This window comes from Oncorhynchus tshawytscha, linkage group LG02 (assembly GCF_018296145.1).
Source record: "Oncorhynchus tshawytscha isolate Ot180627B linkage group LG02, Otsh_v2.0, whole genome shotgun sequence".
NCBI lineage: Eukaryota > Metazoa > Chordata > Actinopteri > Salmoniformes > Salmonidae > Oncorhynchus > Oncorhynchus tshawytscha.
Window position 1 is genome coordinate 47,318,356 of NC_056430.1, and position 144,179 is coordinate 47,462,534.

Below are 144,179 nucleotides of genomic sequence, written 5' to 3' on the forward strand. Positions count from 1 at the left end.
ATTATGTTATTATTGCGTTATCTCTATGATTTGTTGTTGTTAATGTGCTAGGAAAATGCAAGAGCAAGAATAGGCACTATTTTCTTTTAGCATTGCAGTATACTGTGTGGGTGTTTGAGATGTGTAAGATAATGGCACGACTTAATTTCAATACCTCAGATTGACGATTGTCTTCAAGTGTATCTGTTACATGCCCCCCCCACCCCCAGCAGGAGAGCTCACTGTGGTGACGCATTTATGCAGCGCACGTCACGGTAGTGTAGACGCTGTTTCAGCACCACCGCATTGGACAGCTCTTTGGGTGAGGACAAGGTGAAAGCAAGCAAATGGTTTCAGATGGGCAAATGATTTTCGGTGAAAAACATGGATGATTGAAATAGATCATTTACTGTGTGCTTTGAATTTAGGTCATATATTATCATCTTAATACACTCAGTACACAACACTTTAAGAACACCTGCTTTTTCATGACAGACTGACCAGGTGAATCCAGGTGGAAGCTATGATCCGCTCCTGATGTCACTTGTTAAATCCATTACAATCAGTGTAGATGAAGGGGAGGAGACAGGTTAAAGAAGGATTTTTTAAGCCTTGAGACAATTGAGACATGGATTGTGGATTGTATATACTCAGTGTATAACAGCCTGTATAATAAGGCATAGGGCTTAAAGAGCATACAACGTAATACCAGGCCTATGTTTATGATACTGAATGATAATGGTTTTTTTTTTTGGGGGGGCACATGTCTATTATGTAGCCGAGACTTATGATAAGAATAGACTAACGAAGTAGCCTAAGTAGTCTATTAGTATTTTGTAGACTAAGTAGTGTATGTTAATTGGAATTTGACTGTAGGGTGTCAGAAATTATCATTAAAAGTTGACCCTATTCGCCTATGGCAAAGATACTATATGTTTCCCCTTTCATCTGTGTCTGGTGTTAACTAGTTACTGGCTAGCTAGGTGTTTCAGACAGCATAGAACAAAAGGGGGGAAGGGTTATTGAAAACTCTGACACAGTTGTCAAGTCAACACATCCGTCAGTGCTGCTGTGAAACGCATCACAGGAGACATGCCAAACGAGAGTTCTATATGAAAAAAATATATATCATTGATGCAATTTCAATGTTTGAGTTGCTTCATGTATCACCAAATTAGCTTGAGATGATTTTACTGCAACACTGCTCACTGTATCCAAGTTGCTTGACATAGGCATTTCACAGAGCTGTCAGTCAAGGCAAGCTCATGAATATAAGCTCCCCGTCCACTCAGCCTGTCTTTTCAAAGTTCTTGGTAGTTAGCCATGAGAGAAAAGGTACTTTTCAGAATGACTGTTCAGGACCTTTAAGGGCTCAAATAAACTCATGAATAGGCATAACCTAAACCACCTACACTAATGTCACAATGAATCATCCAGCCACAATGGCGAAAATTGGTTTAATTGTAATCCGGCCCACTTATAATATGCTCTCACACGTAATTAATGCTAATTCCATGCCCTCCCATCAAAGCAAGGAGTGTGTTGTGTGCTTTGACAGCCTGGTCTCATAGACTAGACGTAACACAGTAAATGTAAATTGGTATGATATGTTACATAAGACAGAATGTTACTTATGCAAAATATATATTCGCGAACATCTAGCAACCTAAACGTTGCATGTTCAAATCTCATCACAGACAACTTTAGCATTTTAGATAATTAACAACTTTACTAGTACTTGCCAGCAGCATACCACCCTGCATACCACTGCTGGCTTGCTTCTGAAGCTAAGCAGGGTTGGTCCTGGTCAGTCTCTGGATGGGAGACCAGATGCTGCTGGAAGTGGTGTTGGAGGGCCAGTAGGAGCCACTCTTTTCTCTGGTCTAAAAAAAATATCCCAATGCCCCAGTAGGGTGCCATCTTTCAGATGGGACATTAAACGGGTGTCCTGACTTTCTGAGGTCATTAAAGATCCCATGGCACTTATCGTAAGAGTAGGGGTGTTAACCCCGGTGTCCTGGCTAAATTCCCAATCTGGCCCTCAAACCATCACGATCACCTAATAATCCCCAGTTTACAATTAGCTCATTCATCCGCCCTCCTCTCCCCTGTAACTATCCCCCAGGTCGTTGCTAGAAATGAGAATGTGTTCTCAGTCAATTTACCTGGTAAAATAACGGATAAAAAACGTACTATTTTTTAGTTACTTTGCTAACCCTTCCTCTAACCCTAACATTAACCTTTAACCTAACTCCTAACCCTAACCCTAACCTTAATCCCTAACCCCTATCTAATGTTAGCCACTTAGTTAATGTTAGCAATAATACATTTGAATTTGTAACATATCATACGTTTTAAAAATTCATAACATATTGTACGAATTGCAATTCTTAACTTAAATATCATACACATTTTAATTCGAAACAAATCATATGAAATGGATGATGGACATCCACAAATTAATACATATCATACGAAACGTAACATATCATACTAATTGGAATGTTCCGGATTTACATTTACTATGTTACATCTACCCCTGAGTCCAGGTTGGCTTTGATGACCATAGCGACAAACTCACTTGGTTGTATTAAAACTAAGTGTCCTTTTTGATGTTGTGTTTCCCTTCTTTGACATGCAATTGTGCATTTGAGAAGAGTTATCTTGTCTTCTCGAGCAGCTAAATCAATTGACCCTTCGGTTAGCCCCATCACGGAATCTTGGGCAACCAATCGCAGCACTCCAATGGATAGCAACTGTCAAGTCCGACATATTGCTCGGACAAGCTCACATTTGAAACGCATGAAAGCCAGTGAGGGCAGTGGGAACAGAACAGCAGCCTCTGGTAAGATACGGGGCGGGGGCTTATGCATTTATGTAAACGACAGTTGGCGCATGATATCTAAGGAAGTCTCAAAGTTTTGCTTGCCTGAGGTGGAGTATCTTGTGATAAGCTGCAGACCTCACTATTTACTCAGAGAGTTTTCATCAATTTTTTTCGTAGCTGTCTATATACCAACCTAGAGCAAGGTTGTAACTAAATCCGCATTAATTGAGCTGTATTCTGCCATAAGCAAACAGGAAAACGCTCATCCAGATGCGGCGTTCCTAGTGGCCGGTGACTTTAATGCAGGGAAACTTAAATCAGTTTTATCGAATTTCTATCAACATGTTAAATGTGCAACCAGAGGTAAAAGAAATTCTAGACCACGTCTACTCCACACACAGAGACGCGTACAAAGCTCTCCCTCGCCCCCATTTGGCAAATCTGACCATAACTCTATCCTCCTGATTCCTGCTTACAAGCAAAAATGAAAGCAGGAAGCACCAGTGACTTGGTCTATAAAAAGTGGTCAGATGATGAACCAGATGCTTAAACTACAGGACTGTTTTGCTAGCACAGACTGGAATATGTTCCCGGGATTCTTCCGATGGCATTGAGGAGTTCACCACATCAGTCACATCAGGCTTTATCAATAAGTCCACAGAGGACGTCGTCCCCACAGGGACTGTACGTACATACCCCAACCAGATGCCATGGATTACAGGCAACATTCGCACTGAGCTAAAGGGAAGAGCTGCCGCTTTCAAGGAGCGGGACACTAACCCAGAAGCTTATAAGAAATCGCGCTATGACTTCAAGAGAGCCATCATAAAGGCAAAGCGCCAACACAGGACTAAGATCGAATCGTAATACACCAGCTCCGACACTTGTCGGATGTGGCAGGGCTTGTAAACTATTACAGACTACAAAGAGAAGCACAACCGAGAGCTGCCCAGTGACACGAGCCGACCAGATGAGCTAAATAACCTCTATGCTCGCTGCGAGGCAAGTAACACTGAAACATGCATGAGAGCATCAACTGTTCCTGATGACTGTGTGATCATGCTCTCCACATTTAAACAGGTCAACATTCACAAGGCCGCTGGGCCAGACAGATTACCAGGACGTGTACTGTGAGCATGCGCTGACCAACTGGCAAGTGTCTTCACTGACTGTGAAGACACTTGCCACTGTTTCAAGCAGACCACCATAGTCCCTACACCCAAGAACAGTAAGGTAACCTGTCTAAATGACTACCGACCCGTAGCACTCACGTCTGTAGCCATGAAATCATTTGAAAAGCTGGTCATGGCTCACATCAACACCATTATCCCAGAAACCCTAGACCCACTCCTATTTTTGTATTTTATTTTTTATTTTATTTCACCTTTATTTAACCAGGTAGGCTAGTTGAGGACAAGTTCTCATTTACAACTGCGATCTGGCCAAGATAAAGCATAGCAGTGTGAACATTCAGCAACACAGAGTTACACATGGAGTAAACAATAAACAAGTCAATAACACAGTAAAAAAAAAGATGAAAAAAAAGAGTCTATATACATTGTGTGCAAAAGGCATGAGGAGGTAGGCGAATAATTACAATTTAGCAGATAAACACTGGAGTGATAAATGATCAGATGGTCATGTGCAGGTAGAGATACTGGTGTGCAAAAGAGCAGAAAAGTAAATAAATAAAAACAGTATGGGGATGAGGTAGGTAAATTGGGTGGGCTATTTACCGATGGACTATGTACAGCTGCAGCTGTACATACATAATTTGCATATCGCACTAACAGATCCACAGGTGAAATAATCTCGATTGCACTCCACACTGCCCTTTCCCACGTGGACAAAAGGAACACCTATGTGAGAACGCTATTCATTGACTACAGCTCAGCGTTCAACACCATAGTGCCCACAAAACTCCTCAATAAGCTAAGGACCCTGGGACTAAACAGCTCCATCTGCAACTGGATCCTAGACTTCCTGACAGGCCGCCCCCAGGTGGTAAGGGTAGGTAACAACACATATGCCACACTGATCCTCAACACGGGGGCCCCTCAGGGGTGCATGCTCAGTTCCCTCCTGTACTCCCTGTACACTTATGACTGCACGGCCAGGCACAACTCTAACACCATCATTAAGTTCGCTGATGACACAACAGTGGTAGGCCTGATCACTGACAACGATGAGACAGCCTATAGGGAGAAGGTCAGAGACCTGACTATGTGGTGCAAGAACAAAAACCTCTCCCTCAACATGATCAAGACAAAGGAGTTGATTGTGGACTACAGGAAAAGGAGTACCCAGCATGCCCCATTCTCATTGACGGGGCTGTAGTGGAGCAGGTTGAGCGCTTCAAGTTCTTGGCGTCCACATCAACAACAAACTAACATGGTCCAAGCACACCAAGACAGTCGTGAAGAGGGCACGACAAAACCTAATCCCCCTCAGGAGACTGAAAAGATTTGGCATGGATCCTCAGATCCTCAAAAGATTTTATAGCTGCACCATCGAGAGCATCTTGACGGGTTGCATCACTGCCTGGTATGGCAACTGCTTGGCCTCCGACCGCAAGGCACTACAGAGGGTAGTGTGTACGGCCCAGGACGTTACCAGGGCCAAGCTTCCTGCCATCCAGGACCTCTATACCAGGCGGTGTCAGAGGAAGGCCCTAAAAATCGTCAAAGACTCTAGCCACCCTAGTCATAGACTGTTTTCTCTGCTACCGCACGGCAAGCGGTACCGGAGCACCAAGTCTAGGTCCAAGAGGCTTCTAAACAGTTTTTACCCCCAAGCTATAAGACTCCTGAACAGCTAATCAAATGGCTACCCAGACTATATGCACCCCCCACAGTGCTACTACTCTCTGTTATTATCTATGCATAGCCCCTTTAGCAACCCTACCTGCATGTACATAATTATCTCAATTACCACGACACCAGTGCCCCCACACATTGACACATTGACTCTGTACCAGTACCCCCTGTATATAGCCCCGCTATTGTTATTTACTGCTGTTCTTTAATTATTTGTTTTCTTATCTCTTAATTTTTTTATTTGTATTTTTTAGGTATTTTCTTAAAACTGCATCATTGGTTAAGGGCTTGTAAGTAAGCATTTCACTGTAAGGTCTACTACACCTGTTGTATTCGGCACGTGACAAATACAATTTTTTATTTTTTTGTAAAAGTTGTATTGTTTATTTGGCTAAATAATTGACCAGTGCACCAGGGGTGCTTGCCACTGTGATTCCTGAAATGCAGAGCCTGTTGACAGAGTATTTTTCCAATCGGAAATGATAATTTTCTTACATTGTTTGCTAGCTCAACTGGTTAGCTATATGGTGTATAAATAGACTAGATGACTGATAGGGGCACTGTTTTGAATCCAAAGTGCCTAGATCTTAGTACTCACCCAAAGTTGTGAAAAATATTTTTGAAGCTATAGAAATGTCTACATTTGTTTTTGCCACGTTTATACTATTACAGACACCTTCATGCATACTTTTACATTATACACTGCTCACAAAAATAAAGGGAACACTAAAATAACACATCCTAGATCTGAATGAATGAAATATTCTTATTAAATACTTTTTTTTTTACATAGTTGAATGTGCTAACAACAAAATCACACAAAAATTATCAATGGAAATCAAATTTATCAACCCATGGAGGTCTGGATTTGGAGTTACACTCAAAATTAAAGTGGAAAACCACACTACAGGCTGATCCAACTTTGATGTAATGTCCTTAAAACAAGTCAAAATGAGGCTCAGTAGTGTGTGTGGCCTCCACGTGCCTGTATGACCTCCCTACAACGCCTGGGCATGCTCCTGATGAGGTGGCGGATGGTCTCCTGAGGGATCTCCTCCCAGACCTGGACTAAAGCATCCGCCAACTCCTGGACAGTCTGTGGTGCAACGTGGCATTGGTGGATGGAGCAAGACATGATGTCCCAGATGTGTTCAATTGGATTCAGGTCTGGGGAATGGGCGGGCCAGTCCATAGCATCAATGCCTTCCTCTTGCAGGAACTGCTGACACACTCCAGCCACATGAGGTCTAGCATTGTCTTGCATTAGGAGGAACCCAGGGCCAACCGCACCAGCATATGGTCTCACAAGGGGTCTGAGGATCTCATCTCGGTACCTAATGGCAGTCAGGCTACCTCTGGCGAGCACATGGAGGGCTGTGTGGCCCCCCAAAGAAATGCCACCCCACACCATGACTGACCCACTGCCAAACCGGTCATGCTGGAGGATGTTGCAGGCAGCAGAACGTTCTCCACGGCGTCTCCAGACTGTCACGTCTGTCACATGTGCTCAGTGTGAACCTGATTTCATCTGTGAAGAGCACAGGGCGCCAGTGGCGAATTTGCCAATCTTGGTGTTCTCTGGCAAATGCCAAACGTCCTGCACGGTGTTGGGCTGTAAGCACAACCCCCACCTGTGGATGTCGGGCCCTCATACCACCCTCATTCCAAAACTACTACCTTATAGACACAAGTGTAAGGGGATAAAGAATATGTACATAAAGATATATGAGTGAGTGATGGTACAGAGCGGCATAGGCAAGATACAGTAGATGGTATTGAGTGCAGCATATACATATGAGATGAGTATGTAAACAAAGTGGCATAGTTAAAGTGGCTAATACATGTATCACTAGCCACTTTAACTATGCCACTTTGTTTACATACTCATCTCATATGTATATGCTGCACTCAATACCATCTACTGTATCTTGCCTATGCCGCTCTCTACCATCACTCACTCATATATCTTTATGTACATATTCTTTATCCCCTTACACTTGTGTCTATAAGGTAGTAGTTTTGGAATTGTTAGCTAGATTACTTGTTGGTTATTACTGCATTGTCGGAACTAGAAGCACAAGCATTTCGCTACACTCGCATTAACATCTGCTAACCATGTGTATGTGACAAATAACATTTGATTTGATTTGATTTGATTTGGAGTCTATTTCTGACCGTTTGAGCAGACACATGCACATTTGTGGCCTGCTGGAGGTAATTTTGCAGGGCTCTGGCAGTGCTCCTTCTGCTCCTCCTTGCACAAAGGCGGAGGTAGCGGTCCTGCTGCTGGGTTGTAGCCCTCATTTGGCCTCCTCCACGTCTCCTGATGTACTGCCCTGTCTCCTGGTAGCGCCTCCATGCTCTGGACACTATATGCTGACAGACACAGCAAACCTTCTTGCCACAGCTCACATTGATGTGCCATCCTGGATGAGCTGCACTACCTGAGCCACTTGTGTGGGTTGTAGACTCCGTCTTATGCTACCACTAGAGTGAAAGCACCGCCAGCATTCAAAAGTGACCAAAACATCAGCCAGGAAGCATAGGAACGGAGAAGGGGTCTGTGGTCACCACCTGCAGAACCACTCCTTTATAGGGGGTGTCTTGCTAATTGCCTATAATTTCCACCTGTTGTCTATTCCATTTGCACAACAGCATGTGAAATTTATTGTCAATCAGTGTTGCTTTCTAAGTGGACAGTTTGATTTCACAGAAGTGTGATTGACTTGGAGTTTCATTGTGTTGTTTAAGTGTTCCCTTTATTTTTTGGAGCAGTGTATTATGTGAGCTAAACATAAAAAATTATCAAATATACACTACCGTTCAAATGTTTTAGAACACCTGCTCATTCTATCTGGTTCGAAGGTAAATCCAGACAAAGACTGGGTGTGAAAGTAACCCCCCCCAGGGGCGCCACCTGGTGTCCTACCTGGGTGCATCCTACCTGGAAGCAGGAGACAATGGGCTGTGAGACATGGGTTTAACTCTGGACACGTGAAAGGTGTGATGTATATGAAGGGTGCAAGGCAACAGGAGACGAAGAGCAGAGGGGCTAATAATTTTGGAGATGGGAGATGGGCCGATAAACCGGGGGGAGATTGCGGGATTCCACCCGAAGAGGCAGAACCCAGGTGGATAGCCATACCTTCTGCCCGAGACGATACCGGGGAACCGGGGTCCGATGGCGATCCACTTGTCATCGATACCTGGAGGTGGTCTTGAGGAGGGCCTATCGGGCTCTCCTCCAGGTACGATGACAGCGGCAGACAAATGTCTGGGCAGAAGGTATGCCGACCTCTTCCTCCTGCTCGGGGAAGAGCGGGGGCTGATACCCCAGGGAACGAGGTGGGAAGGATGTTTTCGGGCTCCGGGGAGGTTACTGTGGGGCTATAGCGGCGGGACAGTGTATCCGGCTTAACATTCTTGTATCCCGGCCGGTACGAGAGTTAGAAGTTGAACCAATGTGAACAGCAGGGCCCATCTGGCTTGCCTGGAGTTGAGGCACTTGGTGATGCGGAGATACTCCAGGTTCTTGTGGTCGGTCCACATGATGAACGGATGTTCTGCCCCCTCCAGCCAGTGCCTCATTCCTCCAACGCCATCTTCACCACAAGAAGCTCACGATTCCCCACATCATAGTTATTTTCTGTGGCTTTGAGGCGATGGGAGAAGAAGGAGCAGGGACGAAGCTTGAGGTCCAGGACAGAACGCTGGGACAGGACTGCCCCCGCTCCGACATTTGAAGCATCGGCCTCCACCACAAACTGACGGGAACGGTCAGGATGAACCAAGATGGGAGCTGTGGTGAAGTGATGTTTGAGGTCCCAGTAACGCCCGGTCAGCAGCTGACAGGGGGAAGCCAGGGTGCTGTAACCCCGGATAAAGCGGTGATAGAAGTTGTCAAACCCCAGGAAACATTGCAGCTACACTCTGGAAGTAGGCTGGGGCCATTCCACCACCACTCTCACCTTCCCGGGATCCATTTGTACACTCCCTGCAGCAATGATGAAACTCAGAAAATGGATGGTGGAGCGATGGAACTCGCACTTCTCTGCTTTTACAAACAGCTGGTTCTCCAGGAGGCCTTGGAGAACCTGTCGCACGTGGAGCACATGTTCTTGGGTGGAGCGGGAGAAGATGAGGATGTCATCTAGGTAGTTAAAGACGAACCGGTTCAATATGTTGCGGAGAACATTATTGACCAGAGCCTGGAACACAGTAGGGGCGTTAGTAAGGCCAAATGGCATGACCAAGAGTCCCGCAATACAGACAAATCTTAGTGTTGATCCTGTATTTCCATTCCGCTGGCTAGTTGCATATTCTCAGGAAGCGATGACTCGGCCGTCTTCGGAGACTCCCGGGGAAGGTCAGGAAGCCTAGTGTTCACTCGGCAACGAGACCGTCTGGGACTTCCGGGATGACTCGGAGGCCAGGTGGAATCCCTGGTCGTGCGAGCGAAATCGAATTTCCTCTCCCACCGACATTCCCAGAATTGTCCATCGATGTGGATGGTCAACGCGATGAGGGAATCTAGATTCGTAGCTAACTCCCGAGCAGCAATCACATCCTTGACCTCCTCTGAGATGTCGTGCAGGAACATGTCGAACAGCGCTTCCTGGTTCCAAGCACTCTCCACTGCCAACGTGCAGAAATCCACCGCATAGTCTGCCACACTGCAGGAGTCCTGCCGAAGCTGGATTAGCTTCCGCGCAGCTTCTCTCCCGGAGAACGGTGCATCAAAAACCTTCTTCACCTCCCCCACGAACCCCTCCAGACTAACACATATTGCCGGCTGTTGTTCCCATACAGCAGTAGCCCAGTTGAGAACCCTCCCGGACATCAGCGTGATGAGGTAGGCTATCTTGGAGCGATCCAAGGGGAAGGAGGAGGGCTGAAGCACGAAGACGAGGGCACACTGAGCTGGAAGCACCCGACAGGTGCTCGGCTCTCCATTGAAGCATTCCGGGGGAGGTAAGCGGGGCTCCCGGGAAGGTGGAGTGACCGATGAGATAGCGCTGCTGGCAGCTGAGTTGCTGAGGGGCTGTGGGGTTACCACCATGGTAGGCTGCCTCCCAGACAACCCACGGAATTTCTCCAGCAAACTGTCCAACGCCCTGTCATGGTGTTCAGCCAACACTTGGACCCCCTCTACAAGGCCACGAAGCAATTCTTTGCGCCTACCAATGGTGGCTTCTTGGATGGATACGGTGTTGCGCAGCTGGCCTGGGTCTGCTGGGTTAGTCATGGCCAGTTCGTACTATCACGTTTGAAGGTAAGACCCAGATGCAGACTGTGTCGAAGTAATAATGTTTATTACAGCAACAGGGGCAGGCAAACGACAGGTCAAGGTAGGCAGGGGTCGATAATCCAGAGTAGTGGGGAAAAGGTACAGGACAGCAGGCAGGCTCAGGGTCAGGTCAGGCAGAGGTCAGTAATCCAGAGGTGGGTCAAAGGTACAGGACGGCAGGCAGGAACAGGGGCAGGGGCAGGCAGAGTGGTCAGACAGGTGGGCTCGGAGACAGGACAGGCAAGGGTCAAAACCTGAAGGGCGAGAAAAAGAGAGACTGGGGAAAAGCAGTAGCTGAAACAACACTCTGGTTGACTTGACAAACAAGATGATCTGGAAACAGACAAATAGAGAACACAGGTATAAATACACCGGGGATAATGGGGAAGATGGCCGACACCTGGAGGGGGGTGGAGACAATCACAAAGACAGGTGAAACAAATCAGGGTGTGACACATTCAAGATTTGACATGACTGGGAATACAGATATACATTTGATGGTCATAGATACCTTGAAAAAAGGTAGGGGCGTGGATCAGAAAACCAGTCAGTATCTGGTGTGACCACCATTTGCCTATTGCAGCGTGACACATCTCTTTTGCATAGAGTTGATCAGGCTGTTGATTGAAGTCTGTGGAATGTTGTCGCATTCCTCTTCAATGACTGTGCGAAGTTGCTAGATATTGTCGGGAACTGGAACATGCTGTCGTACACGTTGATTCAGAGCATCCCAAACATGCTCAATGGGTGGCGTGTCTTGTGAGCATGCAGGCCATGGAAGAACTGGGACATTTTCAGCTTCCAGGAATTGTGTACAGATCCTTGGGACACGGGGACGTGCATTATCATGTTGAAACATAAGGTGATGGCGGCAGATGAATTGCACGACAATGGGCCTCAGGATCTTGGCAAGGTATCTCTATGCAGTCAAATTCTCTTTGATAAAATGCAATTGTATTCATTGTCTGTATCTTTTGCCAAACCCAGTTTCATCAGCTGTCCGGGTGGCTGGTCTCAGACGATCCCGCAGGTGATGGTGCTGGGCTGGGCTGGCTTGGGTACACGGTGTCTGTGGTTGTGAGTCAGGTTGGACATACTACCAAATTCTCTAAAATTACATTGGAGGTGGATTATGGTTGAGAAATTTACATTCAATTCTCTGGCAACAGCTCTGGTGGACATTCCTGCAGTCAGCATGCCAATTTCAATGCTCCCTCAAAACTTGAGACATCTGTGGCATTGTGTTGTGTGACAAAACTGTACATTTTAGAGTGGCCTTTTATTGTCCCGAGCACAAGGTGCACCTGTGTAATGACCTTCATATATGTCACACCTGTCAGGTGGATGGATTATCTTGGCAATTTAAAAATGGTCATTAACAGGGATGCAAGCAAATTTGTGCACAACATTTTTGAGAATTAAGATTTTTGTGCGTATGGAAAATGTCTGGGATCTTTTATTCGGCTCATGAAATATGGGACAAAAAAATAGCATTTATATTTTTGTTCGGTGTATATTGACCTCCATGTTCCACCACTAACAAACAACCTACATTTAAGAGGGAAATGAAATGATAGCAAACAGATTTATGCACATCTAAGACATAATAGAAATCTGGAAATAAAACAGTTGACTAAATCTACACATTGAGCCAAGAGTGAGGAGGCAGGATGTGGAGGCTTGCCCTCTCAGGGGCGGCGTGGCTTCTTCTCATCTTGTCACCTGGCTGTGAGCAAACAGTACAGGAGTAGATCTGACGTGGTTTCCACCTCTACCTAGCAACACCTGTTTGCTTTAGTAGAACACTCACTAAGAGCATGGCCTGATAGGATTTACACAGGAAAACAGGCTGCAGAGGAGGAAGAGGAGGAGGAGACTCTATAACCCGCTGACGTTTTAGGAACATGTTACACACACCGAAGAAGGGTGACACTGAAACATCTATATGAAGTTATAATAAATCCACTGATGGCTGTGTAAGCAAGAAAAATTACATTTTAAAACATACAAGGAATATTTCTGAAGCTTTGTCTATTTTTGTGTCCAAACCATTCTCTCATTTTGGACGGAGGAGGGCACTATGTCAAATGGAGGAGGAGGAAGAAGAAGAGGAGGAAGAATTAAAGGAGGGAAGAGAAACTACAAAAAAATCCTTTACAAAGTACTGTATACTTTAAAGTCGTGTTACAAAAAAAAGATCAACTTACGCTCGGTCCTATTGTCGTCACCTAATTGTGTTGCTTTTTCCAGCTCCAATCAGGGTTGTGTCTACAGAGAGGTGCATGAAAGGGGAATTTCCAAGTCTAATGATGTGTAGAATGACGTCTGTCTGTGGAGCCCAACAGCTAAAGAGCCCCAACCACAGGAAATGACTGTCCTGTATAGGCTCAGTGGAGACTCTGAGTCAGCCGAGGAGACGTGTCAACGTGTCACTCTCCAAAGGGGGACAGCAGCAAGCTTCTTAGTGTCACAATCACTGGCTTTCTCTGGAATAGATCAGAATAGAGTTCTGTTGAATGGATTGCACTGTGCCACTGCTAAGGCAATTCATGGTCATTGGAGCAGACTCTTTTAACTTAATTGAATTACAGCATATGTGGCTCGTGTTGAAATCGAACCCACAACCCTGGTGTTGCTAGCCCCGTGCTCCAACCAACAGAGGTATCAGAACCGTTACCTTTCTATGTAAGGTATGATATTCAGGCTTTGTTCTTGATAACGTGCACTAGATTTGTTGGCATACTGTAGAAGGCAACACAGATACTGTACCTAAAGCAAGTTGGGAACACACGCACACTATTTTTATTGCTTTCAGAGCAAGACTAATGGAGACAATATGGTCTGTAGGCTTGGAAATCCCCCACTCCTGACTACATACATTTTAGCCTCAGGGCAGCTAACCTATATGGGTATGGTTGATAGCACAAACATTCCAAACATTCAATAAAGTCAGAGGATAGTAGTGATGTCTTGAACTCTCTATCCCAAATCAAATGAAATCAACCAACACAGATTCAGGATCACAACGCTCCATTTACCCCCTCTCAGACATTCATTAAAAACAATTATTTCTCTCTACCACTCTTTCTTCACCTACTCTGAGTCTCTACTTCACCTAGCTCAGCCATGTCATTAACCATTTTTCATCCCTTTCCCCCTATTTCTCTTAATTTAAGGGAGTGTGCGGTGTGTGTGGAAGCACCTGTGTTTGTGCATGGAAAGAGTCAAACAAAGGGGAAAAGTGTGAGATAATGACAGAGAGATAATTACAGGTTCTCTCTTTCTTAGCCCTGTCTGTTTCCCATGGGCTCTTTCGAATCAAATCAAATGTATTTATATAGCCCTTCTTACATCAGCTGATATATATCAAAGTGCTGTACAGAAACCCAGCCTAAAACCCCAAACAGCAAGCAATGGAGGTGTAGAAGCACGGTGGCTAGGAAAAACTCCCTAGAAAGGCCAAAACATAGGAAGAAACCTAGAGGGGAACCAGGCTATGAGGGGTGGCCAGTCCTCTTTTGGCTGTGCCGGGTGGAGATTATAACAGAACATGGCCAAGATGTTCAAATGTTCATAAATGACCAGCATGGTCAAATAATAATTATCACAGTAGTTGTCGAGGGTGCAACAAGTCAGCACCTCAGGAGTAAATGTCAGTTGGCTTTTCATAGCCAATCATTGAGAGTATCTCTACCGCTTCTGCTGTCTCTAGAGAGTTGAAAACAGCAGGTCTGGGACAGGTAGCACGTCCGGTGAACAGGTTCCATAGCCACAGGCAGAACAGTTGAAACTGGAGCAGCAGCACTGCCAGGTGGACTGGGGACAGCAAGGAGTCATCATGCCAGGTAGTCCTGAGGCATGGTCGTAGGGCTCAGGTCCTCCGAGAGAGACAGAGAAAGAAAGAAAGAAAGCGAGAATTAGAGAGAGCATACTTAAATTCACACAGGACACCGGATAAGACAGGAGAAATACTCCAGATATAACAGACTGACCCTAGCCCCCCGACACATAAACTACTGCAGCATAAGTATTTAGAGGGAGTATTTAGAGGGAGGCTGGAGGCTGAGACAGGAGGGGTCAGGAGACACTGTGGCCCCATCCGACGATACCCCTGGACAGGGCCAAGCAGGCAGGATAACCCCACCCACTTTGCCAAAGCACAGCCCCCACACCACTAGAGGGATATCTTCAACCACCAACTTACCATCCTGAGACAAGGCCGAGTATAGCCCACAAAGATCTCCGCCCCGGCACAACCCAAGGGGGGGGGGGGCGCCAACCCAGACAGGAAGATCACATCAGTGACTCAACCTACTCAAGTGACGCACCCCTCCTAGGGACGGCATGAAAGAGCACCAGTAAGCCAGTGACTCAGCCCCTGTAATAGGGTTAGAGGCAGAGAATCCCAGTGGAGAGAGGGGAACCGGCCAGGCAGAGACAGCAAGGGCGGTTCGTTGCTCCAGAGCCTTTCCGTTCACCTTCACACTCCTGGGCCAGACTACAGTCAATCATATGACCTACTGAAGAGATGAGTCTTTAGTAAAGACTTAAAGGTTGAGACCGAGTCTGCATCTCTCACATGGGTAGGCAGACCATTCCATAAAAAGGGAGCTCTATAGGAGAAAGCCCTGCCTCCAGCTGTTTGCTTAGCAATTCTAGGGACAATTAGGAGGCCTGTGTCTTGTGACCATAGCGTACGTGTAGGACCAAATCGGAAAGATAAGTAGGAGCAAGCCCATGTAATGCTTTGTAGGTTAGCAGTAAAACCTTGAAATCAGCCCTTGCCTTTAACAGGAAGCCAGTGTAGGGAGTCTAGCACTGGAGTAATATGATCAAATGTTTTTGGTTCTAGTCAAGATTCTAGCAGACGTATTTAGCAGTAACTGAAGCTTATTTAGTGCTTTATCCGGGTAGCCGGAAAGTAGAGCATTGCAGTAGTCTAACCTAGAAGTAACAAAAGCATGGATTCATTTTTCTGCATCATTTTTGGACAGAAAGTTTCAGATTTTTGCAGTGTTACGTAGATGGAAAAAAGCTGTCCTTGATATGTTCGTCAAAAGAGAGATCAGGGTCCAGAGTAACGCCGAGGTCCTTCACAGTTTTATTTGAGACGACTGCACAACCATCAAGATTAATTGTCAGATTCAACAGAAGATCTCTTTGTTTCTTGGGACCTAGGACAAGCATCTCTGTTTTGTCCCAGTTTAAAAGTAGAAAGTCTGCAGCCATCCACTTCCTTATGTCTGAAACACAGGCTTCTAGGGAGGGCAATTTTGGGGCTTCACCATGTTTCATTGAAACATAACTCTTACAGGAACAGTTCTACAAACAACAATCCTAGCTTTGAAAGTTATGAGCCATAAAAGTGCCTCTGGACTTGTCTGGTACAACACAAACGACCCTCAGAAGGCTGGAGCAAGTGAATAGTGAACATGAGAATATATCTGTACAATTGGTTTTATTGTTGGAAAAATTGATAGACAAAACATTGAAGAAGAGTATGAGAGGAAAGAGAGAGGGGCCAAATATCAATCTGTTATTTGCACACTTTCCCTCCCACTGTACACTCCTGCCATTTGGATTACCCTTAGAGAAATCTAGATTGAGGATGAAGTGTGCAACTGTATTGATGTGACCAGTTGAGATTGAGCCAAGGTCCAGGCATTATCAGTCCTTGCCAAGCCTTGCTAGCCCTGTGTGTGTGTTTGTGTGTACATTCCAGCTGCTTGGGAAGATAATGTGAAGAGACGACAGAGTGGGAACCCTTATCAAGCATCTGTGAGTGAAAGACAGTTATCGACACTGTTTGCCTTAGAGTCCATTGATTCTCCATTCAGGTTAGGTGAATGGAGAGGACTGCGGCAGACTGAAGAGCTGGATTACAGCCCAAATGTGGTAACAGAGCCTAAGGCTGGAATTCAATGGCCGCAGACAGCATTTCAAAGTGCATCTGTAATGGCTTTCTTCTGTGGACGAAGGAGAGGACCAAAGCGCAGCGTGGTTAGTGTTCATCATGTTTAATAAAGACGATAAACGTGAACACTACAAAATACAAAACAACAAATGTGAAAAAACCGAAACAGTTCTGCCTGGTACAGACACACGAAGACAGAAGACAACCACCCACAAAACCCAACACAAAACAAGCTACCTAAATATGGTTCCCAATCAGAGACAATGACTAACACCTGCCTCTGATTGAGAACCATATCAGGCCCAAACACAGAAACAGACAAACTAGACATCCAACATAGAATGCCCACTCAGATCACACAAAACATAGAAACATACAAAGCAAACTATGGTCAGGGTGTGACAGTACCCCCCCCCCGCAAGGTGCGGACTCCGGCCGCAAAACCTGAACCTATTGGGGAGGGTCTGGGTGGGCTTCTGTCCGCGGTGGCGGCTCTGGTGCTGGACGTGGCCCCCACTTCACCAAAGTCTTAGTCCGCCTCATTGTCCGCCTCCGTGGCCTCCTAACTACGGCGACCCTTCTAAATGACCCCACTGGACAGAGGGGCAGCTCGGGACAGAGGGGCAGCTCGGGACAGAGGGGCAGCTCCGTACTGGCTGACGACTCTGGCGGATCCTGGCTGACTGGCGGCTCTGGCGGATCCTGGCTGACTGGCGGCTCTGGCGGATCCTGGCTGACTGGCGGATCCTGGCGGCTCTGGCGGATCCTGGCTGACTGGCGGCTCTGGCGGATCCTGGCGACTTTGGCGGATCCTGGCTCTGGCAGATCCTGGCTGACTGGCGGCTCTGTCAGATCCTGGCTGACTGGCGGCTCTGGCAGATCCTGGCTGACTGACGGCTCTGGCAGATCCTGGCTGACTGGCGGCTCTGGCAGATCCTGGCTGACTGGCTTCTCTGGCAGATCCTGGCTGACTGGCGGCTCAGGCAGACGGGTAGCTCAGGCGGTGCTGGGCAGACTGGAGACTCCGGCAGCGCTGGAGAGGAGGAAAGCTCTGGCAGCGCTGGACGGAGGAGCTCTGGCACCTCTGGACTGAGGGGCGGAAGCACTGGCAGCGCCGGACAGGCGGGAGACTCCGGCAGCGCTGGACAGGCGGGAGACTCCGGCAGCGCTGGAGAGGAGGAAGGCTCTGGCAGCGCTGGACAGGCGAGGCGCACTTTAGGCCTGGTGCATGGTGCCGGCACTGGTGGTACTGGGTCGAGGACACGCACCTCAGGGCGAGTGCAGGGAGCTGCCACCGGAGGGCTGATGCGTGGAGGTGGTACTGGATAGACCGGACCGTACAGGCGCACTGGAGCTCTAGAGCACAGAGCCTGCCCAACCTTACCTGGTTGAATGCTCCCGGTCGCCCTGCCAGTGCGGCGAGGTGGAATAGCCCACACTGGGCTGTGCAGGCGAACCGGGGACACCATGCGCAAGGCTGATGCCATGTACGCCGGCCCAAGGAGACGCCCTGGAGACCAGATGCGTAGAGCCGGCTTCATGGCACTTGGCTCGATGCCCACTCTAGCCCGGGCCGATACGAAGAGCTGGTATGTATCGCACCGGGCTATGCACCCGCCCTGGGGACACCGTGCGCTCCACAGCATAACACGGTGCCTGCCCAGTCTCTCTCGCCCTCCGGTAAGCACAGGAAGTTGGCTCAGGTCTCCTACCTGGCTTCGCCATACTTCCTGTGTGCCCCCCCAAGAAATTTTTGGGGCTGCCTCTCGGGCTTCCTTGCCAGCCGTGTTCCCTCATATCGCCGGCTCCTATCTCCGACTGCCTCTGCTCTCCTAGCTCCCTCCACCTGTTCCCATGGAAGGTGATCCTTTCCCGCCAGGATCTCCTCCCATGTGTAGCAACCCTTGCCGTCCAATACATCATCCCATGTCCATTCCTCCTTGCGCTGCTCCTGCTGCCGCTGCCTGTCACCACGCCGCTTGGTCCTGTTGTGGTGGGTGGTTCTGTAACGGCTTTTTTCTGTGGACGAAGGAGAGGACCAAAGCGCAGTGTGGTTAGTGTTCATCATGTTTAATAAAGACGATAAACATGAACACTACAAAATACAAAACAACAAATGTGAAAAAACCGAAACAGTTCTGTCTTGTGTAGACACACGAAGACAGAAGACAACCACCCACAAAACCCAACACAAAACAGGCTACCTAAATATGGTTCCCAATCAGAGACAATGATTAACACCTGCCTCTGATTGAGAACCATATCAGGCCCAAACACAGAAACAGACAAACTAGACATCCAACATAGAGTGCCCACTCAGATCACACCCTGACCAAACAAAACATAGAAACATACAAAGCAAACTATGGTCAGGGTGTGACAGCATCGTAATAGGCATTGAACAATACATACGTTACTGGATCTCCACAATTTAACACGGTTAAAATGTCTCCCTGATTGAAATTAAGTGTCCTCTCCGTCAACCTCCAAAATCCAACGCAACGGGGCTCGTAGACCTTGGAAACATTGAAGGAATGTTTGTTCCCTTACGTTCCCCCAACGTTTGTGTGGTAGTGATAGGCTGTTATCTGTATGGAGGAGATTGAGTCTGAAGGTCAGCTGTATCTGTGAGAGCAATCGCCACGGCTCACAGCGTCATTGTCACCTAATTGGCTCTGCGTTCCACCTGGCCACGAACGGTCATCTGCATCTGGGGGCTGAGCTAAACAAAACACCCTACTACACATGTCATCCATGCCCTTTCTGACGAAGGAGAGACAGAGATGAGAGACAAAGGAGATAGTGGGAAGAAAGAGGAGTATGACAGAGAGAGAGAGAGAGAGAGAGAGAGAGAGAGAGAGAGAGAGAGAGAGAGAGAGAGCGAGAGAGAGAGAGAGAGAGAGAGAGAGAGAGAGAGAGAGAACCACTGTGACTGACCCAAAATGAAGGAAAGCTTCGACTATGTACAGACTCAGTGTGCATGGCCTTGCTATTGAGAAAGGCCTCTGTAGGCAGACCTGGCTCTCAAGAGAAGACAGGCTATGTGCACACTGCCCACACAACGAGGTTGAATCTGACTTGCACTTCCTATCCTCCGGCCAAATGTATGACCATATTAGAGACACATATTTCCCTCAGATTACACAGACACACAAAGAATTTGAAAACAAATCCAATTTTGATAAACTCTCATATCTATTTGGTGAAATACCACAGTGTGCAATCACAGCAGCAAGATTTGTGACCTGTTGCCACAAGAAAAGGGCAACCAGTGAAGAACAAACACCATTGTAAATACAACCCATCTTTATAAAATGTTCCCTTTTGTAGTTTAACTATTTGCACATCATTACAACACTGTAATGACTTTTGTGCAGTGTTTACTGTAAATGTTTTATTTTTTATTTGTATTATCTATTTCACATGCTTTGGCAATGTAAACATATGTTTCCCATGCCAATAAAGCCCCTTGAATTGAATTGAGAGAAATAACGAGAGAGAGAGAGAGAGGTGATAGAGGAAATTAGAAAGAAAGGGACTGTTTTGTTTTGAGTCTTGCGGTAAGAATTGTTTACAATCCTTACCATATAATGTCTAACAATATTGAGCCCATACACGTGGATTTTGATGCAGTGGTCATATTGACCTTCAGTAAATTATTTCTACCAGTGGGGTGGAAGTAGAAGCGAGAGGGTTGACTTACTTTTTAAAATCCAATCAAACTAGACAGTGAGTCATCCTTCTGGGCATGCTCTTTGATCCCAAATATAACCTACAACAGAACCCGATCAAAGATGCTGAAAAAACAAGATCACGTGAAAATATATGCGCTACCGCTACCATGTGAATGTAGATGACTCAATAGATGCATGAAGTTCTTTATAAAAATGCGTTGTCCAGTTGAAGAAGAAAGACATTTCATGACAAAATATTAATATGAAGTATTTTCAATAACCCGGAGAGGAACTTCAACTAATGACATAATTGTCTCTGAGCATTTCTGTTTCCCAGAATCTCCTAGTCATCAGCATCTAAAACGATCCCTCCCATTCATCGTTTTGAAAATGTATAGGCTACAATAGAAACAGTCTAGATTTAAGACAATTAACAGGCTACCAAGGAGAGCACTTGTGTCTGAAACTATCCCTGGCTGAAAATAAATCAGTGGGTGTAGGAGTGTACAAGTGGTGCACTTGTGTGTTTGTGTGAATAGAAAACCAATATTCGTTGAGTCATACACAAGAGGGAGGAATTAAGTCGGAGTGAATGTTGACTGTTTTTCAAAACCCTCCTCATCTCAAAATGAATGTATCAATCCCAGTACCACTACACCTTCTCCTACCATCAAAAAAAGCACATACAATTTGTGTTTACAATTCATTAACAATGATTACAATTAAATTTCAACTAAAAACAATACTTTCAAGAAAAGGTGTTTATTTATTGTTTAAGAATGGAAGCCATTGAAGTCTTAGGAAACCAGGTACAGCCCCTCCATCTTGACCGACAGCTGACGTCCAGAGACGTAGTCCATAGGAGTGGAGCAGGTGAGACCATTCCACAGCTTGACTCCACAAGAGTCTTCATTCAGTGGGGCATGGACTTTACAAGGTGTCCAAAACGTTCCACAGGGATGCTGGCCAATGCGGATTCCAATGCTTCCCACAGTTGTGTCAAGTTGGCTGGATGTCCTTTGGGTGGTGGACCATTCTTGATACACACAGGAAACTGTTGAGTGTGAAAAACCCAGCAGCGTGGAAGTTCTTGACACAAACCGGTGCGCCTGGACCTACTACCATAGCCCATGCAAAGGCGCTTAAATCTTTTGTCTTGCCCATTCAACCTCTGAATGGAACACATACACAATCCATGTCTCGATTGTCTCAAGGTTTAAAAATCGTTCTTTAACTCGTCTCCTCCCCTTCATCTACACTGACTGAAGTGGATTTAACAAGTGACATCAATAAGGGATCATCATTTTCAGCTGGATTCACCTGGTCAGTCTGTCATGGAAAGAGCAGGTGTTCGTAATGTTTTGGATAATCTAATTTTCACCAAAAAAAATGTATAAAGTGTTTGAAAAAGAAATGAGGGGGTACTGTTGCCCGACCGAGACAGAACCTGGGTCCGGCATCTGTCAAACCATCTAATTAGCCATTACGCCAAGAGAACCGAGGAGCTTGACGAGGTTGCTAGATGTTGGGTTAAGGTCGCAACAATACTTAATCTCCTTTGTAAAAGAGCATAAGGCTGTATGCCATAATATCTGAATAACTCCTGAGTTCACAACCAACACTTCCGAACAAACACTCTCATAACTTATTCTCCGAAACACAAAACGTCTGATATCTACATGCAAGCGTAACGTTGAGACAATGCTAGCGAGTGGTTAGAGTTCTAGTTAGGGTAAGCCAAGGTTAGGTGTAGGCACACACTCTTATTTAGTATTGCTTTATCATGATTCCATTGTATCCTTTCTCTCTCAAATTGAGTGGTTTTGGTCAGGAGAGCTGTTCTGAGCTCAGTTCATACAAAGCTTACCCATTGGCCCTGAGACAACCCTATCAGCAGCAGCCTTCTTCATTCCCTGTCGTCTCGGATTAAATGTCATCTGTGTCACACCACTACAGTGCTCAGGGCCATTGGCCCAATCTCATTATCTCCCCCCCCAATCCAACCTTCTTACAAGGACTCATTGCGCAAACGAGAAAACCCCATTCAGGAAGACAAAGGAAAAGGCCATTCAGACAGATAGCACCTTTTTTCCAAGTGTTCAAAGCACTTTACATAGTAAGGAACAACTCACTTTATCCACCACCCCCGCTGTGTAGCACCCATCTGGTTGATGCTATGGCAGCCATTTTGCACTAGTGTCATGGAGTTCCTGTCAGTCCGTGCTTTAAAGGCTGCCCTGCCTTATTTAATACGCCTAACCAGATGTGTTAAATGGTTTATTGATAATGTAATAATTGAATGTTCGTTTATAATCTATGTCCTCTGGTTCTGCCAATGTAAAAGAAAAGTAAACACGCATCAGTTATTTGGTTGATCGCTGGCAGGGAAATGGTTTTAGCGTGCAAACCTTTTGTTTGTTGTTGATCTAATACTACCACTTCTAATCATATCTTTTGTTACCACTACAAAGTTCATATTTTTTGATAATTAAATCACTATTTCTACATTAAGAAATGCTGCAAATGTACCTGTTAATCCTCATAATTGAAGAGGTGAATTTACCAATAAAGCCCAAATGAGGTGTGATATATAAATCAAATCAAATCAAATCAAATCAAATTTTATTTGTCACATACACATGGTTAGCAGATGTTAATGCGAGTGTAGCGAAATGCTTGTGCTTCTAGTTCCGACAATGCAGTAATAACGAGCAAGTAATCTAACTAACAATTCCAAAAAAAACTACTGTCATACACAGTGTAAGGGGATAAAGAATATGTACATAAGGATATATGAATGAGTGATGGTACAGAGCAGCATAGGCAAGATACAGTAGATGATATCGAGTACAGTATATACATATGAGATAAGTATGTAAACCAAGTGGCATAGTTAAAGTGGCTAGTGATACATGTATTACATAAGGATGCAGTCGATGATATAGAGTACAGTATCAACGTATGCATATGAGATGAACAATGTAGGGTAAGTAACATTATATAAGGTAGCATTGTTTAAAGTGGCTAGTGATATATTTACATCATTTCCCATCGATTCCCATGATTAAAGTGGCTGGAGTAGAGTCAGTGTCATTGACAGTGTGTTGGCAGTAGCCACTCAATGTTAGTGGTGGCTGTTTAACAGTCTGATGGCCTTGAGATAGGCTGCCATATATGGCCAGTATACCATGACTAAGGGCTGTTCTTATGAATGATGCGAAGTGGGGTGCCTTGATACAGCCCTTAGCCATGGTATATTGCCAAAATGCCACAAACCCCTGAGGTGCAATATTGCTGTTATAAACTGGTTACCAACATAAATAGAACAGTAAACAAGCATTTTTGCATCATACCGATGGGATGTTGTCTGATATACACACGGCTGAAATGCTGTTTCAGCCAATCAGCATCCAGGATCCAAACTACCTGGTTTATAATTGCTATGCTGCATTCATAATCAAGTGGAAAGGTGGTTGTGAAGTCATAAAGACCAGTTGAATGCATTCATGTGCTTTTAACTGGTTGAGAGGAACTATGATTGGCTAATGGCCAACAAGCTGTGTCAACCATACGCTAAAAGTACAGATGTAGGATCTTAATTTGATCACCCTGTGGCAGGAGAACTTTGCAAGAAATGTGAAACTTTTAGTGTATTTGAGGTTTAAAAATGCTTCTGATGTTTGTAGTTTTCACTTTGAAATGTCAGACTTGATTTTCCCTTATGAAAAAATGCATCAACCCTTTCAAAGGTTTATATTAATTATAATCCACATAATAATTCACATTTCCTGTTGCTGCAGGATTATTTTGCTGTAGCAAACTAGCTCAAATTAAGATCGTACATTTGTACAGCTATCATGCTTGTAAAAAAAAATGATAGTATTTAAAAATCATATTAAAAGATAGCTTTTTAGAAAGAATGTTTTGTTGCATTTAACTGCTGAAAATGCATTTATCAAGGTAATTTCCTTCGTAGGTGATGTCAGAGGTCAACATGTGGGAGAAGTCGGTGCTCAGGGATGATAGACAATTTCCCCACTAATAATCACCAGTTGGAGGGGCGTTCATGTGGATCTTTCCCAGTCATATGTGGTAAATACCACCTTCCCACTTGGTTATGAAAGCAGCATACTTTTGGCTTGGGTAGGGGGTTGAATTTCTGAAACAGAGCTGCATTCGCCCTAACCCTAATTATCCTGTGGTAATTAGGGAGAGAAATGTGTACCCCGGTTTAATTCTGCTTATTGCAAGGTGATACCCTATTATTTAAAGTGTGTACATTTATGGTAAATGAAAACGTGTATGTTTATTGGGATTTCATGTTTATTGGGATTTCATTTTCATTCCCAGTTTCCTTTAAATCTTGTATTTTTTCTCTTGACCAGATAACGTTGGCATACTGAGGCCTGGTTCGATTTGAGCTCAACTTATTATTTGATATACATTCACTTAACTCTCAGTTTATGTTACCTTCCAGTCCACATCATGTTTCTTGTTTTGTTGTAGGCCTTACATATGGACATAGTGTACCGTTTGCCAACTACTCTCCAGAGTAAATAAACGCCTCATCCTGGGCATTGTAACGCTACCATCTTGTCTGCTCCTCAATGAAACCTTCCATGCTAAGAGCGTCTCCTTCACAGCCAGAAATCTCCACACCCGTCACCTATCACAGAGCCAAGGAGTGATCATACCAGTTAGGAAGCAGGGGATGATTAGATGGCCCAGATAGAAGCTGTGTTCCCAGCCGACTACATGCGCTGCATCAACCGATACCAATGGTTGTGTGCCACGTCATCGACTTTGCAGTCGGGCATCAGATTGCTACATCATATGATGTGGTTGTCTGAGATATTAAACCCCTGTCAAGGCGTTGTGAGATCTGGCCTGTGTTTGCAATTTAGTCAGCTAGGAACATGACCTGTATGAGGGGCATGTTGCAAATTTAGCCAGGACACCGCCTACTCTGTACTACCTCTGACATTTCATCTGAAAGATAATAATTGAACAAGTGTACAGCCACACAAGTAATTTATAAAGAAAATCTTATGACATGTTATGTTATGACAGATGTTATGCCATTCTTATGACGGGACTATGAAGGCACTGCGTTTTTCTGAAGAGCTACCATATCCCATTGGCCATATCTCTCAGTTGAAAAGGGATTCATCACGACGGAAATAGGGTCATGTGTCAGTCAGCATAATTTCTCCTCCAAGTGCGCACACACTTCCGCACATGCGCTTGCACAAACACTCGACAGGCACGACCCCACACACACACGCGGCGCACACACAGACACACAGGTCTGATCCCTGGGTCACATTCATTGATGTTCACACACACACACACGCTGGTGACGCACATCTCCCTCTCTCTCGTCACAGTCTAAACACCAGGGGGTGGGGGCGGTAGGCTTCACTGCTTCATTCCCAACCCAGCACTTCTGATGAAATGCCCTCAACACATTTCACATTATACAACGGAACCTGTGCTCTAAATGCTGTTTTCTATTGAGCCCCATATGCTTTCAGATGTTTCATGCCATACTGAATATCTAGAAATATATGAGGAGCATTGGGAATACTGCTAAAATAGGCAAATGCCATGAAATGGCAGTAAGTTTGAATCAGTACCACCAATAGTTACCAATTGCTAGTACTGGCTATGACCAAAACAGTGCTTTTGTGGAGAATTGTAAGAATATTAGCAGTAACATTGACAGCAATAACAATGGAACAGATACATTTGAAAATTGCACCACCTCCTGGGCAAAACTCCCATGCTGCGAGTGTGACCCGTGGTTGCGTCACCATACCTGCAGACTATTACTTTCTATAATCAGGGTCCCTGGGACTGTCAGTCCAACACCTGTTGTGAAAATGTAACAAACGAGTGAAACGTGCATATTCTATATTACATGTACCAAAAGGGTCCTATATAGGTTTAGCTTTATTTGAACATCTTGGTACATATAGAGAAACATACCTAAAATGTGATGAAACATGAAACAACCACACATGTTCCATGGACAGCTAGTGCGTCATCAAAATCCGACATATCACCCTTACAGACTTTAAATCTGATCATGCCTATCAATAGTTCAGTTCTTGACTAAGATTTTTCATGGATTTACAGGGTTGACAAACAGAACGATTCATTACCTCAATATAGATCAAATGTGTGGGAATATCCATTATGGAATATCCCTGTGGCAAGCAGAATCTTTGAATACCACCAGGGGGCATAAACGATAGAACCTCCACTGGGAGTATAATGAAAACAATCTTGTGTCACTCACTTCTCCCTATTCTGCAAGTTAAAGCCAGGACAAAAGTATCTTTCATCTTTCCATCTTGTAGCCTATGCAAAGAAAGGAAATCCACAATCTAGACAAAAGACAACTGACCACTAGGCCTAGCCTGGTATTCAGTGGCGACCCGTCATTCAGGATTGAGACCCACCTGTTTTGAGCCCCACCTGTTTAGCTAGAAAATATATATACAGCATATTATTGAGTTAATAAAGCCGCATACAAACATGGCCTCTTTTTTTAGTCAAGGCAACTCCAAAATGCAGGTGTTTCAGCCTAGCTCAGTGCTTTCTGTGGTGGAGGGGCAGCCGGCGGAATATACAGAGCTTAGGTGCTGGTGATCTTCTTTAGTTGCGCCGTGATTGGCTCAGTGTTCTGTCACTCCTGGGGACACTACGTCACTGCAGAATCTACAGGGAGATTTAGGCAGTTCACGCGCCCTTTTGGTGCTGCCATAGATTTACATTATAAGTGCCCATGCGAGAAGGCTCAAGGTCATTGGCCACAGATAAAATGACATCAAATCACATTATATCTACCATAGCTGTGATTGGACTGATCATGTTACTCTCAAATCTTAGTTCGCAAGCTAAACAATTAGTCATCATCATGAATCACGTCAACAATCTACTGGCAAATCCTTTTCAATCCTTGTCATATGAAGATAATTATAGATAAAAGGTATTGGTGCTCATCGGCCACTGGACACAACAAGTCGGAAATCGCAAATTCCACAATGAAGGGTTTGGAAGGAATCAGTGGCTAACTGCAAGCGTTGCAAAGCAATCACTATTTTGCTTCGCCTGCCTGCTATTCAGTGGAGAGGGTGTGTGGTCCAGGTCTGGGTTTAAGGATTTAAAGCATGTATCTGAAATGGTATCTTTTCCAAGCTTAAAAGAATAAACATTCACTCTCAACAACATGGGCCAGAAAAGTTTGAAAACATTGGCCATGCTGTCAATCCAGCATGACTTCTGCCTCCTTGAAAACAACTGGAAACGCTGAAAAGAAACTGGCTCCAACTCAGAATTGCAAACCGGGAATTCTGTCCTCTTTCTAGAGCTCCGACCTGAAGTCACTGACGTCCTGAATCGACCTTGTTTTTTTCGACTTCAAATCAAACTTTATTTGTCACGTGCGCTGAATACAACAGGTGTCGACCTTACAGTGAAATGCTTACTTACAGGCTCTAACTAGTAGTGCACAAAAAGGTATTAGGTGAACAATAGGTAGGTAAAGAAATAAAACAACAGTAATAAGACAAGCTATATACAGTAGAGAGGCTATAAAAGTAGCGAGGCTACATACAGACACCGGTTAGTCAGGCTGATTGAGGTAGGATGTGCATGTAGATATGGTTAAAGTGCATATATGATGAACAGAGAGTAGCAGTAGCATAATAGAGGGGTTGGCGGGTGGTGGGTGGGACACAATGCAGATAGCCCGGTTAGCCAATGTATGGGAGCACTGGTTGTGTAAGGGTTTTCGTCCTCCGAGCCTGCCCAACCTTACCTGGTTGAATGCTCCCCGTAGCCAGGCCAGTGTGGCGAGGTGGAATAGCCCGCACTGTGCTGGCGAACCGGGGACACCATGCGTAAGGCTGGTGCCATGTACACCGGCCCGAGGAGACGCACTGGAGACCAGATGCGCTGAGCCGGCTTCATGGCACCTGGCTCGATGCCCCCTCTAGCCCGGCCTATAGGAGGCGCTGCAATGTACCGCACCGGGCTAAGCACGCGTACTGGGGACACCGTGCGCTCCACCGCATAACACGGTGCCCGGTCCCTCTCACTCTCCGGTAAGCACGGGAAGTTGGCGCAGGTCTCCTACCTGACTTCGCCACACTCCCCGTGTGCCTCCCCCAATAGATTTTTGGGGCTGCCTCTCGGGCTTCCAGCCGCACTGCCGTGCTGCGTCCTCAAAACGCCGCCTCTCGACTTTCGCTGCCTCTAGCTCTGCCTTGGGGCGGAGATATTCTACCGGCTGTGCCCATGGTCTCTTGCCGTCCAGAATCTCCTCCCATGTCCAGGAGTCCTGCGATCGCTGCTGCTGCTGCCTGTTACCACGCTGCTTGGTCCTTTGGTGGTGGGTGTTTCTGTAAGGGTTTTCGTCCTACAGAGGGTAGTCCGTTGTCATCGGAGGACCAAAACGCAGCGTGGTAAGTGTTCATGTTTTTTAATGAATAACGAACACTGAACAAAACAATAAACGTGAAGTAAATCAAACCGAAAGAGTCCCGTGTGGCACAGACACTAACACGGAAAATAAACACCCACAACTCAAGTGAAACCAGGCTACCTAAGTATGATTCTCAATCAGAGACAACAATTGAAAGCTGCCTCTGATTGAGAACCATACCAGGCCGAACACAGAAAATCCCAAATTATAGAAAAAAGAACATAGACAACCCACCCAACTCACGCCCGGACCATACTAAAGCAAAGACATAATAAAGAACTAAGGTCAGAACGTGACAAGTTGGTCGGCCCAATTGAGGTAGTATGTACATGAATGTATAGTTAAAGTGACTATGCATATATGATAAACAGAGAGTTGCAGCAGCGTAAAAAGAGGGGTTGGGGGGAGGCACACGATGCAAATAGTCTGAGTAGCCATTTGATTACCTGTTCAGGAGTCTTATGGCTTGGGGGTAAAAACTGTTGAGAAGCCTTTTTGTTCTAGACTTGGCACTCCGGGTACCGTTTGCCATGCGGTAGTAGAGAGAACAGTCTATGACTGGGGTGGCTGGGGTCTTTGACAATTTTAGGGCCTTCCTCTGACACCACCTGGCTGGTGTAGAGGTCCTGGATGGCAGGCAGCTTAGCCCCACTGATGTACTGGGACGTACGCACTACCCTCTGTAGTGCCTTGCGGTCAGAGGCCGAGCAGTTGACGTACCAGGCAGTGATGCAACCAGTCAGGATGCTCTCGATGTTGCAGCTGTAGAACCTTTTGAGGATCTCAGGACCCATGCCAAATCTGTTTAGTTTCCTGAGGGGGAATAGGCTTTGTCGTGCCCTCTTCACGACTGTCTTGGTGTGTTTGGACCATGTTAGTTTGTTGTTGATGTGGACACCAAGGAACTTGAAGCTCTCAACCTGCTCCACTACAGCCTGTCAATGAGAATGGGGGCGTGCTCGGTCCTCCTTTTCCTGTAGTCCATAATAATCTCCGTAGTCTTGGTTACGTTGAGGGATAGGTTGTTATTCTGGCAACACCTAACCAGGTCTCTGACTTCCTCCCTATAGGCTGTCTTGTCGTTGTGATCTGCAAACTTAATGATGGCGTTGGAGTCGTGCCTGGCCATGCAGTCGTGGGTGAACAGGGAGTACAGGAGAGGACTGATCACGTACCCCTGGGGAGCTCCAGTGTTGAGGATCAGCATGGCAGATGTGTTGCTACCTACCCTCACCACCTGGGGGCGGCCCGTCAGGAAGTCCAGGATCCAGTTGCAGAGGGAGGTGTTTAGGCCCAGGATCCTTAGCTTAGTGATGAGCTTTGAGGGTACAATGGTGTTGAACGCTGAGCTGTAGTCAATGAATAGCATTCTCACGTAAGTGTTCCTTTTGTCCAGGTGGGAAAGGGCAGTGTGGAGTGCAATAGAGATTGCATAATCTGTGGATCTGTTTAGGCAGTATGCAAATTGGAGTGGGTCTAGGGTTTCTGGGATAATGGTGTTGATGTGAGCCATTAGTAACCTTTCAAAGCACTTCATGGCTACAGACGTGAGTGCTACGGGTCTGTAGTCATTTAGGCAGGTTGCTTTGTATTCTTAGGCACAGTGACTATGGTGGTCTGCTTGAAACATGTTGGTATTACAGACTTAATCAGGAACATGTTGAAAATGTTAGTGAAGTCACCTGGCAGTTGGTCAGCACATGCCCGGAGCACACGTCCTGGTAATCTGTCTGGCCCCGCAGCCTTGTGTATGTTGACCTGTTTAAAGGTCTTACTCACGTCGGCTGCGGAGAGCGCGATCATCAGTTTTTTTCCCCTCTGGTTGCACATTTAACATGTTGATAGAAATTAGGTAGAACTGATTTAAGTTTCCCTGAATTAAAGTCTCCGGCCACTAGGAGCGCCGCCTCTGGGTGAGTGGTTTCCTGTTTGCTTATTTCCTTATACAGCTGACTGAGTGCGGTCTTAGTGCCAACATTCGTTTGTGGTGGTAAATAAACAGCCACGAAAAGTATAGCTGAAATCTCTCTAGGCAAGTAATGTGGCCTGCATCTTATTACAATATACTCTACTTCAGGCGAGCAAAATTTAGAGACTTCCTTCGATTTCGTGCACCAGCTGTTGTTTACAAAATGCACAGACCGACCCCCCTCCTCTTACCGGAGTGTGCTGTTCTATCTTGCCGTTGCAGCGTGTATTCCGCTAGCTGAATATCCATGTCGTCATTCAGCCACGATTCCGTGAAACATAGGATATTACAGTTTTTGATGTCCCGTTGGTAGGATATTCGTGATCGTACCTCGTCTAGTTTATTGTCCAATGATTGCACGTTGGCGGGTAGTATTGACGCTAACGGCAGCTTTCCCACTCGCCTTTTTCGGGTCCTGACCAGGCATCTGGCTCTTTGTCCTCTGTACATGCGTCGCTTCCTCTTGCAAACAACGTGGATGTCGGCCCTGCCGGGTGTTTGTAGAATGTCTTGTGCTTCTTGTTTGTTGAAGAAAAAATCTTTGTATAATCCGAGAATAAAGCGCCAGTCAAGTTCAGCTATCGTTTACCCCTTATCCCAACTGTCATCGAACAAATGCACGGGGCGTAGTACTTCACGAAACTGGACTTGAGGAGCACCTACAATCTAGTGCGCATTCGTGCAGGTGACGAATTGAAAATGGCCTTGTCCACGACCACAGGCCGTTATGAGTATCTTGTAGTGCCTTTTGACCTGTCTAATGTTCCTTCAGTCTTCCAGGCCTTTATTAACAAAGTGTTTCGGGACATGCTGGGATGGGGCGTAGTGGTTTATATAGACAACATTTTGGTGTATTCTGCTGACAGCGCCCTGCATGTCTCGTTAGTCAGGTGTGTGCTGAGAAGACTGTTGGAGCATGATCTATATGTCAAACAAGATAAACCTTTGTTTTTCCAGCGGTCTGTGTCCTTTTTTGGGCTACCTCATATCCACGGAGAGAGTGGAGATGAAAGAGCAATGTGTCAGCGTAGTCAGGTCAAGGCCCATCCCCAACTCCGTGAAAGCAATCCAGCGATTCCTGGGGTTCGACAACTATTTCCGAAGGCTCATCCGGGGCTTTAGCACAGTGGTCTCGCCTCTTACCTTCCTACTGTGAGGAGGTCCCCAGCGGCTTCGTTGAACGGAGGAGACGGAGAGGGCGTTTGAGACACTGAAGGCACGCTTCACCACTGCTCCCGTGCTGGCACATCCCGACCCCTCACTCCCCTTCATCGTCGAGGTGGAGGCCCCCGAAGTAGGAGTCGGGGCAGTGCTGTCTCAGTGCACCGGAACCCCTCCAAAGCTGCGACCCTGCGCCTTCTACTCCAAGCAGCTGAGCCCCGCCCAGAGGAACTACGACGTAGGGGACTGGGAACTATTGGCGGTCAAGAACGCTCTGAAGGTTTGGAGGCACTGACTGGAGGGGTCCAAACACCTTTTCCTGGTGTGGATGGACCACCTCAACCTGGAGTACATCAGGGCAGCGAAGAAGCTAAACTCGAGACAGGTGGGTTCTATTCTTTGCCAGGTTCCAATTCACTCTTTCTTATAGGCCAGGCTCAAAGAACGTGAAGACGGATGCCCTGTCTCACCTCTATGACGCAGAGGAGCGGCAGGGAGAAGAGACCCCCATCATCTCTCCGTTACGTATCATCGCTCCAGTGGTGTGGGACGTGGACACCAACATACGGCAGGCCCTGCGCACAAAACCCACACCTGCACAGTGCCCGGAGAACCACGCCTACGTGCCCAAAGTTGTGAGAGACCACCTCCTACCTGGGCACACACAATGCCTATGTCAGGTCATCCTGGGTTAAGCTGTACCATCGCCTGCCTGTCTGAGAAGTACTGGTGGCCCATCTTGACTTGGGACGTCCGGGTTTATGGCTCTTGCTGCTCCATCTGTGCTCAGTCAAAGACAGCCAAACACCTCCCCTATGGAAAGCTCCTTCCCCTGCTGGTTCCACAACGGCCCTGGTCTCACCTCTTGGTGGACTTTGTCACTGAGCCATGCAAACTACAAAGGCTCTTTTTATGCACGTCTACCGGCACTACGGGATCCTGAAGGACATTGTGTCAGATCGTGGTCCTCAATTCACCTCACGCATATGGAAAGCGTTCATGGATCGCCTGGGGGTCAGTCGGCCCTAGCACCTTGGCATCCGAACCAGACCGAGGACCCTTCGGTGGATGAGTGGTTTTGACACACTGAGGAGACCTGGAAAGCTGTGCACACTCTTCTCCAGCGGGCTATGCGTCCGCACATGGAACAGGCCGACCGCCACCACAGTGAGAGGCCTGTTTTCTCTCCAGGCGACCGGGTCTGGCTCTCCACCCGGAACCTGCCCTGCCAGAAGCTGAGCCCGCAGTTTGTGGGGCCGTTTAAAGTCCTGAGGAAGGTTAATGAGGTAACGTTCCGTTTGCAACTCCCTGCTGATTACCGCATTAACCAGACTTTTCATGCGTCTCTCCTCAGGCCAATGGTGCCTGGTCCCCTCGCTGAGGCTGGACCCAGTAACGCCCCACCTCCTCTGGACATCAAGGGAGGTTCGGCGTACTCGGCCCGTGAAGTTCTGGAATCGAGGCGTCGGGTGAGGCGTCTCCAGTACAGACTGGGAGGGGTACGGCCCAGAGGAGCGGTGCTGGGTTCCTGAGGTAGACATCCTGGAGTCGGCGCCCTGACCGACCCGCACAGCGCCCCTGTGGTCTTCCCTGAGCCCGGTGTCGTCCCGCTGCTGGTGCAGCTCGTTGGGGGATACTGTCACAGACTCCCCCGGTACTGCTGCTCATTCCGTGCACCAGCTTCAGAGGTCTATGTCACTGGCTTTCTAGGCTTCACTAAACTGGATGCATTATCACCAACCCCGGACTGTCTTGTCTCATTACGCACACCTGGTTCCCATTCCCCTTGATTACTTTGTTATATATGCGCCCTCTGTTCCCCATTGTCCGTTGGTCTTGTGAGTACCTGTGCATTGATTCGGCTTTCGTGCTACGTGTATTGTGCACTTGTTATGTCGGGTCTCGTCCCGTGTAATATTTAGAGGTTTAAACCTCGCTCTTTTGTTTGGGTTACATCCCTGTGTATTTTACATAGGTGTTTGTTTTGGTCATTTCACCCGGTGCCTTTTTCATGACATGTTGTATTTTGGGTGGAGTAATAAAACCCCCTATTACCTATTCCTGCACCTGCCTCTGGTCCTTATACAACGTGACAGACAGACACCGTTTGTCACCGTTATAGTGCAACTAAAGTATTGCTTAGTGTTATGTTGTGTTGTGTAGTGGCTTTGCTGGCATGCATCTAAAAATAAAATGGGACATTTGCCCCGCCAGGCGAAGATAAGGTCTTAAAGGTCTACAGTTGGATAATCCAAACTTGACCGTGTTAACCACCTTCTATCACCTGTTTCTTAAATGTTAAGTTGGAGTCCAAAATGAGGCAGAGATACTTGATGTTAGACACAATCTTCAGATTCTCCCCGTCGACAAGAACAGCTCGTTGGGAAGAATCATTGGTTTTATTTAGGGAAGTACATACAAACAGTCCAGTCAATATTTAAATGCAGGGAAGAATCAGTCATCCATTTAGCATAGCTTCAGTTAACTTGTTGTCTATTTTTTTGTGTACATACAGGACTGTATCATCTGCATGTCAACTTGTAGGCAAGCAAGTGGGAGAATTTTTATAGATGGTGAACAGAAGGGGGCCTAATATTGACTGAGTGTCCCCCAGACTAACCCTTTGGCTTCTTTTAGGAATATAGGAATACAGTGCCTTGCGAAAGTATTCGGCCCCCTTGAACTTTGCGACCTTTTGCCACATTTCAGGCTTCAAACATAAAGATATAAAACTGTATTTTTTTGTGAAGAATCAACAACAAGTGGGACACAATCATGAAGTGGAACGATATTTATTGGATATTTCAAACGTTTTTAACAAATCAAAAACAGAAATTGGGCGTGCAAAATTATTCGCCCCCTTAAGTTAATACTTTGTAGCGCCACCTTTTGCTGCGATTACAGCTGTAAGTCGCTTGGGGTATGTCTCTATCAGTTTTGCACATCGAGAGACTGAAATTTTTTCCCATTCCTCCTTGCAAAACAGCTCGAGCTCAGTGAGGTTGGATGGAGAGCATTTGTGAACAGCAGTTTTCAGTTCTTTCCACAGATTCTCGATTGGATTCAGGTCTGGACTTTGACTTGGCCATTCTAACACCTGGATATGTTTATTTTTGAACCATTCCATTGTAGATTTTGCTTTATGTTTTGGATCATTGTCTTGTTGGAAGACAAATCTCCGTCCCAGTCTCAGGTCTTTTGCAGACTCCATCAGGTTTTCTTCCAGAATGGTCCTGTATTTGGCTCCATCCATCTTCCCATCAATTTTAACCATCTTCCCTGTCCCTGCTGAAGAAGAGCAGGCCCAAACCATGATGCTGCCACCACCATGTTTGACAGTGGGAATGGTGTGTTCAGGGTGATGAGCTGTGTTGCTTTTACGCCAAACATAATGTTTTGCATTGTTGCCAAAAAGTTCAATTTTGGTTTCATCTGACCAGAGCACCTTCTTCCACATGTTTGGTGTGTCTCCCAGGTGGCTTGTGGCAAACTTTAAACAACACTTTTTATGGATATCTTTAAGAAATGGCTTTCTTCTTGTCACTCTTCCATAAAGGCCAGATTTGTGCAATATACGACTGATTGTTGTCCTATGGACAGAGTCTCCCACCTCAGCTGTAGATCTCTGCAGTTCATCCAGAGTGATCATGGGCCTCTTGGCTGCATCTCTGATCAGTCTTCTCCTTGTATGAGCTGAAAGTTTAGAGGGACGGCCAGGTCTTGGTATATTTGCAGTGGTCTGATACTCCTTCCATTTCAATATTATCGCTTGCACAGTGCTCCTTGGGATGTTTAAAGCTTGGGAAATCTTTTTGTATCCAAATCCGGCTTTAAACTTCTTCACAACAGTATCTCGGACCTGCCTGGTGTGTTCCTTGTTCTTCATGATGCTCTCTGCGCTTTTAACGGACCTCTGAGACTATCACAGTGCAGGTGCATTTATACGGAGACTTGATTACACACAGGTGGATTGTATTTATCATCATTAGTCATTTAGGTCAACATTGGATCATTCAGAGATCTTCACTGAACTTCTGGAGAGAGTTTGCTGCACTGAAAGTAAAGGGGCTGAATAATTTTGCACGCCCAATTTTTCAGTTTTTGATTTGTTAAGAAAGTTTGAAATATCCAATAAATGTCGTTCCACTTCATGATTGTGTCCCACTTGTTGTTGATTCTTCACAAAAAAATACAGTTTTATATCTTTATGTTTGAAGCCTGAAATGTGGCAAAAGGTCGCAAAGTTCAAGGGGGCCGAATACTTTCGCAAGGCACTGTACATCCAACTAATGGCTTCAGTGGACACATTAAGGGAGGGTATTTTGGAAAAGAGGGCCTCATGATTCACAGTGTCAAAGGCCTTTATGAAGATCCATAAAGACTGCGCTGACTTCACCACGTATGTCCAGTTTAGATTTAATGCACTCCCGAAAATAGCAATTGGCTGTTTCGGTAGAATGGTTAGTTCTGAATCCAAATTGCATTTGATGTATGGAGTTGCCCCTGATTGAGGTGATCAGTCAGATGATCAGCCACCCATCGTTCTACTACTTTTGAAACCACTGAAAGAATGCTTATAGGTCGGTCATTTTCCACCAGTTTTGGGTCCCCAGACTTTAAAACGGGTATCACTGCAGCAGACATCCAAGCATTGGGGAGGAACCCATATTTGATGGACAGATTAACTAGATGTACAATAGTGGAAATCAAATAATATTTGTAAGTCTTCAGGAATACAGTGTCTTGATCCAAATACATATTTTGTTCTAGAGCTCCAGAAGAAGCTGACAATACTGTTCACTGCGGAGGCTGAGATTTCAGGAATTTTGAATATTGGTTTATTATTATCCATGGGGGGTGAGAACTGTCGTCGTGCTTAAATCGCTGAGCCAGTTCCCTGACAGTCAACAAAAAAATTGTTAAAGGTGTTGGATATAAAATTGGAGTCTTGAATAAGAATCCCATTATTAACCTTTACATCAGGGTGGTTTTTGGACTACTCAGCTCCTCTCCCTGTTAGTTTGCTGAGATTTTCCCAAATCACTTTGCCATTTCCTTTGCTTCATTGATCACTCTGAGGACGAACTCTGCTTTTTATATTCCATACCAAATTATTTTTCAGTGATATAAATATAGGTATGTTGTCATTCTGACCATATTTCAGTGCTTTTTTCAAGGAAAGCTCCTGTTCTCTCTTTTGCTTCCAGATGTCCTCGTTGAGCCATGGTAAAGAGGTTTTACTTCTTGGCTTACGTTGACATTTCCTGGTGAAAGATGTATTCACTTTGTCAATAGCTGACAGAAATGTTCTGTTTCCAGACTCTTGGTGTCACGTCCTGACCTTAGTTCCTTTTTTATGTCTCTATTTTAGTTTGGTCCAGGCGTGAGTTGGGGTGGGCATTCTATGTGTTCTATGTTTTTCTATTTCTGTGTTTGGCCTGGTATGGTTCCTAATCAGAGACAGCTGTTTATCGTTGTCTCTGATTGAGAACCATACTTAGGCAGCCTGTTTTCCCACTGTGGGTAGTTATTTTTTGTTTAGTGTATTTGTTGCACCTTACAGAACTGTTCGTTTGTCGGTTTGTTGTTTTTGTTCAATATTCATCTTTATTCAAATTATTATGAATACGTGCCACGCTGCACTTTGGTCCTCTTCTCCTTCTCCCAACGACAATCGTTACACTGGGTCTTCATTGCATAACAGATCAGACCAGTCAATTTGACTTATAGCTGCATTGTAGTTACTCTGCTTCATTTTCTGGATTTATTTTTATTGTACTGTTGCACATTGATATGGTTCTTAAAACTATTTCTAGTGAGCTTTCTAACCATCAATGTCACATTGTGGTCAGATATGCCAGTTAATAAGTTAATGGACTTAGTTATTCGATCAGGCCTGTTAAAGAACACCAGATCAATCAAAGTCTGGGATGTCTGTGTTACTTTGGCTGGTCCTTGTATTATTTGAGCCAGGTCAATATAGATCAAATGTGTGGGAATAACCATTATGGAATATCGCTGTGGCATCCAGTACCATTGAATACCACCAGGGGCCATAAATGATAGAACGCCCACTGGGAGTGTAACGAAAACAACCATGTGTGACTCAGACATTCTGTTGAATAAAAGAATGTGGCTTCTCCCTCTTCTGCAATTTAAAACCAGGAAAAAATTATGTTTACAAACGACAGAACTCATCTTTACATCTAGTAGCCTAAGAAAAGAAAGGAAATCCGCAATCTAGATAAGCGACAACATTCATGTACGCTTGCGGGAGGGGTGTAGCCTACTACAAACAGAACCAATGAGTTAGTCCGCTAACTGTGATAAACAACCCGAAATAACTACTGGTTCTGGTTCATTAAGAAATAGGAATTTAGATATGTGTTTTTGGTTGTTGAGTCAATTAGACCAGGCCCATTTCAAGCTTATCTTTCTAAAATATAAAACGTTATTTCAGAATATATGTAGTATACCCCCTCATGCAGCTGGTGAGGCTACATCAGGTCAACAATATGAAGCTGTCAAGAATAACATGTGAGTGCATAAAAAGGGAAAATGTAGGCATATAGCGTGCTGAAGTATGTTATGGCCTATCAGGAACAAGCCCTATCTGTCGGTTGTATTTGGTAGACCAGATGTGTCCATATACATGTAGATATGTTTGAGGATTTGGCTTTGATCCTTCCCTATTTTTAAAACGTATTTACTTCACTAAGTAAATCATTGGGATGTGATGTCATACGAAATACATTCAAATGAGATTAGCAGGAGATTTAATGTGTATGTTACTTCAGCTTCTTTATTCTTGGCTACTGTGTATAATTTTCAGGGGGGTTGTTGGTCTATTAAAGTAACTGGGGAACAATAGGAAGGAAGGGTGCTACTGGTAAGATAAGAAACTAAAGACAAAAGCCCCCATTCTTAAGTGCTTAAACCTCCTGATGCATACGGTCACACACACACACACGTTGATTTCATTTGAGCAAAAATATTTTGAGTTCGTAGCGGGAGGGGCACACTTACGCGCCAGAGGGGCCAATTTGATTCACTCGGTTCCCCAGCCAGCCAGCGGTTCCTATAAGAATATCTGTTGAGCCACCGTTAAGTTTTGGACATAAAAAAGGTATTTGCGTTGCAGCGATGCCACACAAAAAGAGAAGCCATGCCCATGGCCATCATAAAAAGTCACCGGAGGTGAGTTTTCCTTCTAAATAGTTGGCATAGAGTTTTTCATAAAAATGTTTAAATGAATTAACCTCGGTCAAAAGCTGGCCACAAACTGTGCAATCGACCAAACAATGGTCCAACGTTTGGATGCAGGAATGTCCAATGAGTAGGCTACGCGCGAGTTTTGCCTCAATTGGCATCCTCTTATAGATCGTAGCCAGGTACATATCTCTAATAGCTAACTTTGAGAAACGATAAGCTGATATCCTTATGGAAAAGCGTATAGGCTACTATATTGCAACAGTAATCGTTTTATCTGAGGCATTTGCATTACGCACCAGTTGCGCAATCCCCCCCGTCAACCCCAAACATGAATTGTGGTTTTGGATGATAGGCTATAAATGCAGTTCAGCCGTCGATTGTCAGTGGGTTATGCGGAAACGATAGACTCGTCTGGCAAACTTAACTAAAAAGAGAATTAGCTATATGCCGTGAAATGCAAACCTAGCAGTCTCTTGACATCACCACATCCGCGCTAATATAGACACTTCGTTTAGGGTATGATAATGATCAGTCGGCTTCACTGAAACATTGTTTGAACATACGGGACGGGAGTGGCCCTCTGGAACGCAGGGGAAATAATGATGCTTTAAAGGTACACGGGAGACAGGCTAGACTAGAGGCTACACATATTTAGACAAGAGGTAACCGTAGGCAATAGACGATTCTTCTCATCGTCACAGTTTCCATCATGGCGTATGCTGCATATTGGACCAGCCTTGTGAGTATATGATTATAAGCCACCGATTTCTCCAACTTCTGTATTAAAATAACATCCCTCTGGTAGCGATGTGTCTGAGTAAATCCATCTCCATTCTAGGAAGCATTATTGTAAGTAGGGACTCCGACTTAAATAGTTCTACAAACAGCCTTTCCAACTTTTGTCATGGTAAAGTTGTGTTGACGTATTAGTTTACAATAAGTTGTAGAATCAACAAGAAGCCTATTGATATGAAATGAATGACTTATGTTCTGAACCATAAAAAAAGGGTTGGGCCAGCATTTCTTGGCAGGTTTGGCAGGTTAGAGCATTATTTTGTAGGGCGTGTGACTGTTTAAACATTAGACATGATAAAATACACATTCAGCTCCTGGCACAATTGCCTGGACTTTTACAGATGCAGATTTAGAGAGGCATTATGGTTGGTCAGCCTATCACCTTTAACTCTTATTTGAATGCAACTGTTAGATATCCAAATATGGTCTTTATGTCCACCCTCTGAATGTCTCCTGAGTGTGCAAGTCCAAGTAGAGACTGAATCATTTGTTACCTCTTCACTTACATATCTCATAAAGTTGTTTGGCACATATGTGATAATTTGTAAAAACCAATATGGCAGTTCCATCTGAATTTTGATGGAACTTTTTACAGTATCATAAGCTGGTTGTTATAACCCGCTATTACAGGTTAATGTTACTCTTCTAATATAATAAAATGGAGCATAACTTAATTGCCTTCAGAACATTATAGGCGTTACGGCAAGTTAGGGACTTTACTGTAATATCCAAACCAACATTAGTGACCTTTCAGACAGTGGGTGCAGATGACCACTTCCTTACAAGACCCAGGTGGTTGTCTGTGGACCTAAGGCCTTCAAAGGGTGCAGTTAGCTATTGGAGCACACGCACACTCAATTGTCTTGACTACATGTGATTTGTTCAACATTAACATTGTATATTTGTGTGTGTGTGTGTGTGTGTGTGTGTGTGTGTGTGTGTGTGTGTGTGTGTGTGTGTGTGTGTGTGTGTGTGTGCGTGTGTCTTTTGCAGCAGAGAACAGGTCCTAGTACCACACTTGGAGAGAAGCAGGTGGATGACAGGTCTTATGATACTCGAGCTGCTGCAGCCTCTAAGGCTCAGGTAAGACCCTTCTAAACAATGTTCACATCTTGGTGCGGATACACTTGACGGTTACCTCTGTTAGTGCAGAGGTGGTGCACTCAGCTACACTAATGGGATGAATAACTGACGTAGAACTGAGGACCTGTGTTTGCTCCGAGTCAACAGCTAGACTTTTGTCTATACCACAGCTGACGTTCCCTTTGGGGAAAAATAAAGTTATGCTATTCTATTCTATCCTATTCTGTTCTACTTTAACTCTGTATACTTTGTTGCCCTCTGGTGGGTTAAAGAGGCATGTACTTAGTCACATGAATGAGTGGGATAACATGTGGGCATGCAGGCTGCTAATTTCACCACACACTTGACTGGATCCATTTGTTTATCCATATCAGTGATCTGGTTTCACAAGGCTCTCTGGGACTTTGTTTGGTTGCAACTTTTGTAAAAGTTGGAAGTCTAAAGCTGTTAACAACCACTATTACATCTAACAGGCATTTGTTCACCATTTTAGGTTGTGATTTGGCTTCCTTCCATTTTCTTATGAGAGCAGACCTCATCAGAGTTTAAAGATTAGTTATCTATTATAGTTGACATCAATCTATTCCTGGTCACTGTTTAATAAAGGAGACGGGAAAAAGGAATGAACTTGCCCATGATTGTTTAGAAACATCTATATTCATTGATAAGGGACTTCTGAGGGGACTTCTGAGGCAGCGTTTGGCTGTGGTTCCAAGTCTGGTGACATGAGAAGTACAGTGGAGGCTGCTGAGGGGAGGACGGCTCATAATAATGACGTCCTCCCCTCAACAGCCTCCGCTGGAGCAGTAAGGGACTGTGATGAATGACATATCTAAATATAGTGATGAGCTTCACTCCCCTTCTTTGAGTAGTCCAGTTACACAGACAGACACAAACAGTCCAGGCCAAAGGAACACAGCCCAGTACTCTGAGACAATTAAACCAGGGAGGAATTAAATTAACCCCCCCCCCCACACACACACACAGTATGCATGCAAGTTGAACCCAAATGCACATACTTACACACATGCACAACATTCAAACATTTGTGCATACCAATTCGCTTCAGAGGGAGGTGGTAAACTCTCTCTTTGCTTCAAAAGGTTTTCTTGAAGTTACTGACTTAATTTAAATTGAATGTTTATGTTACATGCACATATTAGCAAGTGTTCCAGTGTGTCTAGGTTCCAGTGTGTCTTCCCAAGATGCAACAGCTGGTTTTACAGGCTTGGTGAGCTGACACAACACATCTCTGAAGGTGTTTTTAGAAGAATGAGTGTGCTTGATGATTATGCGTGGATAAGACAAGTCTGGAATGTGTGTTTGTGCGCCTCAGTGCCTATCTATACACTGTAATGCTCCGGGTGGCGTGGGTGTGGAGTCAGACGCAGGAGACAGAAAATCAAACATAGACTGCCCACCCCAACTCACGCCCTGACCATACTAAATAATGAATACAAAACAAAGGAAATAAAGGTCAGAACGTGATATACACAGAGTGTACAAAACATTAGGAGATGTTCTTTCCATGACATAGACTGACCAGGTTAATCTGGGTGAAAGCTATGATCCCATATTGATGTTACTTGTTAAATCCACTTCAATCAGTGTAGATGAAGAGGAGGAGGCAAGTTAAATAATATTTTTTAAGCCTTGAGACATGGAATGTGAATGTGTGCCATTCAAAGGGTGAATGTGCAAGACAAAAGATTTAAGTGCCTTCAAACGGGCTATGGTGGTAGGTGCCAGGCGCACAGGTTTGAGTCTCAAGAACTGCAACGGTTTTCAGGCTCAACAGTTTCCTGTGTGTATCAAGAATGGTCCACCATCCAAAGGACATCCAGCCAACTTGACACAACTGTGGGAAGCATTGGAGTGAACATGGGCCAGCATCCCTGTGGAAAGCTTTCGACACCTTGTAGAGACCATGCCCCAACGAATTTAGGCTGTTCTGATGGCAAAGGGAGGTGCAACTCAATATTAGGAAGATGTTCCTAATGTTTTGTACACTCAATGTATATATGTAGGCTATGTGTGTGTACACATGTGCTTTGATGTGTGTTCGCATGTTTTCAACTGTGAAAAAGTCAGCCAGGTCGAAGTTCGTCCAGTTCCCCAGGACGTTGGGAGATGCCTTTAAAACCCACCACTAGGGGCAACGGTGAGCACTATTACAATCAAGTATCTTTGTGGCTTGCTAGGACGTTGGGGATGGGGATGGCGGCTGGGTGTAAGCAGCAAGCTCTGACTTTGAGGTTTTCAATCCAAATATGTATATAAACCCTGGAATGCTGATGCTATCCATTGGCCAATGAGAGGCTTTAAAGCCACCAGACTGCCATATTGGCACTCCCCAGAAAGAGCAGTCCTACATAGGAATTCATGGAATTTTACAGTATTTAAATTAAATGTTTCAAGGAAGAAATGACAGGTATCTAAGTATATTTTAGTGTAGTGGGGCCAGCGACATTAGAACTTTCCCAAAAATATTTTCTTATGTTTAGCTCACATAATATAATAAAACAAATATGAATGAAGGTGTCTGTAATAGAATAAATGTGGCAAAAACGAATGTAGACATTAATAAATGTATTTCTATAGCTTCTAAAATATTTTTTTTACAACGGTGGGGGAGTGCCAAGATGGAGGCGCGATGGCTTCAAAACAGCTAGCTTTGCTATGGTGAGAAGTTTTGAAGTTGAGGACTTCTCTTGACTGACTCGCCATCTCAAGATGATCTGCTAATTCAGTTCTATGTGTAGGCTAAACCCCAGTGGTGGAAAAAGTACATAATTTTCATACGCAAAATGACTCAAGTGAAAGTCTACTTTAGTAAAAGTCAAAAAGTATTTGGTTTTAATTATACTTAAGTATCAAAGGTAAGTGTAATTGCTAAAATATACTTAAGTATCAAAAGTAAAAGTGCAAATCACTTCAAATTCCTTATTTGAAGCAAACCAGGTGTCATTTTCTTGTTTTTTAAATTTACTGGTAGCCAGGGGCACACTCCAACACTCAGACATAATTTACAAACAAAGCATTTGTGTTTAGTGAGTCCACAAGATCAGAGGCAGTAGAGATGACTAAGGATGTTCTCTTGATAATTGTGTGATTTTGATCCTTTTCCTGTCCTGCTATGCATTCAAAATGTAATGAGACTTTTGGGTGTCAGGGAAAATGTATGGAGTAAAAAGTAAATGATTTTCTTTAGGAAGGTAGTGAAGTAAAAGTAAATATTGCCAAAAATATAAATAGTAAAGTACAGATACCCCAAAAAACTACTTAGGTAGTACTTTAAAGTATTTTTACTTAAGTACTTTACACCACTGCTAAAGCCTGCGCTGAACTTATGTTTAGCCAACCTTACAGCAGCTAGCTAGTTAGCATAGCTTGAGGATAGCTAGCTACAGCTGGCTAGTCTATCTAGCTAGCTGATATTTCTCTGACGAATCACAGTTATGCCAAGATAGCAAGAAGTACCAGTGTCTGGAATGTATTTCATGAAACACTCGTTCTACAACACCTTGCTACAAAAGTAGCTTTCGACTTGAAGTTTTTATCAGGTCATGTAAAGACACATTCCCGTGAAACCGATATCATCAACTGTGAGTTGAATAGCCAGTCTTCAGTGAGCTCAGCTGTCAACACAATATTCTATAACTGGCTAGTCTCGTCTCCTTATGTCCGCTGATAGATATTTCCCGCAGGAAATCCCGTGGGTGTGTTTGTGTTACAAAAACAATTCTGCAGTAAATAGGCTATCATATTGATTTGCTTATAAAGACAGTATGCCTACTCTAGCAAATGAAAATAAGTTGTGTGTAGAGTACAACCACAGATAAAACAAAGAGCATGCAAATATTTGGTACAACTTCCGCTGCCCCAGAACTAACATGGCATTCTATTCTAGTCTAAGGATTTGGATGTCTAACCACACACTAACATGCACAGCTCTCTGGGTGAGGTATTCAAGTCTCCAGTGGGTGATGAAGTCCCTTTCCATCTATGTAATGTGTTACAGATTGTGGGCAGGTGCAGTCAGGTGGTGGCTGGAGGGTTGGAGGGCATGACTCTCCATCGTGGATATGACAACGTTTGCCTCAACCCATGGGTCCAGCAGGCAGAGTTCAATAATTACAGGCAGATGTGAGTTGCAGGAAGATGACACTTTTCTCATACCACTCTGTGGCTACTCAACAAGCTTCCTCCAGGAGGAGGAACTGTGTGAACACTGTAGCTTATTTTATATCCAGCAAGCAAGGCGCTTCTTTCCTTGAATATATATATATATTTTTTTTAATTGCTCAAAATATGTGACCAAACTACAGTGCCTTCAGAAAGTATTCATACCCCTTGAGTTGTTCCACATTTTGTTATTAAAGCTACACACAATACCCCATAATGACAAAGTAATATTTTTTTGTGAATATATATATATCTTTTTTAAATACAGAAATATCTAATGAACATAAGTATTCACACTCCTGAGTCAATACATGCCAGAATGACAATTGGCAGTGATTACAGCTGTGAGTCTTTCTGGATAAGTCTCTCAAGAGCTTTGCACACCTGGATTGTACAATATTTGCACATTATTCTTAAAAGAAATCTTCGACCTCTGGAAGTTGGTTGTTGGTCATCACTAGAAAGCCATTTTCAAGTCTTGCCATAGATTTTCAAGCCGATTTCAGTCAAGGCTGTAACTAGGCTACTCAGGAACATTCAATGTTGTTTTTGGTATATGTGTATATTTGGCCTTGTGTTTTAGGTTATTGTCGTGCTGAAAGGTGAATTTGTCTCCCAGTGTCTGTCCAGCAGACTGAACCAGGTGTTTGGCTGTGCTTAGCTCTATTCCTTTTATTTTGACCCTAAAATAAACATACCCATAACATGCAGCCACCACCATGCTTGAAAACATGAAGAGTGGTACTCAGTAATGTGTTTGTTATGTTGGATTTGCCCCCAAAATATCGCTTTGTATTCAGGACATTAAGTTAATTTATTTGCCACATTTGTTTTTGCAGTTTTACTTTAGTGCTTTATTGCAAACAGGATGCATGTTTTGGAATGTTTTTATTCTGTACAGGCTTCTTTCTTTTCACGCTGTCATTTAAGTTAGTACTGTGGAGTAACTCCAATGTTGTTGATCCATCCTCAGTTTTCTCCTATCACAGCCATTAAACTCTGTAACTATTTTAAAGTCACCATTGGCCTCATGGTGAAATCCCTGAGCAATTTCCTTCCTCTCCAGCAACTGAGTTAGGAAGGATGCCTGTATCATTGTAGTGACTGGGTGTATTGATACACTATCCAAAGTCTAATTAATAACTTCACCATTCTCAAAGGTACTTTTTCTACCAATAGGTGCCCTTCTTCACGAGGCATTGGGAAACCTCCCTGGTCTTTGTGGTTGACTCTGTTTGAAATTCACTATTCGACTGAGGGACCTTCCTGATAATTGTATGTGCGGGGTACAGAGATGAGGTAGTCATTAAAAAATCCCTCCATACCCAAAATCCCTCAACCATTCAATTCAACAATAACAAACAAAAACATTATGCTGAGTGCAAGATCTCTGCCAGTTCATACATCTGTATCAACCTGTATTTTAGTCAGGGGACAAACCATCTCTCTTGTACTCCATCTGTAGAAAAACAAGGTAGAGTTGATACACACGGCACTGATTACATCAATGGTTGTTAGGTGAATTCCAGGACAGACAAGTGATAGTATTTTGACCTATGACCAGATCAAATGTGACCAACCCGAAGTAGGACTGCTGCCTGGTCACATAATGCCTCAGCCTTCTGCTCCTGACAGAAACAAGGATCTCTCTGGTAAGAAGAAGGGCGGGGGTGTATGCCTTATGATTAATGAGACGTGGTGTGATCATAACAACATACAGGAACTCAAGTCCTTTTGTTCACCTGACTTAGAATTCCTCACAATCAAATGCCGACCACATTATCTACCACGAGAATTCTCTTCGATCATAATCACAGTCGTGTATATTCCCCCCCAAGCAGACACATCGACGGCCCTGAAAGAACTTCATTCGACTCTATGTAAACTGGAAACCACAAATCCTGAGGCTGCATTTATTGTAGCTGGGGATTTTAACAAGGCTCATCTGAAAACAAGGCTCCCTAAATTTCATCAGCATATCGATTGCGCAATCCGGGCTGGCAAAACCCTGCATCATTGTTATTCTAACTTCCACGACGCATATACAGTGCCTTGCGAAAGTATTCGGCCCCCTTGAACTTTGCGACCTTTTGCCACATTTCAGGCTTCAAACATAAAGATATAAAACTGTATTTTTTTTGTGAAGAATCAACAACAAGTGGGACACAATCATGAAGTGGAACGACATTTATTGGATATTTCAAACTTTTTTAACAAATCAAAAACTGAAAAATTGGGCGTGCAAAATTATTCAGCCCCCTTAAGTTAATACTTTGTAGCGCCACCTTTTGCTGCGATTACAGCTGTAAGTCGCTTGGGGTATGTCTCTATCAGTTTTGCACATCGAGAGATTGAATTTTTTCCCCATTCCTCCTTGCAAAACAGCTCGAGCTCAGTGAGGTTGGATGGAGAGCATTTGTGAACAGCAGTTTTCAGTTCTTTCCACAGATTCTCGATTGGATTCAGGTCTGGATTTTGACTTGGCCATTCTAACACCTGGATATGTTTATTTTTGAACCATTCCATTGTAGATTTTGCTTTATGTTTTGGATCATTGTCTTGTTGGAAGACAAATCTCCATCCCAGTCTCAGGTCTTTTGCAGACTCCATCAGGTTTTCTTCCAGAATGGTCCTGTATTTGGCTCCATCCATATTCCCATCAATTTTAACCATCTTCCCTGTCCCTGCTGAAGAAAAGCAGGCCCAAACCATGATGCTGCCACCACCATGTTTGACAGTGAGGATGGTGTGTTCAGGGTGATGAGCTGTGTTGCTTTTACGCCAAACATAACGTTTTGCATTGTTGCCAAAAAGTTCAATTTTGGTTTCATCTGACCAGAGCACCTTCTTCCACATGTTTGGTGTGTCTCCCAGGTGGCTTGTGGCAAACTTTAAACGACACTTTTTATGGATATCTTTAAGAAATGTCTTTCTTCTTGCCACTCTTCCATAAAGGCCAGATTTGTGCAATATACGACTGATTGTTGTCCTATGGACAGAGTCTCCCACCTCAGCTGTAGATCTCTGCAGTTCATCCAGAGTGATCATGGGCCTCTTGGCTGCATCTCTGATCAGTCTTCTCCTTGTATGAGCTGAAAGTTTAGAGGGACGGCCAGGTCTTGGTAGATTTGCAGTGGTCTGATACTCCTTCCATTTCAATATTATCGCTTGCACAGTGCTCCTTGGGATGTTTAAAGCTTGGGAAATCTTTTTGTATCCAAATCCGGCTTTAAACTTCTTCACAACAGTATCTCGGACCTGCCTGGTGTGTTCCTTGTTCTTCATGATGCTCTCTGTGCTTTTAACGGACCTCTGAGACTATCACAGTGCAGGTGCATTTATACGGAGACTTGATTACACACAGGTGGATTGTATTTATCATCATTAGTCATTTAGGTCAACATTGGATCATTCAGAGATCCTCACTGAACTTCTGGAGAGAGTTTGCTGCACTGAAAGTAAAGGGGCTGAATAATTTTGCATGCCCAATTTTTCAGTTTTTGATTTGTTAAAAAAGTTTGAAATATCCAATAAATGTTGTTCCACTTCATGATTGTGTCCCACTTGTTGTTGATTCTTCACAAAAAAATACAGTTTTATATCTTTATGTTTGAAGCCTGAAATGTGGCAAAAGGTCGCAAAGTTCAAGGGGGCCGAATACTTTCGCAAGGCACTGTAAGGCCCTCCCCCGCCCTCCTTTCGGAAAAGCTGACCACGACTCCATTTTGTTGCTCCCAGCCTATAGACAGAAACTAAAACAGGAAGCACCCGTGCTCAGGTCTGTTCAACGCTGGTCCGACGAATCAGATTCCACGCTTCAAGATTGCTTCGATCACGTGGACTGGGATATGTTCAGCATAACGCCAAACAACAACATTGATGAATACGCTGATTCGGTGAGCGAGGTAATTAGCAAGTGCATCGGTGATGTTGCACCCACAGCGTCTATTAAAACTTTCCCCAACCAGAAACCGTGGATTGATGGCAGCATTCACGCAAAACTGAAAGCACGAACCACTGCTTTTAATCAGGCCAAGGTGACCGGAAACATGACACGAATACAAACAGTGTAGCTATTCCCTCCGCAAGGCAATCAAACAAGCTAAGTGTCAGTATAGAGACAAAGTGGAGTCACAATTCAACGGCTCAGACTTGAGAGGAATGTGGCAGGGTCTATAGTTAATCACGGACTACAAAAGAAAAACCAGTCCCATCGTGGACCAGGATGTCTTGCTCCCAGACAGAAGAAAAAACTTCTTTGCTCTCTTTGAGGACAATACAGTGCGACTGACACGGCCCGCTACCAAAACCTGCGGGCTCTCCTTCACTGCAGCCAACATGAGTAAAACATTTAAACGTGTTAACCCTCGCAAGGCTGCAGGCCCAGACGGCATCCCCAGCCGCGTCGTCAGAGCATTGCTCAGACCAGCTGGCTGGTGTGTTTATGGACATATTCAATCAATCCTTATCCCAGTCTGTTCCCACATGCTTCAAGAGGGCCACCATTGTTCCTGTTCCCAAGAATGCTAAGGTAACTGAGCTAAATGACTACCGCCCCGTAGCACTCACTTCCGTCATCATGAAGTGCTTTGAGAGACTAGTCAAGGACCAGACCATATCACCTCCACCCTACCTGACACCCTAGACACACTCCAATTCGCTTACTGCCCCAATAGGTCCACAGACGACGCAATCGCAATCACACTGCACACTGCCCTAACCCATCTGGACAAGAGGAATACCTATGTAAGAATGCTGTTCACAGCTCAGCATTTAACAGCTCAGCATTTAACACCATAGTACCCTCCAAACTCGTCATTAAGATCGAGACCCTGGGTCTTGACCCCGCCCTGTGCAACTGGGTCCTGGACTTCCTGATGGGCCGCCCCCAGGTGGTGAGGGTAGGTAACAACATCTCCACCCCGCTGATCCCCAACACCGGGGCCCCACAAGGGTGCGTTCTCAGCACTCTCCTGCACTCCCTGTTCACCCACGACTGCGCGGCCATGCACGCCTCCAACTCAATCATCAAGTTTGCAGACGACACTACAGTGGTAGGCTTGATTACCAACAACGACGAGATGGCCTACAGGGAGGAGGTGAGGGCCCTCGGAGTGTGGTGTCAGGAAAATAACCTCACACTCAATGTCAACAAAACAAAGGAGATGATTGTGGACTTCAGGAAACAGCAGAGGGAGCAGCCCCCTATCCACATTGACGGGACAGTAGTGGAGAGGGTGGAAAGTTAAGTTCCTCGGCGTACATGTCATGGACAAACTGAAATGGTCCACCCACACAGACAGCGTGGTGAAGAAGGCGGAGCAGGGCCTCTTCAACCTCAGGAGGCTGAAGAAATTCGGCTTGTCACCAAAAGCACTCACAAACTTCTACAGATGCACAATCGAGAGCATCCTGTCGGGCTGTATCACCGCCTGGTACGGCAACTGCTCCGCCCACAACCGTAAGGCTCTCCAGAGGGTAGTGAGGTCTGCACAACGCATCACCGGGGGCAAACTACCTGCCCTCCAGGACACCTACACCACCCGATGTCACAGGAAGGCCATAAAGATCATCAAGGACAACAACCACCCGAGCCACTGCCTGTTCACCCCGCTATCATCCAGAAGGCGAGGTCAGTACAGGTGCATCAAAGCTGGGACCGAGAGACTGAAAAACAGCTTCTATCTCAAGGCCATCAGACTGTTAAACAGCCACCACTAACATTGAGTGGCTGCTGCCAACACACTGACTCAACTCCAGCCACTTTAATAATGGGAATTGATGGGAAATGATGTAAAATATATCACTAGCCACTTTAAACAATGCTACCTAATATAATGTTTACATACCCTACATTATTCATCTCATATGTATATGTATATACTGTACTCTATATCATCTACTGCATCTTTATGTAATACATGTATCACTAGCCACTTTAACTATGCCACTTTGTTTACATACTCATCTCATATGTATATACTGCACTCAATACCATCTACTGTATCTTGCCTATGCCGCTCTGTACCATCACTCATTCATATATCTTTATGTACATATTCTTTATCCCCTTACACTTGTATCTATAAGGTAGTAGTTTTTGAATTGTTAGCTAGATTACTTGTTGGTTATTACTGCATTGTCAGAAGCACAAGCATTTCGCTACACTCGCATTAACATCTGCTAACCATGTGTATGTGACAAATAAAATTGGATTTGATTTGATTTCTAGGAGGCAGTTTCCCTTTAACCCTATCCCAAACCTTAACCCCTACCTTAACCATTCAGAATGAATACCTAAACTTAACCGTCGAGCTGTTTCTGTTTTAACCCTATCCCAAACCTTAACCCTAACCCGAACCATTCGGAATTCATTCCTAAACTTAACCGTCGAGGTGTTTCTGTTTTAACTCTATCCCAAACCTTAACCCTTACCCGAACCATTCGGGAATTAATCCAAATGTAATTTTACATGTATCCTCCTGGCCCATGTCGAATACTGAAGTCAAACTGTGAGATCTTGTTGGGAAAAGTACAGTAAGCACTGAGTAGTGAGGCCACATTTCAATGCAACTGGTGGCAGAAGTGAGATCTGCCATAGCAACAGATGCCTCCAGGTTCCCCCTACTGGTAGGGAGGAACATCTTCACAACACAGAAGTTACATTATTGACCAACCACTAAGTTCTAAAATGGTCACTGGGATTTACATTTCTGAAATTGACTTTAAGATGGTCTAACCCATTTTTCCCATGTAGAGTTATAAGATTATGTCTGATCAGTATTTGAGACAACACTGACATATATAGCATTTAAAAAAAAATCCATCTGTCTTTCTCATCTTAGGTGTCCTGGCCTACCTCTATATGTTTACATATCTATTGCCTGAGCTATGCACTGAAGCTGTGTGTCACTGCTTGGTTGGTTCAATATCATATTGCAAGTGCCAATAAAGTTTTCACAATCTCAGTCATGTGGTCATACCCTTTTTCTTACTCAGTGTCATAAGGTATATGGTGCAATGGGAGTGGTGTGAGGGTGCCGGTTGGCCATGGTCTCACATGGTCAGTATTAGAACTACCCCTAGAAGTCTAATACTGGGACTATCCCTAGTAGTTCTAATACTGGGACCACCCCTAGTAGTTCTAATATTGGGACCACCCCTAGTAGTTCTAATACTGGGACCACCCCAAGTAGTTCTAATACTGGGACCACCCCTAGTAGTTCTAATACTGGGACAACCCCTAGTAGTTCTAATATTGGGACCACCCCAAGTAGTTCTAATACTGGGACCACCCCTAGTAGTTCTAATACTGGGACAACCCCTAGTAGTTCTAATACTGGGACTGCCCCTAGTAGTTCTAATACTGGGACCACCCTAGTAGTTCTAATACTGGGACCACCCCAAGTAGTTCTAATACTGGGACCACCCCTAGTAGTTCTAATATTGGGACCACCCCAAGTAGTTCTAATACTGGGACCACCTCTAGTAGTTCTAATATTGGGACCACCCCTAGTAGTTCTAATACTGGGACCACCCCTAGTAGTTCTAATACTGGGACAACCCCTAGTAGTTCTAATACTGGGACCACCCCTAGTAGTTCTAATATTGGGACCACCCCAAGTAGTTCTAATACTGGGACCACCCCTAGTAGTTATAATACTGTGACCACCCCTAGTAGTTATAATACTGGGACCACCCCTAGTAGTTCTAATACTGGGACCAACCCTAGTAGTTCTAATACTGGGACCAACCCTAGTAGTTCTAATACTGGGACCAACCCTAGTAGTTATAATACTGGGACCACCCCTAGTAGTTCTAATGCTGGGACCACCCCTAGTAGTTCTAATATTGGGACCACCCCAAGTAGTTCTAATACTGGGACCACCCCTAGTAGTTCTAATATTGGGACCACCCCTAGTAGTTATAATACTGGGACCACCCCTAGTAGTTCTAATACTGGGACAACCCCTAGTAGTTCTAATACTGGGACCACCCCTAGTAGTTCTAATATTGGGACCACCCCAAGTAGTTCTAATACTGGGACCACCCCTAGTAGTTATAATACTGTGACCACCCCTAGTAGTTATAATACTGGGACCACCCCTAGCAGTTCTAATACTGGGACCAACCCTAGTAGTTCTAATACTGGGACCAACCCTAGTAGTTCTAATACTGGGACCAACCCTGTAGTTATAATACTGGGACCACCCCTAGTAGTTCTAATGCTGGGACCACCCCTAGTAGTTCTAATACTGGGACCACCCCTAGTAGTTCTAATATTGGGACCACCCCGAGTAGTTCTAATACTGGGACCACCCCTAGTAGTTCTAATACTGGGGGGACCAAGGACACAGCTCAACCCTTTGGCCACAGACTGATTTGTCACAATGACTCACTCAAGACTGCATTGTCATCCCACCCCACCCAATGATTACCTCAAGGGACACAGAGAGGTCATGGATTAGGTATATTTCTGTGCAATACAACAGAGTCAGGGTATTGTTCTTTGACTTATACTCTAGTTTTTAGGGAAAGATACTGAATCCTGCACATGCAACACCTGCATGCAAGGCAGGAGAACATTTACATGTGTTACTAACTTGTTTGCATTCCCTTTATCAACAGTCCACTCAAAAGCACAAGGTAGATTTGTAAGGTCCAAAAGTTAGCTATCTTAACCAATGCTAATCATTGCTGGACCATGGACCAACATCATGTTGCTGACCTACAAACTATTGGAGTTTTGTGAGTAGGTGTCACATCGACAACTCACATCAGAGTAAAGTTGTTTGACAAATTAGTCATTTAAAAAAAATTTTTTTTTTAAATGTAACCTTTTATTTAACTAGACAAGTTGGTTAAGAACAAATTGTTATTTACAATGACGGCCTGCACCAGACATACTGTATCTGGACGAGGCTGGGCCAATTGTGCGCCGCCCTGTGGGACTCCCAATCACGGCCGGTTGTGATACAGCCTGGATGTATCACAAGGCATGCCTCCAGTCCTCACAAAGCAATTTGCCACAGATCTTTGCACACCTAAGAACTAGTAATATCTTATATTGCATTTTCTCACTGGCATTATTCATTTTGATTCTCCCCCTGATTTCATTGCTAGTCTTCCAACAGTGGAATGCTAGCCTCTTCCAGTAGCCGATAACAACTGGTGGTTACGGTAACACAGTCAAGAAAGTTGAGGTTGAACTTGGCCACACTTGGCAGTGAAAATTGATAGAAACAGAACTCCTGCCCCTCCCTCCTCCTCCACATAAGGAGCTTGTCATGTTGTTTGCACAACTTATCTCTTATTGCTCAGTGATTGTGTGAGTTGTACTCCATGTGGAAGAGGGTGGGTACTTTTCCTCTGTGGTTAAGAGTGTGCACTGTATATTGTAGATTTATACACGGAGTACACCAAACATTAGGAACACCTTCCTAATATTGAGTTGAACCCCCCCTTTTGCCCTCAGAACAGACTCAATTCATCGGAGCATGGACTCTTCAAGTTGTTGAAAGCGTTCCACAGGGATGCTGACCTATGTTGACTCCAATGCTTCCCACAGTTGTGTTGGCTGGATGTCCTTTGGGTGGTGGACCATTCTTGATACACACAGGAAACTGTTGAGCGTGACAAACCCAGCAGCATTGCAGTTCTTGACACAAACCAGTGCGCCTGGCACCTACTACCTTACCCCGTTCAAAGGCACTTAAATCTTTTGTCTTGCCAATTCACTCTCTGATTGGCATACCTACACAATCCATGTCTCAATTGTCCATGTCTATCCATGTCTAACCTGTATCGTCCCCTTCATCTACACAGATTGAAATGCATTTATCAAGTTCCTTTTCTGTCAGTGCATTTTAACACTGTGTGTGCGTGCATTATGCACATTTGTGTGTTGGGATGTGTTCGTGTATGTACAGTGGGGCAAAAAAGTATTTAGTCAGCCACCAATTGTGCAAGTTCTCCCACTTAAAAAGATGAGAGAGGCCTGTAATTTTCATCATAGGTACACTTCAACTATGACAGACAAAATGAGAAGAAAAAATCCAGAAAATCCCATTGTAGGTTTTTAATGAATTTATTTGCAAATTATGGTGGAAAATAAGTATTTGGTCACCTACAAACAAGCAAGATTTCTGATTCTCACAGACCTGTAACTTATTCTTTAAGAGGCTCCTCTGTCCTCCACTCGTTACCTGTATTAATGGCACCTGTTTGAACTTGTTATCAGTATAAAAGACACCTGTCCACAACCTCAAACAGTCACACTCCAAACTCCACAATGGCCAAGGCCAAAGAGCTGTCAAAGGACACCAGAAACAAAATTGTAGACCTGCACCAGGCTGGGAAGACTGAATCTGCAATAGGTAAGCAGCTTGGTTTGAAGAAATCAACTGTGGAAGCAATTATTAGGAAATGGAAGACATACAAGACCACTGATAATCTCCCTCGATCTGGGGCTCCACGCAAGATCTCACCCTGTGGGGTCAAAATGGGGTGGTCCCGGTGAGCAAAAATCCCAGAACCACACCGGGGGACCTAGTGAATGACCTGCAGAGAGCTGGGACCAAAGTAACAAAGCCTACCATCAGTAGCACACTACGCCGCCAGGGACTCAAATCCTGCAGTGCCAGATGTGTCCCCCTGCTTAAGCCAGTACATGTCCAGGCCCGTCTGAAGTTTGCTAGAGAGCATTTGGATGATCCAGAAGAAGATTGGGAGAATGTCATATGGTCAGATGAAACCAAAATATAACTTTTTGGTAAAAACTCAACTCGTCGTGTTTGGAGGACAAAGAATGCTGAGTTGCATCCAAAGAACACCATACCTACTGTGAAGCATGGGGGTGGAAACATCATGCTTTGGGGCTGTTTTTCTGCAAAGGGACCAGGACGACTGATCCATGTAAAGCAAAAGAATGAATGGGGCCATGTATCGTGAGATTTTGAGTGAAAACCTCCTTCCATCAGCAAGGGCATTGAAGATGAAACGTGGCTGGGTCTTTCAGCATGACAATGATCCCAAACACACCGCCCGGGCAATGAAAGAGTGGCTTCGTAAGAAGCATTTCAAGGTCCTGGAGTGGCCTAGCCAGTCTTCAGATCTCAACCCCATAGAAAATCTTTGGAGGGAGTTGAAAGTCCGTGTTGCCCAGCAACAGCCCCAAAACATCACTGCTCTAGAGGAGATCTGCATGGAGGAATGGGCCAGAATACCAGCAACAGTGTGTGAAAACCTTGTGAAGACTTACAGAAAACGTTTGACCTCTGTCATTGCCAACAAAGGGTATATAACAAAGTAATGAGATAAACTTTTGTTATTGACCAAATACTTATTTTCCACCATAATTTGAAAATAAATTCATTAAAAATCCTACAATGTGATTTTCTGGATTTTTTTCTTCTCATTTTGTCTGTCATAGTTGAAGTGTACCTATGATGAAAATGACAGGCCTCTCTCATCTTTTTAAGTGGGAGAACTTGCACAATTGGTGGCTGACTAAATACTTTTTTGCCCCACTGTATATTTGTGTCTGATTTATTGGAGTGTGTGTGTGTGCGGTCATAATTGTGTGGGTCCGTGACCACTTCTCTGAGAAGCGACTCAGATGTGGCCTCTTGTCAGGTGGTGTCACTCCAGTATCACTGTCCTTCCCTTTATAGCCCAGGGCGCCAGGCTGTACCGACTGCAGACCTGGGTTCACATACTATTTGCTATCTTTCAAATACTCAGAGCATTTTCTTAAGTCTACCTGAGTGTCAGATGTGCAGGGTTTGCAGTCTTGGACTTTTCTATTGGTTCATTGTTAAGCAAGCAAGCTCAAACGAGCACAGAAAAAATATATGAAGTTGAAGCATTTCATTCCAAAACGTGATACATCCATTTTCAGAAATGTTGGTAAATTGACATGAATTAAAAACACATCTTGTGAAAGATATATTATTTTTTCATCTTATCAATACATGGACTAGTGAAGAGAGACGTGATATTGTTAGAAATATTTTGCAGGGCAATTTTATTTTTGAGACAAATAATCATGTTCATTTGTGGCAAAACGTCCTATATCCGCCCCCAAACAACATAACCCCAGTAGAAAACGTCTCCCAATTGTTTTCTTAAACAGTTACATGTAATAAAGTATCGATATTAAAATAATCAATTTGTTTTAACTATATTGTGCAAATAGCCTATCACAAAGCCGATTGATTGTATCCTGAGGGTGAACAGTGTAACCTATACAATGCGTGTTTTCTTTTTGGACATATAAGAATCTTTTGGAAAAATGTTATAGGGGTTTTACAGTTTTTTTCGTTAGTATAAATCAAGGGAACCTTTTTTTTTATTATTAAGGAATAGTAAGGACATTGGAAGTCTGTCGCAATTAATTTGCCAGTCAAGGATGGATTGATTCTTATTATCGGAGTGATACAGCCCGCTGTTTGCAGCCTCCGTATGTTTGCAGGGTTTCGCATCGCTGGATCTTGGCTCTCTCCTTTTCATGACCTTTAGAACGTTTCCTCTTTCAGCCAACAGTAACAGATATCACAGGCTCCAAACTGTCGAAGGAATCCATAATAATCAAAAGGTCCACGACACTCTAGAGCTCAAAGCTAACATAATGCTAGGTGGCCAGCGTGACAGCTGTCTATCACCGCATCTGGCTGACGAAGCCAAAGGTTAACCTAAATGAATAGTTCCTAAGTCTGGAAAAAATATTTAGAGAAACCTAACTTAAAAGTGAACAGACAAATATAATGGAAATGATTTGCTAAATGACTCATTTTTGGCGGCAGAGGCAAAAACCATATGGAACTCTCCATGCATCTGGACAGTGGATATAGCGAGAGCCATACATTTAGAGAGTTGGGTCAACTTCTATATATATATTTTTGATGTTGTTCTAATTCTACACATTCAGTTACATAACATTTAAAAAATATATATTCTCAGACGTTGAATATGACCGCTCTCAGTTAACGTCGGCAAGAAAACGTCATTAAATGGTTGCCAGCAGCACAGTTACAGTCACCAACGCTCTAGATAACATGAAAACACTCTATCCATCTTTGCTGGGGCGAGGAAAAAGTGCTTGACTGCCATTATGCGGTCAGAACGCTCGGATCAACCATACTCGTTGGCGGGAGTGTCCAGTGAACGCTCCGAGAACGAAACGCTCTGAATTTATGAACGGACTATCTGAGCACACTCTGAATTTACTAACACCCAGAGTGCACACTGAGCGCACTCTGGCACTACGGAGTGAATTTGCGAACACACCCTGTGTTAATGGGAGCTAACATGGCTGTCATAGAATGTTGTAGTGTCATGTAAATACATCATAATGCAGAAACCTAAATGTCCCAACTTTCTAAACACATGGCTCTGAAAATAGCATATTGTACTTTAGAATGTGTTTCATACCACATCTAAAGTAAATGTTTTAAAAGCAATAATACATACATACACATAGAAAGGTACCCATGACCATTCATTTCATATGAATTCATACAAATGTGAAACATTTACGTAAATTGCGTTTCGGAATCAAACCTTTCAATTATTTAAAATCGTATTGGCCTTATATAGTCTTTCCTTTTGGCCTTCCCCTTCCCTCAAACCCTGTTCCTTGCCCTTCCCTTTAACCCTGTTCCTTCCCCTTCCCTTTAACCCTGCCTCTGCTGTGTTCTCTTTCCCTCTCCCTGTTCCTTCCCCTTAACCCTACCCCTGCTGTGCTCCCTTCCCTCCCCCTTTCTCCCTGTTCCCGCCCCTTCCCTGTGTGCAACTGGGGAACATGCTGCAGTTCACGGAGTAGGAACAGAGTCAAACACATACACTCACACACACATTCACAACAGATAGAGGCGAAAATGGGCCAGTTACTAAGCTGGATACGAGCTCCTCGGGACAATCAGGCCTTACAGGACGTGACCGTGGAACAACAGGTGAGCTTTTATAATGTAACTCTGTTCACAGGTTAGAGAGGAGTGTGTGTGTGTCTGTTTGAGTCTTAGAGTTGTGTGTTGTACACATGAAGAAAGTCTGTGTCAGTTAGAAAGTGTGCGGCTCTGTGTCTGTTTTTGTGAATCAGAGCTCTTTAATGTGTGTATTGTTTTGAATGTTTAGTGTAGGGCTTATAAGGGAATGCAAGTCAGGAGGAAAAGTTTTGCTGGCATTAATCCAAGTCAGACGTTGTTCTCTGGTCGAGGAGGAGGGAGGAGGAGTGGTGGAATGTGAGAGCTGCTCTGTCAACGTCTGGGAACAGAAATACAGCACATTCTGTATTATATTGAACCAAGACCTTTATAATAAATATATAGATATATTTTAAAAGACCCCCCAGCAATCTTATAGCATGTAAAATAGATCATTAGATTAAAAACAAATACATTAATATTACACAGTAAATCTACTGAACAATACATCATATAGCCTCAGAAATAGTGAAAAAGTATTGATACACATTCATGGACGTAAAGGCCCGTTGGTTAGGAGTTGAGAATTGTCTGCTGCTACTTTTTTCCCATGTGTCCAGAGTAGACACCTTGGCCCTATAGATCCTGGCCGTGGAGAGCGCCATAGACTGGTTGGCAAGACCTGTAGAATTTTGAACCAAGACCTGTGTTACATTGAACCAAGACCTGTATTATATTGAACCAAGACAAAGACGAAAGCTGTGTGTTGCTTCCAGGTGTTTCAGAGTGTCTGTGTCTCAAGCATTGAAAGTCATGGTAGCCTGTCCACATCTGGGAACAGAAGTACAGTCCAGTCTGTACTGTAATAATAGAGAGGATATTAAACCAAGGCAAAGAGAAGGGATGTGCTCTTCACATGGCCCAACAAAGTGTGTTGCGTCCAGTTGTGTCAGTGTGTCTGTAGTTTATTCATTTGCATAGTGTTTGTGTTGGTTAGTTAGAGTATTATACAAACAACCAATCAAATATATGTATCAAACTCTTTACATCAGCAGTAGTCACAAGGTGAGACTGGCCTACCAAGACAATCTTCCAAAATAACTAATTCAAGATAAAAAAGGAATTGGTGCACTCAACAAAAAAAGGCAGAGATTGATTTCTTATTGCTCACTTTAATCCATTGTACAAGATGTGAACAGGTGACTGGCGATCAACGTCAAGCTGACATCTTCCTCAGAGTGACGTCAGCTTGATGTCAAAACGCCAGTCACCTGTTCTTGGTAAGCCCTTCTCCTGATTTTTGTTATTGTTGCCGAGCACCCTTTCTTTCCTTTGTCTGCTGAACCAGTATTCACAAGGTGTTTGACAGTAACTCAGCCTAGACGCCAAAGACCACAATAAATGTCGAGGTCTCAGGTCGTTATTGTAAAATAGAATGTTTTCTCGATGAAGGCACGATCAATAAATAAGAGGCACTGTGACCAAAAGACCTTGATGAGCTGATCATGTTTGTTTTTTAAGTTACAAAAAAAAAAAATCTGTTCCTTAATGTTTGTTTGTGTCGTGGTGCAACATAGAATGGGCGTGTATGTAATTCTGGTGGTGGATTGAGCATATTTTGGATAATACTTTACACATGCTTATTTTGATGAGTTACAGTTGCGTTACTCAGTTAGGAGTTGTGTGTGTATATAGTATGTTTGTCCATGTGTTCTAGTAGTATTTGTATGACATGAGTATCAGTTTTGCACTTGTGACTGAGTGGGCTGCAGTCTATTATCCCTCTGTCTCTGTTGTGTTTTGAGGGGATTTTTGGCTCTGCTTTGGACTAGTTGGGATACTTTCCCAGACCTTCGTTGTCAACATACTGACTGTGCACTCTGCCATTCCGGCTCAGCATCATCTGCTGCTTTCATCATACACATAGGAAACAGCCAAAGGGGAAATGTATCTGTGCTACACATTCCAACAATGGTGTCACGTTAATCTGCTTCCCCAGATCACTTCCTGCTGAGATGCGACAGGTAGCCTAGCCTAGTGGTCATAGCATTGGACTAGTACCCAAAAGGTTACAAGATCGAATCCCTGAGCAGACGAGGAAAAACATCTGTTGTTCTGCCCCTGAACAAGGCAGTTAACCCACTGTCCCTAAGCCGTCATAGAAAAAAAGAATTTGTTCTTAAAAAATGTAATTTTTACACTACCGTTCAAAAGTTTGGGGTCACTTAGAAATGACATTGTTTTTGAAAGAAAAGCACATTTTTTTGTTTGTTAAAATAACATCAAATTGTTTAGAAATACAGTGTAGATATTGTTAATGTTGTAAATGGAAATGGCAGATAACAACAAAAAAAAATCAATATCTACGTGGGCGTACAGAGGCCCATTATCAGCAAACATCACTCCTGTGTTCCAATGGCATGTTGTGTTAGCTAATCCAAGTTTATCATTTTAAAAGGCTAATTAATCATTAGAAAACCTTTTTGCAATTATGTGAGCACAGAGGAAAACTGTTATTCTGATTAAAGAAGCAATAAAACTGTCCTTCTTTAGGCTAGTTGAGTATCTGGAGCATCAGCATTTGTGGGTTCAATTACAGGCTCAAATTAGCTAGAAACAAATAACTTTCTTCTGAAACTCGCCAGTATATTCTTGTTCTGAGAAATGAAGGCTATTCCATGCGAGAAATTGGCAAGAACCTGAAGATTGGGGCGGCAGGGTAGCCTAGTGGTTAGAGTGTTGGACTAGTTGGACCGGATGGTTGCAAGTTCAAATCCCTGAGCTGACAAGGTACAACTCTGTCGTTCTACCCCTGAACAGGCAGTTAACCCACTGTTTCTAGGCCGTCATTGAAAATAAGAATTTGTTCTTAACTGACTTGCCTAGTTAAATGAAGGTAAAATAAAAAAGATCTCGTACAACGCTGTGTTCTACTCCCTTCACAGGACAGCGTAAACTGGTTCTAACCAGAATAGAAAGAGGAGTGGGAGGCCACGATGCACAACTGAGCAAGAGGACAAGTACATTAGAGTGTCTAGTTTGAGAAACAGATGCCTCAGAAGTCTTCCACTGGCAGCTTCATTAAATTGCAAAACACCAGTCTCAACGTCAACAGTGAAGAGGCGACTCTGGGATGCTGGCCTTCTAGGCAGAGTTGCAAAGAAGAAGCCATATCTCAGACTGGCCAATCAAAAGAAGAGATTAAGATGGGCAAAAGAACACAGACACTGGACAGAGGAAGATTGGAAAAAAGTGTTATGGACAGACAAATCTAAGTTTGAGGTGTTTGGATCACAAAGAAGAACATTTGTGAGATGCAGAAAAAATGAAAAGATGCTGGAGGAGTGCTTGACACCATCTGTCAAGCATAGTGGAGGCAATGTGATGGTCTGGGGGTGCTTTGGTGGTGGTAAAAGTGGGATATTTGTACAGGGTAAAAGGGATCTTGAAGAAGGAAGGCTATCACTCCATTTTGCAATGCCATGCCCTGTGGACGGTGCTTAATTGGAGCCAATTTCCTCCTACAACAGGACAATGACCCAAAACTATGCAATAACTATTTAGGGAAGAAGCAGTTGGTATTCTGTCTATAATGGAGTGGCCAGGACAGTCACCGGATCTCAACCCTATTAAGCTGTTGTGGGAGCAGCTTGACCGTATGGTACGTAAGAAGTGCCAATCCAACTTGTGGGAGGTGCTTCAGGAAGCATGGGGTGAAATCACTTCAGATTACCGAAAAAAAATGGACAACTAGAATGCCAAAGGTCTGCAAGGCTGTAATTGCTGCAAATGGAGGATTCTTTAACGAACGCAGTTTGAAGGACACAATTCTTATTTCAATTTAAAATCATTATTTATAACCTTGTCAACGTCTTGACTATATTTCCTATTCCTTTTGCAACCAATTTCATGTATGTTTTCATGGAAAACAAGGACATTTCTAAGTGACCCCAAACTTTTGAACGGAAGTGTATATATGCTTTCTGTCAAACACACGTGTCAGTAAGTGGTTAAGTGGGATGTAGTGAGGACTAGTGAGTATCAAGGTGTGACATTTGACACTTGTTTTTGCACACTTGTGCAATTAGCCGAGCACTGTGTGCTGAAATATAAACTGCTGTCATATATTTTATATTTCCCAATACATTTCCTAATCACACATTCAGTGTTGCCACGTGCATGCAACTCTATATATACAGTAGTAACTCTAAGCTGTACGGAGGAGCATGCAATGGGTCGGGATGACCAAAATATATTTCACAGTATATGCCGCATATACTGTATTTATATTTTGTTGTAATATATTGACACATATGCCTTTACGTTTACGTGGCTTTTACATTGTACACAATGAAAATAAGAACATATTCATACAAAATGAATAGGCCTATTATAGATCCAGGTAAGTGAAGGCCCATAGTGTGGTCATGTGTGGATTTGTCTGTTGTATTGACCAGAGCTGTAAAGAGGGGAGGGACCTATGTTCTAGCACGTGGAAATGTCTGTTATACCCTAAAGCGTGAGTGTCTGCCTGCCTGCCTGCACATTCACACAGAAGTGTGTGTTTGTTTTTGTACTATTTGGTCATTTCCTTGTAAAAAGGACCTATGAGCACCAACATGTGAAGTTCATTGGAACATGTCAAATTGGGTGTCTCTTTCTTAGAGTCTATATATTTATTTTTTGATTTGATGTATTAAGGCATATATATGTTTTTCAACCATTTTCCATCCTTACACTGCTACTGTCCTCCTCCTACTGGCATACTGTTACGTTCAGCTCATAACTGTTTTCTTTCTCTTTCTGTCGTCTGGTGGTCAAAGCAAGAGTGTGAAAAGTCTGGACAACTCCTCTCTCTCTTCTCACTCACTCTCTTCCCAATTAATGTCACCTCTCCCCCCGGGCTCTTACCAACACCTACCCATGAGCCCCCTCTCTTTCCATGTACTGTAACCAGCCCCATCACGACTGAGCACTGACCGACACCGGACGGTCATGGGCGTTCAAAAGTGGTTGAAGTCCTTCTTGGCCTTTGATTTCGAACATCCACAGATGTTTTGTTCCGGTCCAAACGAGCCTTCATTTGGCCAAAACATAGACGTCCATGGTTGGTTCCAGAACCAAATCGTAACCAATCATATACATCTATGTTTCATGAGCAAAGTACAGTATGGTAAAGAAAGTTATAGTTCAGGACAGTTCTGTACTGCATTGTGGAGTAGAGTTAAATACAGTACACAGTAGAGCACACTAGAGTTGTGTACACTATAAAGTACTGTACTGAGCTATACTCTACTTTACTGTACTACTGTACTGAATAGGGATCTGACAAATGGAAAAATGTTAACATTTAAACATAACTTGTTTTGTATCGGTTTTCCGTTAAAACGATAAGAAAAATAAATACAATTACAAGTGAATTCACAATGCAGATGCTCTGCTACCAGCGACGGTTCGTATCTCACGGTGCCTCTCTACTGTTACTGTGCCTCAATTCCACCTCGCAAAGCTTGCATTTCCTTCTCTTTTAACTTCTCAAAGTATTGCCGTACAGGACTTCGCTCCTGTCGCTTGCTTTTCTCTGCCATATTGACGTAGTGGTGGGGAGTCGACTCCAAGATAATGGATTCCTCGACTCCTATTTCTGACTGTCAAGATTAGTTTCCTCTGGGAATTGACTCCTAAGATGCAGTATTCACATCCATCTTTCATAGCAAGTGTAACAGTATAACTTTAGACCGTCCCCTCGCCCATACCCGGGCGTGAACCAGGGACCCTCTGCACACATCAACAACAGTCACCCTCGAAGCATCGTTACCCATCGCTCCACAAAAGCCGCGGCCCTTGCAGAGCAAGGGGAACTACTACTTCAAGGTCTCAGAGCAAGTGACGTCACCGATTGAAACACTATTTCACGCGCACCGCTAACTAAGCTAGCCGTTTCACATCCGTTACACAAGCTAGCGAGAAACCGAAAGTGAGGGGAGGAGCAGAGTATAGGCAGGTCGACCACCGGGCAGACAGTCATAACTGTCCACTAGGCCTATCTATCGGCAATCAGAAGCTATATCATGCAATGGAATGCTGTATCTCACAATCTTTTGGCTTGTAATGTCTCGGGGAATCTTCAGGAAAGCAGGGCATCATCAATGAATGGACTAGGATATTGAGATGAGCGAGATGCAACACTTCACTCTCACACAGTAACATACAGTATCTGCCCATGTGCACGGGTTGGCTTCACGCTGTTCCCAGCTTGGGTGCCAGGGCACCGAAACAGAGAAGTTGAGCCTTGCACTTCAACGTTCTTACTTGTTGCTGAAATTGACCCCACTATGCTGTTTTACTTTCTGCATCTACGTGGGGAAAAAAGTTGTTTCTCGGTTAGGGATTTTCTCAACTTTAAGGTTCCCAATGTTCTCTGCTGTACTGTACTCTACTGATCTCTACTGTGCTGTACTTTGTTGTCCAAACTTGTGAAACATAGACATATGATTGGTTCAGATTTGGTTCGGACCAACCAAATTTGGTCTTGTTTGGTGGTGGAGCTTGTTAATTAAAATAATAGCCAGTGTGTAGAATAATACCCACATATGCAAAGGAGGATATTGCATATTTCTACAGTCGTGTACCTATTTAGGATACATCACCATGAAGAGAATAACTTTCATATCCATAATTATGCATTTCTGTGTAGTACAGATCAGGGAACCATGATGTAATTCCATTACCGCAATTCTGTTACCGGGTGTAAATTCACCTCACTTACGATAGTTCAATAGGCAAAATATTTTTGTTCAGGTAGCCTAGTGGACTAGTAATCGATAGGTTGCAAGATTGAATCCCCGAGCTGACAAAGTAGGTCTGCTCCTGAACAAAGCAGTTAACCCACTGTTCCTAGCCGTCATTGAAAATAAGAATTTGTTCTTAACTGACTTGCCTAGTTAAATAAATAAATCTAATATTTTTTAAAAACCTCAAGGTGTCATGTCATACATAGCTGACATCCTGGTCTTTCTGCAGGAATCTTTAAATCTTAATTCGGAGCAGATATTTAAGAGTATCTGAGAAAACGTGGTCCGCTACCGTGGAATTGCCCATTTCCTTTTGAATATGTACGGTTCTGTGTGTATCAGAAAGATAGTCCAGATGTCAGATTTCTCACTCCACTGTCAGTTTGTCTTGAGCCTGACTGCTGATCCAATTATGACACGCTCAGTCGCTCCCTCATGCTCTGGTTATATAAAAGCACATCTTGGAGTGTTTCCAGGCCTTTGGGCTTACCTGAGAATGTTCTTTTTACCAGGGCGTTGAACAACATGGCATTTGGCAATTCGTTTACTCGTTTGTTCTCCTGTCTATTTACATCTATTATGGTTCAGGTAAACCCTGGCTCTGTCCCAATACTCTAAAATAAGTTCATTTCCTTGCTAACTTTTGCCTCCTTCACTTGTCTTCTTTCCCTCATTGCTACGGAGAGGTGAGAGAAAAATAACTGGATAATGGAGGAAAGGAAGTGAGTTAAAACTATTGAGAGACAGCCCTATTTGCTGTTACCAAATATGTTTCTGTTTAATAGGAAGCAATGAGCAATGTCCTGAGCAATCACACACAGTGGTGAGGTGATATCATCCATTGAGCTGCTCTGTGTTGGTCCTCATGTCAACATGAATATTTGAATGTTGAAAATATTTGGACTCTGCCACATGGACAGGCTGCGAGGGCAAACACTCCACCATAGAATGTACAGTGCTAAATATAGCAGCACGGTACAGAGACAAAAAAACAGTAGATGTGATCTGAGAGTGCACAGAACAGTCATTGGCACTCATGCAGCCATTCAGTCGGCTGTAATGTCAGTAAGTTCAACAGAAGTGGATGTTGAAGACAATTGTCTTTTGAGTATTCACCTGCATGACAATTACATGTCTGTGTCTTATCAGAGAGAAATTACTTGGCAATCTGTGGCAACTTCTGAACACTGACATGATGTGTGGACGTGTGTGTGTGTGTGTACATGTGTTTCAAAGTATGTGTGTCCAAAGTAAAGAATGTCCGATAATCGGTCTGTCAATATCTTTGGCCTTTTCTAGTCTATCGGCCCTTGAGTATCGGCACAGACAAATTGCCCTTTATAGCGTGAACGCACTTGCCTCGTGTGAAACTTCTGCAAGCTGGTGCCACTCATTGCTAGGTAGCCTGTCCTAGAGGAACGTCTGTGCTGCTTGCTATAGCTACCCACTCATGCTGCACTTTTATAATGCCACACTGAATGTGGAGAAAGTGGTCATTAATTTAGTGTTAGGCAAAACGATGTCCATACAGTCTGCACTTTACAATGTAACATACTGGTAGCTAGCTAGGTAAACAACAACATTCAGCATAGAGCTAACTTTGCTAGATATGAAGCTAACGTCAGTTCACTAATGTTACCCTAGAACCTAACATACTCAACTGGCGGACTGTGGACCGGATCTGGACCCAAACTTTTTTACTCATTCGGGCTTCGACCCCTGGTATCATGTAAGCACACATAAGACATGGAAGAAGGCATAGAATTGCAGGAAATTAGCTTTAAAACAGCCAAATCTCTGCCCCATGCAAAATGTGTAGAATTGTGGGAAATTAGCTTTGAAACCACACATTCTCTCTCTGCCAACAAGAGGGATGTGAACAGTTTGGGGTTGCGAGGTGTGGGTTTGTTACTATGCCGATAAATTACATTATCCATCTGGACCATTGACACCTAGGAAATTTGTGTGACCGGACCTTTTCAAATAGGGCAGGGGTACTCAAGTACTAAGACTTTATTTGTGATAGCTAACAATAATGCAAAATATGCTAATTTCAAAGCTGATTGCCACCATACATTTAGTTAATTCACTGAGTTCTAGCTACATTACTTTTCTTTCCCTTCCTGAGAGAACTGCCCAAGCAGAACTGCCTAGCTAAATGACATACAAGTGGTCTCTTTTCTCTTAAAGGAGACAGCGCACATTTTTATAAAATAAATCAATAGGCTACTTATATATGAAAATGTTGTTGATCAGTAGACCAAATGAAAGGGAAGACCAAATGAAAGGGAAACAGATTTTTTTTTCATCTGTAGCACCAAAGACCACTGAAATCAGCCAAAACTAGCTCAATAACTCAATGCATGCATACACTCCGATTGAATATGCATTCACCTGTATTTTGAATAGGCCTACGGCTACATCTTGATTTACCCAGTTCTTCAAGAGATATACCATTCAAATACAATTATTACCATTATGTTATGTAGTTAAATTGCGAAACACAAAGTGAAATTGATTGTGTGGTTGTATAATTAATTTGTTATTGCATACATGGTTGTCACTAGGAATATTTCTCCCCAAAATTTCAAAATGTAATAATATTTATTATCAGCATTAAATATCGGCCATCGGCCTCCTTGACTCCCAAAAATTGGTATCAGCCCTTAAAAACACATTTTGGTTGTTCTCTAGTCAATAGTGACATTGGGATTCTTTGTGTGTATTTAGGGTGGCGCTAACTCTGACAGGCAACCTACGTACAGTATAGTTATTTATGGTGTAGCAAATACATTAGCCACATATAGGAGCCTACTGTAGGGGTGGGATATAGGACAGCTTGTATCTATTGTTCAACAAAGCTTTACTCCTAAACATATTTAATAACTTCATGTTCTCTCTGACCAACAATAGGAAAAAAAAGCTTACCTCTTTGTTCCAAGTGAAACACACATTTTGACCTATAAATATACATATATTATACTTCTACACTACATGACCAAAAGTATGTGGACACCTGGTCGTCGAACATCTCATTCCAAAATCATGGGGATTAATATGGAGTTGGTCCCCTTTTGCTGCTATAACAGCCTCCACTCTTCTGGGAAGACTAGATGTTGTAACATTGCTGCGGGGACTTGCTTCCATTCAGCCACAAGAGCATTAATGAGGTCGGGCACTGATGTTGGGCGATTGGGCATGGCTCGCAGTCGGCATTCCAATTAATCCCATAGGTGTTCGATGGGGTTGAGGTCAGGGCTCTGTGCAGGCCAGTCAAGTTCTTCCACACCGATCTTGACAAACCATTTCTGTATGGACCTCACTTTGTGCACGGGGTATTGTCATGCTGAAACAGGAAAGGAACTTCCCCAAACTGTTGCCACAAAGTTGGAAGCAGATTTCCCTTCACTGGAACTAAGGGGCCTAGCCCAAACTATGAAAAACGAGCTTTACACCACTCCAGCGGAAGCTTGGTATTGCGCATGGTGATCTTAGGTTTGTGTGTGGCTGCTCGGCCATAGAAACCTATTTCATGAAGCTCCCGACAAACAGTTCTTGTGCCGACGTTGCTTCCAGAGGCAGTTTGGAACTCGATAATGAGTGTTACAACCGAGGACAGACGATTTTTACGCGCTACGTGCATCAGCACTCTGCGGTCCCATTCTGTGAGCTTGTGTGGCCTATCATTTTGCGGCTGGGCTGTTGTTGCTCCTACACATTTCCACTTCACAATAACAGCACTAACAGTTGACCAGGGCAGAAATTTGACGAACTGATTTGTTGGAAAGGTGGCATCCTATGACGGTTGCTGAGCTCTTCATTAAGGCCATTCTGCTGCCAATGTTTGTCTTTGGAGATTGCATGGCTACGTGCTCAGTTTTATACACCTGTCGGCAACGGTTGTGGCTGAAATAGCCAAATCCAGTCATTTGAAGGGATGTCCACACACAATATATATACAAAATTATGTTGTTTTTACCCTCATTGACTGTGCTTTGTACCGACCCATGTAGTGCAATTGCAGTAAGCTATTGTTACACTGCAGTTGTAGTATGAGTTCACACCATATTGAGGACTAGTGCCCAAAAGCCCATTTTAGCATGCAGCCCCATTGAGGACTTTTACTATTTTGAAGTAGTCAACTGGGTGAGACTTCTTATGGGTTACATAAGGATCACATAATTCCATCCAGGTGATCAGGAGGGATTAGCCAATGAATTATACTCGTGAGCAAACATTCAATAACTGCAGGTGGCAGTAAATCACCAACCGTGGCTTTATACCTGTTCAAACAGCAAACTCCAGGTGGCAGTATGCACCCTTTAGTTTGTTTACCAACTTATAGATGTAGTAGAAGAAGATGGCCTCGCTAGTGCTGCCCATGCTCTTACAGACGCTATAATGGGACCAATACAATGCTGCCTCCTCTAACTATCTCCATGGTTCACACTCAGTTTGACGAGTATCTCCCTAGGAACAAAACCTCTAGACTGAACCCTCCCACCTGCACTGATTTGTTCCTGACGCAGGCCAAGTTATCTGATTGGTCTAGATCCCTGAGATGGGTGGGGACTTGCATTGGCTAAGCATTCAGTTGTCTACAGACATATGGGACGTGTTGGAGAGCATACATTTTGTGCAGTTGCTGATCAGCAATATTTAATGTGTGTTGCATATTGGGATGAAAGTTATCTGACTTGCGCCTACATGTTGACTGCATGAACTTTAAAATAACCACAACATTGAGGGTCATGCAGTATAAAAAAATATATATATTGCATATTAAAATGTACAATCTACTTGCAGTGAAAGGCGCTAAACATTTACATTACATTCCGTCATCTAACAGACTCCCATCCAGAGCGACCCACAGAAGCAACCAGGGTCAAGGCCAAAAGGCCAAAAATGGGGACCCGAACCAGCGACCTATCTACCCCCAAAGGCTCCCCGAGAGCTGCCCCTCAACCATCCGAGACCCCCCCCGCCCCCCCCTCCACAAAAAATAATAATAATGATAAAATAAAATAATTCCATGCCCCCCGTCCCCCAATGTACCGACAACCAACAAAATAAACCAAAGAGAAAAAAGACAAAGACCAATGAAAACAGAAAACAACAATGCAAAAATCAAAAGACATCAAGGAAAACAAACATCATTACAGCAAGGCCAACTGAATACATTTGAGTGCATGTATGGCGCTATATACATATGCGTATATGTGTGTGTGTGTCCATGTATGTGCATGTGTGTGCGTTTTGAATGAGAGTGTGTGTATATGCATGTGTACCACCACCTCAAGCAGTTTTTGATTTTTGCCATCTCTGCGGTTCTTTCCCGTCAACCGCACCCTGCAGCCATCACCTACATAATGTCCGCGTTTAAGGTCAACTGCATTGCAGTCGGCAACTGCAGACTGACTGATCTACAAATCAACTTCCATCCTAAACAACTAATCGTTATTGTTTGTATATCAGTCAGTCTGTCACCGTTTACGGACAATGCATCACATCATGTTATGCTCGCAAACGCAGTCAACGAGAGGCACAATTGTCCACCAATCATTAGGGAGTTTTTCTCAACCCATGTGGATGTGACTGAAACTGAGAAGATGCTCTGCCGCCATTTACAAGCTATTTAAATGAACAGGAAATTTAAGAAACCTTTCTCGCCAACTAGTGTGATATTTCGTTTGCGAGTGTGTTTTTATAATGATATGGGGGGTTAGAGAATAACTTATTTTGACATTCTAACAAACAAAAAAATCAAAACAATGCCATGTTATGAGACCTTGCTGTTAGACAACCACTAACAGCAACTTTCTGTTTCTCCCCCCGACTGCAACAGCCTGATTATGACTGCTGTCAATGCTTTAAGAACACACCCAAAGGTTACCAAGAGTTACCGAGTGAGTCGGTCCCACCCGAGTTGTTCCACCCCAGTGTAAGCATGTCACGCCCACACACATGCATGCATGCGCACACACACTAGTGGGGAGGACTTGACTTAGTCAGTAGGGAAGATAAAGATAAAGACAATTGAATAAAAACAACAAATACAAAAAACAAAAGAATGCCAAGGGGAGTGATTACGTAACAAGCAGAGAGGTCAGTGGTTTGTTTGGTTTTCCTTTTTTGGAAATGTTTTGACAGACCCAATCTGGTTGGAGGAGTGCAGACATCTGTGGAACACTCATTTCCATGTTGTGCACCATTTGATGCCCAGCCCGTACATATCGTGTATAGACACGATATCAAGTATGTGTGCACAAAACAAAAATGTTACATTAAACAAATGAAATGCATTTAACATTTACATGCATTATTATCAATCATAACAAAGTATAGTTTTCCACTTTTTACACGACACAAACAATACACTGCATGGATATATCAATATTGCGTGACATTATTACATAAAACAACTAAAACCTCCCAGGGCAAGTTATACATAATCTGTCCCATTCTATCTTCCATGTGTCGTTGTCAACAAAAGTTGACTGAGGACATTCCATGTATTGTACTGTAGATTTGATCGTTGTCAGTTAAACAAACTGTCACACAGAATACATTGATTCTTTAAAGATACAAAGTAACAAGTACATTGAATGGAAAGGAACATTGAAGTGTCACACTACGATGGTACAGAGTTTGGGATTCCCCCTTAGAATAAAATAGAATTTGTTCTCTTTCAAACACTCACATCTGTAGTTTACAATAAGTGTCATACTGTCTCTGGACACTAGTGGGAGCCAGCCTGCTAGACAGGCCCTTCTGTTTACTTAATGGTTCTGCATCTTAGAAGATGACTTCTAATATCTATTGAGTTTTGTGACATGGAAGTATTGAACCATAGGTAAATCAATTGAATCCAAGCTCATATGACATCGTAGTTTAAACACAAGCACGTAGCCATGTTTTTCCACAATCTTACATAAGGCTTGGCTAATATCCTGTCGCAACATTTTCCTTTGTGTTTTCATAGTAGCTACAACAAGGTCTTTGAAGACTGTTTTGGGTAAGGGAAGAAGCACGTCCATGCTTGTGTTTGGGTCCACATTTTTTCCTCCATTATTATCTCTAATTTCTTCTCTCTCTCATCTTCACTCCTGTCCTTGCTCTTTCCTCATCCTCCCTCTCTTTTCATTCTAAGCATATAATCATTGCTTGCCCTCTTCCCCCTCCCTTGCTCCTCTCTGTAAAAGGGTGCGGTTTGAGCTAGAGGCTCCATGTGACACTCTCCCTCTCTCTCTTGCTTTCACTCCCTCCCTTTTTCCCCTCTTTCTTGTTCTTTTTACCATTTGTCTATCTTTATATACAGTTGAAGTCAGAAGTTTACATACACCTTAGCCAAATACATTTAAACTCAGTTTTTCACAATTCCTGACATTTAATCCTAGTAAAAATTCCCTGTCTTAGGTCAGTTAGGATCACCACTGTATTTTAAGAATGTGAAATGTCAGAATAATAGTAGAGAGAGCTATTTATTTCAGCTTTTATTTCTTTCATCGCATTCCCAGTGGGTCAGAAGTTTACATACACTCAATTAGTATTCGGTAGCATTGCCTTTAAATTGTTTAACTTGGGTCAAACGTTTTGGGTAGCCTTCCACATGCATCCCACAATAATTTGGGTGAATTTTGGCCCATTCCTCCTGACAGAGCTGGTGTAATTCAGTCAGGTTTGTAGGCCTTCTTGCTCGCACACACATTTTCAGTTCTGCCCACAAATGTTCTATATGATTGAGGTCAGGGCTTTGTGGTGGCCACTCCAATACCTTGACTTTGTTGTCCTTAAGCCATTTTGCCACAACTTTGGAAGTATGCTTGGGGTCATTGTCCATTTGGAAGACCCATTTGCGACCAAGCTTTAACTTCCTGACTGATGTCTTGAGATGTTGCTTCAATATATCCACATCATTTTCCTACCTCATGATGCCATCTATTTTGTGAAGTGCACCAGCCCCTCCTGCAGCAAAGCACCCCCAAAACATGATGCTACCACCCCCATGCTTCATGGTTGAGATGGTATTCTTTGGCTTGCAAGCCTCACCCTTTTTCCTCCAAACATAACGATGGTCATTATGGCCAAACAGTTCTATTTTTCTTTCATCAGACCAGAGAACATTTCTCCAAAAAGTACGATCTCTGTCCCCATGTGCAGTTGCAAACTGTAGTCTGGCTTTTTAATGGCGGTTTTGGAGCAGTGGCTTCTTCCTTGCTGAGCGGCCGTTCAGGTTATGTCGAAATAGGACTCATTTTACTGTGGATATAGATACTTTTGTACCTGTTTCCTCCAGGACCTTCACAAGGTCCTTTGCTGCTGTTCTGGGATTGATTTGCACTTTTCACATCAAAGTACGTTCATCTTCCGGAGACAAAACATGTCTTCTTACAGAGCAGTATGATGGCTGTGTGGTCCCATGGTGTTTATACTTGCGTACTATTGTTTGCACAGATGAACGTTGTACCTTCAGGCATTTGGAAATTGCTCCCAAGGATGAACCAGACTTGTGGAGGTCAATTGTTTTTCTGAAGTCTTGGCTGATTTCTTTAGATTTTCCCATGATGTCAAGCAAAAAGGCACTGTTTTAAGGTAGGCCTTGAAATACATCCACAGGTACACCTCTAATTGACTCAAATGATGTCAATTAGCCTAATCAGAAGCTTCTAAAGCCATGGCATCATTTTCTGGAATTTTCCAAGCTGTTTAAAGGCACAGTCAACTTAGTGTATGTAAACTTCTGACCCACTGGCATTGTGATACAGTGAATTATAAGTGAAATAATCTCTCTGTAAACAATTGATAAAAAATGACCTGTGTCATGCACAAAGTAGATGTCCTAACCGACTTGCCAAAACTATAGTTTGTTAATTAACAAGACATTTGTGGAGTAGTTGAAAAAAAAGTTTTAATGACTCCAAGCTAAGTGTATGTAAACTTCCGACTTCAACAGTAACTCTCTCTCTCTCTTTATGTTCTATCCTTCTCTCTCTCTCCCCCTCACCCCCTTTCTCTGCCTCTCTGTTTTTGAGGGGCTCTGCTGTTCAGATTCCTAAGCAGTGAGTGTATCAGACGCACCCAACTGCTGCCAGACAGACAGTCCATGCAGCAAAGCCACCTCTGCCCAGCCTGCTTCAGCTCCACCCATCTCTATCACTATTAAATATATGCCGATGACCAGCACTTCACTATGCTTAGGACTTGGTCAGCTCACATTACAACACATACAGTACATTCACTGCTTTGTAATCATTACTAATTTCTACATGTAGGCTGTTGTATCTGTATTATACTACTGCCACATATGCACAAACACATACAGTCACAAGACTCAGCCCAAACCTTCCCTCACACATGTAGGGGATTTGATTATCTGGCCCGTGTTGCCTGTTTTCAAATTCAAAAGTGATTGCTTTTGATAAAAATACTTTATCTGCCTTCCCAATGAGCACAAGTTTGAAAATTCCAACATACAACATCACGTTTCCATAAAATGTATGTTTCTGAACGATGTACCATGCTGCCTTATTGACAACATGGCAGAGCGGCGCAGATTACTGTTCGATTTTAGAAGGCCGCTCCTCCCTCACCGTTTTTTTTTCCTTCACGCCACGGGCCATAGACCCGGTGAACCGCGGTTTATTTTCATCAAACTCCCTCGGTGGAACTGACTGGTCTTGTTTGTTTTTCCTGGCTAGTCTTGTGAAGGAGGCGGGCACAGTGTCCCCTTTCAACCAATCAGATCCAGGCTTCTCCACTTCCTTTTTTGAAAAGGGGAGGGGCTTGAGCAGTACTGTCCTGTCAGACTTGTCCCTTTGGGAGGAGCAGATGTTTTTATCTCTAGTCTGTTTATGTGAGTGTGTGAAAGTGTATGCATGTGTGTTTTGTGGGATGTATATGCTTCATCCATAGGGAATATAAGATAATTTAGCATCAGGACAGAGTCGGGGACTATCCAGATAAATATAGGATACACTCAAATCTATGGTATGTACCTAAACAAAGCTTTTCTATGTGTGTGTGATTTGTGGTTTCCTCTTTTGGTGCCAGCCCTATAGATTTAGTTTGATGGTTTTGTCATATCGCTGAGGTGGCAGTTGACAGATGCTGTTGTGGTGAGTGACGTCATGTTTTATCTGTTATGAGCAGACATATCCACCAAAGATGTTACTTAAGTCAGTCAGATGAAGCCATGGGGCTTCTGATGTTTACATGTTCTGAACATGTTAACTTGGAAACTTGGCAAAGAGCTCAAAACTGCTGTATGTGACCGAGGGGGAAAAACAGATACTTATATGTATCGCTTGGAGGAAAATTGCTTTGTCATTCAGTTGAACTCAGACAGACTTGTTCCGTACTGTAAGATGTTACTTGGCAAGGGTCTAGGAAGGGAACTCTGTGATGTCATCAGAGTGCTGCTGGCGGTGTAAATATAGTGATCTGTTGAGATTATATTAGGTTCACAATGAGACAGTTAGACTCAAAACATTCTCCACATCATTTGAGGATAAGAGAGCCTACTTTTATACACGAACACACCCACACCCACACCCAGTCTTGTACAGCTAACTGTGGGGACACACAATTCAGTCCCATTCAAAATCCTATTTTCCCTAACCACTATCCTGTACCTTAACCCAAAACTCTAACCCTAAACCTATCTCCTAACCCTGACCCTAAACCTAACACTAATTCTAACCTTAACCCCCTAGAAATAGCATTTGACCCTGTGGGGACCAACAAAATGTCCCCACAGTGACCAATCAGAAAAACCTTTCCAAGACAAATCTCATTACATAACTGCTAACCGCTAAACACAGCCTACATCGTTGTCACCAAATTAAGTAACATCAAGTCAACATAGCTGCTAGAACTAACATGTTAGTAAACCGGCAACAATCACGCAGTACAGTGTACAGTTAGCAAGCAGTTTAGCAGTTACACCGCTGGGCCCCGGTGGCAAAATACATTTATAAAACCGAAAGCTTACCTTGACTTGGAAGAGTTCCAGTGTCGGATAGCCATAGGAAGCTAGGTAACAAATCATCCATCTCTGTTTGAGTAGGCTAAAATAGCTAGCTGCAATGGCTAGTTAAGTAATTGAACGTTTAAAAATATAGATATATATAGCTACCTCTCTGTCTCTCTCTCTTGCTTCTCCTTCATTTTTGAAGAAATTAATTTGTTAACTATTCAACTATTGTCTTTATTTTTGAGTCAACTACTCACCACATTTTATGCACTGCAGTGCTAGCTAGCTGTAGCCCTTCAGTGTGATTCATTCTCTGATCCTTTGATTCAGTGGACATCAGTTCATGCTGCAAGAGCTCTGATAGGTTGGAGCGAAACTTCCAGAAGTTGTCGTAATTACTGTGTAAGTCTATGGAAGGGGGTGAGAACCATGAGCCTCCCAGGTTTTGTATTGAAGTCAATGTACCCAGAGGAGGATGGAAACTAGCTGTCCTCCGGCTACACCATAGTGCTACCCTACAGAGTGCTGTTGAGGCTGCTGTAGACCTTCATTGCAATTACTGGGTTTTAATCAATTATTTGGTGACATGTGAACATATTTAGTATAGTTGTACCTTTTTATGAAATTCACTGAGGAGGATGGTCCTCCCATTAATCTTGCCAATGAAAAATCTATAAAGTAGTAGGCAATATCAGTGGGTTTTGTGATGAATGAGCAATCTGATTCAATGAATGCCTTTTTTCCCCAAATTTCATTGAATGGGCTCCAAAGCTTTTTACTATCATTCTTTGTCATTTATCTTTGTGTCATAGTGTAGTTTCTTCTTCTTTTTATCCAATCAGTTGTCCAGCCAGACCTATTTTCCATCTCTTTTGCCTCATCCATCTCAACCATACAAATGTTTAATACCTCATCAATCCACAGGGATTTAACAGTTGTACAGTCATTTTCTTAATGGGTGCATGCTTAATAGTAACTGGAATAAGCAATTTCATAAGTGTCAAGTACAGCGTCTGGTTGCTTGTCATTACACGCCACGAACCAACAAATATTCTTCACACCAATAACATGGGAATCACTACAAAACTTATTGTATGACCTCTTATACACAATATTAGGCTCAGCCTTTGGAACTTTGGTTTTCCTAGATATGGCTACTATATTGTGATCACTACAGCCGATGGATTTGGATACTGCTTTCAAACAAATTGATGCAGCATTAGTAAAGATATGATTAATACATGTTGATTTCATTCCTGTACTGGTTGTAACTACCCTGGTAGGTTGATTGATAACCTGAACCAGGTTGCAGGCACTAGTTACAGTTTGAAGCTATCTCTTGAGTTGTCAGCCTGATGAAAGCTAGTAAATATTTAAATCCCCCAGAAAGTATACCTCTCTATTGATATCACATACATTATCAAGCATTTCACATGTTATCCAAATACTGACTGTTAACACTTGGTGGTTTATAGCATCTTCCCACCAGAATGGCGTTTAGGTGAGGCAGATAAACCTGTAGCCATATTACTTCAACAGTAGTTAACATGAGATCCTCTCTAAGGTTTACAGGAATGTGGTCCTGAATATAAACAGCCACACCTTTTGGCATTTCTGTCTTTTCTGTAGATGTTATAACCCATGTATTGCTACCACTGTATCGTCAAAGGTATTATCTAAGTGAGTTTCAGAGATGTTCAGAATATTAATGTAATTTATTACTAGGAAATTATTGATTTCACAAACCTTGTTTCTTAAGCTACATATGTTAATGTTGGCTATTTTTAATACTTTTGGGTTGGTTGATTGTTTTTCTTGCTTTTACTGGGAAGCTTAGCAGAGGTAGACATGCTCAGGTCATTTTTAATAGTGGAGGGTGAGCTGCACATGGTGGACTTCCTACTGGGGCACACCACCTCAGTGCTAACAGTATTACCCTGGTTCATAGGCATATGATTACTGCATACTAGGGATACATACTAGGGATGCAACGGTACACAGTATTTTGTCGAACCGTTCGGTTCAATACACAGTCTGACAGTCATTTTTCTATCATTTCCAAAAATTGCTTATTGCGCTGCAGACTATACTACGTTGTACATTCAGATCCATATAACCAGAAGTACAGCCTGTGAACAGGCAAGGCAGGCAACTGCTTGGGGCCCCAGGCCGTTAGGCGGCTCCTGAGGAGTGACAAACTTTACTCCACAGCAATGTCTCAAAATGTGGTGACCGCAACCCCCTCCCCCCTTAAACAACCAATGGAAGACTTGCAATGACATCTCAGTGGGAAACCTCCCTAAAGGGGCCCCATGTAGAGAGCGGAAACTAAAAACAAATATTCTCTCAGCCCCAACGTGACTATGGCGAGCGCTAGCGAGGCAGACAGAAGCACATTTGAAGAGGCACTGCCGTCTTTCAAATCCGCTGTGTGGGAACGTTTTGGATGGAGCGTTCAATACGACGACGAGGGTAAGAAGACCGTAAACAAACAAAGTAAGTCTGCAAGCATTGCTTTTCCACTGTCGGCTACTCGAGTGGAAACACTTCTAACCATGTGTCATTTACGTCACCATCACAAAGTCGTATGTCTTGCAGGTGGAGCTGAAGCGAGGAGAGTCTGCTCGTTAGCGAAAACACAGCAATCCCTCGCTGCTTCCTTCCAACAACAATTAGCAACACATTCAGAAAAACATAAAGAAATAACGAAAGCAGTGGGAGTATTCATTAGCCAAAGATTTGCAGCCCTATTCGGTGGTTACATTTAATATTGCCTATACAAGTATGTACCCTGTTTATTTAAAATAGAGCAGGCAAAGCTAAGAAGCACTTTTTAATTGTAATGTTTTTCTCCCCTTGATTTCATACAGTAGACAGAAACCAGGCCTAGTCAGTCATGCAGTCATTTTTCTAAATGTTTTATTTGTCTATAGGCAGAATAAAGAGTCAATTGTTTAAAGGGTGATGTGTGTTTCTTACAAAGACCGTAACGTTACCGAAGTTTACATGCACGTATTAGCCAAATACATTTAAACTCAGTTTTAAACAATTCCTGACATTTAATCCTAGTAATCATTCCCTGGTTTAGGTCAGTTAGGGTCACCACTTTATTTTAACAATGTGAAATGTCAGAATAATAGTAGAGAGAATGATTAATTTCAGCTTTTATTTCTTTCATCACATTCCCAGTGGGTCAGAAATTTACATACACTCAATTGGTATTTGGTAGCATTGCCTTCCCCACAATAAATTGGGTGAATTTTGGCCCATTCCTCCAGACAGAGCTGGTGTAACTGAGTCAGGTTTGTAGACCCGCTTGCTCGGACATGCTTTTTCAGTTCTGCCCACATTTTCTATGGGATTGAGGTCAGGGCTTTGATGGCCACTCCAATACCTTGACTTTGTTGTCCTTAAACCATTTTGCCACAACTTCGGAAGCATGCTTGTGGTCATTGTCTGTTTATTAGACCCATTTGCGACCAAGCTTTAACTTCCTGACCGAAGTTTTAAGATGTTGCTTCAATATATCCACATCATTTACCTACCTCATGATGCCATCTATTTTGTGAAGTGCACCAGTCCCTCCTGCAGCAAAGCACCCCCACAACATGATGCTGCCACCCCCATGCTTCACGGTTGGGATGGTGTTCTTCGGCTTGCAAGCCTCCCCTTTTTTCCTCCAAACATAACGATGGTCATTATGGCCAAACAGTTCTACTTTTGTTTCATCAGACCAGAGGACATTTCTCAAATTACGATATTTGTCCCCATGTGCAGTTGCAAACCGTAGTCTGGCTTTTTTATGGCAGTTTTTGGAGCAGTGGCTTCTTCCTTGCTGAGCAGCCTTTCAGGTTATGTCGATATTGGACTTGTTTTACTGTGGATATAGATACTTTTGTACCTGTTTTCTCCAGCATCTTCACAAGGTCCTTTTGCTGTTGTTCTGGGATTGATTTGCGCTTTTCGCACCAAAGTATGCTCATCTCTAGGAGACAGAACGCGGCTCCTTCCTGAGCGGTATGACGGCTGCGTGGTCCCATGGTGTTTATACTTGCGTACTGTTGTTTGTACATATGAACGTGGTACCTTCAGGCATTTAGAAATTTCTCCCAAGGATGAACCAGACTTGTGGAGGTCTACAAAAAAAAATTGAGGTCTTGGCTGATTTATTTTGATTTTCCCATGATGTCAAGCAAAGAGGCACTGAGTTTGAAGGTAGGCCTTGAAATACATCCACAGATACACCTCCAATTGACATCGTTTTTCAGACGCTTCTAAAGCCATGACATAATGTTCTGGTATTGTCCAAGCTGTTTAAAGGCACAGTCAACTTAGTGTATGTAAACTTCTGACCCACTGGAATTGTGATACAGTGAAATAATCTGCCTGTAAACAATTATTGGAACAATTACTTGTCATACACAAAGTAGATGTCCTAACCGACTTGCCAAAACTATAGTTTGTTAACAAGATATTTGTGGAATGGTTGACAAACGAGTTTTAATGACTCCAACCTAAGTGTATTTAAACTTCCGACTTTGACTGTAAGTGTTGATGTTAGTTGGGTAGGCATCTTTACTTCAACATGATTGTGTTTTGATTGATTTCTACTACCAGAAAAAAAGTCAAAAGGTATATGTTGTCTAAGACCCATTTTCCATCTGTTTGACCAGAAATCAAAGCCTTTGCTTATTCCTAATTTGTAGGATGGGAAATGTGTATAGAATGTATAAATGTCTTCATTTCTCAAAAATATAGACTCTTAGCTTTCATTGACACCCAATTTGACATGCTCCTTTGAACTTCACATGTTGGTGCTCATGGGTCCTTTTGGATGTAAATGTCCATTAGCATAGCTATAACACCAGCTGAACCAGTACATGACACTACTAGGCAGAATTGTCCCTATTTAAGTCAGTATGACATACTTTGCAGCCTACACTGGTTAGCTTACTCATTTCACTGTAGCATCTAGCTTTCTGTTGCTATCAGGGTTGGAGTCAATTCCAAAGTAATGACATACTTTGTCCCCGGGTTAGCCAAATGCTTTGTCATCACTATAGCAGCTAGCCGTGTTGCTATACACAGCCCTTTTCACATGTCTGTCTGTGGGGTGGGGCCCAGTATAAGTCAACACTTTTCATAGCCCAGCTCAGTAAAGTAAAAACTATCTTTAACCCTATTGTTGAAGAAGCGCTCCTATTAAACCCCTAGGAGGAACAACCCTACTCCCTCCTGGTTACACAGACTGACATATGAATATATTATTAACCATGGCAGCATTGGGGCTTTAGGGTAGCCTAGTGGTTAGAGCGTTGGACTAGTAACTGGAAGATTGCAAGTTCAAACCCCCGAGCTGACAAGGTACAAATCTGTTGTTCTGTCCCTGAACAGGCAGTTAACCCACTGTTCCTAGGCCGTCATTGAAAATAAGAATTTGTTCTTAACTGACTTGCCTAGTTAAATAAAGGTAAAATAAATCAAATTGGCTCCTGTGCCACGCTGGCTGCCCCTGTATGCACCATTTAAATGGTGCTGTGAGTAATGTTTCTGTGCCACCAATTGATACACACCCTTCTCGGGTGTGGCTATAGGACTCTGACTTTGTGTGAGTGCGTAGATCGTTTCAACTGGTTTCAGTGTCCCAATGTCCCGTTTTGGTAACGGCTGCCAGTAGCTCCCATTGTGTGTGTGTACCTGTGTACACAATAATGTTACAGTAATGCATGTTTATCCTATGCGTACTCCTCTTTGCAAATAACATTTTCAATGACAATAATACCTTGGACAATAATACCATCTCATTATTTCCTTCCTCATAAAAAAGAAGCCTGACAAATCCCGCCCCGTCCCCCTTTCCCATTATCATGTCAATCACAACCCAGTACAACTATGAGAAATGGAGGAGAAATCATTGTAACACATGAGCACTCTGCATTATGATGCGGGTTATAATGCATTGTCATTTTATTTTTTTATTTTTTATTTAACTAGGCAAGTCAGTTTAGAACATTCTTATTTGCAATGACGGCCTTGGAACATTGGGTTAACTTCCTTGTTCATGGGCAGAACGAGATGTTTTTTTTTAACCTTGTCAGCTCGGGGATTTGATCTAGCAACCTTTTCGGTAACTGGTCCAACGTTCTAACCACTAGGCTACCTGCCGCCCCATTGTAAGACTTGTTGTGAATATTTATAATGTCTTATCTCATATTGACCCCGGACAAAATAACATCCAGTTGGAGACGGTTGAAAGGTTTTTGAGAGAACATTATGAATCTGTCATGTTCTGAACATGTATAAGAACCGTTTATTGACTATAAACAAGGGGCTGTCATGGCTAGCATTTTGGGTTTGGTTATCCCCCACAGACCTGTTCACTGTGGAATGCATGAGGAATGTTGAAACGACGTTGGACGCAGGTAGGTAGACGAACACTGAGACTCTGGGCTAGACTCAGGTGAGCCGGAGGAGCGCTAGGTCAGACTCTTGTGAGCCAAAATCAACTACGTTTTTACCTCAGTGATACAGTTTTGGGTTATACTGTCTCGTGAGAAGTAGTAGTGCTTGGTTGGACTTCTAATCAGTAATAGTGTTTTGGAACTGTCTGATAAGGATGATAGTGTTTTTGTTACTCTTTGTTTTTGCTGGAATAGTGTTTGGTTAGCTCTCAGCTAATCAATATTTGTGTTTTGATACTTTCTGATAAGCAGTAGTACAGTAGCTTTGCCACAATTTAGTTATAGAAGCAATGTTTGGCCTAGCTAGTCTATACATTAACTACTAACAGATTGGCAATAGTGTTTTGCTATTATTCAATAATAATAATAATAATAATAGCAGAACAGAATTCTCGGTTAGACTTATGAAGTAGGCCTAGTCCAATAAGTTACACCCAGTCTTGTATCACAATCAGCAGGAAAAGGGACTGATTACAGTTTATAACACTTTAGGTTGGCCCCTGAGAGATGCATTCGTTTGGTTGACTGGTTTCTGCTGTACAGTCACTGTTGACATTAAGACTTGTTGTTATGCTGCCTGGTACCCGCCCTCTATTCTCTACCCTGCCAGTGCTTTGTGTGATTCTTAATGGACTGTATGCAGTAGGGCTGACTGTTTATCTATCTGCCTGTATTAAAGGGTATCTGGGTGGTTCTGGGAGCTAGGTGAAATAGCCTAACCTGTCTACGTATGTCTACATGGGTAGACACCTACTCAGGGATTTTCCCTGAGAGAGAGCCTTGTTGTTGTGACTGGTGGTTTTAATGGTGTGCCACTCAAGCAGATACAAATCCATTCAGCATACTTTTGTGTACACTAGTATGGGCTTAATGTCACTAATTTAATGTCACTCACCTGGTGTCCCAAATGTAAATCAGTCCATTATTGGAGAGGAAGAATGCTGTGGACCTTGAGGCCGGATTTGAGAATAGGGGGTCATAGGTAGTGATGGGGGGGAAATATTGATACAGTTACATATCCGGATATTATTTTTGACAATATTTGGTATAGTTTTGACAATATTGCAATAATATCTTTGCGCTAGTTGGCTGTACCTGCACCACAATTCCAGTGTAGACAGTGCATTCAGAAAGTATTCACAGCCCATGTCCATTACAGCCTTATTCTAACAATTGATTAAATAGTTTTTTCCCTCAATCTACACAGAATACCCCATAATGACGAAACAAAAACTAAGGCTGTGTCCTTAGGGTCATTGTCCTGTTGGAAGGTGAACCTTTGCCCCAGTCTGAGGTCCTGAGTGCTCTGGAGCAGGTATTCATCAAGGATCTCTCTGTACTTTGCTCCGTTCATCTTTGCTTCGATCCTGACTAGTCTCCCAGTCCCTGCCGCTGAAAAACATCCCCATAGGATGAGGCTGCCACCACCATGCTTCACCGTAGGGATGGTGCCAGGTTTCCTCCAGACGTGACGCTTGGCATTCAGGCCAAAGAGTTCAATCTTGGTTTCATCAGACCAGAATTTTGTTTCTGAAAGTCCTTTAGGTGCCTTTTGGCAAACACCACTAAGGAGTGGCTTCTGTCTGGCCACTCTACCATAAAGGCCTGATTGGTGGACTGCTGCTGAGATGGTTATCCTTCTGGAAGGTTCTCCCATCACCACAGAGGAACTTTGGAGCTCTGTCAGAGTGACCATTTGGGTTCTTGGTCACCTCCCTGACCAAGACCCTTCTACCCTGATTGCTCAGTTTGGCTGGGCAGCCAGTTATAGGAAGAGTCTTGGTGGTCCCATTCTTCTTCCATTTAAGAATGATGTAGGCCAATGTGTTCTTGCGGACCTTCAATGCGGCAGAATTTTTTTGGTACCCTTCCCCAGATCTGTGCCTCGACACAGTCCTGTCTCGGAGCTCATCGGACAATTCCTTCGACCCCCATGGCTTGGTTTTTGCTCTGACATGCACTGTCAACTGTGGGGCCTTACATAGGCAAGTGTGTGCCTTTCCAAATCATGTCCAATCAATTGAATTTACCACAGATGGACTCCAATCAAGTTGTAGAAACATGTCAAGGATGATCAATGGAAACAGGATGCACCTGAGCTCAATTTTGAGTCTCATAGCAAAGGGTCTGAATTCTTATGTAAATAAAGTATTTCTGTTTTTTTATTCTTTTTTTTATTATTAATTTGCAAACATTTCTAAAAATCTGTTAACGCTTTGTCATTATGGGTTATTGTGTGTAGATTTGATGTGGGATAAAAAAATATATATGTACTTTTAGAATAAGGCTGTAATGTACCAAAATGTGGAGAAGTGAAGGGGTCTGAAAACTTTCCAAAGCACTGTTTATATAGCTTGTTCTCCATCTTCTTTTTAAATAGGGTGCCAGTTTATTTTCAGCACTTTTATTTCCATGACTGATCAAAACTTGTTTTCTCATGGCTCTCTCTTGTTCCTCTGCAGCAGATATATGGTGAGAAATGTTTGGAACATGAATTCGCAATAAGGTCACAGTATCGAATCATAATACATATAGAATTGTGAGAATTGCAATACATATTGTATCGGCAGCAAAGTATCGTGATAATATTGTATCGAGAGGTCCCTGGCAATTCCCATCCCTAGTCATAGGCTGTATATAGCTGGAGTGTGGAACGGTATGGCTGGAAGAGCTATAGCGAATCAGTGTGTTCAGCTGAAGTAAGTAACCATGCTGAAGAAGGTCAGTCATCCTCTATCTGCTGCTGTGAGGTCACCGACTACGGAATGTGAATGAGATGTCAAAGGCCAACAGTTATCACACACTGGTCTGACATCAGCTAGGTGGTAAATGTTTCCCATTCCTGAGGCCCTCATATGCCTGGTTAACATTATTCTTGTCTGGCCTAGCTAGCAGTTAGCACACCAGGAGAGAAATCCCATTGGTACACATTAGCCAAATGTGCTACAATTCTGTTCATTACCCATGTGTAGTGAATGCAGACTAACTGATCCAACTGATTTTTCACTTAACTTGACAAACATGTCTCTGAGTTGATGTCTGGTGTGTACTTTCTGACACTGAATTAAGAGCTAAGGCAGACCGTGGTAAGTTTGGCATGACTATTAGCTTGTATGCTGTTGCCAGTGATGTATTAGGCCTTACGCACTACCCTCTGTAGCGCCTTACGGACGGTCAGATACCAAGGAGTTACCATACCAGGCGGTGATGCAACTGGTCAGAATGCGCTCGAAGCTACAGCTGTAGAACTTTTTGAGGACCATGCCAAATCTTTTCAGTCTCCTGAGGGGGAGAAGGTGTTATCGTGCCCTCTTCACAACTGTCTTGGTGTGTTTGGATCATGATAGTTCGTTGGTGATGTGGACACCAAGGAAATGAGAACTCTCGACCTGCTCGACTTCAGCCCCATCAAGGTTAATGGGGGGCCTGTTCGGCCTTCATTTTCCTATATTCCATGATCAGCTCCTTTGTCTTGCTCACATTGAGGGAGAGGTTGTTGTCCTGGCACCACACTCACTATAGGCTGTCTCATCGTTGTCAGTGATCTGTTGTGTCGTCAGAAAACTACATGATGGTGTTGGAGTCGTGCTTAGCCACGCAGTGGTGGGTGAACAGGGAGTACAGGAGGGGGCTGAGCTCTAGTCAATGAACAGCATTCTCACATAGTTGTTTCTTTTGTCCAGGTGGGAAAGGACAGTGTGGAGTGCGATTTAAGATTGCATCATCTGTGGATCTGTTGGGGTGGTATGCGAATTGTGGTGTTAGTGTTGATTTGAGCCATGACCAACCTTTCAAAGCACTTAAAAATGGTTACCGACGTGAGTGCTACGGAGTGGTAATCATTTAGGCAGATTGCCTTCACTTTCTTGGGCACAGGGACTATGGTGGTCTGCTTGAAACATGTAGGTATTACAGACTCAAGACAGGGAGAGGTTGAAAATGTCAGTGAAGACACTTGCCAGCTGATCTGCGCATGCACGTCCTGGTAATACGTCTGGGCCGGAGAGTCGCCCGGAACTGCTGGTGCTCTCATACCTGCTTCCGTGTTGCATGCCTCGAAGCGAGCATAAAAGGCCACGTCTCGGTGAAACATAAGATATATTACAGTTTTTAATGTCCCGTTGGTAGCTCTTAATCGTAGATCGTCCAGTTTTTTTTATTACAATGATTGCACGTTGGCCAATAATACGGAAGGTAGTGTTGGTTTGCCTACTTGTCAGCGAATTCTTGCAAGGCACTCTGCCCTCACCCTTTTTTCCCATCTTTTCTTCACGCAGAGAAAAGGGGATTTGGGCCTTGTCTCGACAAAGCAGTATATATAATTAGGTTAGGTTGGAGACTTTTATCTCCCTCACCAACTTCAAACATCAGCTATCTGAGCAGCTAACCAATCGCTGCTGCTGTACATAGTCTATTGGTAAATAGCCCACCCATTTTCACCTACCTCATCCCCATACTGTTTTTATTTATTTACTTGCTCTTTCGCACACCAATATCTCTACCTGTACATGACCATCTGATCATTTATCACTCCAGTGTTAATCTGCAAAATTGTAATTATTCGCCTACCTCCTCATGCCTTTTGCACACATTGTATATAGACTCCCCCCTTTGTTTTCTACTGTGTTATTGACTTGTTAATTGTTTATTCCATGTGTAACTCTGTGTTGTCTGCTCACACTGCTATGCTTTATCTTGGCCAGGTCGCAGTTGCAAATGAGAACTTGTTCTCAACTGGCCTACCTGGTTAAATAAAGGTGAAATAAAAAAAAATAAAAAAAGGTGTAGACAAACAGTGAAATGCTTACGGGTCTTTTTCCAATGATGCAGAGTTTAAGATACATTTGTTTATATAATATAGACACAAACAATAAATACACAGTGAATAAGGAGTTACAATTAGAGTAAAAAAAATGGCAATATACATGTTAAAACAGTTAAATGCGGACATGAACATGTGTTCATATAATCTAGCTTTCTACTAAGTCCTAACAGTGATATTCCAGTGTTAAATCTCTATATCTATGGTGTACTGACGCCAGTCTCTTGTGTTCAGGTTCCCGGGGCTTGGTTTGCTGTTTGCTATCTATAGTGTACTGATGTTAGCCTCTGTGTTCAGGTGTGTTATACTCTGAGTATACTTAACATTAAGAACACCATGACATAGACTGACCAGGTGAATCCAGGTGAAAGCTATGATCCCTGATTGATGTCACTTGTTCAATCCACTTCAATGAGTGCAGATGAAGGGCAGGAGACAGGTTAAAGAATAATTTTAAGCCTTAAAACAATTGAGGCATGGATTGTGTGTGCCATTCAGAGGGTGAATGGGCAAGATAAGAACTGCAACGCTGCTGGGTTTTTCAGGCTCAACAATGTTCTGTGTGTATAGAGAATGGTTACCACCACTCAAAGGACATCCAACCAACTTGACACAACTGTGGGAAGCATTAGAGTCAACATAGGCCAGCATCCCTGTGGAACACTTTCGACACCTTGTCGAGTCCATGCCCCCGACGAATAGAGTCTGTTAACAAGGCAACACTCCATCGTAACTCCTCCTCCACATTTACTGGATTGGTTGAACAGTGCAGAAGAGAACCTCCTCCTACAGTCTTCTCGTCAAGACCAGTATGTAGGGGATCTAGTTTCAGGCATTTATTTTACGCCTGCTACGTTAGGTTAGGTTAGGTTGGGCAGGGTTAATCAGTGTGGTTTGTTGGAGTAGGTTTTGTTGCATTAGAAATGAGAAGTGCAGTTTGTTTACACACCCAAAGCCACTTCCTTTGTCATGTGCTGTCGGTTGGAAGACAGGAGAAAGCTCGCAGTGAGATGCCCGTGTTCCTTTGCTGCCATGATCACGAGTAGATGTGCAACCAAATGCCTTTTGAATCAACGTCTTTGTTTCAGTTTTGTTTATAAACCATAATTCAATTTGAAATAAACATGAGTCATACTTGAGTAGCTTGGATCAAACCAGAGTCATTCAAGTAGGGTGCTCTGGTATAGTTTTGCCAACATAGAGATACAATTAGTTTTTTATCTGTATCTCTTTGGTTGCCAAAAGATGAGCCAGTCAGAATTCCAGGTGCCACGCCCAAGCCTCCACCCTCTATTTGTCTGTCATTTCATTCGCCGTCAGTCTGGTGTGTTGCCTAGTGCAAAAATATTTATCCAAAGAGAGGGTAGTGTGACTCGTTAGCCCACTTTCCGCCCCTGGGTGTCTGTGATCTCACTTTCCCCTCCCTACTTCCTCCCAACCCAGTGGGGACTTGTTCCAATACTTTACAGATGCATCCTTCCTTTCCTTCCTTCCTTTGAGGTTCATTACTGAGTATTACTTACTGGTGAAAACAGCAGGCCGCAACCATTATTTCACATATCTAATCACGTACAGTACAAATCAGCTCGCTAAGGCCCTTAGCTGGGTTTTGACAAGGCCTTTGTGTCAACACCACTCTCCTTCCACAAGACGCACTCTTAGAACAAAGGGTTCCAAAAGGGTTCTGCCTCTGTCCCCATAGAACCCTTTTTGGTTCCGGGTAGAACTATTTTGGGTTCCATGTAGAACCCTCTGTTGAAAGGGTTCTATATGGAACTCAAAAGGGTTCTTCAAAGTGTTCTCCTATGGGGACAGCCGCAGACCCCTTTTAGATTCTAGATAGCACCTTTTTTTCTAAGAGTGCATGATTAAGTAATGTTGTCAGAGTGAACATCAAATCGAATCAAATTTTAGTTGTCACATACACATAGTTAGCAGATGTTAATGCGAGTGTAGCGAAATGCTTGTAATCAGTAATCATCTCCAAGTAATGTTGTATGGCAAAATAAAGTTAATCTGAATAGTATAAGTAGTATACAGTTAGTATAGCGCAGGATTTTACGTGTAATAATTTAGTATACAGTTTGACTAGTGAGATTTCAAACTCTGCCACTCTTTCTCTCGCTCTCTCCACCTGTCTTTATCTCCCATCCTATCATCCCTGTGTAACAGTAGAATTGTTTTAATCTGGCTTGACTGCTTGGTCCAATTGAAACTTCTTAAAGATACTTAGCAGGGTATGAGACATTCACACACATCCTTGGGACTCATACCATAAGAAATACATTATGCTGTGCTGTAACCCTGGGACATTTTGAGACCCTGGAAATCTCATAACACATACTCCTCGCCTCCTTCTCAAAACCCATTGGATAAGAAAGCCAGAGGTCAAATCAAAGGTCCCGTCCCTCTCACCTTCTCCTCTAATGGGTTTTGAGAAGGAAGAAAGTAGAGAGGACAATGCAATTGAGATTCTCCAATAGGCAGTATGGGTGGAGAGGGTGAATGCAGGCTGCTTGCCCTGTGGGTCACCTCCACGAAAAGGGTCCCCTTAAACAAACTCCACCTGGTTTCTGCATTCCTCAAACCAGCAATGTTAGTTACCCTCACCGCTTCAGTCACAATGTGTACATCCCACATACACCAAACAGTGGGGATATGGGATGTGCTTGGTTACGTAATATCAGGAGAAAAGCTGTATAGAGGTCCTTGGACAAACTGTTTTGATTTTATTATATAATGCTATCAGTCCACTGACACGTGGGGTGTCAGTCTTGTCATATCATTTCCCCTTCTCTCTAGAGATCAGCTCCTTCTCATGTCTCAGTTGTAGAGTGTATAACAGGGGATGTAGAACCTCTGGGATACACAACTAAGGTTGGTAATTGACGGGTCCTCTTTGATGTGTGAACGTGAGCTAGGGCACGAGAGAAAGATTCCCGATTTCCTGTAATATTGGTTCTGACCAAGTCTAGATACACTTTCAAGGAAATGTATTGTCGACTCCTGTGGTCTTGAATATATAACTGAAAATTGATATCATTAAGAACAACAACTTGGGCATTATAACACACGGTTAAAATCCATTACAATTCAATCACTTTTTGACAGCACCCCTTTTGATTTGAACAACACTTTCCATACATATTTGCCTGTTTTAGAAGGGTTCAGAAAGTGACCTTTTGGACCTGAATACCAAAACATTCAAGAGATAAAGGTTTTCAGAGTTGACAGCACCACATCAAAGTTGCATACCATACCATGAGACATACATGTCTTCATCACTGGAAAAGTAAAACGCTTACAAACAGTATTGTTCAACTATTTTATCCTTTCTTGTAATACATTTTTTATTTTCTATTGTCATTTTTTTTCTCCCTTAAATGTAATTTATCAACAAAAAAAATGCATAAACTCTGATTATTTTCATACTTGCATATGTTATAGCTTAGACCCTAGTTTACATCATCTGAGGTGTTTGTGTTGTGGTCGCCATCGGTTGAAACACAATATGCTCTTGAATATAGCATGGGTGTCATGTTTTGGCTGATAAATGTACTAAAATGGGAATACAATTGAAATGTAGACATTCAAATGGTACCACAAACATGGTTAGAGGTACACACATCAGAGAATGTTGACTTGAATGGGAATATCTGTTTTTTTAAATTATACGGTCAATCCTCCATAGGAAACCTATTGAAATTATAGAGAATAGAATAAACATGACCATTTATGTTCACATTCGACGGTGGGTGGACAAGCAAGGTTTAGACAAAACTCTGACACTTTGTGGCTGTGGTAACTAGTGACGACCGCATCGGTTGAGACACAACATGCTCTTGAATACAGGGTGGTTGTCATTTTAATCATAGAAATACTATTCATAGAATGGACCTATCCCTTCACACCACTGGTAGACCATTGAAATGTGAATTTAATTTAAATGTTGACTTTTAAATACTACCACAAAGATGGCCGCCATTTCAAATTTTGTTTAAAGCACCAATATTGAACTTTTTGGGCAACCTGACCAAATTCACATAGAAATGTGAGTTATAGATCTGCCATTCTCAAAGAAAGCAAGTCTAAGATGCGGTAGATCTGTTCTATGTGCACTATTTCCATGCTTCCGTGCTTAAGTTAAACAATTTTGTATTTTACTTTCGGTTTTGAAAATACAATATTTTGGGCTATGGAAAAAATATTTTACAGTGGTTTAGATGGTGCAATGACTCTACACAATGATTGCTTGTTTTGTCACACAAACTGAAATTAGACAAACTATTAGAATTATAGCAAACATATTGCCTATTGCACCTTTTTAAATGCCAGTGTTGACCAGCTAAATTGCTGTGGTCTGAAGGGATAGGTCCATTCTATTAATGATATTTCTATGATTGAAATTACGCCTACCTTATGAGGAAATTGTACAGACATTTGAGCAGCATGGAATGTTTTGTTTTGCTGTGGTTAATTTCAAGTTAAGATTATGCTTAATTGCGTCAGTGATTCTGACAAGGATTAAGTCTGTGTGTCCTACTATAAGTGATACTACTCCGTTCATTTTATGTTTTTTAACTCTCTCCCTCTTTCTCTCTCTCTCTCCCCAGTCGCAGCCCAGACAATATTCATCCACTTCAGTGGCCCAGGTTGCCGTGAATCCAGCACAATTTGAGGTACCATTACTACACACTCCTTAACATATCTTCTCTCATTCTCTCTCACCATGCCCCTCTCTCTTTCTCCCCCTCTCACACACACACACACACACCTCTTCTTCCTCTGCCCAGCCTTCACCTTCTTTTCTTTGGGATAGGTCCCAGTTTCTGATCTGGCTTCCAGTGTATTTGACCCCTTCTTTGGGCGATGCTTGGTATTGTTAATATCTTTCCTGTTGCGACAGAGTAGCGGCTGCTCAGTGTGTCCCAGTCTGTGTTCTTACCATAACACCATAAAGGACAGGGGAAACAAAAAGCAAGATCACATAGAAAAACAACACTCCCCTCTTCCTCCCATTCAGGCAAAGAGTTGGTCACACCCAAATGTTCAGGGAGTGGAACAATGACTTTAGAATTAGATATAGGCTTATGTTATTCAGCTCATTTTGATTTTGCAATTGCTTCCAACTAGAATGTTTTAAACATATCCTGAATTATTCTATACATTTCCAATAGGCTTGGTATTTTTTGTTTATTTTGTGCTTGGCTTTATTGAGGGAAAACATGCAGCACTTGCAACAAGTTTTTAAATTCTTGACTCTGTATAGGTGATGACCTCCAGACATAATTCCACACCAGTGTTGTTATGTTGTCACCCATTCAGGAAATGGGCTGTTAAAATAGGTTGTTATGGAGAAGAAAATCCAATGCATTTCTAGTTCTGGGGGGTAGTAGCGATGTACTTGGCCAGCCCGCAACACTTGCACAACAGTCAGTGTCTTCCCCACTAATGTCAGTGCAAAAGCTCTGCTAAACAGTAGCACTCTTTTAGTTGCTTTCTCTCCAGAAAAGAGAAAGATTAACTACAGAGAACACCTATAGTCAGCACACATTGCACAGCACGGTCTTTAACTGGTCTCCAGCCCAATATTTATAGGGAACCACAGATTGGACAAACTTCCTTTGGTTGAATGTCGGTTTTTGTTGTTGTGGGGTTGGGCTGGCAGTGGGGGAACTGAAAGTAGTTTTTTTGTAAATGGGTTTTAATCAACATGCAAAACACAAGGTTTTATAACCTTGGTTAAGGTAGGTCGTTGACCACTCAGCATAAAGGAATTACCAAACTGGTTTCCCTAGAGAAGTTGTATCAGTTCCCTGAATCTCTTTCCTGAATCTATTCCAAAAGTCCTCTCTCCTATGCCCAAACAATTCCATGGTGACAGCAAAGGGCATAGATGCCAACCCGAGGTGGCGTATTCACGTGTCCCCCAACTCCATGACAACACAACATAAAATGTCACCTGTTCTGGTATCTGACGTAAAACCCAGGAAGAGTGAAAATGCCTTTGCCTTGTGAAGATGTGACAGACAGTTTGCCACTTAGGAAAGCTACTAATGTTTCACTTGTATCATATGCATGCACTGCATACCTATGTAGAGATGTATGCATACACACACGGTTATGTATAGTACTATATGCATCTGTACATACTCTGCCGTATCGTCTTCATTTTTACTTGTCAGTCATTTGTTGTTCGTTTGTTGAGGGGAAAGCATCACTAGGCACGGAATTTTATATAGATAAGCAATCGGATAAGGCAAGCTGAAAATAATCAAATGTTACCGAGCCAATCACAATCCTTGTTGCATTGCAGAGTGCATCTGCCGCCTCGACCATGACTACGAAGCCAAGGGCGGAGTCCGTGACAATGGGTGGAACCACAGGAAGTGGTGTCGCAGCGGGAGGAAGTCCTACTACAGCCGGGACAACGCAGAGTGGAGCGGCCAAAGTGAAGATGCCAGAGGTAGACTGGAGATTCTTGTGGGACAATCATGGCCTATTCTGACATCTTTCACTCTCTTCCCAAATGCGTTCCCATGGGCGTAGTGTACACTCTGTTAAATGGAATCTCACTCTTTACCATTGCCTCCTTCACAGCTTGGCCTAGGGTGTGTTCCGATCTGCTTACATCACTATTCACAATGACCCCAATGAGCTTATTGATTGACTGTGCTTTTTTTTTACATGCTGGAGTACGGGATTAGGACCCTTCACTGTCCATTGGTGATGAGCATAACATGTTGCTGGCTGGTTTTCTGAACCACGTTTCCATAATGTGTTCTACGCTTGCTTCTTGGTTTGTAGACGACACTTGTGTCTCCAAACGCTGCTGGAGCAGGTGCTACTATTATTGACATACCAACACCTGGGACCAGAGGCAGTCCTAAAGACACCCCAAAGGTAATGCCAAACATCCCTCCCTTAAATATAGTAATGGTCTCATCCTCTGGCCCTGGACCTCTTAATGGCCTGAATGATTGCTGGGTTTCAGATTCCAGGTCGATGTTGCCCGTAGGCACTGATCTAGGATCAGCTTACCCTCTCTAAATGCCTAACTTAACCAATTTGGGAAGGGAATACAAAACTGACCATACTTTAGTGTCTAGGGACAACTTTACCCTACTTTAGATTTTAATGTCCCCTGCACCTCATACTCACTGGGGCCCCATTCACCTTTACATATTTGAATTTAAAGGGTGCCAATACATTGAATCTGCTCTGTTTGTGTTGTAGCCATTGACTTTTAACTCATTCCTCTTAAATATAGACTGCACCCATGCACCCTGCCAAAGCTACACCTCCTGCCCCTGGGGGAGTAAACATTGTCGGAGTGTCGGCGACACCCTGGAGAGCTGACGTACCGAAGCTCCAAGAGTCCCCGAAACAGGCAGCCAAGGTAGATGGCAGACTGTCGATGAGTGTGGGGCGAGGCCGCTTTCTTCTCAATCTTTTATTCTTTGCCCGGCTTGGCTCTCTTTTTAAACTCACTCCCCCTTTCAACACTCTCTTCCTGGGTCACTATTCCACGTCTTCTTCGTCATTAATCTCTCCCCGTGACCTTGAGGTTTAAGTCACTCTCTTTATCTTCATATTCTTCCACGCCTTTTATATAGTATCCGTTCTCCGGTTTTTCTCTCCGGCGATATCCTTCAAAACATATCTCTACTTTTGGACTTCCTTACTTCTGGCCCTCGGGTGTCTGACTGGGAATTGAACGGACACTTCTGCTCTAATGCGACTGAGTCTTACCAGCATGTCCACACTTGTGTTACGCTCAACACGTCAAGACAAACGGTGTCTGACACATCACCACAGCGAAGGCACAATGGTATTTCCACCTTTTAAACTTTTTCTTCTGGTTGCGTTGCACCACATCTTGTATTGCTTCTGGCTTTGTTTACCTGGTTTAGGTTGATTGGGGGACCTGTTGTTGTATTTCTGTTTTCGCTGTACCCTCTTTGATGCCTTACGGGGGTGCTTACTACCGTCCTAATACTTTTCTTAACGGTGGCGGCAAATTACATTCTGATTAGGCACTTATCTTATCATGGTGCCTTTCCTTTGTCATTACCTACAGGCGATAAGCTGTTAACTATCGTCCTATCACTCTACTAAACTTTGACTCTAAGGCTATGCGCAGCTCTCTGAGCTCTGCTCTGCACCTCGTCTAATGGCGTGCACCATATGCCTTTTTATAGAGTGTGCCCACCACATCAAGCAAAGCTGACATGGCTAAAAAGGATCTTGCTAAGTTGCCCCAGGCTGTTTCTGCAGGCGGTGCCGCGGCTGGAGGCCCCTCTCAGAAAGGTCCAGAGACCAAGGTAGACTCCGGATTACTGTTCGATATTAACTACGCTATAGTAGAAGACGACTCTTGGGGGTGGGGCTATCCCTGGTGTTATCATTGATCACTTCCTGTGTCCTTGTCATTCTTTCCCTGTTTTCACACAATGTAGCTGTGAATTAAAGCAGTGGAAGTGGTGAGGAATGTTTACTGTACCATTCTATATTTTATTTGATGACAGGAAAAAGAGTGCTTTTGCTCCTGCGTGAGTATTACCTTTGTGGGTTTGGTTGAATTGAGTCCACAGCCACCCAGAAGCTCAGTTGGGCATAGGAGCTGAGCAGTGTCACAGATTGTAACCCAGTGTTGTATTCACTAACCTCTCCTGCTCCGGGTTGCAGGTACAGGTGGAAGTAGGTCCCCCAGCAGCCAAGACAGCCAAAGAGGTAAATCATTGCTCTATCTTTTCTCTTTATCTGGGTTTTATATTGCACCAAAAAAAAAATGCATGGCATGGAATTTGCGTTGCTTGTGTTTGAGTTGTCGTGTCATGTGTAGGAGCTTACTGCGGACCCCTTTGATGCCCTGGCTAATTTCCTGCCCTCGTCAGAGCCTCTCACCCCTGCAGCCCCCGTATACACCGGGCCAGAGGTTATAGAGGTACAGCACCCTCACATAGTGTGTGTGTGTGTGTGTGTGTTTGCGCATGGTGCGAGTTGGATAGATGTATGTGTGTGTCCACCCAGTCCCCAAATGTAACAATGTGTGTTATTGCATGTGTCACACAGCATGGCTTGACCCATCAGGAGGGAGTGATATGTGGGGGGAACAACTGCCCACTGCCCCCAGGATACCGATTTGAGGACATGGTCAGTCCCTAACTCTTAATCCCCCTTCTCCTCAAGTCTCCTTCCTCTTGCTCCTCCTCGTCGTCATCATCATCACTTATGTTGCTGTTAGAGAGCTTTACGTTTGTGTGTCTTTAGCGTTGCGCTACAGTACTGACTTTGACATTACACATTTGACTGGAACTCTTGGTCATCAGGTCTCTTAGCCCTTAGCCTATCCCTGGACACTTGGACACTTGACTTGATAGGTGTAAGCAATAGGGCCAAATGTCCACCAAGCTGATCCGAGACCAAGATTGAGCTACTACCATATCAATGCAATTCTTTCAGATCTACATGATGTGCCCTAGAGGGTCAGAGCCAGGGTTTGTTTCTGGACCAGGTGGGGAAAAGCCTGTGTGTCGTTACCGCCCTTGAATAACCTTTTTGTCATTATTTTCTGAACATGATCAGAGTTGATTTAAATGTAGGCGTACTCAACTATGTAATTAATTAACTTATATTATATAGAATAATTTCTGATTTCTTTTCATTTTCGTAGGCCCCAGTTGCAGATGTCAAGCCAAAGGATGTCCCAGTAAGTCATTGTATTTACTACCAGGCGATGCACTGTATGCTGTGGCGAAAACACAGAGATATTGACCCCCCCACCCTCTCCTTTCCTCTTTCTCTCTGCCTCTCTCTCTCAATCTTTCTCACATACACACACGGACTCACGCACACACACTTCATGAACAAAATAAACCATAGGCCTGATGCCCCGGTCTCTTCTGACAGTGTTGGATACCTCTACAGTGTGGAATGTTGCATTGCGCTGAGGGGTGTTGGCTTTGCAAACAACAGTAGGGCCATCTCAACCAGTCGGTTCTAGTTCTGCCACAGCCTTTTGTGCACACACACTACAAGAGGATACATTGTCAACACACAATCACTCATTACTCCACGCCTATTCACCCATACACAGACCCCACATTTGTGTAGGAAGTGACGTGTCACATTTTGTGGACTATCCAGATAAATTTGCTCTTCCTCTGAGCGACCCAGCCCAGCCTGGGAGACAGCATATGAACGGTGACGGTCTAGTGAATCCAGCTGTTGTGGTTTCATCTCACTGTGATTATTTTCTGCCGGATTTAAAGCTCTCAACATGAAAAAATACAAAATAATTTCATAGAATTGGAACAATTACCACTTTATTTTGGTCACTGACGGACGAAATTGTGCTTAAAGCTGAAGTTGGAACGAGTCTGTCTGCATTTGAATGGTGTCGCTCAGTGGACGTTTCATAGAACATTCTCTGTCGGCAGTTAAATGAAATAGTATTGTAATATTAAGTATGATCATATTTATTGTGAATGTGAATGTTGTTTAGAATTTGATTGTTACTATATTTAGAAAGCATTTTAGTAATTTTAAGCCATATTGCCCCACTTTGTTTTAAATAAAAAGAACATCGTTTGGTTATGTCTATTTTGGCGGAAATCAAAATGTTGCCCGATTATTTAATTAAGTGCCAAATAAAGTAACAGGGTTGACCGTAACAGGGTTGACCGTAACAGGGTTGACCGTAACAGGGTTGACAATTTCATCTTAAATCAGCCATACATTGTGACAGGGGAAATGGAAGTTTGTTGTGTGCAATAGGGAGTGGCAATTAAATGCAAGCTTTACAAAAACGTTGAAATTGTTAAATAAAAATGTGCCTGTCTAAGTTTTGACGTGTTTACACCAGAACATGGTCAAAAACAGTAGAAACCGCTCACCTGCTTTTACTCTGTAATTTGACTATTAGATGTTCAATGTTTCTTTTGGGGGGAAAACATATTTAAAAAGGTATAGTTTCTCCATATTAAATCAAGAGTTCAGTACACATAACAGGGTTGACCTTAAAATGAGGGACAGATGTAAATGAATCACTAATCACATGACATAAATAATAATCTTCAGAAATGTGTCAGTCGTGTGTGTGTGTGTGTATAGGTGGCAGGGAAGTCAGGCGCAAGAGAGTCAAACGGAGTGTAAAATGGAGTCTTTTAATGAATGTCCACGTAACATGCTCCATAACACTAATAAGAATAGAATATAAACAAACATGGGTACGAGGACCCGTCGCGCACCTATACAATAAACACAACACTGACAATAAACAATCTCTGACAAAGACATGAGGGGAAACAGAGGGTTAAATACACAACAGGTAATGAATGGGATTGAAAACAGGTGTGTGGGAAGACAAGACAAAACCAATGGAAAATGGATCAATGATGGCTAGAAGACCGGTGACGTCGACCGCCGAGCACCGCCCGAACAAGGAGAGGCAACGACTTCGGGTAGAAGTCATGACAAAATGACTTTGTCAAAGCAACAAATTAACTAGGGCTGTACGATGATGGTGAAACTTGGCGAAATGTTGTTGTTAAATGGGTTAAAATACACAGGGTTGACGTAGGGACATGTCAAAATGCTGAATTTTGCCACTTTGATTTCTTCAGATTTATTTAATTAATGTTGTCTATATAAAAGGGCACTTCATTTAATATAACAGGCATTTCAAATTCAATATTGGTGCACTATTTCTACTTTAAATATTTAAAGGGACGCAAAAGAAACCCATTTCGTGGAACGACCCATACACGCACTTATTCACCCTCTGTCCCAACTTTGGGCCACACCTTATCTTGCACTGTAGTTCTCTCTGTTGTATACCTCTGCTTCTAAGAAATTCTTTGGATACGAGGCAAACTCTTTTACCGATCAAGTATTTGGCCAAAGTGAGTTGTCTAAAATTGGCCATTGGTTATGTGTTTTAAAAATTTTTTTAGAATACAACTGATGCTAAGTAAAGGGATTCTTTGCCAAGTGCTTGGTTGCGAGTAAGATCCTAGGGAATGTAATGGGTGTGTCAGTACTTTTCCTTCTGGTCTGCTACGTGTGGTCTGGTCTACATTATTCTGCCCTCTTTCAATGGTTGGAGTTAGTCTAAAGCGCCATCTAGTGGCAGATTATGAAATCACAACGTTTACTGTAATCCTTTGTGTATAACTATGCTTTGTTTGTTTGCTTGTATCAGAAACCCATGAGCACAGATGAAGCTCTGGACTCCCTCTCCTTTGGGTTCACGACCTCTACTGCTCCCATCCCTCAGAAACAGGAGAAGGTGAGACTTCACTATTTCCAGGTTATAATCACTTATGGGTCATGTTTCCTGAAACATACATTGGGTAACAGGATCGTTATTAGTCCCATAGTCTTTCGGTTGAGACAGCGGTCCCGACTCTTCATGTTTAATATATGATAGTGATACAATTTCATCTATTAACAGAAAGTGGAGGACTTGGCTGCCATTGATGCTTTGTCTGCTGGCTTCTCCAACTTCGCTCCCCCTCCACCCGCTCCCATCAAGGTAAATGAAGAGCGCTGATATTTTACTCGACTCCTCCATTGTAAAACTATATTCTAAAAGAAATTAGCGTGACATGGTAAACTCTTATGAAAAGCCATGTCAGGGAATGTCAATTGACATAACATGGTCATAATGACACCTGGCAACATTTTGGCTAGGTTGTCGGACTGCTGACTTTCTAGCCACCTACTGGTTACTATGTCATGGTACTATGTCATGGATGAATAGCCTGCCCTGCATACTGTTGCAAACAACATGACAGTGTCATGTAATTTTGACGCACACCAATGTCGGCTGTAATAGGTTATGACAACTGTTATGTCATGTAAAGATACGCTCCTGTGAAGACCACTTTATAGTGAAGGGTTCAAGTGAGCTTTTTACCAAAGGGTTTCCCCATCTTCCTCTCAACTAGAACCCAAGCAGCAGTATTCAACGGACTCAAATAATCTCTCTCCTCCATTCCAGAAAGCTGAGTTTAAGTCTCCCGTTGTGACCAAGTCGGCTGCTCCCCCCGCGGACAAGAAAACTAAGGTGGAAAAGGTAAGTAACCCCAAAGAAAGCAAGTCCTACGTCATGACCACACATTAATATGCCATGCGTAACAATGTCATCAGCACTGACAAACGCTTATGTCCACTGTTATATTGGGATGTCCATCATTGCAGCTCAGCCAACGGAATCAAATAATCTCTCTCCTCCATTCCAGAAATCTGAGTTTAAGTCTCCCGTTGTGACCAAGTCTGCTGCTCCCCCGGCGGACAAGAAAGCTAAGGTTGAAAAGGTAAGTAACCCCAAAGAAAGCAAGTCCTACGTCATGACCACACATTAATACGCCATGCGCAACAATATCATGAGCACTACATAAACACTGACAAACACTTATGTCCACTGTTATATTGGGTTGTCCATCATTGCAGCTCCGCCTGTCATGCTTTGAGGCGGGTTGGGTTCTGTACTGTGTCGGCAACAAAAAATATTTCCATGCAAAATATGTATTCTATGTAATACTTCTGTCGGGTCATGAAGCTGTTATCTATTGACGTTTGTTGCGTTTCAGTTGGCTGACTCCCCAATGGACACCAAGCCTAAGACAGATGAGGTTTGTCATAGGAGGGATACAGTTTCTATCTAACCAATGAAATACTGTTACTGTTGTACTATGTATCATCCTGTGTGCTTGTTGATCATTCAATCTAACCCCTTATGTGTCCCCCTTTCTCTGTCTGTCCTTTCTTTCTTCATGTCTCTCTCTGTCCCTCTGTCTGTGTCTCTCCAGGGTATGTCCCTGGATGCTCTCAATGCTCTGGGAGACACGCTGGCTGCTCCAGAACCAGCGCCCGAACCTCCCAAGATCAGACCTGAGGACATTGTCACGGTACACTTGACTTGTATTCCGCCTGTGCTACATTTGTGTGTGCGAGTGCGTACGCGTGTGTAAAATGTTTTGGTGCACATTTCCGTTCTGCAGGAGGGCAAACTGACATCGGAGGCGGGTGTGTTTGTGGGTGAGAGGGACGACACTATCCCACCAGAGTACAGGTTCCCCAAGGACAAAGTCAAAGACCTGCCTCCTCCCAAGAAAGAGGTGAGCCTTCTGAAGCCATCAAAAGCCTCATGTCGCACACCTATAGTAAATACCAGTGGCGACCTCCAAAGGGATCTGATGTTATAGTATACTGAGATTTGAGTCACAGTACTCATACTTCTCCCCTCTGTACTCTGTTTTCTCTCTCATTCTCCAGCCTTCCATGGACTCTGGCGAGGCTCTGGACATCCTGTCAGGTGACTTCATGTCTTCCTCTGTGGCTCCATCTGTCCAGGCTCCTGTCCTCTGCCCCCCAGCTCCTCCCAAACAGGTGAACAGCACCCTCTATCATTGGTCGTTCACTTATCAAACCATCCACTAATTGGTCAACTCTGTTATGAATTGATTTACCCCTCCAATAGTTTCATTTTCTATAAGTCTATTGGTAATCTTCTAAGTGAAAGTCACTCCAGTGCCATTACTTTAGGGCTATCATAATATGGCATGTGAGTAAGAATCAATAACAGCCATTTTGTCAATCTTATGACAGCCTTAGGAAGGCATTATAAGCTGTAAGTATGTGAGTCTATCTCTCCCAGGCCAAAATAGATGATTTAGCAGCCCTGGATGCCTTGGCTGGAGACTTTGTGGCCCCTACTAAGGCCTCCGCTGTCCAGGCCCCCGTGGTGCCTCACTTCGACAACCCCCCACAGGTAAACTCACAGGTGTTTTGTATATGTTTAGTTATGTTGTGTGTTCATTGTATTCAAATCATATTGTTTGTGTGTGTATGTGTGTACAAGTGCTTGTGTAGGTGTGTGTGTACCTTGTGTATTGCCGGCTGTCGGGTCATGGTGTGTGTATGCCATATGTACAGTATACCTTGCGTACTGTCATATCATATGTGTATGTGTTTTGCTCTTGCTTCCTGTCTATAGAGAGCCGTTTGTACATTTGACCTTGAAGCCCCCAGCATGGCCCCTGTTGTACCCGGAGCCACTACTAAACCCGGAGCCACTACTAAATCCGGAGCCACTACTAAACCCGGAGCCACTACTAAACCCGGAGCCACTACTAAACCCGCTACCACTACTAAACCCGCAGCACCTACTAAACCCGCAGCACCTACTAAAACCACCACTGATGAGGTAACCACGCTACGTGTAGACACAGGAGAAATCTAAGGCGCAGTAAGAGACTCAACTGAAGAATAAATGTCCCTGCACACAGCTGATCCCTGTGTGTGTCTCTCTCTCTCTCTCTCCAGGGTATGTCCCTGGATGCTCTCAGTGCTCTGGGAGACACTCTGGCTGCTCCAGAACCAGCGCCTGAACCTCCCAAGATCAGACCTGAGGACATTGTCACGGTATACATACACTGAACAATAAAGTTATTCTATTCAATTCTTACAATGACTAGCTTACAGTATAGTACATAGTGTAGCAGTCCCAGTGAAATTTTTTAAGGATAGAATTCATTTAGGCTCTGTTGTGTGTGTGTGTGTATATACATGTGTGTTTTTTTTATTTTTATATGTGCTGTATAGGAGGGCAAACTGACAGAGATGGAAGCTGTGCTTGTGGGTGAAAGGGATGACACTCTCCCACCAGAGTACAGGTTCACAGAGGACAAAGGCAAAGACCTGCCTCCTCCCAAGATAGAGGTGAGCCTCATTTACGCAAAGCACAGGTCATTGGGAGATCAAAAAATACATTACTTTTCACTATGAGAAGAAACAGAACTAAATATAACCAGGAGTTATTGGTGTAAGGGAATGTGATAATCTTAACTGTCTCTCGCTCTCTCGCTCTCGCTCTCTCTCTCAGCCCTCCATGGACTCAGGTGAGGCTCTGGACATCCTGTCAGGTGACTTCATGTCTTCCTCTGTGGCTCCAACTGTCCAGGCTCCTGTCCTCTGCCCCCCAACACAGGTGAACAACACCCTCTACCATTGGTCACTCACTTATCAAACCATCCAGTGATTGGTCTGCTCTCTATAAAACTATGACCAGCCAATACGTGTTTTTATGTCTGGTTGCTTTAAGTGTCTCTTCGTTTTTCATCGGTAGCAGAACAACTCACTTAACATATACATTTTCCCTCCATCTCTCCTCTCCTCCTTTGTGTCTGTAGGCCACAGATGACTTTGCCTTGGATGCCCTGGCAGGGGAATTTGTAGCTCCAACTGTTGCCCCTGCAGTCAAATCTGCTGCTAACCGCCAGGTACTGATACACACACACACAATGTGAGATTATTGTTGTCCTATGCCTAATTCACATTTAGTGGCTCAGTCAGGTACCCATTGTCAGCAGTGACATGTAACCGTGTGTGTGTGCAGCTGTCTACAGGGACCGTAGATGCTCTGGATGCCTTGTCAGACACCTTAGTGAACATGACTCCTATCCCAGAGCCCGTTCCTGTCTCAGTCAGGGACATCGTCAAGGTACTTATAAAGAGTGATATGAAGGCTTCATTAAGCCTACACATGATGTATTTAGTTTAAAGTGTGACCGACTGGAAATTCACTCTTGTGCAATACAACTGTTGAAGGCTATTCCTTGGTCAAAAAAATAAGCCTTACCTCACTGCAGTGAAACCTTTAGCCTATATGAGCTAATGCTATCTGTTGTTTTACCTGAGTCTGCTCTCTGCTTATTCTAGGAGAAGAAGATCATGGAGGAGAAGCTTATCAAGATGGGGGAGAGAGATGTCAGCCTTCCAGCTGAGTACCGGCACACAGAGAAAGACCTTAAGGTAACATATACAGGGTTGTAGTAGGAAATAAAAGGGGTATTCCTGAAGATGCTAATGTAATGTGCTAATGCTAGCATAAATGCTAACGCTAATACGTGGTAAATGCAATACACCAAAAAAAATGGTAGTAAACGGCCCTTACGTTATTTTTACGCTCTTCTATCGAAAATATGCAAAAACCAAGTTTGGGAAACGTTAATATTTTTTTTTATTTGACCTTACTAGGCAAGTAAGTTAAGAACAAATTCTTATTAACAATGATGGCCTAGGAACAGTGTGTTAACTGCCTTGTTCAGGAGCATAATTACAGATTTTTAACTTGTCAGCTCGGGAATTCGATCTAGCAACCTTTCAGTTACTGGCCCACCGCTCTAACCACTAGGCTACCTGCCACCCCAGGTGTAAGTAAGGCTGTATATTTTAATAAGGTTGTGTGTATTTTCTCCTCACAGGCAGAGGCCAAAGCCCAGGCGGATGTTAGGCCCAAGCAGGTAGCGTTTCTGTCCAATTGTATCTATAATCGTACAGATCAGTCATATTCAATGTCATACTGTGTTGAACACAGTGCCACTCATAAAAGTCATATTGAATTCATGTAAACCGTATGTACACTTGTGACCCGTCTTCCTCCTTCCTTAAAGCCATCTATGGATGACAGCAGTGCCCTCGACCTCTTGTCTAGAGACTTCTCTTCCTCACCGTGTCCTGCTGCAACCTCAGTAGTTGTGACAACAAAGCAGACACAGCCCAGTCTGGAGGTACGTACACAGGGCCCGATTCAGACCTTTTTGACGCGTTTTGATTTAAGCACTTCTCAGTAGTTGGTACACAGACTTACCGAATGCATGTGCATCACGCACTCTCCAGGTGTTGCTCCCTTGCACGCTCTCTGCATTTGAGGCTACTAAGCCCATGAAGCTGGTCTGCAAAATTCTTGATATTTTTTTTTTTTAGCTCAGACTCCATGTCATTATCAGATAAGACCTTTATGTGCCTCTGCTACTCTATCATGGCCTCTCTTTCACACAGGTACATGTTCATCTTCTTTTTTTTGTCAATATACTTCTTCAGTGTCATTCAGTCTATTTTTTTTCATCACTTGCTGCTGCTCAAATGGACTTCTTCTCTTACTTCCTTGGCTGCTCTTTCAAGAACCTCCAAGGGGGCCTGCTTGTTTTCCGTTTGTATAGACAGGGCATGATGATGTCTGCTCTGTAACAATAAAAAACTATCTTGAGTTCATATGCATGACACCTTGCAAAAATACTTAGCATATTATGCATTACCCATACCCATTGGGTGCGTAACCTGGGCCGTCCACCCACGATGCTCAGAATGACTGAAATCCCATTTAGATTATGGTAATTAATTCTAACAGAACAGGCAAGTCGAGGATGCAATGATTTGCGGTCCTTCTAACCTAATTCTGATGCGCACTTTGAAGATGTTATACTTACTGTCCACATTTACTTATCCTCAGCCAACAAGACGAGTAACGAACAGCAAAATCACTAGCCTATGTCAATCTACTATTCCCCATAGTAGAAAATTTAACCTACAACAGTGGAGGCTGGTAGGAAGAGCGATAGGAGGATGGGCTCATTATATAGGAGGAGGATGGGCTGGAATGGAATAAACGGAGCGGTATCAAACATATTGAAACCGCATGTTTGACTCCGTTCCATGAATTACATTCCAGCCATTACAATAGCTCCTATAGCTCCTCCCACCAGCTTCCACTGGAGGGTGAACTTGCCATTGATTCTCTGGTTATGGAGCAACAGATATGGTTGTTGGTTGTCTTATAGCGCCCTCTAGTCTTATTGAGACGTATTACAAGTCTCCCGTATCACTTTACCATAGCCCTCCCTGAAGTTATATCCACACTGAACAAGGTGTCAATTTTGTTTATTGCAGAGCGACAGCAAGTCAAGGTCTAAGTCAAAGGTAAGAACTAGACCTTAAGAAAACCAAATGAAATTAGATCCTAATAATCATTTGAGTTACATGCCCATATTCATGTGATTTGATATAAATGTCCTCTAATTGACTTGACCTTTGACCTTTTGTCTCAGAAACAACAGGAGGAGAACCCATCAGCCAAAGACCACCTGTCTGGAAAGATGAGTTCAGATGTAGTGCCAGGATCCAAAAATAAGGGTGGCAAGAGCTAGACCTCTAGGTAAGGACTTGACCATCAAGTACCTCAGGAGCACAGATGTCAAAAGTAGCCTACAAGACTCAACCAACTTGAAACAATGTGACTGTGATACTGCAATGCAGGCTTCTATATGTACTAGCATACTTACAATTTAGTCTGATTTAGTATCATAGTACAGGATTATTTTGTCGTCTTCTGTGAGATTGACTGATGTATGTTTTTTTTTTTCAGGTTTCTAGCGCACTACATGTCCCCTGCCACATGGAGGCGCCACTAGAGGGAGCTGCTGTGAACGATGATTCTATTTTTCTAAATGGTGGAGAATGTATACTGGATGAAAAACAAACATAACCACACACACACACACACACACAGACACATGCTGTGTGCAATGCCTTTCCTGCTTGGTTTCGCACATGACAGAAGATTGTACTTGTTTTGGTTTCTTTCCTTTGAGATGAGAGCAAAATAAAGAGAGAGTGAGAGAGAGAAGGCGAGAGAGAGTTTGTTGTAATTTATTCCTCATGAATGACAGAGCAGCTGTCCAATCCTGTGAGAAAAATAAAATGGAGGTGTTGCCCTAGCTAACAGTCTGTATTGCCCGAATGTTGCAGTGATGTTGCGAATGTTGAAGTGATGTTGCTTCAACATTGCTACAATGTTGGGTAATAGTGAGCGTGATCTGGGTAATAGTGAGCGTGATCTGGGTAATAGTAAGCGTGATCTGGGTTTAGGAACAGTGTATAGTGGGTATATAGGATTGTGATGTCTTTGCAATCTTGCTGTACACAGAAAAGCATGTTTTCTATTATGTGGACAGCCAACATAAGACACTAGCGTACAGCATAGTCTTGCTTAGTTTGATGATAATACTTAGTTTACAATATTGAAATGTGTAAAAGGATTTACAGGAAGTGATCTGCTTGGTACGGATGCATCTGATAGCTCATGCAATACTATATATTTACTTTCTTGATAGATATCGCTTTACAGAAGGGTCTATATGTGTGTACTTTGCCTCGTAGAAGCATGTATTGGTTTCCGAAAGTGCACTTACAAGTAAACTTGGGTGGTCACTACCTCTGTAAACTGCCTTTGTTTGTATACTGTAAAACAGTCCAAGAGCTATCACTTCTACTCAAAAAGTCAAAAGCTGGTATGACAGAATTCTACATACAGTATTTCGGTGCAGGTCTCAAACTCAAAACTTGAGAGATATTTTGGAAATGGGAATTCTAATTTAATAAAAATGTCAAAAATAATTGGTTTGCTGTGTGTATTCAGTATTCAAGTGTCTGTAGTAACTGCTTGTGCCTCAACAACAGAAAAACAAACATTTTGAAGCTAACATGGGGTAGCCTAAATGTACTTTGCCCTATAAAATGGCAATAAGAAAATGTCAAAAACAATTAATGACTAGTAGAATACACAATTGGGAAGAGGGTAATTTGGTATAGGGAACCTACTGTATATTTTGTTGCAGGACAGAATACTTTTTAATATATTTTAGAAAGGATTTCACATGCAATATTAGGAAAATCTTTATCTTGTGCAAAGCAGCTCCGTAGTTTGTACATTTTGTTAAGTTTTACAACGCTGCTTCCTCTGATGTTGGCTGTTTTTCGAAGTGCAACTGCCTTGGACGCTTGTAGAGTAGAATTTCAATAGATGTCAAGTGTTTGTAAACAAAACATTTGAATAAAAAAAGATGTAGCTTTACCATTTCTGTCTCATCATTCAGATTGTAAGAGATGGAGATTTCACATTAACATGACTTAGTTACACTCACACTCACATTTTACATACACTATGTTACAAACATTCAAGTAATCCAAAAATATTGCTTTCCTACAAATATACAAAAATGAATAGTATGGGGAAGAAGTCCAACAATTTGAGGCATAAAATGTTAAATTAGTTTTATGGGGGTTTCACTGCAGAGCTTGTGTCTTTGGTAATATTTACAGGACATGGAAGTCAAAGTGAAGAGCATCTTAATACATCTCCATTTATTAGAGTAATGACATGAATCATATTCACAAAGCTGCCATAAAGCCAGTATGTTGATGAAAGGAAGAGAGAGAACTAGGCTATTTCAACTAGATAAATGGTGTTACAGTTGAAATGTATCAAATATAATCAATTGAATGGTTCATAGCAAAGAGACAACGTTGAGCCATCTTGTTTCCCTCTTTCGCAGTGGAAATCATTGTCTGTGAAAAGAAAAGACAAGGAACAGCCGTGTCATAAGCATCACTAACTACATTGTGAATGTCAGGTTGAAGTTTCAATCTGTTCAATATTTTTTTTTATGTAGTTGTTTTGGTCTGTCTAGTTTTTCCCCCCCCCAGCAATAATTGTAATTACTTTACTATAAACACTGACCAATAATATTCCATAAAATATATTATGCAAAATCATGTTTCAACTAACAAATGTTATTTTTGTGTTCTTATGTAGCTTGTACATGCTGGTTTTACTATACCTGATGTTTTTACTAACCTACACTAAAACACACCGCTCAATTTAAAACAAAGGAATATTTAGATGGTTGTGGATAGTTAATTCATTGTATACATGTTGAAGATTACACTAGTCTGTTGTTGGCTATAGGATGTTGTTTCCCTGGTGCTCCCATTCTCAGCCTGAGTACAAGAGAAAAACAAAAGAGAAGCTTGTCTTTCTAACGACAAACTGTTAGGTCGTTTAGGGGAGAAAACCCCCAAAAGTGTGCACCTTGTGTGCGTTTACTATGAAAGCAGTCTCCACCAAAGCGGGAACATTGCCTTTAAATTTATGTCACTCTGTAAAGCTGAATTTCCGTGATGCAGATTGAATAGAGTCTTAACAGTCTGGTCCATAATTATTGACACTCTTGATAATGATGAGCAAAAAATATAAGTCCGTAAGGGAGTTGCAGTGATGAGACAAGACTGTAACTACCAATTGGATACCACGAAAAAATGTTTTAAATTAAAACATTTAAAAATAAATATTGATATATTATTATTATTATTAATAATAATACAAATTAATGTATAACATTGAAATACACAATGATAAATTATAGCTGAGTCAATAGAGCACAAGGACATCCTTGCCGGCCGAACCCCCCCCTAACCCGAACAACGCTGGGCCAGTTGTGCGCCACCACATGGGTCTCCCATGGGACAGCTTGGGAAATTCCAGAAAATTATGTCATGGCTTTAGAAGCTTTGTAGACCTCCACAAGTCTGGTTCATCCTTGAGAGCAATTTCCAAACGCCTGAAGGTACCACGTTCATCTGTACAAACAATAGTACGCAAGTATAAACACCATGGGACCACGCAGCCGTCATACCGCTCAGGAAGGAGACGCGTTCTGTCTCCTAGAGATGAACGTACTTTGGTGCGAAAAGTGTACATCAGGCCTCCCGGGTGGAGCAGTGGTCTAAGGCATTGCAGTGCTAGCTGTGCCACCAGAGACTCTGGGTTCGAGCCCAGGCTCTGTCGCAGCCGGCCGCGACCGGGAGGTCCATGGGGAGACGCACAATTGGCCTAGCGTCGTCTGGGTTAGGGAGGGCTTGGCCGGTAGGGATCGAGCACTAGTGACTCCTTTGGCGGGCCGGGCGCAGTGCACGCTGGACCAAGTCGCTAGGTGTACGGTGTTTCCTCTGACACATTGGCGCAGCTTGCTTCCGGGTTGGATGCGCGCTGTGTTAAGAAACAGTGCGGCTTGGTTGGGTTGTGTTTCGGAGGACGCATGGCTCTCGACCTTCGTCTCTCCCGAGCCCGTACGGGAGTAGAAGCGATGAGACAAGACAGTAACTACTACCAATTGGATAGCACGAAATTGGGGAGAAAGAGGGGGTAAAAAAATAAAAAAATACAAGTGCAAATCAATCCCAGAACAACAGCAAAGGACCTTGTGAAGATGCTGGAGGAAAAAGGTACAAAAGTATCTATATCCACAGTAAAACAAGTCCTATATCGACATAACCTGAAAGCCCGCTCAGCAAGGAAGAAGTCACTGCTCCAAAACCGCCATAAAAAAGCCTGACTATGGTATGCAACTGCACGTGGGGACAAAGATTGTACTTTTTGGAGAAATATCCTCCGGTCTGATGAAACAAAAATAGAACTGTTTGGCCATAATGACCATCGTTATGTTTGGAGGAAAAAGTGTGAGGCTTGCAAGCCAAAGAACACCATCCCAACCGTGAAGCATGGGGTGGCAGCATTATGTTGTGGGGGTGCTTTGCTGCAGGAGGGGCTGGTGCACTTCACAAAATAGATGGCATCATGAGGGTGGAAATTATGTGGATATATTGAAGCAACATCTCAAGACATCAGTCAGGTAGTTAAAGCTTGGTCGCAAATGGGTCTTCCAAATGGACAGTGACATTTTACCCCCAGTGCATACTTCTAAAGTTGTGGCAAAATGTGGCCATCACAAAGCCCTGACCTCAATCCTATAGAAGATTTGCGGGCAGAACTGAAAAAGTTTGTGCGAACAAGGAGGCCTACAAACCTGACTCAGTTACACCAGCTCTGTCAGGAGGAATCGGTCAAAATTCACCCAACTTATTGTGGGAAGCTTGTGAAAGGCTACCCAAAACATTTGACCCAAGTTAAACAATTTAAAGGCAATGCTACCAAACACTAATTGAGTGTATGTAAACTTCTGACCCACCGGGAATGTGATGAAATAATTAAAAGCTGAAATAAATAATTCTCTCTACTATTATTCTGACATTTCACATTCTTAAAATAAAGTGGTGATCCTTACTAACCGAAAACAGGATATTTTTACTAAGATTAAATGTCAGGAATTGTGAAAAACGGAGTTTAAATGTATTTGGCTAAGGTGTATGTAAACTTCCGACTTCAACTGTATTTACTATGGAAACATATACAGTCAGGCCTGAAATTATTGACACCCTTGATGAATATTATAAAAAATGACTGTATAAAATATATGATTCAAATACTGAGCTATATTGTATGCTACATTTGTATATTTAATTTTTTGTAAAAAAAAAAAAAAAGGGAAAGTATTGTATTATAAATCCTGGGTTTATAGTATATTATTTTATACTACTAAAATTGCACAAAGAGATAGATTTTGTTTAACAAGTTTAAAAAAAAGGTAGGGGTCAAAATTATTCAAACTTATTGTGAGGATAATGACATTGGGATTGGAGAACACATTTTGGGGGGGGGATCTTAGACCATTCATCCATACAGAATCCTTCCAGATCCTTGATATCCTTCGTCTGCACTTCTGGACTGCCCTTTTCAATTCAAACCACAGGTTTTCAATGGGGTTCAAGTCCAGAGACCGAGATGGCCATTGCAAAATGTTGATTCTGTGGTCAATTAACCTTTTCTTTGTGAATTTTGATTACTGCTTGGGGTTATTGTCTTGCTAGAAGATAACCTGCGGCCAAGTGTCATCCTCCTAGCAGAGGCTACCAGGTTTTTGGCTAAAATGTCCTGGTACTTGGTGAAGTTCATGAGGCCGTTGACCTCAACAAGGGCCCCAGGACCAGTGAAGGCAAAATAGCCCCATAACATCACTGATCCACCACCATATTTTACTGTATGTATGAAGCATATGCTTCTGTTTTGATATTGTATTTCCATCAACTAGGTTCAATGCTCTTGTTTTGCTTGGTGGGCAAGGGTGTTTCATGTGAGTGTATATACTGTAAGTGGGTGTTTCATGTGAGTGTATATACTGTAAGTGGGTGTTTCATGTGAGTGTATATACTGTAAGTGGGTGTTTCATGTGAGTGTATATACTGTAAGTGGGTGTTTCATGTGAGTGTATATACTGTAAGTGGGTGTTTCATGTGAGTGTATATACTGTAAGTGGGTGTTTCATGTGAGTGTATATACTGTAAGTGGGTGTTTCATGTGAGTGTATATACTGTAAGTGGGTGTTTCATGTGAGTGTATATACTGTAAGTGGGTGTTTCATGTGAGTGTATATACTGTAAGTGGGTGTTTCATGTGAGTGTATATACTGTAAGTGGGTGTTTCATGTGAGTGTATATACTGTAAGTGGGTGTTTCATGTGAGTGTATATACTGTAAGTGGGTGTTTCATGTGAGTGTATATACTGTAAGTGGGTGTTTCATGTGAGTGTATATACTGTAAGTGGGTGTTTCATGTGAGTGTATATACTGTAAGTGGGTGTTTCATGTGAGTGTATATACTGTAAGTGGGTGTTTCATGTGAGTGTATATACTGTAAGTGGGTGTTTCATGTGAGTGTATATACTGTAAGTGGGTGTTTCATGTGAGTGTATATACTGTAAGTGGGTGTTTCATGTGAGTGTATATACTGTAAGTGGGTGTTTCATGTGAGTGTATATACTGTAAGTGGGTGTTTCATGTGAGTGTATATACTGTAAGTGGGTGTTTCATGTGAGTGTATATACTGTAAGTGGGTGTTTCATGTGAGTGTATATACTGTAAGTGGGTGTTTCATGTGAGTGTATATACTGTAAGTGGGTGTTTCATGTGAGTGTATATACTGTAAGTGGGTGTTTCATGTGAGTGTATATACTGTAAGTGGGTGTTTCATGTGAGTGTATATACTGTAAGTGGGTGTTTCATGTGAGTGTATATACTGTAAGTGGGTGTTTCATGTGAGTGTATATACTGTAAGTGGGTGTTTCATGTGAGTGTATATACTGTAAGTGGGTGTTTCATGTGAGTGTATATACTGTAAGTGGGTGTTTCATGTGAGTGTATATACTGTAAGTGGGTGTTTCATGTGAGTGTATATACTGTAAGTGGGTGTTTCGTGTGAGTGTATATACTGTAAGTGGGTGTTTCGTAAATACACGAGGGTATCAGTGGGTGTAGACATATGCAGGACTCGCGATTGCAGTGGCATATAGGGATGAAGAGGAGGAGGAGGAAGCCACAGCCAGCAGCAAATGGGCCCAAATGATCAGATCACAGGATGCACTAGGGTCCATCTTTCCCACAGCAAAAGCACAAGTCAAACAGGGAACACATTTTTGTTCAGCCACATTGGATAATGGCAAATACCCAGTCAGTGTAACTTTGGTTATCCAAAACAACCCTATCAATGATGATTTAAATCATGTTGATGATGATGAAGCAAAACTTGGCAGTTGTAGATCTGGTTACCTCTATGCCTGTGGTCATTGGTGGCGTTGTCGTGTTTGTTTTAAGTGGAGTGAGGTGTGTTAGCATGGATAACTTTCAGACCGTTTAAAACTTATTTAGGCTAACTTTGGCCACAATAAACCTCTGATTGAAAAACCCTTGTTGCCATTGTTGTCTGAAACTGGATTATTCCGATCAAATTAATGTATAAAATGTAGCCCAGCTAGTTTACTCACCTGGCCCAGCAAGTCAAATTACTTCACCAAATACTTGCGCATTACTGTTGATTGATGCACAGCTGTAGACCACACTATCTCGGGCCTTTTTGAAAGCCTTCAATATCAAGATGTCTTTGTTTATCTGGTCCCCACTGAACACTTTGGAGTCAAAAAAGTATGTGCTTTTCTTAATTATTGGAATTTAACGTTGCAATATACTCCATTCCAGCGTTGTCCTTCACTCGAAACCAAATCAACATGTTGCCCCTAGGTTTCGGGCTCTATCCCTTTTCTCTGTTAGAGAACTCAGTTCGAGAGTTTTTGATAGCGTTTGTGAACATAATTGAGATTCAACAAATAAATACATAAATAAGTTCTTATTTAAAGATGTATTTAAAAAATGGAAATGACTGAAACGTGATCAATTATACAACTGGGTTACAAGCGTATAGCCTAAAACCATTTTGTTCACAATAAGACATTCTAGAGACAAACCTACAACATAAATTAATTTACCGTTCAGATCGAAATTTAAATAGCAGTAGACAATGCTATTTATTACAATGGTATTGTTTGTTCCAATAAAAGTTTCCTATTTAGTCAGTTTACTACATGAATGCCAATAACATTGTGCATATAGGCCTCCCTAGGCTAATTGTATTTCAGATTGAAAAAGCTAAAACATTATATATTGCCACACTTATGAACTAGGCCTTTTAGAGTGCATGTATTCTGGCGACGTGGAAATCCATCGATCACTGTTGTTTAAACTATCCGCCCTACATTGAAGGAAAAAACTCCATAGGCTATACCATGCTTACCTTGACAAAAGAACAGTGAAACAAGTGTCTGCATCCACTTTTGGCCCATTTTCATGTATTTTGGCACAGCAATACTTCCAAGATCTCCATCATGGTATGTACAGTAGAACCCGGTATGATGAGGAGCTCAAAACGACCTTAAACCCCTCCCCAAGTCATTTCTCATCACTGTTAAATCGAATCATTTGCAGGAGTCATTGCAGGTGGTCTGTAAAGGCTGCTCAGGCAGAGCTCACCAATCTGCGCGGCGCCTCACAACAGGCTGGCGGCTTTGTGCACAAATTGCACGCGGTCTGTGCGCTCACCCACAGCACATTGTGGCGACAAAAACGAGGTAAAGACTAGGCCAAATACAAATGGAGTCAAACTTTCAACGGAGGGGGAATGAATGTAAGACAAGAGCAGCAGCTGCACTTTTGAGGACGAGATTCTGTGCTGCCGGGTGACATCGGTTGCAAGAATATCCGAATAATAGCATCAGCAGCCCTATAATTATAAAGGCTATTATCGAGCCTTGAGACTATTTGTTTCAAATAATGTTAACACATTTTTAAAAATATGTTATTTATTTGTAGTATTGCTATTATATTTGCAACAAAATGTACTTATCATGTAGAACGCCTATATCATGTCCAAATTAGGCTATAGGCCTATATTTCACTCATCTACAGCCTAAATCAGTGCATGGTGTCAAAGTTTAATAGATAGCCTAGACATTAACAGATTAGACATCTGAAATAACCCTAAAAGAGTATCACACAGCCATAGATCCTGACATACTGTAAGATAACGTTCAAATACATTTTGTTTTGAAGGGTGAGGCTCTGCTTATAAGATTAGTTAAGGTTCCTCTCTTGTGCAAATACAATAACATTGAATCGAAATTAATTTGGATAACTTTTGGATCAATTTTGATAACAATCTGACACTATAAAGCTCATAAATAACAAGGCCTATTCATGAAAGATACAGTGATGTGAATAAATGTTTGGTTACATCGCCCCCTAAATGCAAGACATAGTTCACCAAAAGTACATTTTTGTAAATAATTTTTCCTCAACCCTACCAGCCCTTCCCTGATTGGAGTAAACTAATAGACAACACTTACAGCTATTTTTTACTCACACAGTGCACTCTAATCTTAATTTCAACCCTCAGATGTCCACAGACTAACCCATCTTTCCCAGTACTCTACTATTTTAATATTTCCTTTTGCAATACTTCCTACTATTTTACTGGGATGTCTTACGAGGGTCTTGAACCTCTGTATTTGTACAATTTCTACCGAGATTGCCCTAAAAATAAATACTTTACCTAAGAATATATTCATATTTCCCATTGATTGGTTGTGTTATTTGTTCAAGATCTGCTAGCATTGATTGTAGGTCCATCTGACCACAGACATTATGATTTAACAACCATTCCTGGACCTGACTCCAAGAGCGAGCCACTGAAGGACAGTACCAAATGAGATGATCTGTTGATTCAGTTTCCTCGTGCTGCACAGGGCTGACTGTTCAACGGTAGCCTAGTGGTTAGAGCGTTGGACTAGTAACCGAAAGGTTGCAAGTTTAAATCCCCGAGCTGACAAGGTACAATTCTGTTGTTCTACCCCTGAACAGGCAGTTAACCCACTGTTCCTAGGCCGTCATTGAAAATAAGAATCAAACATCTCCAATCTAAAATCAAATCTAGAGTCGGGCTTTCTATTCCGCAACAAAGCCTCCTTCACTCACGCCGCCAAACTTACCCTAGTAAAACTGACTATCCTACCGATCCTCGACTTCGGCGATGTCATCTACAAAATAGCTTCCAATACTCTACTCAGCAAACTGGATGCAGTTTATCACAGTGCCATCTGTTTTGTTACTAAAGCACCTTATACCACCCACCACTGCGACCTGTATGCTCTAGTCGGCTGGCCCTCGCTACATATTCGTCGCCAGACCCACTGGCTCCAGGTCATCTACAAGTCCATGCTAGGTAAAGCTCCGCCTTATCTCAGTTCACTGGTCACGATGGCAACACCCACCCGTAGCACGCGCTCCAGCAGGTGTATCTCACTGATCATCCCTAAAGCCAACACCTCATTTGGCCGCCTTTCGTTCCAGTTCTCTGCTGCCTGTGACTGGAACGAATTGCAAAAATCGCTGAAGTTGGAGACTTTTATCTCCCTCACCAACTTCAAACATCTGCTATCTGAGCAGCTAAACGATCGCTGCAGCTGTACATAGTCTATCGGTAAATAGCCCACCCAATTTTACCTACCTCATCCCCATACTGTTTATATTTATTTACTTTTCTTCTCTTTTGCACACCAATATCTCTACCTGTACATGACCATCTGATCATTTATCACTCCAGTGTTAATCTGCAAAATTGTAATTATTCGCCTACCTCCTCATGCCTTTTGCACACAATGTATATAGACTCTCTTTTTTTCTACTGTGTTATTGACTTGTTAATTGTTTACTCCATGTGTAACTCTGTGTTGTCTGTTCACACTGCTATGCTTTATCTTGGCCAGGTCGTAGTTGCAAATGAGAACTTGTTCTCAACTAGCCTACCTGGTTAAATAAAGGTGAAATTTAAAAAATGTAAAAAAATTTAAAAGAATTTGTTCTTAACTGACTGACTTAAATAAAGGTAAAATAAATAAAACCTATATTGAGCATTATTTTTGTGGCAAGAATTTTATATAATATTTTAAGTGAAAATAACGGATTGATGTATCGATTGTTGTTTTGTATATACGTTCATAAACCCCTGTTCCCAACTATCTTGAACTTTATACGGCATAGTTGTCAAACCTCTCTACCTTCAGTGAAACTGCTCCATTTTACGATTTACACTAGTCATTTTAAGCCATGCATGGTTTTTCACTGAAGGCAGACAAACCCATGCATTCCTTTTTCTTTTTAGTAATTACTTCCATTTTTGTGGCAGAGCTGCGTGAGTTGGAATTACTTTTGTAATTGAGAACACGTCTCCATACACATTCGATAATTGCTGGTGTGACAATTTTACCGTCCTTATTTACAATGTCATTCATAAACATGATACCTTCCTTATACCTTTTTATTTCTCAAAGAAACAAGGTCTTTCCTCTATCGGTACATTGAAGTTTTTCATTTGCTGTAATATTTGTTCTGTCTCTTCTGGAGGATGTAATTGGAATTGTACCCAACTCTGTATGGTTTTATTTAAAAAGGAGGATACTTTAAACAGGGTTTCATTGTCAATCCACCGGAAATGGTTGGTTTTAATCTGTATGACGGTTAAAAAAACAAAACATTTTTTTAAAACGTTTTGAAAATTAGATGTGTCTCTCTTAGTAGCCTGCTGGAAACCAGGTTTGGATTTCGATATCATTTCGGTATAATGTTGGCTTTAAGAGAGAGGTTTAATGCCGTAATATTTAATAGTTTTAACCCTCCAAACTCATCCCACTAGGCACAAACCGGTTGAATCAACGTTGTTTCCACGTTGAGCCAATGTGGAATAGACGTTGAATTGATATATCTGCCCAACGGGGATGTTCCTTATATAAATATGCCCGTTTAACTTTAGCCTACTTCCATTGATGATTCAAGTCGAGGAAACGAGAATGACTGCACCTGTTGTATCGATGACTCAGTGGGGAGGATTTGAGGATGGAGGTCATAATGAGCAAGGAAACCTGCCTGCAGAACCCAATGTTTTGAGACATATTTTTCAAAAGGCAACTCAATTGTAGTCTAGACTCATTGTAGACTCATGTATCCACTTCATTTATCACCTTTTACGCATATCAACATGGATAGGCTATTACGCCACAGTCTCACCAGCCCTATACTGGCTATTATAATAATTTCTTGCCTAATTGTTGGCGTAGGCGAATGTGTCGCCCGCATTATATTAGAATTTTGGCCACACTCTCAAAACTTAGCCAAGGACATGACAGTTTCAGCACGCTGGACAGAACCAATGACGGGTCTGTTCTCCTCTTCTCTTCACTTCTACTGGTCTGTTCCAGAAAATCCGCTGTCCTTTCTCCTAATACCTTTGTGCCTGTATGTTTCTCTTCAGTTAGCTAAGATATGTAAAAAGAAGCTTCGATGGAAAGAGTCCTGACTCAAAGACAGACTTACCGGAAGAGTGTAGGCTTCAGAAACCAACTCATGCGATCAGCCAAGTGACATCACCTGTGGCGCAACGCTGTAGCCTATACATCCTGTAAAAGTGTGGAAACATGACTTTAGCTTCAATACACACAGTGCATTCGGAAAGTATTCAGACCCCTTGACTTTTTCCACATTTTGTTATGTTACAGCCTTATTCTAAAATGGACGAAGAAAAAAAATCCTCATCAATCTACACACAATACCCATAATGACAAACTGAAACCAGGTTTTTGACATTTTTTCAAATTTACTACAAATTAAAACCAGAAACACCATATTCACATAAGTATTCAGACCTTTTGCAATGAGACTTGAAATTGAGCTCAGGTGTATCCTGTTTCCATTGATCATCCTTGAGATGTTTCTTCAACTTGATTGGAGCCCACCTGTGGTACATTCAATTGATTGGATGTGATTTGGAAAGGCACACACCTGTCTATATAAGGTCCCACAGTTGACAATGCATGTCAGAGCAAAAACCAAACCATGAGGTCAAAGGAATTGAGCAATCAAGCAATCGGGGCAGAGTGGCCTTGGTCAGGGAGGTGACCAAGAACCCAATGGTCACTCTGACAGAGCTCCAGAGTTCCTCTGTGGAGATGAGAGAACCTTCCAGAAGGACAGCCATCTCTGCAGCACTCTCTACCTTTATGGTAGAGAGGCCAGCCAGAAGCCACTCCTCAGTAAAAGGCACATGACAGCCCTCTTGGAGTTTGCCAAAAGGCAACTAAAGGACTCTCAGACCATGAGAAACAAGATTCTCTGGTCTGATGAAACCAATATTGAACACTTTGGCATGAATGCCAAGGGTCACATCTGAAGGAAACCTGACACCTTCCCTACTGTGAAGCATGGTGGTGGCAGCATCATGCTGTGGGGATGTTTTTCAGCGACAGGGACTGGGAGACTAGTCAGGATCGAGGGAAAGATGAACGGATTAAAGTACAGAGAGAGCCTTGATGAAAACCTGCTCAGAGCGCTCAGGACCTCAGAATGGGGCGAAGGTTCACCTTCCAACAGGACAACAACCCTAAGCACACAGCCAAGACAACGCAGGAATGGCTCGGTGAAAGTCTCTAAATGTCCTTGAGTGGCCTGGACTTGAACCCAATCGAACATCTCTGGAGAGATCTGAAAATAGCTGTGCAGCGACGCTCCCCATCCAACCTCACAGAGCTTGAGAGGATCTGCAGAGAAGAATGGGAGAAACTCCCCAAATACAGGTGTGCCACACTTGTAGCTTCTTACCCAATAAGACTTCAGGCTGTAATCGCTGCTAAAGGTGCTTCAATAAAGTATTGAGTAAAGGGTCTTATTTACTTATGTAAATGTATACATTTGCAACAATTTCTAAAAAAAAAACTGTTTTTAATTTGTCATTATGGGGTAGTGTATGTAGATTGATGAGTGAAAAAACAATTGAATCCATTTTAGAACAAGGCTGTAATGTAACAAAATGTGGGAAAAGTCAAGGGGTCTGAATACTTTCCAAATGCATTGTATCTTCAATATGAAGCAATCTTCACTCGACCTGCAGCTGTGGGCGTAAAAACACTTCCATTTGACTTTCCATTTTAGAGATGAAGTGCTCCCCTCGTCTTGTTCATGTTGCAATAACAGCATGTGTCACTTCATGCCCTTCCTTTACTTTGGAAAAGGAAAGAGCACTTTTACTTACTTTAGATTATACTATAGTATCCCAAATCTGAATGTCATCTTTAATACTGAGACAATAACTCATAACCTTTTCAGTCAGCAGGGGGATTGTGTTGGTGTGTTCTGTAGTTAGAAGGTGGGTGTCCAGGAAGAGCCAGTCAGACAGAAACAGAGGGGCCCTGACAGTTAGCCAGTTTCCATTCCTTTGTATCGGCATTGACTCACCTAACCATCCATGGTGCTTTCTGTCTACCCCCACCTGGGCTTCCCTGTCTTAGTCACACCGAGGCCTCTCTGACCCCAAACATTGTGTGTGTACGTGGGGGGGGGGATGACCGGGGGATGCCGGTGAGAAAGAGAGTTCCCTGAACATTTAGCACCAAGCACCACATTAGACAAATGGAGAGTGTGAGTAACGTGCCATTGACATGTAGTCAGAAGAAGGCTCCCGTCATTGGAGATGCAACAAAAGCAGTATTAGGATCATTTCCCCTGCCCTTATAGGGGCACTATGGATTGTGGGAAGGGAAGAGACGGAGAAGCTTCAGTTGGGTGAACTCAGCGTACAGTAAGTAACCATGGCCGACTAGACAAACAGACAGACAGACAGATTTTAAATACCTTATTTGAATCAACAAATCTCATTACAGTTGAGAAGGACTCAAGCAACTCAAAGGACACCGATATCTGGACACTTATGGACACAGAAAGCACCTCCTTCTCCAAACAACTAAGCTGCCCATGACAGCTGACACGGAGCAGTAGCTTGCTATCTGCTTTGCCTTTGTCCTATGCAGCCCTACAAAAGGACAAATACTTTCAGTCTATGTACACACGTACATGCACCTATCTAAGTATACACTCGCAGATGTGTAACCCCCAAAAATGTATATGGAATTGGCTATTTTTAAGACAATAGGACAGTGTGTAAGACAATAGGACAATGTGTAAGACAATAGGACAATGTGTAAGACAATAGGACAATGTGTAAAACAATAGGACAATGTGTAAAAAAAATAGGACAATGTGTAAGACAATAGGACAATTTGTAAGACAATAGGACAATTTGTAAGACAATAGGACAATTTGTAAGACAATAGGACAATGTGTAAGACAATAGGACAATTTGTAAAACAATAGGACAATGTATAAAACAATAGGACAATGTGTAAGACAATAGGACAATGTGTAAAAAAAAATAGGGCAATGTGTAAGACAATAGGACAATTTGTAAGACAATAGGACAATTTGTATGACAATAGGACAATGTGTAAGACAATAGGACAATGTGTAAGACAATAGGACAATGTGTAAAACAATAGGACAATGTGTAAGACAATAGGACAATGTGTAAGACAATAGGACAATGCGTAAGACAATAGGACAATGTGTAAGACAATAGGACAATGTGTAAGACAATAGGACAATGTGTAAGACAATAGGACAATGTGTAAGACAATAGGACAATGTGTAAGACAATAGGACAGTGTGTAAAACAATAGTGATCAAGTATATTAGAAGTCCATTGTAAATGAACTAAGGCTACATTAGTTAAATACATTTTGCTACGGGGTTTCTAATTGGGAATGCTGAAGCCAATGACATGAGGCCTTTCAAGATGCAGATTTGAAATATTTCAACATAATTTGTTCTCAGTTTAAGCTGTCTGAGAGAGATATCTATTATCATGGTTGACATTGTTTCCGTTGTTTCTAAAGATTGATGTTTTAACTTTATGCGTTAAGTTTTGCAAATGCTTTGTCTGTGTTTGTTTAGGGCTAAAATGTAAATATAAACTGTATACAGCACTTCATTAAAATGTTTTGTCAAATGTTTTGTCTGGCATTGTTGAATTAATCACTGTGTATAGTCAACTATATTTCAATGTTTCGTACATTACATAACCAAGCCATGGCCGAGTGATCAGAGATGAAAAATGTTCGGTAAAGTATTTGACCAAATATGCACAGGGACTGTGGTGTAGGCTATATGCACATAATAGGGGGAACACCAAACAATAACAAATGTAAATAAATGTGGTTCTTGACATTGCTGTAGATTGCCCTTTGGTGTAGCAATAGAAAGCGTAACAGAAATGGATGTGCCCAAGTTTACTATTATGGCTACTGTCAGAAGGACAATCTACAACTGAGACTACAAATACTAAACATTATGAGACTAGAAGAGCAACAATATCTTCAGCAATACTTACATAATATTTTGTGCAAAGGTTTAAACATATACTTTTCTAACTAAAATATAGTACTATTGTTTGTATCATAAAAAGCTATGTTTGGTTGTTTCATTTTCTCGTCAAATAAGAGGAAAGACCATAAAATTGTCATAGACTGTTTTCTCTGCTACAACCACGGCAAGCGGTACCGGAGTGCCAAGTCTAAGACCAAAATACTCCTTAACAGCTTCTACCCAAAGCCGTAAGACAGCTGAACAATTAATAAAATGGCCACCGGACTATTTACATTAACACCTCCCCCCCCCCATTTATTTTGTACACTGCTGCTACTCACTGTTTATTATCTATGTATAGTCACTTCACCCCTACCTACATGTACAAATTACCTCAACTAACCTGTACCCCCACACACTGACTCGGTACCGGTACCCACTGTATATAGCCTTGTTATTGTTATTTTATTGTGTTACTTTTTATATATATTTTTTAAACTTTAGTCTACTTGGTAAATATTTTCTTAACTCTTCTTGAACTGCACTGTTGGTTAAGGGCTTGTAACTAAGCATTTCACGGTAAGGTCTACACTTGTATTCGGCATATGTGACAAATAAAGTTTGATTTGATTTGATATCTTTCAAAAACATAAAAGAGAAGAAGAATTTTAGGAGTACTCTTGTTTTTTCATATAATCCTTATTACACATTACATTCATAGGCTAATGTGTGTTTGTTGAAGTGGATATTTATAAAAGTGATATACGTTATTTTTTACTATGCTCATGCAGATACCATATATTAAAACATAGGATTACTTTTCAATGATAGTTTTTACTGTATATGCTTCCGTAACAATCATTGATATATGTTTTCTCAAGTGATTACTATTCTTTGTATATATCTTTTATTACAATACACGTTCAGTACATCTCTCTTTCGGATAACCAAATACCATTCCAGATAGATGTATTGGCTGTTGTGAACATGTGCACTAAATTGGAACATGTTGATGTGCAGAGCAAGAACATAGGATGCTTGATTTAGGGCAAGTGAAATGAGTAATGTTAATTTGATAGTACTGTTTCCACTGGTGTTTACCAGGACTGTAAAATAAAGTGTTTTCCTATGTATTTAGTATAGTATCAATGGGTACTTTTGTTCTGTTACCTGTGACAAAGAAACATCGTTTGTCAACCATAGGCTACCAAATACATAGTGATGCTTTTTTCAATTAATCTTTAAAAAAAACTATGTGTAGGGTAACGTGGGGTAACTAGTGCTGTGTAAGGTGCCTCGTGACAAACCATGTCCAAGTCATCGTAAAGTATAAAAGATAACTGTGTAACTCGATTAATTTACTTGTAGATGATTTGGTAAATGCTAGTTTAGGCACCATTCACTTGCATTGGATTGCCGGGTGGGCAAGATGCCCCATTGGAGGGGGGAGGCAGTTACCCCCAACATTCTCACCTTAGTGAGATCTACTGCTTTATTAAAAACTGATAAAAATGTGTATCTCTAAACAAGTGGATTATTTATCTTTAGGCTCCCCTAATGGTATATACTGTATCTATACACAAGTTTATAGATCTAACTTAATCAGATTAATATATATATATATACCAAACAAACACTTTACAAAAAACAAAAGGTTGAAACCCAAACAAAAGAGCGAGGAGTACCTCGAATAATGAACATACGTGCACAATGATTAACACAAGGGATGAGACCTGTAATCATCTGCGCAATCCACAATGGCACGAAAGCCAAAACACACAGCACAGGTACTCGCACGCACCAACGGACATTGTAACAATAATAGACAGCACCATGGTGAACAAAGGGCACATATATACAAATACTAGTCAGTGGGAATAGGGGACAGGTGTGCGTGATGAAAGTTCCGGGGGAATCTGTGACAGCAAACAGGGAATGTGTTGGGGGGAAAAAATGGTTACCCCAGGTGGCTAGTTACCCCATGTTACCCTAATTATTACAAAATGATTAGATAAAAACTCTGTAAAATAAAGTGTAACAATGAACTGAAATTCTGTGTACATTTCTGATGCCCACTTATCTTCCACCATCTAAACCACTGCAGTCAACTTTTCCCATTTATTTAGTCATGACAAAATATCAAATGAAATAAAGAATGAGACAACCCAATGAGAGGAGTTTTAATAAAGTTGAGGGTTTTTTCATGTCTGACGACAGTGTTTTCTCTCACTTTTCCTCCCTCCCTCTCTCTCTCTTTCTGTCTCTGCCTGTGGCGGGCTCTGTGGTCGCTCTGTGGTTGTTTTGTTTCAGTGTCAAGAAGAGGGGCTCAAAGTTGAAAGAACAGAGAAAGAGTGATAGCGTCTCAGTGTGCACAGTGCGCTCTCTCCTCTCTCTTTCTCGTGCCCTCTCTTTCTGTCACACAGGAAAGGGTCTTGTTCACTCGCTGAGACCTGAAGAACCACGGAAGACAGATGTTTTTGCTGCAGGTGTGCATGCTGTTTCATACAAGCCTTATCGTTGTGTTTATTATATATATACACACTAATATTGTGGTTGACATCAAGAAAGACAGTTTTTATATAGTGTGTTACATGTCTCTGCTTTCTGTTCAATGCAATATGAAGTGAAATGGTGGAGCAGGCTTGATTATGTTTGTGTTTAAACGCACAGTCAGATTAAAAGTCTCCCACTCAACAGTTAAACAAGGAAATACCACACACACACACCTCGCTCTGGTCCCTATGATAAGATGACAGTAAATGGACATGAAGTAATGAATGACAAAAAAAAACTATTTTATTCATCAACACATGATGCACACAGACAATAATCACATTAGGCTACTGAACCAGAATACAATGCTTCATATTGCTTTGACTCTATTGAAAGTACAGTTTTGCCAAATATCAATAGGCAAACCACGGTATTGTTCTTCCAGATGGGCAATGCATGGCAAACACAAAACAATAGATATACAGTATGCACCTATTTACAAGTAATGTATTTTATTTATTTATTAAAAGCTGCTTTTGTGGTATACTAGCACATGAGAGTAATACCAGTTCATAAAAAATGTCTTCTGTTAAATACATCCACTTAATTAGAAAACCACAGCCAGAGGCAGTAACATTGTGGACAGCATCCTAAGAGTTTCCTTTTAGACCGTTGCATTTTCAGGTAAGTTCATTGCTGCAATGAACAAAGAATAGAAAAGTGACATGCTAATAAAACTGTGTTCAGATTTAGTCGAATTGGATTCCTGGAAGGAGAGCCAATGACACATAGAGCACTGTCTCAGAGTCTGCAGTGCGGGCTCTCTGTCTTACTTCATTGGTCTTTTCCTGTGAGGCGGTTACAAAACAGACAAACAGACAAACAGTCAAAGAGAGTCAACTACACAGAGATGAATACAGGGACAAAGATTGTCTCAATTATAGAGAAAGTCAGATCGACCACACAACATTTGAGATTAGAAGCGTGACCAGGACCTGTATTCACAAAACATCTCAGAGTATAGGATCAGGTCCCCGCTGTCCATGTAATCGTACTCACTGTGATCTAAAAGGCAAAACTGATCCTACTCTGACGCTTTATGAATACAGGCTCAGATCAAAGAGTCAAAGAGTAAGTCACAGAAATCCATACAGAAGCAGGTAGAGATATTTTATTGTGTTGTGAGAAAAGGGGAGAGGAGGAGAAGATAAACATCACATGGAACTTACTTGGCAAACTGATGTCGACACTTTTTGGGTAGTCCTGCAACACACGCACACAATTCATTCAGAACAGCATACTAACAGTCATAAACATGAATACATTACTGTCTCCCCCTTTCAACCCCATAGGAGCAGCAGGTATACTGATATCCCACACAGAATACATCGATTACGATGTTGTTGCTTACTCCCAAAATAATGCACTTTATTGTCTTTCCCTTGTCAAACGTTAAATGTTGCAGGTTGAAATGTTGTTCGTCCCTGGTCGGGCTTCATTTATAATTTGATATCCACGTAACTCAAGTTTTCCCGCAAATATTCCATTGCCATCAATACACAGTTTACACGAGAGTTAAGCACGTACATCTCAAGTAAGGATTAGGCCCTGCGTGAGCAGTGTCTTTGACAATTGACAATCCGAATTACAAACAGCACTGGAGCTGGGTGGTTCTGCTATATTGCTTTACCGGCAGGTAAGCAAGGCGAAAAGACACTCACGGCTGAAGTAGTACAGTGTGTAGATCAAAGCCACAGCCAGGGTGAGGAGTACTCCGACCAACGGCCACAGAACTTTGTAGCCACAGCCTGGAACCCAATACAACACACTGTTACAGTGTTTTAGCAGCTTGTAACACAACATCCAACCAGTTGTAACATAACTAAACATACAAAATGAACCTGTAACACATTCAACTTGTTACGCAGACAACAAACAACTTATTAGACAGACTTCTTAAAAGTTATGAACCTCACCTTCTGGGGTTTGATAGTTCCTTTTGGTGCAGCGGCCGGTTGGGATTCCTGGGGGCTTGGCCTTGGGCTTCGTGACAGGGGTTAATGTTGGGCGAGTTTCTGGTGGGACACAAAAATAGACAGACAAACGTACGAGACACACCGTGAGAGAAACAAAATAAACAAAACATAACGGAGAGAGATTTGGACAGATGAAGAAGCTTAAGGATGACAACTCAAAATACAGGTCTGCAACTGGTCGCAAGGGAAAATTCTAATTGCTTTTATTTTCTATAACAAGGCTGAATTCCGCACTGACGTTCTGACTTCCCAATATTTGGTAATGAATTCCAACCCAGCTCTGAAGGGACACAAAGCGAAATCTGAATCAAAGGTTGAACTGTTTCGGGAAGAACATGGAAAATGAGGAGACTGCTGTGTTCCCGGGTCATGATAAATATAATATGGCAGATGTGAGTGAGTGCGTTCCACAGTCGTGTAACTCGTTCTAGGAGGGAAATGTAGGAATTCTGGATTGATTCAGGAAATCTTCTCATCTCTAATCAGTCATATGAACAATGGGAAGCGTCAGTGCCGTGCAGAGTAATGGCTTCCTCTCACCTCCGGGTCTGAGAAGAACTCCTGGCCTCCACAACTCGTTCTCTTTCTGGTTCTGGAGCATACAGGAGTACAACCCTGCGTCCTCTGCCTTTATTTTAATGATGCGCAGTGTGAAAACCACCTTGCTCCCCGTGTCCCTTTTACTGGCCTTGAACCTGTGTTCATCCACCCCGGGTCCGAAGAAGGCCCGCTCAGCATTGTTGAGGCTGAGAAGGAACTGGAAGCCGGAGTTGTTGTGGTGTGTGCGGAACCAAAAGACTGTCTGGCAGGAGCGGCTGGAACACTCACAGCTGACGACCTCTGTGTTGTTGATTGGGGGGTATTGGACAAAGTGGGACTCGGTTGGTGTCAGGCTGTACACTGGAAAAGGAGAAGTGAATGGGGGTTGAGTTTGGCTGGACAAACTGTCGCCACATCAAAGAAGACCAACAATACTGATGAAATAAGGTCCTATTGTCATTTGTGCATGCTGGACAGAGATCACAATGATAAGAAGACATGACGGATGTCCGTAACACTGGTATGCTCTTTCATCATTTTGCCCTGACAATTTTTTTTTACTAGATTGAAACATTATTTGCTTGTGCTTCACTGTAAATAAATGATTGTGCTTTCAACAGTGTTATTGAAACCTGTTTATTTACGACAGGTACATTTAACCAGAAATACATCAAGCGAGACAGAATGAGATAAAGAGTCGAGATTGTTCCATTTAAAATGAAGCAAAAAAACCTGAAGTGGTGGAGAGATAGACACTGTGTTCGAACCAATAATTTTGCAAGAATGGAAGTGTTAAACTATGGCACCTTGGGACCATGACATGTAGCAACACAACAGAAAGGTTAGACGAGAGACTTATCTATAAAAGGTGACATTCTGAGGCAAACGTTGCGAGAGACAATGCTGAACTGTTTCGCTTCGCTTCTTTACATGCAATGCTTCACAGAAATATGTATACATATCTTAACTTCAGAGCTCTCGTTTGGATTTAAGAAAAGCTATTGGTTGTCGTTGAATGTCAGTCATGTTTTGGAGATATCACAATTATTGAAGGTCTGTGCATTTTTGGCTCTGGCCTACTGTTTTTCGTTGGACGTTTATCCAATCATCACTAAAACAACGTATCACCCAAATCACCAAAAATATTTGACAGGACTTCATACAAAGAAAACACTGGGGCCTCATCCACACTCCTTTAACACTTAACATTTCCTGGTGTCAAACCTTCTTGCAAACATACACAAGTCTAGACAGAAATAACAACCTTCGCCAAAATGGAATGAGAAGTAAATAACAACAGCGCATACACTTGTCATTCTGACTATCACTAGTTGTCAAGGTAGGCCTCACGCTGTTCCTGAGACCTCAACAGAAAATAACTTGTTGACCGTGAGGTAGAGATAATATTGGGGTCCTTTACCTGTTTTCCACAAGCACACCATTGTCCATACCAGTGCCAACGGGCTCATCTTGAGTGGTCGTGTGTTTATGATGCGCGTCGTCTCGAGGGTTAGCTGAGGGTCGGCAAAACTGCTTTCTTTTCCCTTCCTGCATCTGTCAGAGAACAGGGGAGCAACTGAACTAACATGGCCAAGTGTCGCCTGGGTAACACCCCTACGTGACAACACACAGCCACGCACCAGGCCTATCAGAGAGTGAGACACACACACACACACACACATACTTCTAATGAAGAGAGGAGATGAAAGTTCAATGTATATCTAATGGCAACATGTCAGAAGTTCTCCACATATAAGACGCTTCATATCCTCTTGTTGATTGCTCAAAAGACTTTGTCTGTACATGTCACAGTATCATACACTATTATCAATAGTGTATGATACAGTCATGTATAATCAAATTTAAAAAACACATAAACCTTTGAAGTTTGTATACATGAACACTTTTTATTCCTAATTCAAAATGTTTATTGCGGTATGCTGTAGAAGTGCCCAGACACTTTCTAAATCATTTCACTTGGTTTTAAGAAACTTACCTCACCAGTTATAACTCTCATCGGGAATATACTGCTATTACTTTGCAGTAAAGGGGATGCTACACAAAGATGTATCTACTCAGAATAAAGTAACGCTCATGGACCAACAAAGTGAACAATTCCATAATATCAACAATTACTTTTCCCAACCGATGGACATCTAGAACCATAGGCAGAAATTTCAGTCAAGGTCGGCAGTATTTACAATCTGTAACAATAGTGCTGGTATACACTAGTTTTGTACTACGGTGCCTTTGGAAAATATTCAGACCCCTTGACTTTTCCCACACTTTGTAAGGTTACAGCCTTATAATTTTTTTTAAAATTAAGTTTATTTATTCCCCTCAAACTACACACAATACCCCATAATGACAAAACAATAGGTGCTCTTTTTTTTTTAAATGAACGTAAATATCACATTTACATAAGTATTCAGACCCTTTACTTTGTTGAAGCACCGTTGGCAGCGATTACAGCATCGAGTCTTCTTGGGTATGACGCTACAAGCTTGGCACACCTGTATTTGGGGAGTTTCTCCTATTCTTCTCTGCAGATCCTCTCAAGCTCTGTTAGGTTGCATGGGGAGCGTTGCTGCACAGCTATTTTCAGGTATCTCCAGATATGTAAGATAGGGTTCAAGTCTGGGCTCTGTCTGGGCCACTCAAGGACATTCAGAGACTTGTCTGAAAACCACTCCTGCATTGTCTTGGCTGTGTGCTTAGGGTCTTTGTCCTGTTGGAAGGTGGACCTTCGCCCCAATCTGAGATCCTGAGCAGGCTTCATCAAGGATCTCTCTGTACTTTTGCTCCGTTCATCTTTGCCTTCGATCCTGACTAGTCTCCCAGTCCCTGCCACTGAAAAACAACCCCACAGCATGACGCTGCCACCACGATGCTTCACTGTAGGGATTGTGCCAGTTTCTTCCAGACGTGACCCTTGGCATTCAAGCCAAAGAGCCAGAGAATCTTGTTTCTCATGGTCTGGGAGTCTTTTAGGTGCCTTTTGGCAAACTCCAAGCGGTCTGTAATGTGCCTTTTACTGAGGAGTGGCTTCTGTCTGGCCTCTCTACCATAAAGGCCTGATTGGTAGAGTGCTGCAGAGATGGTTGTCCTTCTGGAAGGTTCTCCCATCTCCACAGAGGAACTCTAGAGCTCTGTCAGAGTGACCATCGGGTGCTTGGTCACCTCCCTGACCAAGGCCTTTCTCCACCGATTGCTCAGTTTGGCCAGGCAGCCAGCTCTAGGAAGAGTCTTGGTGGTTCCAAACTTCTTCCACTTAAGAATGACAGAGGTCACTGTGTTCTTGGGGACCTTCAATGCTGCAGAAATGTTTTGGTACCCTTTCCCAGATCTGTGCCATGGCACAATCCTGTCTCGGAGCGCTACAGACAATTCCTTCGACCTCATGGCTTAGCTTTTGCTCTGGCATGCACTGTTAACTGTGTGACCTTATATAGACAGGTTTGTGCCTTTCCAAATCATGTCCAATCAATTTACCACAGGTGAACTCCAATCAAGTTGTTGAAACATGTCAAGGATAATCACATGAGCTCAATTTTGAGATTCATAGCAAAGGGTCTGAATACTTATGAAAATAAGGTATTTGTTTGTTATTTTTAATAAACTTGCCAATTTCTAAAAACTTGTTTTTGCTTTGTCATTATGGGGTATTGTGTGTAGATTGTTGAGGAAATGTTTTGATTGAATACATTTTAGCATAAGGCTGTAACGTAACAAAATGTGGAAAAAGTCAAGGGGTCTGAAAACTTTCCGAATGCACTGTATATGGAATTGTTTTATACCAATGCATTTAAAACAAAGGCCAAGCTTTTCTGGTGTGACTAGTTTGCACAATTACCAAGTCTCACCTCTCCTAACCTCTCTGCCCAGGTGTGTGACCTAGCCCAGCTGCAGCCGCACTGAGTACTGGAGCACGGCTGCAGATCAAGCCACCTTAACTCCAGTTCATGTCAAAGAAATACAAAACCAACCAAAAATGAAGCTCAATGAGTACTTCTGTAATTGCTAAACCTGATAAATACCTGAAAATGTCTGAGTCTTGACAATTTCAACAAAGCATGAACCTTACCACTGTGAGATGTGAAGCAGCATTGAGGTCACCTTTCCTACAATAAAAGTTAAGTTATAAGTAGCCTATTTTTCATATTAAAAAATTATATTTCACAGCAAATATTGTAACTCACATTTACTTGTTCACAACCTTACAGTAAGATTTTCAATGTTGTGGATACGTTTTTAATTTTGGTTCTCATGAACAAATATATTTAACACCACTCACTTACAACCCATATGTGATCATGCTTTCGTGTTTTGTTCACGTACATTATCTTATATCCTCTTTATGCCTGCCTTTATATGGGCACCCTGAGAGACGCACACAGCACACCAACTAAGGGATACAATTCAATAGAATGTGGAACGATCCGCAAAATTGGTTCATTTTTGTATTTCCAAAAGATTTCCTTTCGGTAAGAACATTACATCAGATACAATGAGTTCCAAAAGTATTGGGACAGTGATATTTCATTTTTTGTTTTGGCTCTGTACTCCAGCACTTTGGATTTGAAATTATACAATGGCTATGAAGTTAAAGTGCAGACAGGCAGCTTTAATTCGAGGGTATTTCTTATCCATACCGGGTGAACCGTTTAGAAATTACAGTACTTTTGTACATAGACCCCTAAAATGGGGGTGGGGGGACTAATAGGGGGGAAAATTGGGGCAAATTCCCTTATATGTATATTAAAGTAGTCAAAAGTTAAGTACTTATTTAGTGCCATATTCACAGTACGCAATGACTACATCAAGCTTGTGAATCTACAAATTTGTTGGATGCATTTGCTGTTTGTTTTGGTTGTGTTTCAGATTATTTTGTGCCCAATAGAAATGAATGGTAAATAATGTAGTGTCATTTTGGAGTCACTTTTATTGTAAATAAGAATGTTTCTAAACACTTCTACATCAATGTGGATGCTACCATGATTACGGATAATCCTGAATGAATAATGATGAGTGAGAAAGTTAGACGCACAAAGATCCTAACCCCAAGATATTCTAACCTCTCACCATTACAATAACAGGGGAGATTATCTATGCATAGTCACTTCACCCCCACCTACATGTACAAATTACCTCAACTAACCTGTACCCCCGCACACTGACTCGGTACCCCCTGTATATAGCCTCGTTATTGTTATTTGTGTTACTTTTTATTATTACTTTTTATTTTAGTCTACTTGGTAAATAATTTCTTAACTCTTCTTGAACTGCACTGTTGGTTAAGGGCTTGTAAGTAAGCATTTCACGGTAAAGTCTACACTTGTTGTATTCGGCGCATGTGACAAATACAGTTTGGTTTGAATAGCATGTCTTGAGGGTATGATATTTGTGCGTCTTGAGGGAATAATATAAACGTTCTCTCTGATCATTATTCACCATTCATTCAGGACTATCGGTAATCATGGTAGCATCCACGTTAATGTAGAAGTGTTTAGAAACATATTCTATTCTTATTTACAACAAAAGTGACTCCAAGATGACACAATACATTATTTACCATTTATTTCTATTGGGCACAAAATAATCTGAAACACAACCAAAAGAAACAAGCAGATACATTCATCAAGTTTGTAGAGTCACAGACTTGATATAATCATTGCGTGCTAGGAATATGGGACCAAAAACTAAACTTATAGCCTACTTTAATACACATAAGTGAATTTGTCCCAATATTTTTGGTCCCCTAAAATGGGGGGACTTTGCACAAAAAGTGCTGCATTTCCCAGACGTTCACCCGATATGGATGAAAATACCCTGAAATTAAAGCTGACTGTCTGCACTTTAACCTCAGTCATTGCATAATTTCAAATCCAAAATGCTGGAATACAGAGCCAAAACAACAACGAATGTGTCACAGTCCCGATACTTCTGGAGCTCACTGTATATATAGCAGGGTGATGGAGATATACAGTTGGGGTCATGCAAAGTTACCCTGTACTACAATGCAGTAAAAAAGTGCTTAAAAGTCCATGTAACTGAACATTTCAGAAATGCTATTCATAAAATCGGTTATTATTATATAATTGCTAATGAACTTGGCATTTAACGTCATCCTGCCAGAGAGTTTGTCGTAAAGGGAAAGTTCACCCAAATTACAAGTTATGAACAAATGTGACAGCAATCCATGCTTTGGTCTATTTACCAGGCCAGTGTTTCCAAATGCTTAATCTAATGCAAGTCAATAATATTGATTAGCATTTTACATTCTTCATGACCAAGTAACTTAAGTGAAGTGTGAAAAATGCTCATATCGGTACCATTGACTTGCATTGGATTTGTGCCACAAATGCTAAAAGGTTAGCATTTGGAAACAGTAAGGTCAGGTAAACAAAACCAAAGCATGGATTGCTGTTATACCCTTTCCAATAATTATTTACAGAGTAACAAAATACATTTGGTAATTTGGGTGAACCCTCCCTTTAATAATGTACCTTGCTGCAGTAAAGCAAAAGCATTCTGAAATTGTAAACTGTTAATGCCTAACTAAAACTGTATGGCTGTGGAGCTTGGTTTTTAGAGTGTGTGTGGGGGGGGTATAGGGGGAGAAACAAGGCCTAGGTGGGGGTCGTATAGGAGGAGGATGTGGGCACGGCACAGCTCTACGGGGGTCGAGGGTTTGAGAGAGACAAGGAACCAAACCACAGGATTCTTTGAAAACAGGAGATCTCAGAGGGCTTCAGAGCATCTCTACGCGCCTCAGAACAGTCAAGCCTTTGTTGGGCTCTTGAGTCGCAAAGCTGAAATGGAGAAATATTTAGTCTCATGTCTGTTCAGGAACACAGTGTAGGAGATCTAAGAATGTTCAAGCATTATTTCCCATCTGTTTGTTTGTATTATTGTTTGCAAAAAAAGTAATTAAAACATGGAACATCGGAATCTTGATAACAATGATCCAATTGACGTTGTTCAAATATACACCAGATATAACTGCTGTATATAAACTGTCATTCATTCTACAATAAACCATAGCAAGCCAAGTGTCCTCATTTTTACCACTTGCACCTGTTTGACCCAACACAGACACATTGCATTTTCTGCAGAACATTGTTCCAGAGATTCTCACTCCCTTCGAAACGAGATCTACCGGTATGTAGACCGGGGTATCAGGCAACCTCTACATTCAATCAGAGATACATTTGTTTTTATTTCCTCCTACAGCTAATGTTATTACACTGAGTAACACAGTCCTACAGCATTGTAGCTAACTAATAGTAAAGTCATTTCAGCCCTAATTCCTAAGAACCTGATATCTTTTATAGCCAACATAACAGATATGCATTCTAATTTACAATCTAGAAAAGTAGATTTGTTGAAGACCACATGTGTGCTTGCTCATTTTAGTATTTTTCATGGCAGTGACAGACTCCAAGATTGCAGAGTTGGATTGATCGACTGCTGCCCCCCTGTGGTAAATCTTGGCCCAAGCATAGAAGAGGTAAGATCTTTTTGTTTTTAACAAAAAGCACTCTTCTTTTCTCTCATGAGATTGAAGGCCAGCATCCCGGAGTCACCTCTTCACTGTTGACGTTGAGACTGGTGTTTTGCGAGTACTATTTAATGAAGCTGCCAGTTGAGGACTTGTGAGGCGTCTGTTTCTCAAACTAGACACTCTAATGTACGTGACCTCTTGCTCAGTTGTGCACGGGGCCTCCCACTCCTCTTTCTAGTCTGTTAAGAGCCAGTTTGAGCTGTTCCATGAAGGGAGTAGTACACAGCGTTGTACGAGATCTTTAGTTTCTTGGCATTTTCTCGCATGGAATAGCCTTCATTTCTCAGAACAAGAATAGACTGACGAGTTTCAGAAGAAAGTTCTTTGTTTCTGGACATTTTGAGCCTATAATCGAACCCACAAATGCTGATGCTCCAGATACTCAACTGGTCTAAGGAAGGCCAGTTTAATTGCTTCTTTAATCAGAACAACAGTTTTCAGCGGTGCTAATATAATTGCAAAAGAGTTTCCTAATGATCAATTAGCCTTTTAAAATGATAAACTTGGGTTAGCTAACACAACGTGCCTTTGGACCTAGCTATTGGAGTAGGTACAAGGCTAAGTGCAAAACGACATTCAAGTTGGAAAGACGATTGTTTACAGACGGAAATGGGTCCTCTAGGATAGCTGTTAGCTAAAGTTGACCTTATCATAGGCTACAGTGCCTTATTCAACATTTAACAGTTAGTGAACTAACCTTAGCTCCCTAATTTGAGAATGCCCTTGCCTTGGCTAAAGACGTTAGCATTGCCACCTAGCTTTTTAGCTACGAACTGTAATTTCACATTCTTATTGAACTCACTTTCAATCTGTGAAACATTGGTATTATTAGTGTTTATACAGAACCCACGTTATGAGTAGAAATAATGTTATTTTCAGTATCTGATTCCACTAGCAAAACATACTTTGCTCTTCCATCTTTGTTCCTATCTGAGCAGCGCATGTGCATTGCATAGATAACTAAAAATATGTTGCAGAATGGTCCTTGTTGTCTGGGTTCCTTGGGATGTCCCAACTCTGACTTTACCCCATTGAAGTTGATATTTAAAATGGTGAAGGTAAATGACCACCATACAAATATTCCTCCCTTAGTGGTCTTATTTTTGTGGACAGACTTTGAGCGGAGTAAACCTTCTCGCTTTGCCTCTTCCTCTCTGCTTTTTGAGATCTTATTTACTCTCTGTAAAGTTAGAATTTTGTCCTCAATGTGCATATAATAACTGAGAACATGTTCGTTTTTCTTTTTGTTTGTATTTTCAAATCATGTTTTCAAAAAGGATAACATTGCTCTCATCATATGTCTCTTGACCTATTCTTTCGTTGAAACAAATCAATTAAAGAGAGGACAATGATGAAGACATTAATAACAAAATAGATACTTTATTAAAGGAAATGGCATGTGCATGATGTTACATCTGTAATTGATAGTCTACAGCAGCAAAAAGGGGACAGAAGGAGAATGCAATGGTAAAGAGTGATGCTATATGATTATCAAAGTGGATAAACCACAAAATTGGACCAATTCACATGAGATTAGAATAGAGGTCATGAAGGAAACAGACAGAGACAAGGAAGGATTTAAATCAGCCACGGTTGATAGGTTGTCTAAGGTTATTTTCGCTTCTGAAATTCTCTGGCCAGGGCATCCAACTGCAAAGAGAGTAACATGACATGAATTACAGGTACAGTATTTTTTTGCCTTAATTTATTCCACATGTCAAAGTTATTTTACTTCCGGACCCGGTTCCCCCCACCATTTCCACCCCTGGATGTGCAACATGCTTGTAACACCTGTAGACAAATAATAATACTATGCTAGCACACACTAGTGGCATTTCATTATTCACTCTGAATGAGGGACTGATTTAGACTTGGGACACCAGGGCTACATTCATCAGGGCACAACATTATGGAAATATCAGATAGAAATACATTATGTAGAACAAACATGCCTCTGACAGTGAAAAGGGCATCACATATGCAATGTTCCTCAACATTTGCCTATTCATCGACCATGTAGAAAAGAAAACGAGAAGTATTCCGTCCCCTCAGGCTCAGATTTGAGCTATCCCTGCCCTATATGATTGCCACCTGATACAGTATCATTAAATTAATGTATTACTTTTGTCCCGCCACTGCACTCACAATAACGTTTTTAAGGATGTTCCTTCGCTGGGGTCTCAGGTAGCTGCATTCTCCTGCCTCACAGAGTTTAATCTCCTCTGAAATCTGAGACAGAGAGATAACAGCATGATGGTGACACAAATGGCTACTGTGTGTTACCCAGACAGGTGCTAAAAACACCCGTATTGACTCCTGATGAAAATAGCTGTATGTAATATCCATTTGAGTCATTGAGATTGTAGTACTGTGACCCACCTCAGAGGTGGTAAATGAGTCCAGCTCCCTCTTGCCTCCAGGGTACCAGCCATGGGACCAGTGCTGGGAGGAAGACAGCTGGGCTCCCAAACACAGCAGCAGCCCCAGCATAAACACCAGTCTAGCCACACTCACCATCACTGGATCTGAGTGGAGAGGGATGGAGAGGGACGTTGTAGGTGAAGACAGCATGCGACACTAGTCTGTGCAATAAGGCGTACCTTTCACAAGGAAAGAAAGGGAGGGATGGGGGCTGGTTATACAATTATTGCCTCAGTAACGAGAGAAAGTGCGAGAGGCTGCTTTAACACAGGCTGCTCAATTCCCCCCAAAATTATCTAAACAAATGTGTCTTTTGACCAATCACATCTTTTTCCAATAATTGGGCAAAAGATCAGAATTAGGCTGTCTGTGTAAACGCAGATTATGTGGCCTGTCCTACTACTGCTGGTAGTGACATTGGTGTCAGAAGTGTGATGGCGCCTTCTGATTGGCCAGACTTGCAAATCAGGGTATCCAAATGTTGGCGAAGAGGAACAATTGGACAGGCAAACAGCAACACGCAACAACAAGCCTTAAAGTTTAAAATGTGTTTTTCTTGTGCCACTCATAACTTATCCAATGCTGGAGATATATTTGACACAATCAAATAATATTTATGCAGGGGGGGAAATTCTCCAAACAGATTTTGCAGTGGGTTTTAAAGATTAGTTTCTCATATGCAATTGTTGAGGTAATTTCTTCTCAAGATTCCACCAAGGCAGGATTGAAAATAAAGAATATGTGAACAGCGTAATATTTATTGAGGATTTTTTTACGTGAAATTATTCATAAACAGCATCAAATCCAAAGCAAATGCAATAATCCTATCCAAGATCTCACTTCATACCCATTAATACTCAAGAGCAAAAATCATAGCAATCCTTACCTTAGACCCTTAGTTCGATAATCACTGTGGTATTTAATCGGTTGTCACTGTTGATGTCCCCCAGGTACGTCTGTGTCCACTGTTCACTTCTGCCTATTATTAACCTGTTGGTATACAGCAACTCAGTGGCACGTCACTTTTCCTGAGCCGATAATGAGTGTTGTAGAGCTGGTCTCTTATGGTATCTCTGAAGCATCCTCTTCCTCCTCAATTTATGTCCCCACCCCCACGCCACTTGGCCCTGCCCATCGCTGACCCCTTTGCTCCTTCCCCTCCCAGCGGTCAGCTGAGCGGTGTTCAGGGACGCGGGGTGTCCGTAAGATCCGCTCAATTCCAATTATCATCGCCAAACAGTCCTGACCTCCCTCGGGATGTCCGTCCTCACTCTATCTAATACCCCCATTTCACCCTCCCTCCCTGCCCCCTAACACCAAAATCAACACATTTAGTGACATAGGGTGAGTATTGGTTAAGTGGGACACATGGCAAAGTGGGACACCTTAGCTTTGTAACGGATATCGTTGCATGTGTACAATAACATAACCAACAATCAATGCCTGTGTGTTAGAAATGATTTAAAAAAAAGGTTCAGTGGGTATGATGTCATCATTATGGCCGTGGCATCCCGTGTAATGACACGTGTCTCTAGACACATAATGGTTAGTAAAATGACATAGGGTTCTGAGGTGAATAATCGAATGTTCAATTTAATTTTCCTTACTAGAAAAAGCTTGCATAGCTGCATTTTACTTAAAAAAATATAACCTAACCAACATAAAAACTCCTAGCTAACTACTGTATACTCATAACCATACAGGTATATGACAACAACAAAAAGTTTATTTTGCTGTATTTGACTCTGGTGACAATAAAAGTCGAAACTGAAACTGATGAGGGATAAGGTCTTTCTGGTTTCATTCTACAAAATGTCCATTAGAGTGTAGTGTTTAGAATGTTGAGCTGATAGGCGGAGATGAAGTTCATTTGATTTATAGTCTATACAATTACATATAGGCTACATCATATAACTATAATAAAGTATGATAATAATAAATTATCATTCTTAATGTTCCACAAATATACATAAAGAATGTTAGTATGAATAATTGAATAATTTGTTATTTATCACACAAATATTGAAATTACTCATATATCCTCTAATTTATCCTTCTTCACAATAAAGAATTAAGTGTCCCACTTTGCCAATCAAGGTGTCCCAATTTGACAGGATCAACGTAAAAAATGTGGTCTCAGCACAATTTACGTTTGCAGAAGAGTCATCCATCCTGTGTTTAACATTTCTTGCTTTGCTCTTTTGTATAGTGTATTAGAGTTCTTAAGATATTTAGAATGGTATCATGTTGGAGGTTAAGACAATGGGGTGGCTCTGTAAGGTGTTCCAGAAAACACATTTTCAGAAAGTGTCCCACTTTACCGATACTCACCCTACAGTATATACACATACACTACCGTTCAAAAGTTTGTGGTCACTTAGAAATGTCTTTGTTTTTGAAAGAAAAACACATTTTGCCCATTAACATAACATCAAATTGATCAGAAATACAGTGTAGACATTGCTAATGTTGTAAATGACTATTGTAGCTGGAAACGGCTGATTTTTAAAGGAATATCTATATAGGCGTACAGAGGCCCATTATCAGCAACCATCACTCCTGTGTTCCAGTGGCACGTTGTGTTAGCTGATCCAAGTTTATAATTTTAAAAAGCTGTTAGTAGCCCATGTGCCTATCCCTAACAATTTGGTCTGTTTTCACCTCTTAATTTTGCCTACTGTTCTGACTTGGTGGTGCACATGTAGCCTATAACCTGTTTTTGAGAAATGTATCTATTGAATATTGTAAGAGCTTTCATTGTATGCTTATATGCCCTCTTTATTTATCCTACGGTTCTGACTTGGTGTACAGGGAGAACACTGTAAGAACAGCCCATGTTCTGAATTCTGTCGCTGTACATTTCAAAAGTGCTGAACAAATAGTTAGTTATATTGACTACGTTCGTCCTAGCTCGCCCATTAATGTCTTAATCGATAGCATTATATCTGCTTGTCGTCCCCTTTTGTACATCTCAATTGCCAGTAGAAACCACATTTGTTTAAGCAAGTCAGCCATATCAGCTATGTTTTTTTTTAAAGGCAGTAAATGAGGCTGAATTAACTGTTTCGTTGCCAGACAAGGCTCCGCTAATAGCCAGGTGTAGCACTGGTAAGGTGTTGGGACTGCTGTTGGGATTCTGCTGTTGGGAGAGCTTTATGTAGATCCTAACAATTTGTAGGCACCGTTTGTCACTGGTATAGTGCAATTAATGTATTGATTGGTGTTGTGTTGTGTAGTGGCTTTGCTGGCATGCATCCCAATTTTTTTATGTTTAGCCCCACCAAGATTTACATGCTAAAATTGCCACTGACAAGTACAACTATCACTTGAGAACTGACCAAATTGGTGTCATTTAGCTAACAGTATGTGGGACCAGTCAACATCATCCCAGGGATCAGTGTTGGTCTGCAGTCCAGGGGTTGAGGATCACTGACCTAGGCCAAATCCCATTTCCTCTGTATTTGCCCATGCTTAAAGTGGTGCCGTGGCCTGTCACATGGCCTCCATCACACTGGAGTGACCGCCAGGACACGGTGACCATGGGGACACCAGACGAGCAAACACGAGCACGATCAAACATACCAGCCGCCACCATCACTCTCATTTCCGGTCTGACAGGCCTTTTTGCTTGGGGGAAGGGGTATCAATTGGAGAGTGGCTAATTGTCATGTTTAAAATGCATAGGGGGAGTTCCTATCAGGCAGTTGTTTGACAGTGTCGTCTCTCTGTTGACTTAGACAGAAATACTTTATCTGCTGACTGACACGGTGCTGACAGAAGGACATGATGACAGAGCACTGCATGAGTCACCGAGGAGACATCGCCTTGTCCACCAAACCTTTCTGAGACGCGCCAACGGAACCGGAGAACCTGGGCCCGTATTCACAAAACATGTAGGATTAGGATGTAGGAGTAGGATGTATGATCAGTTGATCTTGGATCAGTTGAGCCTTTTAAACCATAATGAATAACAGGAGGGACCTGATCCTTATTCCTCTAGGGGCGTCAAAACTAATTTTGTCCTGGGGGCCCGCAACGAGGTCTGGAGGGCTGCACAGAAAATTGGTTATATTTCCTCACCGGTGAAATTTGCAAAAAAAAATCTATAATTTGGGGAAATGTTGATACTCATTGACTGTCTAGCTTTCATTTAGGTGATTATTAGCGAGCTGGACAGTCAAGGATCTCTATGAATGTAAGTCCACTATAATTTCTACAGTTTCCATTTGGTTTCAGTCATTTTAAAGTAGGGTATGAGTTTGTTTGTTTGCCCACCCGTGGGATAGACCATGGTTAGTTGGTTTAGGTGTGTTAGTGAATAAAAGCCTACACACACAGTGGCCTTCCAGGTCCAGATATCCATATCCTTGCATGAGTAGGCTCAATCAAGTTCTTACGTCAAGCTGCATAATTTAGATCATGTGTTATTCGGATATAGATTAAAATAGGGGTCTTCAACGTTTTCTTGCCCAGGCAAACCAGCGTCCCCCATCATGTTTTTATTTTATATTATTTATTTAACCTTTATTTAACTAGGCAAGTCAGTAACATGTTTTTTTCCCCCCATGTCTTCTGTCATCTGCTGAATAGTAAATAGCAAGGACAGGTAACCCACGTTTTATATGGAATAGACTTGGTATATAGTTTTGCATTATTTTGACCTCCCCACATTATAACTGGAAGAAGTGTCAACTGTAACATAGCCTATTAGATAGAAAAGTAACTCCAAACGTGTTCACTAATACTGTAGCTGCTGTTTAAACAAAGGTTAGCATTGTGTTGGCAAAAATCAAGAAAGCTTGCCAGCAGCACTTGTGACTGGTATTCGCAGGGGCTTTTTCAAAGCATATGTCAGATACTCCAGTGAGTGTAATTGGTTCCAATTAGTGTAATTACTCAATTAGGAGTTAAGGAATAAAGTTGACATTGTTAGAAAGAAGATATTCCCCTTTTTCTACTGAAGGTATGTAATTAAAATGTTGTTTCTTCTGTTTTTGCTAGCAATATTCATAACATTGGATTTTTATATATATATATATATATATATATACAGTTGAAGTCAAAAGTTTACCTACACCTTAGCCAAATACATTTAAACAGAGTTTTTCACAATTCCTGACATTTAATCCTAGTAAAAATTCCCTGTCTTAGGTCAGTTAGGATCACCACTTTATTTAAAGAATGTGAAATGTCAGAATAATAGTAGAGAGAATGATTTATTTCAGTTTTTTTTTCCATTCATCACATTCCCAGTGGGTCAGAAGTTTACATACAGTGGGGCAAAAAAGTATTTAGTCAGCCACCAATTGTGCAATTGGGCCTGTAATTTTCATCATAGGTACACTTCAACTATGACAGACAAAATTAGATTTTTTTTCTCCAGAAAATCACATTGTAGGATTTTTAATGAATTTATTTGCAAATTATGGTGGAAAATAAGTATTTGGTCAATAACAAAAGTTTCTCAATACTTTGTTCTATACCCTTTGTTGGCAATGACAGATTTTCCACATTTGAAGCTGCACAAAGAATGGTAAGTCGTAGTTAATATAGCCGACAGCTAACATTACATCATTTATAACTTAGCTCGTGTTGCATGTAGGTTAACGT

General features: G+C 42.4%; 3 protein-coding genes and 1 pseudogene across 25 annotated transcripts; 1 reads left to right on the forward strand and 3 right to left on the reverse strand.

Moving 5' to 3' along the window:
- The first annotated feature begins 39,155 nt into the window (after positions 1-39,155).
- LOC112233761 (calpastatin-like) lies at positions 39,156-108,608 on the forward strand. 23 transcript variants are annotated; one of them, XM_024401582.2, is made up of 33 exons: positions 39,157-39,315; positions 41,119-41,208; positions 71,955-72,050; positions 92,978-93,043; positions 94,681-94,830; positions 95,172-95,267; positions 95,635-95,763; positions 96,566-96,688; positions 97,053-97,097; positions 97,210-97,311; positions 97,440-97,520; positions 98,041-98,076; positions 100,570-100,656; positions 100,822-100,902; positions 101,371-101,445; positions 101,612-101,686; positions 101,963-102,004; positions 102,182-102,280; positions 102,374-102,490; positions 102,648-102,761; positions 103,030-103,143; positions 103,369-103,578; positions 103,698-103,796; positions 103,977-104,093; positions 104,257-104,361; positions 104,564-104,653; positions 104,770-104,874; positions 105,093-105,185; positions 105,638-105,676; positions 105,827-105,943; positions 107,103-107,132; positions 107,261-107,367; positions 107,578-108,608. In XM_024401582.2, exons 1-32 carry the CDS (start codon positions 39,262-39,264, stop codon positions 107,357-107,359), a joined length of 2,976 nt encoding a protein of 991 aa, XP_024257350.2. In that variant the 5' UTR covers positions 39,157-39,261; the 3' UTR covers positions 107,360-107,367; positions 107,578-108,608. The 23 variants fall into 23 exon arrangements, with proteins under 23 accessions (XP_024257361.1, XP_024257355.2, XP_024257350.2 ...); XM_024401583.2 differs by lacking the exon at positions 39,157-39,315 and adding an exon at positions 39,706-40,069; XM_024401593.2 differs by lacking the exon at positions 103,369-103,578 and having other exon boundaries at positions 39,156-39,315.
- A 1,378-nt stretch (positions 108,609-109,986) lies between these two features.
- On the reverse strand, positions 109,987-115,888 carry LOC112233727 (annotated as a pseudogene).
- A 10,401-nt stretch (positions 115,889-126,289) lies between these two features.
- Positions 126,290-130,271, reverse strand: LOC112233813. The gene is made up of 6 exons (XM_024401686.2): positions 130,005-130,271; positions 128,585-128,944; positions 127,985-128,083; positions 127,730-127,816; positions 127,238-127,271; positions 126,290-126,856 (listed from the first exon to the last, which is right to left on the reverse strand). The coding sequence occupies exons 1-6, from the start codon at positions 130,264-130,266 to the stop codon at positions 126,838-126,840; spliced, it is 861 nt and encodes a 286-aa protein (XP_024257454.2). The 5' UTR covers positions 130,267-130,271; the 3' UTR covers positions 126,290-126,837.
- A 7,231-nt stretch (positions 130,272-137,502) lies between these two features.
- LOC112223138 (progonadoliberin-2) lies at positions 137,503-139,802 on the reverse strand. Its single transcript, XM_024386143.2, has 4 exons — positions 139,456-139,802; positions 138,528-138,673; positions 138,294-138,377; positions 137,503-137,798 (listed from the first exon to the last, which is right to left on the reverse strand). Exons 2-4 carry the CDS (start codon positions 138,663-138,665, stop codon positions 137,760-137,762), a joined length of 261 nt encoding a protein of 86 aa, XP_024241911.1. The 5' UTR covers positions 138,666-138,673; positions 139,456-139,802; the 3' UTR covers positions 137,503-137,759.
- Positions 139,803-144,179: the final 4,377 nt, after the last annotated feature.

What these genes read in the sequence shown, in the direction of transcription:
- LOC112233761 (XM_024401582.2), top strand. Translation starts at nt 39,262, where the DNA reads ATGCCACACAAAAAGAGAAGCCATGCCCATGGCCATCATAAAAAGTCA. An exon ending in GTCCTAAAGACACCCCAAAG is followed by an intron (nt 95,268 to 95,634) that starts GTAATGCCAAAC and finishes TCTTAAATATAG; the next exon opens with ACTGCACCCATGCACCCTGC. An exon ending in CCCCGAAACAGGCAGCCAAG is followed by an intron (nt 95,764 to 96,565) that starts GTAGATGGCAGA and finishes GCCTTTTTATAG; the next exon opens with AGTGTGCCCACCACATCAAG.
- LOC112233813 (XM_024401686.2), bottom strand. Translation starts at nt 130,266, where the DNA reads ATGTGTGTGTGTGTGTGTGTGTCTCACTCTCTGATAGGCCTGGTGCGT. An exon ending in GGTGTGCTTGTGGAAAACAG is followed by an intron (nt 128,945 to 130,004) that starts GTAAAGGACCCC and finishes CTCCTTTTCCAG; the next exon opens with TGTACAGCCTGACACCAACC. An exon ending in GAACTATCAAACCCCAGAAG is followed by an intron (nt 127,817 to 127,984) that starts GTGAGGTTCATA and finishes ATTGGGTTCCAG; the next exon opens with GCTGTGGCTACAAAGTTCTG.
- LOC112223138 (XM_024386143.2), bottom strand. Translation starts at nt 138,665, where the DNA reads ATGGTGAGTGTGGCTAGACTGGTGTTTATGCTGGGGCTGCTGCTGTGT. An exon ending in ACTCATTTACCACCTCTGAG is followed by an intron (nt 138,378 to 138,527) that starts GTGGGTCACAGT and finishes TCTCTGTCTCAG; the next exon opens with ATTTCAGAGGAGATTAAACT. An exon ending in ACATCCTTAAAAACGTTATT is followed by an intron (nt 137,799 to 138,293) that starts GTGAGTGCAGTG and finishes CTCTCTTTGCAG; the next exon opens with TTGGATGCCCTGGCCAGAGA.